The following is a 114572-nucleotide window of genomic DNA, read 5'->3' on the forward strand; positions in this document are numbered from 1 at the left end:
TTGCGTAGATACGCCGCGACCACCACGAGGCACTTCGTGAACACCCGTGGGGCAGAGGCGAGCCCAAAGGGCAGCACACAATACTGAAAGTGCCGTGTCCCCAGGCGGAATCTGAGATACTGTCTGTGAGCTGGCAGTATCGGGATGTGAGTGTATGCGTCCTTTAAATCCAGGGAACATAGCCAATCGTTTTTCTGAATCATTGGTAGAAGGGTGCCCAAGGAAAGCATCCTGAACTTCTCTTTGACCAGATATTTGTTCAGGCCTCTCAGGTCTATGATGGGGCGCATCCCCCCTGTTTTCTTTCCACAAGGAAGTACCTGGAATAGAATCCCTGCCCTTCCTGCCCAGGTGGCACAGGCTCGACCGCATTGGCGCTGAGAAGGGCGGAGAGTTCCTTTGCAAGTACCTGCTTGTGCTGGGAGCTGAAGGATTGGGCTCCCGGAGGAAAATTTGGTGGAGGGGAGGCCAAATTCAGGGTGTATCCGCACCGCACTATTTGGAGAACCCACTGGTCGGAGGTTATTAGAGGCCACCTTTGGTGAAAAAGTTTTAACCTCCCCCCGACTGGCAGATCGTCCGGAACGGACACTTTGATGGCGGCTATGTTCCCATGGATCCAGTCAAAAACCCGTCCCCGGTTTTTGCTGTGGAGGCGCCGGGGGCTGCTTAGGCGCACGCTGTTGACGGGAACGAGCGCGCTGGGACTGTCCCTGTGCCTGAGGAGGCCTTCGGGCCGGCTGGGTGTACCTACGCTTGTTGTAGGCGTAGGGCGCAGCCTGCCTGGCCCGGGAAACACGTCCACCTGCTGAGGTGGATGCTGAAGGTGCCCGGTGGGAGAGCTTGTCGAGGGCGGTTTCCCGCTGATGTAGTTGGTCCACCAACTGCTTGACCTTCTCACCAAAAATATTATCCCCCCAGCAAGGGACATCGGCCAGCCGCTGCTGGGTGCGGTTGTCCAGGCCAAAGGCACGCAGCCATGAGAGCCTGCGCATCACTATACCTTGGGCCGCAGCACGAGATGCCACATCACAGGTGTCATATACACCCCTGGACAGGAACTTTCTGCACGCCTTCAGCTGCCTGACCACCTCCTGAAAAGGCCTGGACTGCTCCGGGGGGAGCTTGTCGACCAGGTCCGCCAGTTGCTTCACATTATTCCGCATGTGTATGCTCGTGTAGAGCTGGTAGGACTGGATGCGGGTCACGAGCATTGAAGATTGGTAGGCCTTCCTCCCAAACGAGTCCAGAGTGCGAGACTCCCGCCCCGGGGGCGCCGAGGCGGTATCCCTCGAACTCTGTGCCCTCTTGAGAGCAGAGTCCACGACCGCCGAGTCATGAGGCAATTGAGGCCGCATTAACTCTGGGTCTGAGTGGATCCTGTATTGGGACTCCGCTTTCTTGGGGATGGTGGGATTAGATAAAGGTCTCAACCAATTCCGAAGCAGTGTCTCTTTGAGGACATTGTGCAACGGTACCGTGGAGGACTCTCTAGGTGGTGATGGATAGTCGAGGACCTCGAGCATCTCGGCCCTCGGCTCATCCACAGAGACCACGGGGAAGGGAATGCAGATAGACATATCCCTGACGAAGGAGGCAAAGGAGAGGCTCTCAGGTGGCGAGAGCTTCCTCTCTGGTGAAGGAGTGGGGTCGGAGGGAAGGCCCACAGACTCCTCTGAGGAGAAATATCTGGGGTCCTCCTCCTCCCCCCACGAGGCCTCTTCCTCGGTGTTGGACATGAGCTCCTGTAGCTCAGACCTCAACCGGGCCCGGCTCGACTTCGAGGCACTGAGTCCTCGGTGGCGTCGTCGAGCGGTGGACTCTCGCGCTGGCGGGGATGAAGCTCCCTCCATCGACGTCGACTCCACCTGCGTGGCGGTCGAGACCGGTACCGCAAGCGGCGTCGGTGTCGAAGGCCTTGGCACCGGGCTAGAGCACGCCGGCGCCTCCATCAACGGCGCTGAGGGCGCAAGCACCCCCGGCACCGGCACAGTCTGGCGCATCAGCCCTTCCAGGATCCCCGGAAGGATGGCTCGGAGGCACTCGTCCAGGCCCGCTGTCGGGAAAGGCGAGGGGGCCGGTAGAGGTGTCAGTGCCGGAAGCTGTTTGGGTCCAGGAGACGGCACCGAAATGCTGGTGCCCTGACGTAACAATACCTCTACCACCGAGGGGGAACACTCCTCCCGGCGCTGCCGCTTCCTCGGCGTCGAATCATCTCTGGAGCCGGTAGCCACATGCGCCATGGGCGACCGATGACGGTGCTTTTTTGTCTTTTTTCGGTGCCCGTCATCGGCGCTCGGCGGTACCGAAGAGAGGAGGTAGATCCCCCTCGGCCTCGAGGGATCGGGTCCCACAGGGATCGGTCCCGAGGGCCCTGGGTAGAGGGAGTGACGGGGGCCGATTGCCCACGCGGGCCGCTCACCCCTGCCATCTCCGGAAGACCGGCGGGCCAACGGGACCTGTTCTCCTGGGGTCGGTGCCGATTTCGTGGACATCGGTACCGGTACTGAAGATCCGGCCGTCGACACCGATGCCGTCGAAGTCGAGGGGCCGGCGCAAGTTCCAAAAAGACGGTCCCGCAGAACTTGCCTCGCCACCTGTGTCTGTTTCCGTAAACCGAGACACAAGGTGCACGTCTTGGTATCGTGCTCCGGCCCGAGACACTGGAGGCACCAAGCGTGAGTGTCGGTCTGCGAGATATGCCGGCCGCACCGACCACACTTCTTAAATCCACTCGGGACCTTCGAGGACATCGACGGAAAAATCGCGTCGGCGAAATCAAAGTCGTCGATGGTGGCGGTAAAAATCACACCTCGAAAAATAAATCGACCGCGCGGCCACAAGGCCGCAACGAGACGCCCCCACTAAAAGTACGAGGGGGAAACAAAGTTTTCTCGTTTTTTTTTTTTTTAGACAAAATAAAAGAGAGAAAACAACGAAGAAAAAACAACGAAGAAGAAAAAACTCGTGGCAAAAGCGCGATCCGGTGTCCGGGGCTGACAGAGAGAGAGACGAACACGGCTCTCTCCAGCGCGGAAAAGAAAAGACTGAGCGGGAACGGTCGCGCACGGGCGGGAAGACGGCCGCGCATGCGCGGTGGGCGTACGCTGTGTGCGGGACCGCCCGCAAAGTTTTGTTCTCGTTGGTGGGGGCTGCCGTGGACGTCAACCCAGTCGTGAGAACAAGCAGCCTGCTTGTCCTCGGAGAACCGCCACAACACTCACCCTAGGCTTCATCAGAACACTACTCTGCAATGAGGCCAGTAGCTCGGCTATGGGTTCATGTAAGAGAAAAGGAAGACGCAGAGGGACTACCCAAGTGCACTCAATTTTGACTGCAGTGAAGCGCTCGACAGCCAATACCCCGTCCCGGAGATGGCAAAGAAGACAAGCCTGATTGTAAGTCAACCTATCCAGCAGTCCTAAATCGCCAGACCCAAGATTACTATTAGCAGGTCCAAACCCAAAAGAGTCAAAATAACCAAAGGTTCCCATCAGCCTTACAAACTCAGTAAATCCCCTGTCCAACCCCCCCCCCCCCCCCAAAAAAAAAAAAAAAAAAATTCTAGGACTCCCCATCCACCCGAGATGGTTCGGTTGCACTGGGTACAATGCTTGAAGCCACTGGGAGTCTTCGTGGATATGGAAGGGAAGACTTTGCTGGCCAAATCAACTGCTCGATGGTGCCTGAAAAATGGGCAAAGGCACAAAAAAGGGGTACCCGACCGAGTCAGGGCCTAAAGGTAGCCCACATCAAAAAAGAAAGGAAACAAATGTGGGAAGAAAGAAAACCAAGAAATAAAAGAACTTTAAAAAAAAGAAAGAAAACAAGGTGAAAAATAGAAAACTAAAAAAAAACAAGCCGAAGGCACTCAAGAGCTCCAAAGAACAAACATGTGAAGAGCACTGGTAGAACGCTGCCTCTCTTCGCTTGGCGGCTGGGAAGGCAGTCGCACATGCGCAGTGGAGCAAGTCTCGCGCTTCACTAAAACTCTGTTTTTTACTTTGGCATAAATGCTGGACCAGACGATGCGGATCGGCGTCTACACATGTGAGAATATGCAAGCCTGCTTGTCCTCGGAGAAGGTACAGTCCACTGGTATCTCGCAAGTGGAGGTGATCCATTGGCGTGACATGCACAGTGGAGGCCATGTGGCCCAACAGCATCAACATCTGCTGAGCTGAGACCTGCTCATTGTACCGAACTTGACTGGCAATGGAAATGAGTGCATCTGCCCCTACCTGAGGAAAATATGCTCGAGGCTGATCCATGTCTAGCAGGGTTCCAATGTACTCCAATTATACTGGGAGTTGGTGGGACTTGGAATAATTGATCACAGATCCTTGTATTTCCAACACCTGAATAGTTATCTGCATTGATACTTGAGCACCTTCCACTGATGTGCTCTTAAGCAGCCCATCGTCCAGGTAGGAAAACGCATGAACTCCCAGTTTGTGTAGCAATACTGCAACTACTGCAATGCCTTTTGTGAACACTCTGAGCTCAGAAATGAGGCCAAATGGCAGAACGCGATACTGGCAGTGGTGTTTTCCTACTCATAATCTGAGATACCCCCTCTGACTTGGATGCATCTGGATGTGGGTGTAGGCATCCTTTAAATCCAGACAGCATTGCCAACCAATATCATGAAAAGAAGGGTACCCAGGGAGATCATCTTGAACTTTTGTTTGACCAGATATTATTTCAAGGACCTTAAGTCCAGGATGGGATGAAATTCCCCATTTTGGGGGGCATGACGAAGTACTTGGAATGGAATCCCTTCCCTTCTTCTCCTGGTGCAACGGGCTTGACCACTTGGACCATCAAAGGAGAGGAGAGTTCCTCTGCGAGCAATTCCTGGTACTGAGAGCTGAATTTTGTCATTCTTGGTGGCCAATTTGGAGGTTGATGCCAACTGATTGTGTAACCCCTCCACACTATTTGAAGAACCCATCATTCTGAGGTTACAAAGGGCCACCTTTCTTGGAAAAAAATCCACCTCCCTCTGAACAGCAGGTCATCTGGGAAGGGTATTTTTATGTTGGCTGTGCTCTACTAGAGGCAGTCAAAAGTTCATCCCCTGCTTAGACTGGGGAGCTGACTGGGACTTTTGCAGTCTCTGCCACTAAGGACAGGAGCATGGAGACCTGGCCATTTGCTTAGGACAGGACAAAGGAGTGAACCTACACCTTGGAGAGTAGACAACACTCTTTCAGTTTCTGCCTGAAAACCTCTGAGAGGTTGTAGGAATATACACAGGAAGACAAACTCCTAATATATATATCCCGAGGTACTTAGCTGATAGAACACTACTAAATAGCAATTATTCTGGACTCGTTTCTAGGGGATGCGTGTACCTCTTATTGGCTCTTAGGCTAGCTAGCTGTACCAATGAAAGGCACAATGCCACAGATGGAATATATTATTATTTATTATGAATAGAAAAATAATAGTTATATATATATGTGGCAAATTGCAAAGCAGATTACAAAAATAGCTTGTACCAAAAATAGATTATTTCCAAAATATATAGAGAAAGATATATGATTATCCAAACGGACTATCTAAATGAGTGATTACACAACCAGTCAAAATACTGATATCCTAATGATTATGATGAGAACTTACACCACCACGTCTTATGCAAAATACAAAATTAGCAGCTAATTACTCACTGACCATAAATCCTGAAATAAAACCAATCTATCACAGATAAAACCGTGGACTAGCTATCCCTCTGACCACAGGTAGTATATCCAGTTATCTCACCTTGCCATCTTATGGCAGACTTCCAATGGTAAACAAGTGGATTCCTCCTCTGAGACTCCAACTGAAGCCCCCAGCGAGTCTCTCAGTCCAGGAATAAAATCCAAAGTCAGTATTCTGAATACAGATGGCACAGTCTTTAGGGAGACCATGTATTGTAGCTGAGCTAACCTTTTTGTTACAAGGTATGCAATTCACTTTGTAGGAAATCAGTCTCTTGCTCTTTCTCTCAGAGCCTTCTAACCTCCCGCAAGTCTTATGGTCTTCCTCCTCCTTCTTCAGTCCCACATTGGCATCCATGGGTCAGATGATACCTGTGGACCAGTCACAGATGGTGTAATAATGTCCAGCCAGATTCATGGTCATGAAGAGAGACCTTTGTTATAGCAAAAAAACTGTTAGCAAAAGGCACATGCAAACCTCCCTGATGGATCCCATACTCCTGGAGCCATCTGTGTCTCTCTCCTCCATTCTTCCCAGGAGATAACTGGGCTAGTTTGCAACAAGTAATATGTCCTTGGATGAAGTCATCTAAGTATGCCCACCAGTAATTTTCCTTTGTAGAAAAGCTGGTTTCTGATGGTTACAGATGTATTCAGGGCACAGGCTGCAGTGTCCATATTGTTATAACCGAATGGTTCAGGCTTGTATAGACCCCAGATGAGAAAAGGTGAGATAGCAGGTACAGTGGTGGAAATAAGTATTTGATCCCTTGCTGATTTTGTAAGTTTGCCCACTGACAAAGACATGAGCAGCCCATAATTGAAGGGTAGGTTATTGGTAACAGTGAGAGATAGCACATCACAAATTAAATCCGGAAAATCACATTGTGGAAAGTATATGAATTTATTTGCATTCTGCAGAGGGAAATAAGTATTTGATCCCCCACCAACCAGTAAGAGATCTGGCCCCTACAGACCAGGTGGATGCTCCAAATCAACTCGTTACCTGCATGACAGACAGCTGTCGGCAATGGTCACCTGTATGAAAGACACCTGTCCACAGACTCAGTGAATCAGTCAGACTCTAACCTCTACAAAATGGCCAAGAGCAAGGAGCTGTCTAAGGATGTCAGGGACAAGATCATACACCTGCACAAGGCTGGAATGGGCTACAAAACCATCAGTAAGACGCTGGGCGAGAAGGAGACAACTGTTGGTGCCATAGTAAGAAAATGGAAGAAGTACAAAATGACTGTCAATCGACAAAGATCTGGGGCTCCACGCAAAATCTCACCTCGTGGGGTATCCTTGATCATGAGGAAGGTTAGAAATCAGCCTACAACTACAAGGGGGGAACTTGTCAATGATCTCAAGGCAGCTGGGACCACTGTCACCACGAAAACCATTGGTAACACATTACGACATAACGGATTGCAATCCTGCAGTGCCCGCAAGGTCCCCCTGCTCCGGAAGGCACATGTGACGGCCCATCTGAAGTTTGCCAGTGAACACCTGGATGATGCCGAGAGTGATTGGGAGAAGGTGCTGTGGTCAGATGAGACAAAAATTGAGCTCTTTGGCATGAACTCAACTCGCCGTGTTTGGAGGAAGAGAAATGCTGCCTATGACCCAAAGAACACCGTCCCCACTGTCAAGCATGGAGGTGGAAATGTTATGTTTTGGGGGTGTTTCTCTGCTAAGGGCACAGGACTACTTCACCGCATCAATGGGAGAATGGATGGGGCCATGTACCGTACAATTCTGAGTGACAACCTCCTTCCCTCCGCCAGGGCCTTAAAAATGGGTCGTGGCTGGGTCTTCCAGCACGACAATGACCCAAAACATACAGCCAAGGCAACAAAGGAGTGGCTCAGGAAGAAGCACATTAGGGTCATGGAGTGGCCTAGCCAGTCACCAGACCTTAATCCCATTGAAAACTTATGGAGGGAGCTGAAGCTGCGAGTTGCCAAGCGACAGCCCAGAACTCTTAATGATTTAGAGATGATCTGCAAAGAGGAGTGGACCAAAATTCCTCCTGACATGTGTGCAAACCTCATCATCAACTACAGAAGACGTCTGACCGCTGTGCTTGCCAACAAGGGTTTTGCCACCAAGTATTAGGTCTTGTTTGCCAGAGGGATTAAATACTTATTTCCCTCTGCAGAATGCAAATAAATTCATATACTTTCCACAATGTGATTTTCCGGATTTAATTTGTGATGTGCTATCTCTCACTGTTACCAATAACCTACCCTTCAATTATGGGCTGCTCATGTCTTTGTCAGTGGGCAAACTTACAAAATCAGCAAGGGATCAAATACTTATTTCCACCACTGTAAATGTGGAGGCTGCAGGAAGAGTGGGCCAAGAGAGGGGCTTGATGGGTATCAGTTCTCTTTTTTTATGAGGTCTGCCACCTCCTTCATCTTGTCCTCCAAAACACTGTCTCCTTCACAGGGGACATCTGCCAACCTTTTCTGAACTGCTAGTTCCAGGTCTCAGACACACAGAGGGGCATAATCGAAGGGGACGCCCAAGTTTAGTTGAGGACGTCCTCGCAAAACGTCCCGGTGGAGGGGCGAGGAAACCCTTATTATCGGAACAAGATGGATGTCCATCTTTCGTTTCCATAATATGGTCGGGGATGCCCAAATCTTGACATTTAGGTCGTCCTTAGAGATGGTCGCCCTAGACTTGGTCGTTTCTGATTTTCGGCGATAATGGAAACTAAGGACGCCCATCTCAGAAACGACCAAATGCAAGCCCTTTGGTCATGGGAGGAGCCAGCATTCATAGTGCACTGGTCCCCCTGACATGCCAGGACACCAACCGGGCACCCTAGGGGGCACTGCAGTGGACTTCAGAAATTTCTCCAAGGAACATAGCTCCCTTACCTTATGTGCTGAGCCCCCCAAAACCCACTACCCACCACTGTACACCACTACCATAGCCCTTACGGGTGAATGCGGGCACCTAGATGTGGGTACAGTGGGTTTCTAGTGGGTTTTGGAGGGCTCACATTTACCACAACAAGTGTAACAGGTAGGGGGGATGGGCCTGTGTCTGCCTGCCTGAAGTGCACTGCACCTAATAAAACTGCTCCAGGGACCTGCATACTGCTGTGATGGACCTGAGTATGACATTTGAGGCTGGCAATCAATATTTTGAAAGATATTTTTTTCAGGGTGGGAGGGGGTTAGTGACCACTGGGGGAGTAAGGGGAGGTCATCCCCAATTCTCTCCAGTGGTCATCTAGTCAGTTCGGGCACCTTTTTGTGGCTTGGTCGTAAGAAAAACAGGACCAGGTAAAGCCATCCAAATGCTCATCAGGGATGCCCTTTTTTTTCCATTATGGGTCGAGGACTCCCATATATTAGGCACGCCGAAGTCCCGCCTTTGCTACGCCTCCGACACGCCCCCGTGAACTTTGTTGGAGACACCCAAAATTGGCTTTCGATTATGCGATTTGGGCGACCCTGCGAGAAGGACGCCCATCTTCCGATTTGTGTCGAAAGATGGGCATCCTTCTCTTTCGAAAATAAGCCTGACAGGCATGAAAGTCTGTGTATTCCAATACCTATGGCCGAAACTCTGGATGCCACATCAAAAGTATCAAAAGTGGCCCTTGCTATGTGCTTGCAGCAATCCTTCTGCTTCGTGACTATCTGGCAAAGTTCTGAAGCCTGCTCTAGTGAGAGAGTGTCCACAAACTCAAGCATACTGCCTACCAAGTTCTTCAAGTAAATGCTCATGTAGAGCTGGTAATACTGAATACAGGAAATGAGCATCGAGCCTTGAAACAATTTTCTCCCAAAAGACTCCAAAGTGCAAGCATCCCTTTCTGGGGGAGCCGAAGCATAGATGCTCGAGCTTCTGGCTCTACTAAGGGTGAATTCGACCACTACGGAATGATGCAGAAACTGCAGCTTCTTGAATCTGGGAGCCTTCTAGACTCTATATAGAGAGTCCACCTTCTTTTGAACAACTTGCATACAGAATGGGGTTTCCCAGTTCTACGTCTGTACATTCTTAAGGATGTGAACAGGCACTGCCACAGCTTCCTTAGGAGGGGTGTCCTAGTCAAGGACATCCAACATCTCAGCCATGGGCTCATCCTTGACCTCCAACTTAAATGAAATGGCTTCTGCTATTTCACTCAAAAAGCTGACAAAAAAAGCTCCTAAGGGGAAGACATCCATTATTCCTGTGGTGGAGAGGAGTTTGAGAAAGGGGTCAGACCAAGGGGACCTCTCCTCTGAGAAGTCCTCTGGCTCTTCCTTGGCTCCCCAGGAGTGCTCCAACTCTGACTCAGCAAAATACTCCTCATGGGATGCCTGAGGCTGCACCTGCCTCAGTCTACTGGGTGCACGGTCAGGCTATGGGCAAAAGCGCCAAGGTACGCGTCTTCTCTGGGGTTGCTTCCTCCCTAGATGGGCTGGAAAGGAGCACCACCATGACTAGTGTCAGCTCAGATGCCCAGCAAGATACTGGCATCAACAAACTGCCAACAGGCATAGCATGGGACTCCAGGATGGACTCGAGAAGCACCATAGTCAGAACCAGTATCCTTGAAGCTTCGGTGTCAAGCCGAACTAGAATTTGTTCCAGCTCTTCCTGTAACATAACCCTGAAGCGCTCCTCAAGGGCAGGCACTGATAAAGACAGAGCCAGTACAGTGTGGAGACAGTCTGTCAAGATGTTGGAGCTGAATTGGAGGAGGGGTGCTGGTTTCAGGGAGACTGGTACATTGGCACTGCTTCCACGGAGGGGGAGTGGTCCTTATGGAGCCAACTCCTGTTGGGTACTGGTGAGACTGGTATCCCAGAGCTCCCAACACTGTGCTTTGAGAAGGACAGATGCTGATGCTTGTCTTCGCTCGGTGCCCAGCATCAGAATCCTTCAGTGCTGACAAGGTCAATGCAGAATCCATACCAGCACTCAACTTTAAGGCAGGGACACACCTCCTCGATGTTGATGTGTCTCCAGTGTCCAGTGCAGCTCCAGAAGCCATGAGGACCGATGCCTTCGATACCAATGCCGATGTCAATGAACTGGATTTCTGTATGCTGAAAAGTTTTTTTTATACAGGGTCTCTCGACTTTGAGTTCTCTTCTGCCTTTGAGCACAAAGAGAACAATAAGAGGACTTATTTTTTTTTAATTTGTGTTTTTACTGAACTTTTTAAAATAACAGTCATAATATCAATATTGTAAGAAACACTATCCCAATAAATCAAACACATTTTTTATATAATCAAGGAAATACTTCTAATTCATCAACACGCAAGAGAAAAAGGAAAGAGGAAAACGGAGAAGAAAAACTGGAAACCAAGAAATGCAATCAAATTATGAAGAAATACATTCCCAATGAGAGAACCACAATATCCCTCCTAAACCAAAAGCCAATATGTTCCTCCTAAAACCCTGCAGTTTATGACCAGGGCCACAGGCCAAACAAATTTCAGCTTCAGTTTCAGATTCGGCACCAAAACCGGCCCAAAATCTGGGTTCAGGTTTTGGTCAAAAATGCCTGTGCATTTTCAGTCGAAACTAACTCTCTTCTCTTCCCCTCCCCACAATCACATTCTCCCCATCCCACTTGATCAGTTGTAGGCCATTCCTAGGCCTACCTTAGGAATCTCTGGTGGTCTAGTGGCCTCTTTTGGGGCAGGAATACTCCTACCTGTGATGAATCTAATCACAAAATAGCTGCAGGGACCTCTCATGGCAGTCTAAGCAGCCATTACGATGAACCAGCAGAATGGGGCAGAAACGAGTGGGGTTCATTCCTGCCCACCCCACCCCCCTCCCGATGAGGCCACTAGATCATCAAGGATTCCTAAAGTAGGCAGGGAGGGCCTCCGGGTGGTCAGGTGGGATGAGAGTAGAGAGTGAGAGGGGTTGTCATTGCCGCTGGTGCCGGGGGGGGGATCTGGGCTTCAAAGGGGAACTTTTTTGGTCAAGTATGGGAGATGGAGAAATCGAAGATTCTGGGTTCGGTCGGGCTCTAATCAGGGCCCAGACAGATTTAACGCTCTGTGCACCATTTAAACCCACTGGCAGATTTCTGGGACATCATGGGAAAAAGCTGCAGTGAAATCAAATGGTTCAATGGATGAGGATTTTTTTTAAGTCCCAGCTGAGAGCTCAGGCTTAAAATGGCTGCGAGATGCAAAAAAAAAAAATAAAGAAACTGAAAAAGGGCTGAAAACTTAAGGAAAACTAACTGGAGAGGTTAAAAAAAACTAAACACTACTACTACTACTACTACTACTATTTGACATTTCTAGAGCGCTATCAGGGTTACGCAGCGCTGTACAAAAAACAAAGAAGGAGAGTCCCTGCTCAAAGGAGCTTACAATCTAAAGGACAAGAAGGACAGAAAGGACAAAAAGCAGTCAGTCAAAAATTGGGACAGTCTAGATTTCTTGGGTAGAGGTACAATGGTTAGGTGCCGAAAGCGACATTAAAGAGGTGGGTTTTGAGTAAGGATTTGAAGATGGATAGGGAGGGGGCTTGGCGTATGGGCTCAGGGAGTTTATTCTAGGCATAGGGTGAGGCGAGGCAGAAAGGGTGGAGCCTGGAGTTGGCGGTGGTGGAGAAGGGTACTGAGAGGAGGGATTTGTCCTGTGATCGGAGATTACAGGTAGGGGCGTAAGGGGAGATGAGGGTAGAGAGGTAAGGAGGGGCTGCAGATTGAGTGCATTTGTAGGTTAGTAGGAGAAGCTCATGAAGGAAAAAAGGCAGGAAGACAAAATACGTCTTCAGTCTGACAATAAGATGAGTATAATAAGTGCTTAATCCCTTTAAAGTAAAAATCAAAATTAAAATCAAGACATTAAATCGGGTGTACCGATGAGGAGGTGGTTGCCCATTATCTTGCTAAAGTGTGAAGGCACCGGATAAAAATATGTTGATGGAAGATTAGGTGACACATCATTGTCGGAGTGACTATAAAACTCTCATCATCATTATTATAGTGGGAGGGAAGAGAGTACGGTGTATAAGTCTCCCATATAATAACAACAAAGTGTTAATTGAAATTTGTGAGGGATATTACCTAAATATTCAGCAGCATCCTCTATCTGGTTATTGCCAGTGAATATCCAGATTTTTTGGCTCATGGCAGCCAGCATTAAATAAAAACCACTGACTTCCATGGAGTCAGTATTGAGGGGATTGCTCTTTCCAAACTAATAGAATGTTTGAGCATCACTCTATTCGAACCATCCACTCACCTCTCCACTCCACATGAAAGACACAGAACAATAGCACAAATATATACATACACACACATACACACACTGAAGGGTTGGAAAGAATTTCATGAGTTATACTCTGTATGCTTTCCCCACTTGTTCTTTTTTAAATTTAAATAATTTGCACACACATTTAAGTTGTTGTTTGGGAATTAGCAAAATGGTAACACACCTACACATAGAACTTGCAAAACAAGGGTGTTAGCTAACACATCTATAACACTAGCAATGATGCTAATGCTCTTTAGTAAACAGACCCCTAAGTACTCTGATATTAGATTTTGAAAAGATTATCTCTAGTTTACATTTTTATTCAAATATGCACATTATAAAAAGAAAGCAAAGAAATGGGATGCTTATGCTGAAATGGGAAGGAAAAAAACTGAACTTGGCAAAAGTTTCAAGACAATAGAGACCCATCTGCACATCATAATTTATAGATTGCCTGGAATCTGCAAAAGACTGCAACCTTTTTATATTTACCAATGAAGCAAATATAGTCATAATTCTGATGGACAGCTGTAATGATAATTTAAAAACACTTACATAGTCATTGGTGGGTACTGACCGCATATGCACTTTTCAAAAACAGTTTCTAGCACATATTAATAACTGTTGGTCATGCAAGTAACTAAAAAGGGAATTATATAACTGGGAGCATGCAATTACATGTACCTTGACTACATAAGTGCACAGAAAGTCACGTGCTATGCTATAAGAACGCGTGTAAGTGGTATAGCACAGAACTGCAAGGGGGCGTACATGTAGGCGGAGCATGGGAGAAGCTGCCACTTATGTATGCAACTTAGAAACATGGAAACATGTCGGCAGATAAGGGCCAAATGGCCCATCCAGTCTGCACATCCTCAGTAACCACTATCTCCTACTTATAGAATAAGTGAAGTTACTCACCTCTAGCAGGTGTTCTTCAAGGACAGCAAGATATTTATTCTCACATCTGAGTGATGTCATCCGACAGAGCCCAGTGCAGAGGCTACCTAGTGTTCTATAGCTTTAAGAAGCATTTGGTAGCATCCCACTGCATATGCACGAGTGCCTTCCTGCCCAATATGACCATGTGGGACCAGCAGTACAATATCAAGCTAAAGGAATACAACTCCTAGGGGAAGAGGAAGGGATGTGAGAATACATGTCCTGCTCTCCTCAGAGAACACTTGCTACAGGTGAGTAACTTTACTTTCCCCAAAGACAAGCAGGATATTGTTTCTCATATTTGGGAATCCCTAAGGAAAAGGAAAAGGGATGGGATCTGATATACTGCCTTTCAAAGTGGTTTATATATTATATACAGGCACTTACTTTGTATGTGGATTAATGTCACAAGGAGCTACAATGGTAATCAAACCCAGATCTCCTGGCTCTCAGGTCACTGCATTAACCATTAGGCTACTCCTCCACTTCCCTATTAGCCTCACCAAGAGCAACAAATCAAAGACAAGGCCAACCAGAAACCAATCAACCTTAACTTACACACATTGTTGTGAGGGTGCAGGCTGAAACAGAACAAAAATGGGCCTAGGAAGGTGGAGTTGGATTTTAGATACCAAACAAATTCTGAAGAATTGTCTGAGCGAATAGACTGTCACATTGGGTATTTTGCTCAAAGAAGTAATGAGAGTTGAATGTGTGGACTGAAGATCACGTTGCAGCTTTGCAAATCTCTTCAATGGAGGCTGATCTCAAGTTGGCCATGGCTCTGACATTGTGAGCTGTGACATGACCCTTAAGAGTCAGCTCTGCCTGGGCATCAGTGATAGAGATGCAATCTGCTAGCCAATTGGACAAAGTGAGTTGACCGATGGTTTCCCCCATCCTGTTTGAGTCAAAAGAAACAAAAAGCTGGGTGGACTGTCTATGGGTTTTAGTCTACTCAGGAAAGAAGGCTAAAGATCACTTGCAGTCCAAGATGTGCAGTGTGCTTTTGCCAGGATGGGCGTGAGATACTGGGAAAAATGTTGGAAGAACAATTGACAGGTTAAGATGGAACTCTGGCACCACCTTAGGAAGGAACTTAGGATGCGTGAGGAGAACTACTCTGTTATGATGAAACTTTGTGTAATGCGGATCAGCTACTAGGGACTGCAGCTCATTGACTCTGCAACCTGAAGTGACCACCACCAAAAACAAGACCTTCAAGATCAGGTACTTCAGATGACAGGAATCAAATGGCTCAAAAGGTGCTTTCATAAGCTAGGTGAAGATGAAGTTGAGGTCCCATAACATAGTTGAAGGTTTGATAGGGGGCTTTGTCAACAGCAAACCTCTCTTGAAGCAAACAACTAGAAGCTGTACAGTAATGGGCTTATCTCTTACATGGTGATGATAAACACTAATTACACTAAGGTGAACCCTTACAGAATTTGTTTTCAAACCAGAATCAGAGAGGTGTAGGAAGTACTCAAGCAGTTTCTGTGTAGGACAAGAGAGGATCTAGGACCTTGCCCTTACACCAAAGAGCAAACCTCCTCTATTTGACAGTATAACACCTCCTGGTGCAATTTTTCCTGGATGCCAGCAGGACCTTGGAGACACACTCAGGCATTTAGAGATACAAATGCTACACTTTCAAAATCCAGGCCATGGGGGCCAGAGACTGGAAATTAGGATGCATAAAAGACCCCTCTCATTCTGCCTGAGGGTCAGAAAACACTCCAACCTTCCCAATTTTTTGGCCAGCAACCTCAGAAGAAGGGGGCACCAAAATGGCCACTAAGGCACAATGAGAATTATGGTTCCCTGGTCCTGCTTGAGTTTCAGCAAAGTTTTCCCTATCAAAGGGATTGGAGGATATACATACAGAAGGTCCTCCCCCAAATCAAAGAGGAAGGAATCAACGCTAGCCTGCTATGTGACCTGAGTCTGGTGCAGTACTGAGGGACCTTGTTGTTGAGATGAGTGGCAAAAAGATTCACTGAGGGGGTGCCCCACTCTTGGAAGATTTTCCAGGGAATATTCATGCTGAGAGACCACTCATGCAGTTGCATCACCCTGCTCAGTCTGTCTGCCAAACTGTTGTCTCTCCTCACCAGCAATGTGGCTTGGAGCATCATGCCATGGCTGGTGGCCCACTGCCACTTCTCAACTGCTTTTTGACACAAGGGGTAGGAGCCTATAACTCCCTGCTTGCTGACATAGTGCATGACAAACTGACTGTCTGGATTAGAACAATTTGGTTCATCAGCTAATCTCTGAAAGCCTTTATTGCGCTCCAGATCACCAGAACAAGGAGATTGATGTGAACCTTGTTCTCCTGAGCAGACAGTACCTCTGGGTCTGAATCCCTTGCATATGAGCTCCCCAGACCAGGTTGGATGCATCTGTGATCAAAATCTGCTGGAGAATGGAAATTTGGAATGGAAGTCCTAGTGTCAAATTGACTGAACTGTCCACAAGAGAATCCACTGAGCCAACTCCGGTGTGACTGAGATGACATTCACAAGGTCCTCGGTGGCTTGACACCACTGAAAAGCATGGGTCCATTGGGCAACTCTCAAATGGAGGTGTGCCAAGGACAATATATGCACTATAAAGGCCATGTGGCCTAACAACCTCAACATCAGCCGTGACCTGCTGATGATGCAAACTAAAGCATCTGCTTGCCCCTGTGGTAGGTAGGCCTGAGATTGAACCATGTCCAGTAGAGCTCCAATGTTCTCCAATCGTTGTACCAGGAGAAGATGGGACTTTATGTAGTTGATAACAAACTGTACTAGCTCCAACACCCAAATAGTTCTCTGCACTGATTCTTCAGCATCCTCCCAAAAGGAGTCGACCAGTCAATTGTCTAGGAAGGGAAACACATGGACTCCTAGCCTGTGTAGCAATGCTGTGACTACAGCTGGATATTTTATTAACACTCTGGGATTGGATGCGAAGCCAAGTGGTATGACGCGATAGTGGTTGTGGTGTTTCCCCACCTAGAATCTGAGATACTTGCTTTGACTGGTAAATCAGTATGTGGGTGTAAGTATCATTTAAGTTCAGAAGCATAGGCAATTGTTTGCCTGAATCATGGGAAGTAGGGTGCTCAGGGGAAACATCCTGAACTTTTCTTTTACTAGATATTTGTTCATGGCCCTTAAGTCTAGGAATCCCTTTCCTTTTTTCTCCTGCTGGAACAGGTTCGAGCACATGGGCCTATAGAAAGTAGGAGAGCTCCTCTGCAAGCACTGTCTGGTGCTGAGAGCTGTACAAAGACACTCTTGGTGGACAATTTAGAGGGATCTGATTCAAATTGAGGACATAACCCCCAGACTATTTTGAGAACCCACCGGTCTCAGGTTATAAGAAGCCATCTGAAATGGAAAAACTTTCAGCCTCTCTCCTACTGGTAGACCATCTGGGATGGTCACTTCTACTGCAGCTATGCTCTCCTGCCACCATTCAAAAGCTTGATCCTTGCTTTGACTGGGGTGCAGGCTGGGACATCTTGGCCTTATGCTGTCGAGGTCTGGAGTGCTGCTGGGAATTTCGGGCTGGAGGAGTATACCTACACATTTGCAAGCAGTAGATTCTCCTCTGGTTTCTGCCTATATATCTCAAAGAAGAGGAGGGTGCAGAAGTAGGCAGAGAGATGGTTTTCATGGAGTCAGTTCTCTTCTTGATGAAGTCAATGACCTCCTCCACTTTGTCCTCAAAAAGACTGTCACCTTGATAGGGGACGTCGACCAGCTTCCCAGAACAGGTTCTAGGTCTGATACATGCAGGCAGGTGAGTCTGTGCATACCATTACCTAATGCAGAAAGCCTGGACCCCACATCAAAAGCATCATAGGTTGCCTGGGCACAGTGCTTTCAGCACTCCTTCTGCTTAGCTACCTACTCACGGAGTTCTGCAGCCTTATCCGCAAGCAGTGAGTTTGTAAACTCCAGTACACTGTGCACCAAGTCCCACAAGCAAATGCTCATGTTGAGTTCGTAGGCTTTGATGCGGGACACAAGCATAGGAGCTTGGTAATCCTTCCTCTCAAAAGACTCCAAGATCTTTGCATCTCACCCCAAGAGCACTGAGGCTTAGGTCCTAGAACACTTAGCTCCTTTGAGAGCAGATATAATCACCATAGACTGGTAGGAGAGTTGGACCTTCTCAAATCCAGGAGCCTTCTGGATGCTATACATGGAGTCCACCTTCTTAGGAACTGGCTCCACAGAGAGAGCAGTCTCCCAATTCTCCACCTGTGCCTACCACAGGATGTCATGTATGGGCACTGTCACGGTCTCTTCAGGGGGCCCTCATAATCAAGGACATCCAAAATACTGGCCTGGGCTCTTCCTCAACTTCAAAATGAAATGGAATGGCCCTAGCCATTTCCATCAAAAAAGTCAACAAAGGAGAAATATTCTGGTGGGGATTTTCTCCTTTCCATGAGGCGGAGGTGGATCTGAAGGCGGGCCACAGGAGGCCTCCTCGGGACGCCCTCTGGTTCTATGTCAGACACCCAGAAACAGTTGGACTCCGACTCAGCGTAGAATTCTTCTGGAGAAGGCTGAGTCTGTGACTGTCTTGGGTGACTAGACAGATGTCTAGACTCAGGGCATGAGCGCCAAGGGGCAAGTCCTGACTTGGACATCAGGGGAGCTTCCTCTCCCGATGGGCTGGAGAGGAGCACTCCCAATGATGGCCCACTCATAGGTGCCAGTCTCGACACATACTTGACAGTCAAGGTGTGGGCCTCTAGGATCAGCTAGGGCAGAGCCAAGGTTAGTATAGATGCCCTCGGAGCCTATGCATTGTGGTAGGTCAAGATCTACTCCAAGTCCTCCTATAACATGGCACAGAACCGTTCTTCTGAAGCAGGCACTGGTAAAGGTGGGGCCAGTGTCGGTTCGGAGAATGCCTGCAAAAATGCCAGTGATGAATCGGAAGGCTGGCCCCGGTGATCAGGAGACTGGCGGATCAGCACCGACTCCTCAGAGGGGGAGCAGCCCTCATAGCCCTGATGCTTCTCAGGTATTGGGGGTACAGATGACCTGGGACTTCTGACAGTGTGCTTTGAAGGGGACCGATGTTGGTACTTCTTTGCCTTCACTCGATGCATGACAATGGGGTCCCTCGGTGTCGATAAGGATGATATTGAATCCAAGCCCGTCCTCGGTATCAGGTCTGGTGCCAACCAGTTCACTTGGGCCCTACTGGTGCCCAATGTCAAGGGAGGGGGAAACCCTCACCACCGGTGCATCCCCAGTATCCAATGCAGCTCCTCCAGCCATGGGGACCGATGCTTCTGATGCCAATGTCTCAGTCTTAAAAGTACCAAAAATTCTCTTGTGCTGGGCCTCTGTTTTTTTGACTCAGTTTCTGCATTTTAAAACAGAGAACACAATTAGAGGTCTCACGGTCAGGGCCTAAGCACAATAGACAGCAACTATGGGGGTCAGTCCCACAGATGACTCTGTTGCAACTAGAGTACTGTTTGAAACCACTGGGAATTTTCTGAGACATCAAGGGGAAAATAGCCAAGGTGACATCAAATGGCTCAATTGTGATGGATGAAAAAAAATGTCTTCACAAAAAAATAGAGGAATTCCCTGATGGGTGCTTGAACCTAAGCAGGCCTCATGAGCCATGAAAAAATGAAGGAAACTTAAACTTGAAGAAAAAACTAAAAATAACTAAGGGGCAAGGAAGAATAATGAAAAAAATAAAGAAAATGAAAAAATATGTACCGTAGAGGAAGGCATTTTGAGAAATAACCCATAAATTGACATGCTAAAAAGATCCACTAGACATGACCTCTGTCCTCCATAGAGGAACGAAGACTGCTAGTCACATGCTCACACTGGGCAGGAAAGCACTACACCGAGCTCTGTTGGATGATGTCAAGGTCCTGCTTATCCTTGGAGAATTTAAGTTACATGCACTGCATACTGCACATAGGCGGCCCATTTACACCTGCCATTTACCTGGTTGCACCTACGTTTACAGTAGGCACATCAATGTGGATTTATGCTAAAATTCCATAATGGAATCCATGTGCTTAGATGTTAATGGGTACTTCCCTCCCACACTGGGGCACTTAAAAGAGAAGCAACTTATAGAATTGCCAACTAAATAGCTAGAGTTATTCATTTTACATTGGGACAGGATTTGGGGTGTTTCAGAGATAGAGTTTAAACTTATGCAGACACCGGTGAAAACTAATTGCATTCCTTATATGTTATGTGTTCAGTCTGAAAGCAGAAAGAGGAGGAATAATATTAAGGGATTCTTTTACAAAACTGTGCTAGCGATTCCTGTGCGGTAAATGAGAGGAAGCCCATATAAATTGAATGGGCTTCCTCTCACTTGCCATGCAGGAATCACTAGCGTGGCTTTGTAAAAGAAGCTCTAAATGAATAAGTTATCTGTTTAAAATTATGTCAGCATTTTCAGTATTCACACTGTAATAAGTAGTAGTAGTAATGCATAGCTCTGCTGAAAATCCACATACTGTAATTTAAAATGCCTAACTTAGCCATTTCAAATTATGTGTAGGTTTTTCAGCTGAATTTTGCCTTCTCTGTTACTCTTAATTTCTAGAAGTCTTTCTTTATCACATTTCTATTATGTTATCTATTTGAAAGGTGAAGATTGCCATTCCCATGGGATAACTGGGATGCATCTCACTAATTTAAAAAAGCAAGCTTGGGTTTCTCACTCCCTTTCACAGAAATCTGCACTTTTTCAATTAAACTTCCACTAGAGTTCCTTCAGTGATTACAGCCTATAGAACAACAGTTGACAAAAAACTGTATATTTCCTTATGCTTTTACCCTTTAACAGCAAGTAAAGCAACCAATGATGTAGTTACTAATGTCCTTATGAATGTGAATCTCTCACCACAAGGCACTTACAAAGATGCTAATGAGCACTCTTGACTAGATACACTTTGCATTTCCCCATTTTTCCCTTGACAGCTCATTTAAAGCAAACTCTTTGTACTCAAGAACCACAAAATGTTTAAATAACAGGCTTTATTTTTCTTGGTTTTGATGGAAACATTTAAGGAGAGTTGCCTTCTCAATGGGAATACAGCAGATATTGGTAAAGTTTATTAGCTTTGATAAGTATCCCTACAATATTAACAAAATTGTTTCCCTGTGAACAATGATACAGCCTTCAGGTTTACCTCATCATGCTGTGAATTGAGTAGTTGCAGCTTCATGTGCTTCATGTAGGCCATTGTGATTGGCATGTTGTAATCTATCATACTGGTCACCAGGGTAGGAGGTTTTCCATTATCTGTAATAATAATAATAATAACATTTTGCATGTTTATTCAGAAGGTTGCCTTCTAATAAGGAGTATACAATAAGCTGAAGTAACAGACATGTTCTATAAATAGGAGATGAAAACGGAGCCTATGTATATGTGGTTTAAAAACTAGCCCTTCGAAATTCTTAAATAAGTTTTGAAATCAAAATCTTCTTCAGTGAGAAACAATTTCTTGCAGGCTGTCTAAAGGGCACTCAGAGAATGCCCAGAGAACAATATACACCTGGAATAGAAAAAGTGTTGAGAATTCTGAGAAATATTGGCACATCATGTCTAATGAACCAGGCTTTATTGTTTTGAGTTTAAGCATTGCATTTAGTAGAAATCGAAATTTAAAGGAATTGAGTCCATCTGACAAAGAGAGATCCAGAAGAATTTCTATTGAAACACAGGGACAACATGTGAGATGCCATGGTTGCAAACGATGTGAAAATATGTTGGAGATATATATTTGGTTTGAAGATCTGGTGATCAATAAAAAGGGTTTTTTTTAAACACTGTACAACCTGTGCTACTGATCACATAGTGTATGTGATCATTTGTCCCTGCCCGAAAGTTTATATATGGGACAGACAACACAAGCTCTGAGGACTTGTTTGATAGAACACAAACGCTGTATAAAGAGAGAGAGAGAGAGAGAGAGAGCGAGAGAGAGAGAGAGAGGAACCTCCTATGGTGTTACATTGAATTGAGAAGAAACACACTTTTTCTATGTTGTGTTGTGAGAGAGAGAGAGAGAGAGAGAGAGAGAGAGAGAGAGAGAGAGAGAGGAACCTCCTATGGTGTTACATTGAATTGAGAAGAAACACACTTTTTCTATGTTGTGTTGAGAGAGAGAGAGAGAGAGAGAGAGAGAGAGAGAGGAACCTCCTATGGTGTTACATTGCATTGAGAAGAAACACACTTTTTCTATGTTGTGTTGTGCAATTGATCACAATGAAGAAAATGTATTAGATCTTCCAAACTTTTACTACAGAGAGAGCAGTATTGGATATTTCAATTAAAAATAAATAAATAAATTGTTAAAGATGAAGTGATAAGGAAAAGAACCCGAAGCCAATAGTATGAGACCCAGTGATGCTGAGAAACTCATAACACAAAAAAAGGCTGGCGAGTATTTAGATTTTAAACACAATATAAGTTGTTTGGATTAATCTGTTTGGATTTTCTGTTTTTATCACTTTGTGTGTTTTTTTCACTTGAGTTTGTGGATAACACATAGTTTATGATTTAGACATAATTTGCAGCACCTTGAAATAGCTGGAAGGCGAAACTCTGGCCGCAGTCAGTGTGTCGACAGATGTGGATTGAAAGCACTTGTGAATGAAAACTAAGTTATTTTGGGATTTTTAAGATTAAGTCACTATTTTGTGGGTAGCCAGAACCAATTAAGATTACGTGGAGTTTTAATGATTTTTATAATTGTGGAGGTTTTTTATGCCCGTGACATAAACACATACCCCATTTAAAGCCTACTACTATCAAGTAAATAAGAAGTGGAGGAGGGGATCTGGGGCTTTATCCTCCCAGTTTTAATCATGCTCCATTTGCAGATGTGTTAGATTAAATAATTATACACGTTGAATCTAAGACTGAGAAGAGTTTACATTGTTTGATTAATGTAGTCTCTTTGACCCTCTGGATTGTTACTTTGATTAGTAAATAACATAAAATACAATATAGAAAAGAATTATGGCTAAAAGATTTTTTTTTTTGCAGAATTTGCTTACAAATACTGAAAAGGACATCCTAAGGCCTAACTCCTCTCCACAAAGCCTGAAACCGCTCCAAATTTTCCCCCTCCAGAAGCTCGATCCTTCCAGCGCATACTTGATCCTCCAGTTCATTCTTGCCCCATTCAGTCTGATTACTAAGCTCACTTGGTTTCCAGCTGACCACAGCAGTTACTTGTGCTCGACTCCCTTCAGCTTACTTCTGCTCTCCTCCCCAGACTCATTCTCCTCTCCAGTTCGCCCATGCCCTACTCCCAAGGTTCAGTCTGCCCTCCAGTTCACTGGTTATCCTCCTCTCTAGGCTTGTTCCCCCCATCCCAGTTCACCCTTGCCCCCTCACTGGGTTCAATCTCCCTTATAGCTCAGTCTTCCTCCTTCCCTAGGCTTAATCATAGGAGCCAAATTTTCAAAATAATTGGGGGTGCTCAACTCAGTACAAATTCTATAAGAAGCCAACTAGCTTTCAGCAGCAGGAACACACATAAATCACCTCTGCAGAACCACAACTAGCAGAAAACTATGCACCATGTTTTGATGGTGTATACTTTCCCAGTAGGCATTCGCATGGGTGGAGATTGGGCAGAGCGTCGAAGGAGCATGCAAATATGCATCTAAATTATAATATTCTATAATTTATGCAAGTTCTGGCTAACATCTAGGTGTGATAAATCCAAAATCAAGCAGTCTCAATTTTAATAGATGGGGGCTTCCAATAAAATCATTTGCTCATCCCAGTGCTCAAGACAGCTATGAAAAGAGTATCATGTACCTGAGACATATACGTGGAAGCTTTTGAGCACTGGGATGAGCAAATGATTTTATTGGAAGCCCCCATCTATTAAAATTGAGACTGCTTGATTTTGGATTTATCATTTAGTTTGGTCTCCAGTATGGCCCAACCAGAGCTGGAAGTATTCAGTTACTCAGCAGATCAGGAAGCAGCAATTTTGCAGCATTCCACCTTGTTGGATGATGTAACCCTGGCATTGCAAGTGTATAATGGTTTGATTTGGAAGAGCTTTCTAAATGTCTGGTGAGAGCTAAACTTCGTAGGAACACCATGGGTCAATATGTAAAATGCCGCATGATCCCGAGAGGGTTACTGAGGGTTATTAAGCCCAAGTTATTTACATATGATGTGTCGTTCATTAATAAATGGAATGCCATTCTCAACAAATACAGTAAGATCTGATGCTTTTGAATTCTAAGAATAATGCTAAAGTAGAAAATGAGTTAAAAACTGAAATTGATATAGAAACAGTGAAATATAATGGCAGATAAAGGCCAAATGGCTCATCCAGTCTGCCCATCCTCCATAACCCTTAACTCCTCCTTTTTCTAAGGGTTCCTACATGCTTGTCCCATGCTTTCTTAAACTCTGACACAGTCCTCGTCTCCACAACCCCCACCCTTTCTGTAAATGAATACTTTCTTAGATTCCTCCTAAGCCTATTTCTCCTTAACTTCATCGTATGCCCCCTCATTCCAGAGTTTTCCTTCATTCGAAATATGGCTAAGGAAACTTTGAAACAGTCAGTAGATTTACAAATTTTGGTAAACAATATCAGGAATTGATAAACAAACTTAATGCTTTTAAAGACACGTGACAAGGTAAAATAAAGAAATACAAGCGAGATGAAAGGAACTATCAGACTAATCATGTGTATTTTTGGATGAATAAAGAACGTACATTCAAGGTGCCTAGCAATAATGTATTCACTGCATCGTCTGGCAAGTTTAATAGTGGTGGCAAAGATGATCACACAAATATGCAACAGAGACAGGATCAAGGTTTTTTTTAGGAAACAGAAGAGGAGGGGCCAACAGAGGGAAGACAATTCACCAAGTAGCAATACAAGACAATCCTCTGGGTCCAAAGACCAGAATCAGACAAATCAAAGATCAACAATAGTGTGTGTGGCAGATGTTCAATTGTCTGCCCAACAATGTGAAGTTCTTGAATTGGGACTAGGCATTGTAGTTTATAATTTGTTGTAACTTGCCAGACTGCCCTAGCTAACAAAACAGTACAGAGTGGTGTACAAACTAAGATTAAAGGAAAATTTGAAAAGAACCCCATAATTTAACAGGAAAGTTTAGCAGTCATACTAGGGTATATAGAAAAGGGAGGGACAGGAAGAGGGAGAAAAGAAGCTAATGCCTCCTACTGGGTAATCCAAAAAGAGCTGATCAGTCTGGTTTTTCAAAAGTCTGCTTAAATAGCCAAGTCTTTAAGAAAGATTAAAGTTCTTGAAAGAGGGATTAGAGTGGAGAGAGAAAAGGAGGTTATTCCAAACATGAGAACCAAGGAAAAAAAATGTGCTCTGTCTGGTTGATTCATAGTGAGCTATTTTAGGACCGGGAAGGACCAGGTGATAGTCGTTTAAGGAACACGGGAGGGGAATAAGGGATTGTGAGGCAGCCAAGATAGTCGGGGAGCCCAAGTCGAAAAGCATGGAACGTTAAAATGGCTATCTTGTAAGTAATACATTGTTTGATAGGTAACCAGTGGTGCTGTTTCAGTAAAGGAGTAGTGTGATCTGAGCATCTGGCATGGCATAATAGCCTGATTGCTGTATTTTTTTAGTGCATGTAGCTTTTTCAGCGATGACGTGGTAGGCCTGCAAAGACAATGTTACAGTAATCTAGCCATGCAGTAAAGAAAGGCATCAGTAGTGCATGATAATCTTTGTGGCTGAAGTAGTGACAAACAGCTCAAAGCTGCCAAAAAAGAAAGACATATTTTAGACAGATGTGCGATTTGAGGCTTGAAAGAGAAGGCAGAATCCCAGATAATTCCCAAATATCTGAAACTAGCAGCCGGAGTGATCTGAACAAAGTGAGGGGCATAGAGGGAGTTGTGGAAAAACAGTAAACCAACAAGCTACCATCTTTTTTGGGTTGAGAACTAATCAGTGGTCCCTTAACCAATTAGCAACTGCATCTAAGCACCTCTAAAGGCAGTAATCACAGGGAGGGTGGAATAACTTGGATAGGTAGGGTAAATAAGAAGAATGTCATCTGCATAATAATAAACTGAAATTCCTAGTGACTGGATGAGAGTAGCTAAAGGGCTTAAAAATAAATTAAATAGAAGAGGGGAAAGAATTGAGCCCTGAGGGACACCACAGTGAAGTTCCTTAGTCACTGAAATAGAGGATGCTGTGTGGACCTGGAAAGAATGTTTTGAGAGAAATGAGTTAAACTAGTTATAGACTTCTCCCGAGATACCAATAGAGGACAGATGGGAGAGAAGCAAAGAGTGGTTAACGAGGTCAAAAGCTGCACTAAGATCAAAAGAAATAGCCAGAACAATTTTATATTGGCCCAGGTAACTGTGGATTTCACTAAGGAGAGCGGTCATCACAGTTTCCGTACTGTGGTGAGGTCTGAATCCTGATTGTCTAGGATGCAAAACAAAGATTTTATCTGTATAAGAAGTGAGCTGATGGAATACCACTTTTTCTAAAACTTTTGACATGAAAGAGAGATTTGATATTGGACGATAGTGTCTGGGAGTAGTGGGGTCTAAATTGGGATTCTTCAGGATGGGGCAAACTAATGCATTTTTCCAGAGATCAGGAAATTGTCCAGATGACAGGCTAAGATTAATGACAGGAGTGTAGGAAGTAAACCTAGGGTGGGTAGTTTTAGCCAAGTTGATGGGATAGGATCCCGAGCTCAATAGGTGGGTTTCATGGTTGATATAGTCTTATTTAAAGAAAATAAAGTTTGAGTGTGAAAAGATGAACAGGTAGCAGAACCAGAGCAAGAGGAAAAGGACGGTGAAGATGCAGAGGAAAAAGGTGGGAGAGAAGGAGGAAGGGAGGCTAATAAAGTATTGATAAAGAAAACAGATAGGGCCTCAGCTGAGGGAGTGCTAATGACTGCCAACTGTGAACTGGAAAAGATCATGTGCCAATAAATAGAATACAAGTCCCTTGATGGATTAGGGGATTTTAAAAGTCTGTGAACAGTACCTTATGATGCATTTAAAGTTTGGATAGTGATAAATAGATTTTTTCCAGAAATTACAATTGAGAAAACATTTTAAATTGGTAGCTGGATATAAGGATGTATCTGTAGTAAACAACTAGATCTACTTGGGTGTCTGATGGCCCTGTTGAAGCAGCTACTCAGATTTTAGTGTTGCAGGAGTTGTCTAATTTGGAGACTAAATTTAATCACATGCAGAAGTGACACTCTCAGGCTTATTTTCGAAAGAGAAGGGCGCACATCTTTCGACAAAAATCGGGAGATGGGCATCCTTCTCCCAGGGTCGCCCAAATCGGCATAATCGAAAGCCGATTTTGGGTGTCCTCAACTGCTTTCCGTCGCAGGGATGACCAAAGTTCACAGCGGCATGTCGGAAGCATAGTGGGCGGGACTGGGGCGTGCTTATCACATGGGCGTCCTTGGCCGATAATGGAAAAAAGAAGGGCGTCCCTGACGAACACTTGGGCGACTTTACTTGGTCCTTTTTTTTTTACGGCCAAGCCTCAAAAAGGTGCCCGAACTGACCAGATGACCACCGGAGGGAATTGGGGATGACCTCCCATTACTACCCTAGTGGTCACTAACCCCCTCCCACCCTAAAAAAAAAAAAAAAACTTTAAAAATATTTTTTGCCAGCCTCAAATGTCGTACCATGACAGCAGTATGCAGGTCCCTGGAACAGTTTTAGTGGGTACTGCAGTGCACTTCAGGCAGGCGGACCCAGGCCCATCCCTCCCTACCTGTTACACTTGTGGTGGTAAATGTGAGCCCTCCAAAACCCACTGTACCCACATCTAGGTGCCCCCCTTCATCCCTAAGGGCTATGGTAGTGGTATACAGCTGTGTGGAGTGGGATTTGGGAGGATTTGGGGCGATCAGCACACAAGGTAAGGGAGCACCTGGGAGCTTTTTCTGAAGTCCACTGCAGTGCCCCCTAGCGTGCCCGGTTGGTGTCCTGGCATGTCAAAGGGACCAGTGCAGTATGAATGCTGGCTCCTCCCACAACCAAATGGCTTGGATTTGGTCGTTTCTGAGATGGGCATCCTCGGTTTCCATTATAGCCGAAAACCGGGGACGACCATCTCTAAGGTTGATCTAAATGTTGAGATTTGGGCGTCCCCAACCATATTATCGAAACGAAAGATGGACGCCCATATTGTTTCCATAATATGGGTTTCCCCGCCCCTTCGCGGGGACGTCCTGCGAGGACGCCCTCAGGAAAACTTGGGTGCCCCGTTCGATTATGCCCCTCCACATATCCTTACACAGAGGAACTATCACCTCCTTGTTAAATGAGAAAACGCTGGGAGTAAGTAGCATGTGGTAACAGGTATTTGTAAAAAATATTTAAAAGCTTTTAGTATGGCTTATGTACAATATTTGTATTGTGTATTATTTTTAATGCCGTTGTCCTGACGAGCTATGGCAAAACATGGCCAAGTTGATGCAGGTCCTGATATTATGACACATTTTGTATCAAATTGAATAAAAAGTTCTATCAAATAAACAATCTGCAACGAGTGTGTAGTTATAACAAAGAAACTATCAAACACATCACTCCAATATAGTGTCACACTGGGGATTCAGATCTGAAGGATAAAATACATTAAATTTTTAAAAATAGCCTCAGTGTAACAGGGAGCCTGACTTTTATGCTCCACTGTAAATATTACCATCATAGGCTTCCACCACCTTCCGAAAAAAACACAGAGAAAAACTCCCAGAATATTTCAAAAATTCTAAAGAAGTGGGAGAAAAGTCTGTGTTTAAAAAACAGAAGGGAGGGTAACACAATTTAACACAATACAGATCCAAATACCCACAACACTAGATCTCACTATGAATATAAATCACCCAAATAAGGCGGTCACGTGATGGACTGAGAGAGAGGAAGTCGCACTTGTCTTCTCTCCGGGGCTCCCCCTCCTACATTCCCTGAAAATCGAAGAAAAAACCGAACGATAACTGCAAAAAATTTAAGCTTAACCAGCGCACATACATGGATATCTTTGTAACAAAAGAAACGAGGGCTACAGCGGCGAAATCGGCGAAAAAAACAGCTGAGAAACATCGAGGGATAGAAGAATCCAAGATGGCGCCTAGCCAGACCCCGGAGCAGCCTCCACAATTTCACCCGCTACAACTGCAACAGATCACGGAAGCGGTGAGAGAGGCTATGAAGCCGGAACTACCAAAGTTATCCGACCAAATAGCGGGAGTAGAATCGCTTTTGGGGGACACAACGAGGAGGACTGGGGAACTAGAACTACGGGTGTCAGAGCTGGAGGACTTAAGCACGGACAGAGGAACGCAGTTGCAAGATTTACAAAACCTGCTGCGAGCCCAGGCAAAACATTTAGATGACTTAGAAAATAGATCTCGCAGATCTAACCTGCGCCTAATTGGAATCCCTGAATCGATATCAGACCGAGCATTACCCATACAATTGGAGAGTTGGCTAAAATCTGAGTTTGCCCTATCGGACAGCAGTGGGCCTCTGTGTCTGGAGAGAGCACACCGTCTGGGCAGGAGAATCGAAGGGGGAAACAGACCGAGGGTAGTCATCATAAAAGTCCATAATTTTTTACACAAAGAAGAAATTTTGAGAGGCGCTAGATCCAAATGGGACTCCCTTACATTTGACGGATCAGCAGTAAAAATCTTTCAGGATTATTCAGCCGCCCTTCAGGAGCGCAGGAAAGCATTTGGACCTCTGTGCCGCCACTTAGCAACGAAAAACCAAAGATTCATGCTATTGTACCCAGCCCAACTTAAAGTATTGGAACAGGGGGGCTGGAAGAGGTATCACTCTCCAGAAGAGGCTCAATCTCTCCTGCCGGACAACTCCATATCCTCCCCGAGCCAAGATGGCTGAAAGGGGCATGCATGAGCAGTGGCAGGTTAAGCTGGTATTAAGGTGCAGGCCCGCTGGAGCGGTAATGCAGTGAGAGTAAATCTTGCATAAAGTTATAATATGGTTAAATGTTATGGAGTTAATATGGATCTGTATGTTTGCAGATATGTTGATTTGAAATATGGTAAAATTATGTATAATCATACCTGATAATTTTCTTTCCATTAATCATAGCTGATCAATCCATAGACTGGTGGGTTGTGTCCATCTACCAGCAGGTGGAGATAGAGAGCAAACTTTGCCTCCCTATATGTGGTCATGTGCTGCCGGAAACTCCTCAGTATGTCGATATCAAAGCTCCATCCGCAGGACTCAGCACTTAGAGAATTACACCCACGAAGGGACACTCTGCCCAGCTCACCACCGCCGAAACGGGGGAGGGGAATTAACCCAGCTCATCCCCACACAAGTGGGGGAGGGGAATCCGTCCAGCTCATCCCCGCGGAGCGGGGGAGGGACACCACACCCGCCGATGCGGGGGGATCTGGCTTATCCTGCAACCGCAACCGCGGGAGGAGCTGACTGACCCTAACACCGCCGAAGCGGGAGGGGTACAAAGCTGCCCTACAGCCGCACGAAGCGGGAGGGAGTGCCGGCAGAATTTATGTCTCAATCCAGCCCCGTAAAACGGAGGGGAGAGGAATGCAGCAGCTCACTGTAACACAAACTCGTCTCAACTCTTGAAGAATCCAAGTGAAAGAAGAACTTGAACACGAAGTCCTCCTGAAGTAACTGAAGGCTAAACTTGAACCTAAAATTCAACCAGAATATAAACAGTACAGATATCTGGGAGGGGCTATGGATTGATCAGCTATGATTAATGGAAAGAAAATTATCAGGTATGATTATACATAATTTTACCTTCCATATCATCAAGCTGATCAATCCATAGACTGGTGGGATGTACCGAAGCAGTACTCACCCAGGGCGGGACATAGAAATCCCTGACCTCAACACTGAAGCTCCAAACCGGGCCTCCGCCCGTGCAGCCACAGTCAAACGGTAATGCTTGGAGAATGTATGAGCCGAAGCCCACGCTGCCGCCTTGCATATCTCTTCCAAGGAGACGGATCCGGCCTCCGCCATCGAGGCCGCCTGAGCTCTCGTGGAGTGGGCCTTCAGCTGGATAGGCGGCACCTTCCCCGCGGCCACATAAGCCGCTGCAATGGCTTCCTTGACCCATCTTGCCACTGTAGGCTTAGCAGCCTGCAGACCCTTACGAGGACCTGCAAACAGGACAAACAGATGATCCGATTTCCGGAAATCATTGGTCACTTCCAAGTATCTGAAGATGACTCGTCTCACATCCAGATATTCAAGAGCGGAGTACTCCTCTGGGTAGTCCTCCCTACGAAAGGAAGGGAGACAGAGCTGCTGATTCACATGGAAGCGAGAACCAATCTTGGGCAGGAAGGAAGGCACTGTGCGAATAGTCACTCCTGCCTCAGTGAACTGCAGAAAAGCCTCTCGACATGAGAGCGCCTGGAGCTCGGAAACTCTTCTGGCTGAAGTGATAGCCACCAAAAAGACTGCTTTCAACGTCAGGTCTTTCAGAGATGCCCTCGACAAGGGTTCCAAAGGCGGCTTCTGCAATGCTCTTAGCACCAGGTTGAGATTCCACGCAGGCACCACTGAGTGCAGAGGAGGGCGCAGGTGATTAACTCCCTTGAGAAAGCGCACCACATCTGGCTGCGAAGCCAGGGAAACACCCTTCAGGCGGCCCCTGAAGCAAGCCAGAGCCGCTACCTGGACTTTAAGGGAACTGAGCGACAGGCCTTTCTCCAGACCTTCTTGCAGGAACGCCAACACTGAAGAAATTGGAGCAGTGAAGGGAGAAAGTGAGCCTGCTTCACACCATGCTGCAAAGATACGCCAAACCCTGGCGTAAGCAGTAGAAGTAGAGCGCTTCCTCGCTCTCAGCATAGTGGCGATGACCTTGTCTGAGAAGCCCTTCTTCCTCAGACGCTGCCGCTCAATAGCCAGGCCGTAAGACCAAAGGGAGAGGGATCCTCCATCACCACGGGACCCTGATGTAACAGGCCCTGCTCCACTGACAGCCGCAGAGGATCGTCGACTGAGAGCCTGATCAAGTCCGCATACCAGGGACGTCTGGGCCAATCCGGACCCACCAGGATTACCCTGCCGGGATGCTTTGCCACCCGGTCTAGCACCCTGCCCAACATGGGCCAGGGCGGGAACACATAGAGGAGCTCTTGTGTCGGCCACTGTTGGAGAAGAGCATCTACTCCCAGGGATCGAGGGTCCCGTCCTCTGCTGAAAAAGCGCGGCACCTGGCCATTGGCCTATGACGCCATCAGATCTAGGCTCGGCTGGCCCCAGCGCTTCGTGATGTCCAAGAACGCCTGAGCAGATAGTTGCCACTCTCCGGGCTCCAAGGTATGGCGACTGAGAAAGTCCGCCTTGACATTCATGACTCCGGCAATGTGGGCCGCTGAAAGCTGCTCCAGGTTCGCTTCCGCCCACTGGCAAAGACTCATAGCCTCCTTGGCTAGAGGGGCGCTCTTGGTACCTCCCTGGCGGTTGATATAGGCCACAGCCGTGGCATTGTCCGACAGGACCCGTACAGGCTTCAACACCAGTACCGGGATGAACTCCAATAACACCAACCGAATGGCTCTGAGTTCCAGGAGGTTGATAGACCACTTGCCTCTGCAGGAGACTAGAGCCCCTGCGCTGTCCTTCCCAAGCAGTGGGCTCCCCAGCCCATCAAAGAGGCGTCTGTCGTGACGACAATCCACTCCGGGGTCACCAGAGGCAATCCTGCAGACAACTTGTCTGTCTGCGTCCACCAGCTCAGCGCCTTGCGCACTGCTGGGTCCACGGGAAGGCGCACAACATAATCCTCCGACATCGGAGTCCAGCGCAGCAGCAGAGATAGCTGTAGTGGTCTCATATGAGCCCTGGCCCAGGGCACTACTTCCATCGTGGCCGTCATAGAGCCCAACAGCTGCACGTAGTCCCAAGCCCGAATAGGAGAGGCTACTAGGAACTAGTCCACCTGAGCCTGAAGCTTGACAATCCGATTGTCTGGCAGGAACACTCTGCCCACTTGGGTGTCGAATCGAACTCCCAGATACACCAGGGACTGAGTCGGGCGCAGCTGGCTCTTCTTCCAGTTGATGATCCATCCCAGGGAGCTCAAAAGAGCAACTACCCGGTCCATAGCTTTGCCGCACTCTGCATAAGAGGGGGCTCGGATCAACCAGTCGTCCAGATAAGGATGGACTTGTACTCCTTCCTTTAGCAGGAAGGCCGCTATGACCCCCATTACTTTGGAAAAGGTCCGCGGAGCAGTAGCCAACCCGAAAGGGAGGGCTCTGAACTGGAAGTGTCGTCTCAGGACTGTAAAACGCAGAAAGTGTTGGAGAGGAGGCCAGATGGGAATATGCAGGTACGCTTCCTTGATGTCCAAGGAAGCCAAGAACTCTCCTGCCTTCACTGCCGCTATAACAGAGCGGAGAGTCTCCATGCGAAAGTGCCTCACTTTCCAGGCCCGATTGACCCCTTTGAGGTCGAGGATAGGCCGGACAGAACCTCCTTTCTTTGGAACCACAAAGTAAATGGAGTAACGTCCCTTGCCAATCTGATTTTTTGGCACCGGAACGACCGCACCCAGGCGGATCAGGTTGTCCAAGGTCTGCTGCACTACCACAGCTTGACCGGAGACTTGCAGGGAGGGAGTACAAACCCGTCTCTTAAGGGTTGGCAGAACTCTAGCTTGTAGCCGTCTCTGATGACTTCCAGCACCCACGCGTCTGAAGTTATAGTGGTCCACTCGCCCAGAAACGAGGACAGCCGTCCTCCAATCTGCACTGGGGCGTGGACCAAGGCCCCGTCATTGGGTACGAGACCCTGGGGGAGGACCGGAGGGAGCACCTCCGGGACGGCGGTCTCTGCGAAAGGAATGCTGCTTGGGGGAGAAATTCCTCTTGAAGGAAGAGGGGGCAGAGGAACCCGACTTGCCCGGGCGGTACCGATGGGCTTCCTGCAACCGTCCTCTGGAGGTATCGGGACGAGTACTAACCCGAGCCCTGACCTCTGGTAATTTCTTGCCCTTAGACGTGCCGAGATCGGTCACGATTTTGTCCAGCTCGACCCCAAAGAGCAGCTTGCCTTTAAAAGGCAATCTAGCCAGGCGGGATTTAGAGGCGTGGTCAGCAGACCAATGTTTCAGCCAAAGCCACCGCCGCGCAGAGACTGTCTGAGCCATGCCTTTAGCTGAGGCTCTCCAGACATCATACAGCAAGTCTGCCAAATAGGCTAAGCCCGATTCCAGGGCTGGCCAATCAGCCCTCAAGGAATGATCCGAGGGGGAAGCCCGCTGCACCATAGTCCGGCACGCCCTGGCCACATAGGAGCCGCAAACTGAGGCCTGCAAACTTAAAGCAGCTGCCTCAAAGGACGACCTTAAGGCCGCCTCCAATCTTCTGTCTTGGGCGTCCTTTAGGGCCGTGCCACCTTCCACCGGCAACGCCGTTTTCTTAGTCACCGCAGTGATTAAAGAATCCACGGTAGGCCACAGATAGGCCTCACGTTCACTCACTGCCAAAGGATAGAGGCGGGACATAGCCCTAGCCATTTTAAGGCTCGTTTCCGGGACATCCCATTGAGCCGCAATTAAGGTGTGCATGGCATCATGCACGTGGAAGGTTCTAGGCGGGCGCTTCGTCCCCAGCATAATGGCAGAGCCAACAGGGGCTGAGGGAGAGACGTCCTCCGGAGAGGAAATCTTCAAAGTGTCCATGGCCTGTAACAACAGGTTGGGCAAATCCTCTGGGCTAAAAAGCCGCGCTGCAGAGGGGTCATCCGCTCCATCCGAGCGGGGATCTATCTCCTCCAAGGAATCCGCAAAGGATCGTTGGGAGACCTCAGACACGCTGCCCTCATCTACATCGGAGGAGACAAAAGTCCTCCAAGGCCTGGAAATCAACCCGAGGGCGTTTACCTCTGGGAACCTCAACCTCTTTATCAGAAGAGGGAGCAGGGGCAGCGTTTTGCATGAGGAAAGCCTGATGCAGCAGCAAAACAAACTCGGGGGAGAAACCCCCCAGACTGTGCACTTCCGCAGCCTGGGCAACAGCCCTAGACGCACTCTCAACCGGCGCTCGCAATAGCGGGGGAGAGACATGCTGCACATCCAAAATGGCGTCCGGCGCGAAACTCCGTGAAGGAGCCGCGCGGGAAGAATGGCGCTTAACTTTAGCCGCTTTTGTGCCGTCGCCCAAATTAAGGGCGTTCATGGCATTAATGTCTCCAACCTCAAGGGCGGCCCCGAAGAAGCCGTCCGAGCCGCGTGGCCGGCCAAGATGGCGGAGGCGAGGAGCGGGGGATGGGCGTTTATGGCGGGAAAAAACCGCCACGCCGGAGGAACGACCGGGACATTCATCGGTCACTAAACTATCACCCATCAAGGGCGAATCAGGTTGTAAAACCCCCGCATCCCCTCTAGAAGCGCTCCAGCGATCCGGGGAGCGACCCTTTGCGCCCTCGCCCTCCGACGCCATTGCCACGAGGAGAAGAATCGGGGAACCCCCTGCCCGCTATAAAAAGGTAAAATTACCTGCTTGCCGCTCCGAGCTGTAACGAACTGGTGTCCCAGTGAGTAGCTGCAATGAACGTTTAAAGAAACGTCGAATTAAACGCCTTTAAAGACGTTTAAAAATTTTTTTTTTTTTTTTTTTTTTAAACGGAGCCAGCGGGAGGGGGGAGAAAAGGAGGGACCTGGCACCACCAGGTTTGCACTTGCTCAAAAGAGCCCTCAACCCCAGGCCTCAACAAAACCTAAGGATTAGGCTTGGAGGCCTAGCCAGAGCTGCTGCTGTGTGTGACCACCACCTGCTGAGATAGAGAACATACTGAGGAGTTTCCGGCAGCACATGACCACATATAGGGAGGCAAAGTTTGCTCTCTATCTCCACCTGCTGGTAGATGGACACAACCCACCAGTCTATGGATTGATCAGCTTGATGATATGGAAATTAATATAACTTTGTCTCAGCTAGGCTGAAAGATTGTAAAGAGGAAGGGGATGGGGGAGGGGGGCCCCCCCACCATCAGTTGACCGGAGCTCTCCTAGTAGAAGTTGCGAAGGGAGAGGTCAAAGACGATAAAGGGGGGAGGAATAAAGGGTAGGGGGGGAAGTTTGGGAGGAGGGAGGGGGGAGGAGAAGGGGGAAAAGGGAATTAAAGAAAGAAGGGGATTGGATGTACGGGGAAAGTTCCAGAGATATTTGGGGTTAAAACGGGGAGGCTCGGGTGGAGCTGGGCACTGGAGTCTCCCAATTTACCAAAGCAGTTTGATAACACTAGGAATAACTTTACACTGGAAAAGGGGGTGCTCGAACTAGATTTATAACATGGAATGTAGGGGGCATCACTTCCCCAATTAAGAGGGCAAAGATTCTACAGGCCTTAAAGAGGCATCATGCAGATGTGGCTTGTATTCAGGAGACGAGACTATCTCAGGAGGAATTGCAAAAGCTGAAGAGAACCTGGGTGGGTGAGGTACACGGAGCAGCGGCTGAGGGAAGGAAAGGAGGGGTTGCAATCTTAATCCGAAAGGGGGTAGTGGCAAGAACTCATTTGGTGAGCAGCGACCCAGGGGGGAGATACGTGATAGTGCGTCTTTGGTTACAGCATGTGGAGTACTTAGTAATGGCGCTATATGGCCCAAATCTGTATGATAGAGCTTTTTATGATCACCTTGTTCAGCTGTGCCTCCCACATGGGTCTCTGCCACTGCTAGTGATGGGTGATTTCAATTTAGTGGCTGACCCTGGTTTGGACTGCTCATCTCCTAGGAGGGCGATCAAAGGAGGCCCAGAGGTGAGGGCATTGTCACAGTTTATTCAGTCGCTTGGAGTGGTAGATTCTTGGCGCACATTACATCCAGAAGTGCGAGAGTATACTCACCTGTCTAGGGCTCATGGGACTCTCTCACGTCTGGATTACATGTTGGTGGACCGCAGGGTGTTTCCCTCTGTGATAAAGGTAGAGATAGGTCCGGAGGAGATTTCGGATCATTCCTTGGTATGGCTAGATCTAGAGGATAAGGACCTGGGGGATGGGGGAAGAAGGTGGAGATTTCCTTCGTATTTAGCAACAGACCAAAAATTTAAACTATATTTGCAGAAGAGTTGGGAGGAATATTCACAATTTAATAAAGAACATAGGGATAATCCCCAATTGTTCTGGCAAGCAGCGAAGGCGGTCCTGAGGGGGGCGGTGATTGTGTTTACTGCAAAGCGGGAAAAGAAAATTAATGGGGCAATTATACATCTAGAACGCAGACTGGGGAAAGCCAGACGGCGATTTGTGGCGGTTCCATCGAGTTATAACAAGGAGCAGATGAGAGTAACTCAAGTAACTTTAAATTCATTATTACATGAGAGAGCGTTGAGAGCCCTGACGGTTGGGAAATTCCGTTTCCAGAGATATGGGAATAAATCAGGTGCCATGTTAGCAAGAGTAGTCAAAGCCTGGGGTGGGCCTAGAGCGATAGTGGCTGTGAAAGATAAATTTGGGAATATTCAGAATGGGAGGGAAGGAGTAAAAAAGGTATTCCAACAATTCTATAGTGACCAATATAAAAATATGTCCCCGCCATCATTGGAGTCTGTGACAGAATATTTGAGAAGGGCTAGAATGACGACACTGAAAGCAGAAGAGCTGGAGGGCCTGAATAGGCCTATCACAGGAAAGGAACTGCAAGATATAATTAAGTCTCTCCCTGCGAATTCAGCTCCAGGCCCGGATGGCTTCTCGAGTGAATTCTACAAAATCCTAGGCCCACACATAGTAGGCCCCATGCACTCATATTTTGAGGAGGTAGTGGCCCAGGGGCAGTTCCCGGCCTATGCAAATGAAGCATTGATAACCTTGCTATTGAAACCAGGAAAACCAGAGAATCAGGCTGGTTCTTTTAGGCCCATTTCTTTAATTAATGTCGACACAAAAATCTTAGCTAAACTATTAGCAAATAGATTGCAGGCGTGTTTACTTAGTCTTATTGGTCAGGAACAAGTAGGTTTTATTCGTAATAGGCATTCAGGAATCAATGTGAGACGGCTACTGTTGGCTCAGGCCCAGATTCAGCGTTCAGGCGGTGAGGCGATGCTGGTTAGCCTGGACACTGAAAAAGCCTTTGATAAAGTGGGATGGGACTATATGTTTGCGGTGTTGAGGCACGTAGGTGTGAGGGGTTGGTTTTATGGGGCCATCCAGTCACTATACTCCAATCCTCGAGCGGCAGTGTTGGTGAATGGGTCTAGAACACAACAATTTTCTATTGCGAGGGGGACTAGGCAGGGATGCCCCCTCTCTCCGCTTCTCTTTGTGCTATCTATTGAACCCCTGATTAAAACTATACAACAGGGAGAGAAGGTACCAGGGGTGATGGTTGGTGGAGATAAAGTAAAAGTGTTAGCCTTCGCGGATGATCTATTGATAATATCAGAATCCCCGAGGGTGGCATTACCAGCGCTGCTCGAGGAGATAGAAGGGTTCAGTATACTGTCAGGGTTTAAAATCAACCGGGAAAAATCACGCATAATGAGGTTACCTGTGCGACTGGATGGCCCCGGCCTAGACGATTTCTCTCTACAGAGAGCAAAGACAGAGATGAAATATTTGGGTGTCTTAATCCCTAACACATTAAGTGATTTGTATGAGATAAATATCCAAAAATTAATGAAAGACACAGCAAGAAAACTTGAGCAGTGGCGGGGCCTTCCTATTTCTCTGTCAGGGCGTATAGCATTGTACAACATGATGATTATTCCCTGCTGGTCATATATGTTTCAAACTTTGCCCCTACACCTCACTAATAGGGATGAGAAACGAGTGAATGGAATGTTGAGGAAATTTTTGTGGAGGGGGAAAAAATCGAGATTCCCACTGGAAAGTATGTATGTCCCGAAGGAATATGGTGGAATGGGCTTGCAGAGTGTGAGACACTTGGGGATTGCTTGTGCAATGAGACATGTTACAGACTGGTTCCGTAACTCTGCGGATTTCTCAGCCACCACAATGGAACTACGGCTGTTTGCACCCACAAACTTCAGTAGTTGCCTGCATGGGAGTGGAGGGGCCTCTCCACTACTACACATCTCAAATATACTGCCGCAGGCACGCAGAGCATGGAGCTGGATTTGTAGACTACATCAATTTTCCTCAAGAGTTACTCCATTGCTTCCAATCTGCGGGAACCCTGAGTTTCAACCTGGTTTGATATATAAAATTTTTGAACAATGGAAGACGCAAGGTGTGGTCTATATCTTCCAGATCCTAACGCGAGAAGGAAAGCTGCAATCATTTCAGAAGCTGCAAGAGCGTGGCCTTCTCCGCCCTAAAGACTATTTCCATTATTGGCAGTTGCGTCACTACATGAGGAGCTTGTCTTGGGAGGCCTTGGCGGAGGACGTACAGGAGGAATTACCAATGGCATTTTCGTTGGGAGCACAGCAAAAGGTTCCATTGAGGTTTCACCTCCGACATATCAAAGACACAGCTGCAGAGCCCGATTTTACTCAATATGCGGAGGCTTGGAGCAGAGACTTGGAGGCAGTCATCTCAGCTGAACTACTTAAAGAACATGTGTTGGCCCTTAACAGAGGGTCGCCTTCAGCAGACTACTGGGAATTACAATACCGCTTTGTGTTCCGGATGCACATGCCGCCTCGGCAGGCGTTTCATGTGGGGATTTCCCCTGATGGAGCATGCCGTAAGTGTCATTTTGTTGGAGCGACTTTAGGGCATATGTATTGGACTTGCCCAGCAGTGAAAAATTTTTGGATAACCTTACTAAGTCGGGTTTCTTCTTTGTGGAGAACTAGATGGTCACGCTCTCCGATGTTGTTATTCGGGAAGCCTTGTTTACAGGTTCCCCGGCCAAGAGGGCTCACTCTATTTGTTCAGCGAGCCATACTGATTGCAAAAAAGACTATTCTAGTGGACTGGTTATCTTCAAGAGGCCCCTCACTCCAGTCTTGGCGAATGCGGATGGTGCAACTACTGCGTTCAGAGAGAATGATGATAAAAGATGGAAATGCGACGGAGTTGGATAAATTCTGCTCGAGATGGGGCCCGTTTTTGGACTCTATGCCCCCATCAGCTAAAAGTACCCTCTTGAACATTTGACTGGCTCATGGAACTCCGGACATTCTTTCCCAGGATACTTACTGAGTTTCAGGGAGGGGAGGGTGGGATTGAGTTGATAAGGATGTTCCGTTCTGGGGGGTCCTGGGGGGACATCAGAGTCAAGTCCCCTGGGGATTCCCCGATCGGGATTGTGCCTTCGGCATCAGCTGGAATCTCAAGGGAGGGAAGGGAGAAAACTAAAAATTGATGATGATGTTTGGTGATAGAATAACAGTGAAGTAATTATGTTATTGTCCAATCTGCTACTTACCTGTTGATGTGGATTACTTTGTTTTCTTTTTATGTCAATAAAAATGATTGAATATAAATCACCCAAATAGACACTAATTAGCAATCCCTCACTAGACTAAATCCTCATTCAAACAGAGAAGCCTTCCTGCAAGTAAAGAAAACTCAAAATAGAGCAAAAACTCTTATAACATTGCTAGAATTGCTTAAACTTCCATCCTTACTAATGAATGGATTCTAATTCTGACAAAAAGTAAACTTTACTTAGCTCAGAACATCCAAATTGTCCTGACAGAAGTGCAGCCTCATAGGATTTTCACAGTCTATGGGGTTTCTCCAACATTAAAGTGCTATGGATAATTTGTAAAGCAGTTTTTTTATGCACTGCTATGTATTTCTCCTGATGAAGATAGCGAAACAGAAGGATTTCCCACTGTCGAGAAACAAGGAAATTGGACATTTTTTGCCAGAAGGATAATATAAATTGGACACTTTAATTTTTGAGAAACCCCACAGACTGTGAAAATCCTATGAGGCTGCACTTCTGTAGAATTTTTGAAATATTCTGGGAGTTTTTCTCTGTGTTTTTTTCGGAAGGTGGTGGAAGCCTGTGATGGTAATATTTACAGTGGAGCATAAAAGTCAGGCTCCCTGTTACACTGAGGCTATTTTTTAAAATTTAATATATTTTATCCTTCAGATCTGAATCCCCAGTGTGACACTATATTGGAGTGATGTGTTTGATAGTTTCTTTGTTATAAAAAGTTCTATGAAAAGAGTATCATGTATCTGAGAGATATATATGGAAGTTTTTGAGTTGAAATGAGAAAATGATAACATCTAAGTGTGAGTGACTGACCTTGATTATAATGGAGGCAAAGTATGCAAATCAAGTTCATGCATATTCATTGTGGATATCCTGAAACCTGACTGGCAGGGGGTACTTCAAGACTGGAGTTGGGAAACACTGTTCTAGAACACTGAGACTGCAGGAGATGTGCTTATTAGGTGTCCCCTCCTTCCATCAAACCATTTAGAGGACGATCAGGCGCAATTATTTTATTTATTTATTACATTTGTATCCCACATTTTCCCACCTATTTGTAGGCTCAATGTGGCTTACATAGTACCGGAGAGGCCTTTGCAGGCTCTGGTGTGAACAAATATAGGGTGTCTCTAGTGAAGTCTCTCTTTTTGGTAAGATTTTGCCAGGAAGTAGGTCTCAGCAGACTCTTTCCTACTAGCCTGTGGTTTCACAGTCTTCACATCCTGGAAAACCTGCACCAGCCTGTTTCGCAGAACACTGCTTTTCCCTCCATCCCACAGTTTGCACAGAAGGGTTCTGCCAGGACTAAGAATACTCTGGGCCAGATCAAGAAGTGACAGACACATAGAAACAAGTCTCTGGTGGTCTAGGTCTCGAATGCCATAGGCATTGGGTGCCATATCACTCAAGATGACATCAGCCTTCCCTGCTGAAAGCCTGTCTTTGATTTTCATGTGGGTGCTTGAATCAGTCAGGTCAGCATTGGATAAGAAGACTGCCCCCTCCAAAGGCGAGAAGTGAAGAAGGTCCACACCCATTACAAAACCAACAGGACATTCTGGATCGAGTCATCGCTGCTGCACAAACCACCTACGAGCAATGCAAGCTGAATGATATATATTCAGCAGGGTAGTATTTATATGAGAAGTGGCTGCATTTTAACTATGTCTTAAGTATACACGCCTGTGCTGCCCAAGAAGGCTAACTTTGCATTAGACATATCACCCGACATGCTTTCCTAATCCACTGACTTCTTCCGGGCGGTCGGGCTCCAGCAGTGCACCCAAGGAGGTGCTGGTCCTACATTATGGAACAGACTGCCACTTGAATTAAGACTAATGACATAATTAATTTCATAATTAATTTCATCCAGCAGGCTATTAAAAGCACACTTACTTCAGCAAGCATTTGCTTGTCTCTGATGGTTGTTGTCTTAAATGTGATTAATACTGTATTTTTGTGGTATATGAATACTCTGTTGTTAATATTGTTTTATGTGATTTTATATCTCTTATTTTATGCAACCTGCTTAGATTCTTTAGATAATATGGGCTATAGATATTCAATAAATAAAACCTATGACCTGTTATTCCATTTAGCCTGTTTGTGTGGACTTCTAATGCTTGAAGGTCTTGTTCTAAACTACTCTTATGCTCATTTTTTAGTCTTATGTTATTGCACATTGTTTTTTTCTGGAGTATATATGTTTGATGCAAATGGTTTGGTGTTTATAGTTTTATTTGTTTTACGTTTTGGATTATATACGTTTGGTTTTAAGTCACCTGGAGCATTTTGTGGGCAGCTGTCTCATAAATTTTAATAAATAAATGTATTTAAACCATATTCTACTAGGTATTTGAAAACCTCTCTTACAGAAGGGAAATATATAAACGAGCTGTACAGAATAGCATATTTTACTATTCGGCCAAATAAGAATAATGAAAAATATGAATACGAATAATGGGCATTGAGCTTGAACATAACACAAAATAAAACAAGCAACATGAAATCAGAGATCAGGTGTTTTTTTCAATAGGATTCAGCACAGTACAGCCTCGGATTATTTGTATTCGAATTTAAATCACTATTCAGCCGAATATGAATACTGAATTCAGGGCCAAATCAAATCAAATACGAATATTTGGTACAGCCCTAATACAAACTGTTCATTATGATAAATCATCTGCACAGCTCAAACACCTTTAACACTAAGCCTACCTTTATGATCCGCTCCATCTGGATTTAAATGCATTCTTTTCTGACACTCTGAGCAGCTCATTAGAAACCGTGTCACCGCTTCTCTCGGTAGGAAGGCATATGTTTCTGAAATCTGAAATGAATCACAAAATATAGGTGTTAAATCATGTTCATTCTGCTTATGTTACAACATAACCGGTCATTATATTTCAAATAATCAATATTACACTGCAAATGTAAAGCAGCACAATAAAAGCATATTCAAAAAATCATGTATCCTTTCAAGAAACACTTGCTAATCTCACTACTTATCACTCAATAGCTACTAATACAGTATGTAATGTTGAAAAATTATAACATGCTTAATCATCGGACAGGTCTAGTTTTCTATTTGGTGTTTTCAATTCTGTTTAAATATAACATTGTTTATAAGATTCTGTTTACAAAGGAGTTTATATACTACTTGTGAATTAGCATCAACTGTAAACTGGTTTTGAAGAGCTGATTTGTTTTACTTACAGAGCTACCCTCTCTGTCGCAAACACATCCATCCCACTTCCCATGTTTCTTATAAGTAGTTTTGGAAGGAAGGAGGTCTGATTTCATTTAAGTTTACTAACAAGCTCATTTTTGAAAGAGATGGACGTCCAAAAAGCAACATAAATTGGCACTTGGACGTCCATCTCACAGAGATGTCCAAATCGGTATAATCAAAACCTGATTTTGGACGTCTTTCTCTGAAGTCCATCGCAAGGATGTCCAAATCTCAAGGGGGGCGTATCAGAGCCGTGGTTGAGGCAAGACTTGGGCGTTCCTAAGACTTGGATGTCTTTGAGCCATAATGGAAAAAAGCAAAGACATCCAGGACTAAAACTTCAACATTTACACCCAGACCTGTTTTTATTACGAATAAGGCACAAAAAGGTCGGATGACCACTCGAGGGAATTGGGGATGACCTCCCATTACTCCCCCAGTGGTCACTAACCCCCTCCCACCCTCAAAATACATGATTAAAAATATTACTTGCCAGCCTCATATGTCATACTCAGGTCCATGACAGCGCATACAGGTCCCTGGAGTAGTTTGGTAGTAGGTGCAGTGCACTTCAGACAGGTGGACCCAGGCCCACATCCCCCCTACCTGTTACATTTGTGGAGGAACCAGTGAGCCCTCCAAAACCCACAAGAAACCCTCTGTACCGACATATAGGTGCCTCTGTACCGACATATAGGTGCCCCCCTTCACCCATAAGGGCTATGGTAGTGGTGTACAGTTGGTGGTACTGGGTTTTGGGGGGGTTGGGGGGCTCAACAGACAAGGTAAGGGAGCTGTGTACCTGGGAGCAGTTTATGAAGTCCACTGCAGTGCCCCCTAGGGTGCCCGATCGCTGTCCTGGCATGTCAGGGGGACCTTTGTACTAAAAATGCTGGCTCCTCCCATGTCCAAAAAGCTTGAATTTGGACGTTTTAGACTTGGACGTCTTTGGTTCGAAAATGGCTGAAAATCAAAGACGTCCAAATCCAAGGACGTCCAAGGTATTTTCAAACACAAATTTGGAGGTCCATCTTTTTTCGAAAATGGCCTTTTCCCTGCCTCCGAATTTGGACATTCTACAAAGACATCCAAATTCCAACTTAGACATTTCTTTTGAAAATGCCCCTCTAAGTAATTTAGGGCCTCTTTTAGAAAGCTGCACTAGCGATTCCTGTGCAGCAAATGAGAGGAAGCCCACAGGAACTGAATGGGCTTCATCTCATTTGCTGCACAGGAATCGCTAGTACAACTTTGTAAAAGAAGCCCTTGTGGCCTCTTTCACAAAACTGTGGTAATAGGGGCCCTGTGGTAGATTCGGCGTGTGGATTTGCTGCCCGCCAATGCCCCCTTTTAACGCAACGAGTAAAAGGCATTTTTTAAAAAAAGGAAATGGCTGTCTGTCCTGATTTAGATTGTAAGCTCTTTTGAGCAGGTACTGTCTTTTCTTCATGTTCAATTGTGAAGCGCTGCGTACGACTGGTAGCGCTATAGAAATGATTTGTAGTAGTTGTAGTAGTGTTAAGTGAACCACTTGCCGTGCAAACATTGCCCAGGGGAGACCTTACTGCAACCTATTTAGGAGGCAGTAGGGGCTCCTGTGTCAGCCCAGCGGTAACTGGGCTGCATGCGGGGTTGCCCGATTACCATCAGGTAAGCCCCCAGCGCTAAAAACTAAAAAATATTTTTTAACCACCAGAAATGGAGCATGCTGGGGCAGGCACTATTGCCGGGCTCCTGCAGTAGTGCTGTAATGACGCACAGCAAAACAGCAATATGGGTACCGCTGCTTTTTAAGAGGGGCCCTTACTTAGCTAAATTTTGTTCAAGGAGAGTTAAATAAACAACACATGGAAGGTAATTTTATAATAGGTCACCTATGTGTAAAGGCCAAATAGGGGCCTATTTCCAGCATATTTTATAAAGACACATAGGAATCCATTTACTAAAGTGCGGTCAGCAGTTAATGTGTGAATTAGTGTGTGATAACAGTTAGTATGCAATAACAGGCAGTGGTGTAGCTACGTGGGGCCATGGGGGCCTGGCCCCCCCAAATTTCATCCAGGTCCCTGGTTTTTGCTGGTGGAGGTCCCCAACCCCTGCCAGCTGAAGCCTTGTTCAACACCGCCGTGTTGCTTGCCCTGCTTTCTCTTCCTCCTCACGTCCTGCAAGTTCCTTTAAGTGAAACTGAGCATGCTCAGTTTCACTTAAAGGAGCGTGCAGGACATGAGGAAGAGAGAGCAGGGCAGGGAATGCAGCGGCGCCGGAAATCGATGCTGGTGTTATGGTATAAGCCAATTGTCAGAATTATTTTATCAATATAAAAAGCTTTTAAAAGATGTACCTTCTTTCCCCTTTTCCTTGGGAATTTCTGGTAGTAGGACTAGTTAATTACAAAGACATTTAAGAGACCAAAAGGGTACTGTGCTTCAAAGAGAAATAAAACTCTCTCTGCCCTCCCACCTAAAAAGACTGAACAAAAGCTTGACTAAGGTGGGTACCTGGACGCTCATCAGGACATCTCTGAAAACCAAAGACCCAAGAGACAGAAAGTCTGGAGAACCCATTGAAGACAAAGAACTCAGAGGAAAAGCACAAACAGGACATTTGCTTGTCAAAGGTATACCTGCCCCTCCCATCAGCTTTCAGACATGTGCAGAAAGGAAGGACTTGTAATGTGTATCTGCTCCAGAGACTGAGCAGGAAGCCTTTTCACATCAAAAGACCATTTGTCAGCAAGATCCAGACAGCAAGTCTTGTGATGTCATAAGACATGAGACCAAGATACCACAATGCTTTGCAAATGCCCAAGGGTCGTGTGGAAACCAGGAAACCAGGACAAAGATCCACATGGCATATCCTCCTGCAGCTTGCAAGATATAAAAGCAAAAGCTGTTTCCCCAAGATTCAGATTCTCTTCAACTGCAAGCAACTCAGATCCACTCACTGCAGAAGCTCTCCTGTCCTGCAAACATGTGCTTACCTAATGCTGTTCATACTGTGTAACAAGGACTTGTAAGTAACATAACTTTTGATCTAGACCTGCTACCTTGCCTTACTTAAGCACAGATTATCTGTAAAGATCTCTTAAAACCTACCTCTCGTGTGCAATTGTATATTAAATCAACCTTTTTTGAAGCTAAAAATACGGTCTCTTTGTGTTCTGAGTATATGGTATCTTTTATATATACTTAATTTATTTAATTTATTGCAATTATCACCTTTGGTGATTGGTGGAGAAATTAATATCCTAAAACTTATAAATACAGCGCCTGCTCTTAAATTATAAACAGTAGCGAGTGCTCTAGAGCTCTTTTCCCCAAAATAAATAATTTCTTGGAACACTGGAGAAGGCTTCATCTGGCGGGGGTTGGGGATCTCCCCCAACAAAGGTATTTGCTGCTGTGGGGTGCGGAAGGATGGTGGGCGAAGCAGCAAGGTGGTGGTGGTGTGGGCGGCGGCGGCGGCAGACTAAAATGTGCCCCCCCCCCACCTTGGGCTCTGGCCCTCTCCCACCACAAGGTCTGGCTACACCCCTGATAACAGGTGCTGCAAAGCTACACAAATTGGAGTACTAAGTACTTGCCATAGCAGAGGGCAGGAAAAGGGTGGAGAACAGATAGCTTATGGGCATGGATAGAGCTTGCAGTTAACACAGGATAAATTACCAGGCACTTAAGCGAAGATACTTACCTGTAGCAGATGTTCTTTGAGGACAACAGGCCTTATATTCTCACAGAAGGGTAACGCGGGTCAGAGTTGCCAGTCCAGAGCTTTTAACAAGCTTAAAAATAGGTCTTTGAGCACGAGATGCATTCCACCACACATTCACGAGAGCCTTCCCACCCGCCACCAGAGTGCAGGACCAGCAGTATAGTATAAAACATAATAAAAAGAAGACAACTCCAACAGGAGGTGAGAGGGTATGTCTGAATATAAGGCCTACTGTCCCTGGAGAATACCTGCTAGAGGTAAGTATTTTGCTTAGTCGGAGGTTACATGGGGGCCACCTTTATTTGTAAAACTTCAGCCTCCCCATGACCAGCAAGTCATCTGGGAAAGTCACTTTATAGCAGCTAAGCTGCTGATGAGAACAAGTGCGCTGGAGCTGAGCCTGCTGAGGCTGGCAAAAAGGGGTGTACCTATGCCTCGGTGAATAGTAAGTACTCCTTTTTGACTTGCCAAAAAGAGGAGGTGGGAGGTGCAGAAGGTGCCCGGTGGGACAGAGAATCAATCATATCAGTGTGCTTCTGGATGAGGTCAGTGATCTCCTCCACCGTGTCTCCAAAAAGATTATCCCCCCCGGAAAGTGGTATCCGCAAATCTCTGCTGGACTGCCGGGTCCAAGTCAGAGACATGCAGCCATAAGAGCCTGCGCATTGCTATATTCTGGGCAGAGATCCTAGAGGCCACGTCCAAAACTGTCGTAGACATCCCTGGCCAAGAACTTACGATATGCCTTCTGCTGCTTGACCAGCTGGCGAGCAGATTCAGCCTGCTCCAGTGGGAGAGAGTCTGCTAAATCAGTCATACTGCACACCAAGGACTGCAAGTACAGGCTTTTGTACAGCTGGTACAATTGGATATGTAAAATAAGCATGGAGGCCTGATACATCTTCCACCCAAAAGAATCCAGGGTTCTAGATTCTCTGCCAGGGGGCGCCAAAGCATAATCCCTAGAACTCCTGGCTCTTTTGAGCGCAGATTCTATCACTAGGGAATGATGAAGCAACTGGGGCCTATCAATCCCAGGGGAAGACTGAATTCAGTACATGGATTCCAATTTTCTTGGGGAGGAAAAGGACCAACAGAGGGGACTCCCAGTTCTTCATCTGTATGTCCCATAAGATCTTGTGAAGCAGGACCATCACAGCCTCTCTAGAAGGAGAGTTGTAGTCCAGGACCTCAACATCTTAGCCCTAAGCTCGTCCTCTGCTTCAAAAGGAATTGGGATGGCAGGTGCCATCTCCTCTACAAAAGAGGGGAAGGAAAGGTTCTTAGGTGGAGACTTCCTCCTTTCCTTTGGAGGGGATGGATCAGACGGAATGCCATAGGACCTCCTCCATGAAGTACCGTGGATCCTCTTCTGAGTCCCATGAGCACTCCTCATCAGTGTCAGCCAAGATTTCCTCATGGGAGGGCTGAGACCGAGCTCGCCTTGACATAGAGGTACCATGTCCCCGAGAGGGGTGTTGAGGTGTTGGCTACAGCCTTGACTCCGGCGAAGCTTCCTCAACCGTTGAGGGTGTGCCAACTTGGGTAGCAGTCGACGCTGAGACGATAAGCGGCATTAGCGTCAGAGACATCACTGCAGGCCGATGGCCATACAGGACTAAAGCAAGAGGCATAGCTGGTGCAAGCACCCCAGAAGCCGATGCACTCTGCAAGAACCCCACCAAAAGCTCAGGGAGCAAGACCTGGAGGTGCTCATCGAGGGCTGACATTGGAAAAGGCTGGGGTGCTGATACAGAAGCAGGCTGCTGAATCTATGGGGTCAAAGTAGGTGCCTTGTACTGGCTGTGTGGACACCAATGCATCAGCACCTCTGTATGGAGGGGGAGTGTCCTTTCAGTGCCAACGCTTCTCTGGAACCCAGGACCTCCTGGCACCATGCGTCGAGGGGGATCAATGCCGATGCTTCTTTTGATGCCTGGCATAGGTAAGAGATATGATTGTTCACTTATGGCAGAATATCTTTTCAGTTTTTCCTCTTTGACTTCGTGCATTGCACAAAGTTGTTTGACAACAATATTTATACTGTTTATTTATTTTTCAACATTTTATTTTGCAACATTTTAGAACGTTTTACTTTTATTGTTCGGATGTTTTCCATTCCACATTTTCTACATATAGGTTTGAATACCAGAGAACATTTTTATTTGTGACTGGTGAGTGAATATTGTTCTCATATTTTCTCTCCCTCATTTAGGACTTACGACATTATCTTTGTTTTTTGTATTAGAACAAGAAAACAACATTTGCTTTCTCTTTGCATTTGACCTTGGAAACATTATTTCATTACACCATAAGGTTAGTGGTCTAGTGTTTCACTTGTATCTACTTCTCAATGTCTTATAATTAACTTGTCAGTATTATATCATTAGTGTATTTGATTTGAGGAAGTTCGTTTTTTATTTTTATTATTTTTATTTATGCAAATCTATACAGTAAATTTAATTTGAGTATTTTCTGCTTACATATGTATATTATTATTACGTCATGTTTTGCATATTTATACTTTTATTGGGTTTTTTTTAGTATTATATGGATACATTAGTTTTTACATGTCTTATAGACACCTGAAGCAGGCGCTTTGGTGCTGAAACACAGCAGCTGTGTTGAGTTGTTTGGTGCTTTTCAATAAAGACCTAACATTGTATATACGTCTCCCTCATTGTTTAGAAAGAGCCAGCCTACCTTACTCCTCTTTTGCTTGGCATCGATGCTCCCCAGTGTCATTGAGGACGATGTTGAGTCTTCTCATCGCCTTAATATCTAGGCTAAAAGCCCACCTTTTTGATGCTGCTTTTAACTACTAACCCCTATTCACTTGTACAGTACCCTTGTATGTTTTATTTTTCCACCTTATTAATTCCCTTATCCCTTATTTGTCCTGTTTATCTGTCCTGATTAGATTGTAAGCTCTTTTGCGCAGGAACTGTCTCTTCATGTTCAAGTGTACAGTACTGCATATGTCTAGTAGAGCTATAAAAATGATAAGTAGTAGCAGTAGTGGTAGTAACCTTGGGGTCGGATCCGACGCTGATCGGTCCCGGGGGGCTTGCGTAGTGGCGAGCATTGAGGCAGGTGTAGGGTTACCATATGGCTCCAGAAAAAGGAGGACGGATTGAGCCAGCCGGGTTTTACTTCCATTGCTTTCAATGGAAGTAATTGAGCCAGCCGGATTTTACTTCCATTGCTTTCAAAGCAATGGAAGTAAAACCCGGCTGGCTCAATCCGTCCTCCTTTTTCTGGAGCCATATGGTAACCCTAGGCAAGTGGAGACCCACTTGATGCTTGGGTCTCTCAGCCATATGGACTAATGCACCCAATGCCTATGTTGATACCGAAGACACTGATGCCGACAACGATGTCAAGGCTCCAGACCTGGCTCCAAAAATCTTTTCTTTCTGAGCCTCTCTGGCCTACTGTGTTCTCTTCTTTATACGAACACAGAGAATACAGTTTGCAGGCGTATGATCAAGCCCCAAACACTGTAGGTACCAAGAATGGGTATCCATGCCAGAGATGGTCCTGTTGCATCAAGTGAAGGGCCTGAAGCCACTGGGAACCTTCAATGACATGGAAGGAAAAACATCAGTGGTCAATTCAAATCACTCAATGGTGCTAAACAAAGGGAAAAGCACCAGAAAAGGGAAAAACCCAACCAGAACTCAGGCCTAAATGCAGCCTAGTAAGCACAGTAAAACAAAGAAAACTTAGAAACAAGGCAAAAATAATCTACAATAATATAGAGGGAAGGAATAAAATAAGGTAACCCATTTAAAAAAGAAAAAGGAAGGCACAAACATACCAAAGATGAACCAGCTGTGAGGAGTGGACAACGAACGCATCCTCTCCTCACCACGGAAAAAAGAGAACTGCTGGTTTCGTGCTTTCACAGCCGGCTGGAAGGCACTCTCACATAAGCGGTGGAGTGTGTCTCATGCTCAAAGACCTATTTTTAAGCTTGTTACAAGCTCCAGACCAGCACCGTGGACCCACGTTACCCATCTGTGAGAATTATAGGCCTGCATGTCCTCAGAGAAGACACACCTACCACTACTTGACATAGCTTTAAGAACATCCTATCAGCCCCTCCTGACAATGGTTCAAGAGCTCTCTATCTCCTAACAACCACTCCCTGGCTCTTACTAGGGATCTCTGGTGTCTAGTAAGGGGCAGGAGCAATTTGCAGATGATCCTACCCCATCGCTGGCCCAGGTTCAAAATGACATCTCTAAACCCTAATGGTAGTCTCATTGTAATACTGATAGGGGACTCTGGGCAAGTCACTTACCCTCCATTGCCCCAGGTACAAATAAGTACCTGTATACAATATGTACGCCGCATTGAGCCTGCCATGAGTGGGAAAGCGCAGGGTACAAATGTAACAAAACAAAAAAAATAAGGAGAGGGCCATCAGGGAATAGGAAGTTAATGTGCCCTTGTCAGTGGACTGTGGGAAGGGGCTATCAGAGGGCTGGGAGGGTATTGGTTTCTACCTGCTGCCCTTTAATGCATTGCTGATAAGTAGTAGTATAGTATGGTAGCATTCAAGTTAACACTTCTATCAGCAAAGCACCTTTTTTAAAAGAGATCTTTATTAATATTCCAGGCAAAGGTATGAAAACATAAAGCATTATTGCATTTTAAGCAAAATTGCTACATACACCAAATCAATAACCAGATCAAAGTAACACTTAAAACACGGGATACAGCAGAAGCGTAATATCAGAAAACACAGTCGCTAGTCTTTAAACATTGTTTCTTCTCCCCTCCCCCAATAACCAGTAAAATCCCCCTCCCATCCTCCCCCCAAAAAAAACCATAACAGCAGACTGATATAATTCCTACTTTACTCCCATCCCCATCTCAGATAGTAAACAGGAGTGGCGTATCTCAAGATATGTGAAAAAACCAGTTATCGCCATTTCAAGAGCAATAGCATAGCACTGTGAACAGTGGGACAAAAAGGGACCCCAAATCCATTCTCACTTATACATCACCCTAATTCTATATATGGTGCTCAAAATTACGTGCAGAAATTTGGTTGTGCACCCAATTTGCACATGCAATTTAATTGACAAGCCAATTAGCGTCAATAATTGGGCACTAATAATCAATTATCAGCACTAATTGGCATTAATTTTAATTTTTGCACACACCTTTAGGTGCTGGGATCAAAAAATGGGGCATGGCCATGGGAAGAGCATGGGCAGATCAGGAGCACTACTGGAATTTGCACACAGTTACAGAATAAGGGAGATCCGTGCCTAATTTAACCACGAGAATTTACACCAGGTTGCAGTTGGTGTGAATCCTTGTGCCCAAAGTTCAGCACAGATCCCGGCTCCAAAACACTAATCTATAAACAGCACCCAACTCTGAGCACCATTTATAGTACTTAGTGCTAATTTTTATCGGCGCTGATTTTTTGGCACCATATACAGAATTTAGTCATGTATGTCTGAGCAGTACAATTAACTGTTTTATATTGCAGATATACAAAAGTTTATTCAGCCACTTTACTAAAAATGGAGTTGATTCCATCTTCCAGCATACTGCCACTGTTAATCTGACATCTCTATAACTCCAAAGATCCTGAAAAGAGAAATAATATGATATAAAAACAAAATGTTCCTCCTTAAAAAAGGAATCAAAAACTGTTGAGCAAAACTAAATATATTAGAGACCTCAGTAATATTTTGAGCAATACAATGTAAATGCCATTCCTCAAGCGTCAATAAAGGCAAAGGTCTGAACGTGGCCACACCTTAAACAAACACATTAATGTAGCGGTTGTAACTTCAAGCCATTAAGCATCACAGGTCTCCTAAGTGTGTTCACTGAATGTGTATGTGCTTGAACTAAACTATTAATCTGGCAGCATTTAAAGCAAGTTTCACCAAAAGCACTCGATATTTGGATAAACATGGCACATGTTTATTAAAGAGAAAAACACCCAGATCCCACTGGATCGGCAGACCCAACCAATGCTGCAATTTATGAGACAGTCGTTCCGGAGGCGGACCCCGATCCGGAGTATGAAGTTGAGGACATTCTGGACTCCAAGAGGCGGCGGGGCAAGCTGTACTACCTGCTATCTTGGAAGCATTTCGGTTCCGAAGACAACTCCTGGGAACCAGCTACCAACGTTCATGCCCCGGACTTGGTAAGAACCTTCCATGCACGTTTCCTCTCAAACCGGGTCCCAGGAGAAAGGGATCATCCGGGGGGGATACTGTCGCGTCCCGCCGCGCTCCTACCTGCTCTCCCGTCGTGAGGGACGGGAGTCAACGGCCTCCGCGGGGCGGAGTGGCGTTCCGGGGGCTCCGGGGTGGAGGTGGGCGTTGTGGCGGGTCGGCCCGAGACCGGCGGTCGGCGACGGCGACCACCGGCCCCGCTATCGCCAGGTGTGGAGGCAAGCTTCGCGCCGCTCAGATGGCGGCGCTGGTCTGCGGGCACCAGGGTCTTCCACGCTCCCGAGCCGGAGCTCCGCCACCAGGCACCGGATTGGAGGGCCGAGGCAGTGGCTCCACCTGGGAGGTGGGCAGCACCAATCCAGGGGGCTCTGCCGACTCCCGGGCCGATTGGTGGTCTGCTTCCACGAGGGCGGGGTGGCTATTAAGGCTCAATATTTAAAGGAGGAAGCTAAGCTGACACTTCGCTTCCGGTTCTGTTTCCGTAGCCGCTATCCAAAGACTGTGCTGAGAATCTCCAGGATTGCTAGCCGCCTTGCTAGCCGCTATCCAAAGACTGTGCTGAGAATCTCCAGGATTGCTAGCCAGATTCTCCAGGATTGCTAGCCGCCTTGCTAGCCGTTATCCAAAGACTGTGCTGAGATTCTCCAGGATTGCTAGCCGCCTTGCTAGCCGCTATCCAAACACTGTGCTGAGAATCTCCAGGATTGCTAGCCGCCTTGCTAGCCGCTATCCAAAGACTGTGCTGAGAATCTCCAGGATTGCTAGCCAGATTCTCCAGGATTGCTAGCCGCCTTGCTAGCCGCTATCCAAAGACTGTGCTGAGATTCTCCAGGATTGCTAGCCGCCTTGCTAGCCGCTATCCAAAGACTGTGCTGAGAATCTCCAGGATTGCTAGCCGCCTTGCTAGCCGCTATCCGAGACTGTGCTGATATTATCTACAGGATTGCTAGCCTCCCTTGCTAGCCGCTATCCTAAGACTGAGCTTGTTGATTGCTAGCCAGGTCAGTCCGACAACCCCGTGGTTCCAGCAGTCCTGCTGGCCGCCTGCAGCTGGGGGCTCAACCCTTGGTGAACAGCGGCCGCCTCGGGTGAAGAGTCAGGGTTGCACGGCTGTCCTCTGAGGTCCGTCGGGCCTTGCGGGGCCTAAGGGCTCACCAACAAAAGACAAGACAGTTGCCTCACCGAGTTCCACAAGTGGATGCTCGTGTAGAGCTGGTATGTCTGAATCTTGGCTGCGAGCATAGTGGCCTGATATGTCTTCCTCCCAAAAGAATCCAAGATCGTGCTCTCTCCTTGGAAGCGCCGTAGGCATAGTCCCTAGTACTCCTTGGCTCTCTTGAGAGCAGAATCCACCACCATGGAATCGTGAGGTAACTGAGACTTCACCATTACCGGCTCTCCATGGACTCTGTACTGGGACTCAGCTTTTTTGGGGACCACTGGATTAGAGAGAGGGAACGACCAGTTTCGCAAAAGAAATTCCTGGAGTGTGTTATGCAAAGGAGCCGTTGCAACCTCTGTAGGTGGAGAAGGATAATCCAAAACCTCGAGCATCTCGGCCCTGGGCTCATCCACAACCTCCATAGGGAAGGGAATATCCTTAGACATTTTCCGGACAAAGGAGGAAAAAGAAAGACTCTCAGGCGGAGACAATCTTCTCTCAATGGGCAGAGTAGGATCAGAGGGGACCCCATTGGACTCTTCTTCAGAAAGTATCTGGGATCTTCCTCTTCCTCCCACGAACGCTCATCCTCGTATCGGACAAAAGCTCTCTAAGAGCAGCCCAAACCCGAGCCTGTCTCGATATCGAGGAACGACGACCTCGAGTGAGATGTCAGAAGTCGACCCCTGCCTGGACTGCGACAAAGCTTCCTCCGCTGACGTCAAAGGACAGTCGACCCGGTGGCAGCCGACGCCGATGCCGCAAATGGCACCAAGGTCGGGGACCTCACCACAGGCGAAGGACCAGATGCCGCTTCAACAGAGGCGCAAGCATCCCTGGCACCGAAGTATACTGGAGCAGCAATCCCTCCAGAAGCTCTGGAAGAAGGTTCCTGATGCGCTCGTCGAGAGCCGCCATCAGAAAAGGCTACGGGGCCGGTGGTAGAATCTGTGGGGGCTCGAGAGCCGGTACCAGGCTGCCAGAAGACCGACGCATCGGCACCTCCTGTATAGAGGGTGAGCAATCCTCTCGTCGATGACGCTCTCAGGTGCCGAAGCCCTCGGCTCCCCGAAGCTACCAGTACCCCGGCGGCATGGAAGGAGATCGATGACAGTGCTTCTTAGCCTTCGCTCGATGCCCGCCATCGAGACGCCTCGGTACCGAAGAGGAGGACATGGAATCCTCACGCCTCCTCGGGGCCAGATCCAACAAAGGGCGGTCCCCGGGGGCCTACATAGCAGTAGGCCTCGAGACAGGTAGAGACCCACTTGACGCCTCGCTGCTCCCAGCACGATGTGGTCGTTCGGCAGCCATTACCTGTGCTTTCGAAGTCGATGCTTCCCTCTACGTCAATGCCGCTGACCTCAGTACCGATGCCAATGCCGCCTTCGAAGGACCAGACCGATCCGCAAAAAGCTTTTCTCGTTCAGCCTCCCGAGACACTTGGGTCCGTTTTTTCATCAAAGGACACAGCTTTCAAGCAGCTGATAGATGATCGGGCCCAAGGCACTGGAGACTCCACGCTTGGGGGTCGGTACCCGAGATGGTCCGGCTGCACCAAGTATAACGCTTAAAGCCGCTGGGTGTCCTCGATAACATGGACGGAAAAACGGTGTCTGCAAAATCAAAGGACGCGATTGTGCCAATTAAAAAGGCACAAAAAGGGGAAACAAAAGACGGCCGCGACGAAAAGAAAAGAAACTTAACCTAGTGACTAAAACTAAGAAAATAAAGGGAACTACTCTACTTTTTTGGGGGGGGAGGGGAGGTTGGTTTTTAGAATTGTGTATAAGCGGACCAAAAAAAGAAGAAAAAAGAAGGCAATCGAGCTCAGACTCTTTCCTGGCCGAGAGGAAGACAGCAGAAAAAAAACCAACATGTCCCTCAGACGCGGAGAAAAAAATACACTGAGGTTATTTCTCGTGCTACGGGCGGGAACCGGTCCGCGCATGTGCACTGCGCGCCAGAAGACTCTGGAAGATTTTGAGATTTGGCTAGCAAAACTTCCGATACCTGGGGCCGACGTGGACGTCGACCCAATGTCAAGAACAAGCAGCCTGCTTGTCCTCGGAGAAAACATTTTACTCTCTCAAAATGAGAACACTGTTGTGCCCTCCCAGCATGGCACAACAGACTGCACGTTCTAGCCCTATTGATCAGAGTATGGACAGTTTAGCCCCTCTGTGGCTTTCAGAGACTCACTGTGGCCTTTGTACTGCTCTTACAGCATCCACACCTCTGTAACTAGGTGCAGGAATGCCCACTCTATTCTGGGGAGCCCCCTGCTACGTGTAACAGTGAATTTCCATGACATGCTTCAGGACCTCAGCCAGAGTGGCTGCCATGGGTGCCTCCAAAGCTGTAACTTCCCCTGGAGATGTTTTGCTGCTGTGCCCTCTGGCGATGGAGCCTGTGGGGGCTCAGTTGTGACATTGGTGGCTCCTGGTGGGATACCTGGGTGCCTTGCTCCTCCTTGCCCAGGTCCTCCAGGGGAGGCATGTCCGTGTATAATCAATTTCCTCCTGTGGCTGAGGGTGTAGTTGGTTCCATATATTGGCATGGGCTCCAGGGTAAGTGACTCTGGAACCTCCCAGAGCACCAGCTCTTCCACCACAGGTGGCTCCACAGGCTCTTCTCCCTCCTGCTCCTGAGGTTGAGGCACCTCATGCAGTGCCTGTATAACCTGTCCATCTTCTACCTCACCTGTCCCCCCCCCCCCCCATGGCTTTCCAGCTCTGTGTCCTCCTTCTCCTCCCACCCCCCCCCCCTTCAGAGCTTTCCAGTTCCATGTCCTCCTCCTCCTCAGTAGATCCTTCTCCTCCTGCCTGCCTCCATTACATGCCGAATGGATAATTGTGGTGTGAACAAGAAGCACATTTCAGTTGCACACATTATACATAGACATTAGGCCACAATTTCCTAGGAGGAACGTGCCATGTGTGTTCATGAATCGATGCATGAGAGTGCATTGAGGGAGATGATTTCTCTGCACATACGTTACTTAGACCAGGTGCCTCAGTATAAACATTTACAGCCAGGGCTGCAAGGGAGCACTTGGCCAGCATGCCAGTGCCGCCAGCTAGCACTATGCAGGTGCCTCAACAGTTAGGGCTGTGTGGTGGGAGCTGGGAGACATCAATGATGTTATGACTAAAGATATGCCATGAAAAGGGACAGTGGAGACATAGTATTGTGAATGTTTCTCCCATGTGAGGTTACCAACATACAGGTATAGGGGTGCTGGGGTGGGCAGCCACTGGCCTGGTTGTGAAGTGCACATATTCTGTACTAGTGATGGTGATATGGTAACAGGTACTGCCTAGGATCCTGATGTGCTGGGTAATCAGATATGGGGCCTACAGATCACTGGGAGGGGTCACCAAGTTATTTGCTCTTCCATGCCTCCTTGATTCAGTCCACAATATTAGACTGGAGGTGAGATACCTATGTTTGGGAGGATACTGAAGTGGAATCACCATAGTTAGTCGTTCAGGTAGCTTAGGGATGCCAGTGCATGGAAACAACCCCATGAATCATGTACCTAATGTTTTGTCTAACAAAGGGACATGCTCTTGGGGGAGGGGCAGTATTCCTCCAAACCTGTTCTTTGGTTATAGTGGGGGTAAACCTATCTATTTGGAAGTTTAATGGCTCATACTGACAACAGTGCAAGGTGTAATGGCTAGATATTTTACAGGGTGACTAACAGACTTCTGCCTGCAATGTGATGGCCTTCTGTGGACCCTTTTCTGTCCTCCATGAACGCTACATTGTAAGGTATGAGTGAGGTGTGGCCTAGGGGTTAGGGCTGTGGGCTCAGAGGGGAACCGGATTCAATTTCCACTGCAGCTTCTTATGATTCCTTTCCCTGCAATAGCTTCTGCCATGTGATATGTATCTATATTGTTCATCCATATATGTTCAGTGCTTTGATTTTGAGCACTGAAGGGTGCTGGGCCACATCCCATCCCTCTGCCCATTATATGTCTTAACAATGTGTGTATGTGGGGATTACGGTCACACTGTGTTGAGGGTTACTGCACACACATTCATAACTCCAGGAGATGGCTATTATTGTGATTCAAGGTAGTTTTTACTCACCTTCCACTGCCAAGCACTGCCTGATGCACTAGATGAGAAGCCACTGTTCTCGGCATATGTGCCTGAAAGCACCGCCTTAGCACCTCCAGGTCTCGGCACATCTGGTCTGGAAAACACAAGTTTTGAGAGGACAGGGTTCATGTAGTGTCCCTTCTTTGCTTTATAGACTAGGTTCCTGTATGACATGTTTTGCTATGCTCCTCAGACAGGCTGTGACAGCACAGGTCAGCCATTTTGGGAGGTTGCTGGAGAGTATGCAGTCACTGCAAATCCACAGGTCTTGGCTGGCCTTAGTTGAGCAGTCTGCACATGATGATTGTGGATGGATTGGAGCATTCATACCAGTAACTGAGAAGTGAAGCCAGTATTGGGCAGACTTCTACGGTTTGTGCCTGATCATGGCTGGACAGATTTGGCTCCCGTAACTGAAGAACAGGCCAGTGCTGGGCAGACTTCTGCGGCCTGTGCCCTGAAAATGGCAAGGACAAATCAGGATAAAATATATATATCATACCTTATACTATGAGTTTATCATGTTGAGCAGACTGAATGGACCATACAGGTCTTTATCTGCCGTCATCTACTATGTTACTATATCCATGAGGGCCTTGCTTCTTTATTGTTGTCATATGCACTGTGGCAAGGAGGTGGTGCTGCACAGTCGGTCATGACATGTGGGCTTATAGTAACAGTCTCTGCATTTGTGACCTGCTGCTAACATGCATATGTATATGTAGGTGTGGATCAGCAGGACTGAGTTTGGGGATGGGGAGGGGGGGCTCTCATATGTGCAGGCCATCATTTCAGCTTTCCATACTGGGGATACCATATGGGGTTGGAGGACATATTCTGGACTGTCCTGCACATGGAAGCCATGGTGACAGGGGAAGAGCCTCACAGCAATCCCACCAACTCTGAATATGAAGGTGGACCCCGGGAAAGTATACTAATTGCCTGTCACTGATGCTGGGTGCATGCTGCACTGCATTTCAGATACCTTACAAGGGGTCTGCCTGATGTGCCTCCATACCTGCATGGTTGATTCATGTGGGAGCAGTCTTCGATGGTGCCTGAAGAGCTGCCTCCTGTGAATCATGCACAGGACTGCAAGGAGGTTGCTCTCCTCAGAGCTAAAATTGGGCTCCCTCCTGGTGGGCATTTTATTCTTTGTATGGACTGTAGAGGATGCTGTTCTACGTGCACAACACACTGGATGTCCCAGCGCATCACAGCCTTCGCAGCGCTTCCGGCAGATGTCCGCTTTTGCATTTGGTCATTCTTATTATGTATGGCTACGGATTTATTTTACAATGTATGGACAACTATCTTCAGACAACTATGTCTGTGTTGGGAATGACCAAATTATGGATGTTTCTGTGACGATTTTGGAACGCCTTGGGATGTTTATTGCTCTGTTTCTGTTATCGGGTGATTTCTTGGGATGCCAATAGTTGGACATGCATTTTCTGACTTGGACGTCCTTTGAAAATGCCCCTCCACATGAATGCTGTAGTCCTTAATGAAGAAAATGTAAGGGAGCTACCCACTCCAGAAATGGTATTTAATGGTGACGATTCAGAGGAACTGAAACAAAATCTCTATAAACTTGGAAGATGTGATAGGGAAACTGAAAGAATAGGAAATCACCTAGACTGGATAGTATACACCTCAAAGCACTGACAGCCGGATGCTCAGAAGTAAACACGGGCGCTAGAGGCCATTAGCGTTGGACTAGCGCCTGTGTTTACCAGCACAGTATACTGAAAGACCCCTACTGCTGCAAATAACAAGCGCAGCTGCAATCTGCGCAAGTAGCACGCAAATGCATGCAAACAGGGGACATTACCTATTTGCACCAATGCTCATACAGCCGCCGACTCCACAAGTGAGCCTGTACTGCTGCAAATCCAACGCCAGATTTGAGCTGCTGTACAGAAAGGACAGTGTCAGATCTTGTGCTGCAGTTAAATCCAGTCCTTTGGTGCCTACGAGGACAATGCAGAATCCTCTTCAGTCCTTGCTATCAGGTCCAATAATGCTCAGCCTGAATAAGCACTACCAGTGACCGACACTGAGACAGGGGGAGGCCTCCTCGATGTTTGGTCCAGTGCAGCTCCTGAAACCACGGGGAATGATGCTTTCAAAGCCGATGTTGATAGACTGGACTTCTGCATTCCAAAGAGTCTTTCATACAGGCCTCATGACTTTTCTGTGTTCTCTTCTGCATTTAAGTACAAAGAGAACAATGAAAGGACTTAAGGTCAGGGCCCAGACAGATTAAGCATCTGTCATGTGGGACAGTCATAGACATGGACTTAGAACAGTCTGTGCACCATTTGAACCCACTGGAAGGTTTCTGGGACATCGCAAGGAAGATATCCACAGCTAAATCAAATAGCTCAATTGTTAAAATAATGTTTGGGTTTTTTTTAATGAAGACCCGGCTGGGAGTTCAGGCCTAAGGGGGCCGTGAGCCATGGGAAAATTAAGAAAACTTAGAAGGGCCAACAAAAGTAAGAAAACAAAGGGAAAAATACTAAAAGAAATAAAATGGGTCCTGTACTACTCACAATAAAAATAAAGAGCAAGGTAGGGAAAAAATTCTGAAGAGAAAAACTGCGCTACAGCTAATGAAGAGAATGTTCACTGCTCCCAGAAAAGATGAAACTGTGGGTCCTACACAAGTTGGGCAGGCAAGAAGGCACTCGTGTGGTGGGGGTTTGATAAAGGCTTCTAGCAGTAATAGAACACTAGGCAGCATCCGCACAAGAACTCCTTGGATGATGTAACCCACATGTGAGAAGGTAATGTCCTACTTGTCCTCTGAGAAACACATGTATTTTGATAACTTCTGCATGTTCTTGGCGCCTATATGTTGGTGCCTTCTTCATAAAATTACTGCCTTAGAAGCTTCTTCTAGGTTCTCAGGTTCAAGTGTCACATACTTTAGGACTGCTACATGTAGTTTTGAATCTATACTCTAAATCACAGACTTAACTTGTCCACATCTTCATTGACATAGATAGTTTCCAGAGATGGTAGAACATGATTCCTAGCTGTGTCATTATGAAATATTTGGTAATTTATAAAATATACAGGCTGCTTCCCCAAGTAATCATCCAAACCGGTATATATAAAAACAATCAAGTAAAACAATACAAATTGCACTCTCCTTGAGAAAGAAACAAGGAACACATTGCATAGAAACATTGAACAATGATGGCAGATAAAGACCACTTCTGTACATTACTCCTGATTCTACTCTTTCACCTTCATCCCAGGGGCGTAGCCACCGGTGGGCCTGGATGGGCCTAGGCCCACCCAGTTTGGGTTCAGGCCCACCCAGCAGCGGAGGTGGAGGGAGCAGGCAGCGCTGATCCTGCATCTGCCTCCTTCTCTCTGACGGCAGCGCTTCCCAGACGCTGCCTACCGCCGCCACGATCGCACGATCTAACCTCCTCCCTCTGTCTCACTCTCAACAGCAGCGGTAGCGTCACGATTCAAACACGCTGCCTCCTGCTTCTTACCCGGAAGCGTCCTCCTCTGCAGAGGAGACGCTCCGGGTTAGAAGCAGGAGGTAGCGTGTTTGAATCGCTACCAGCTGCTGTTGAGAGGGAGGAGGGAGGAGGTAGATCGTGCGATCGTGGCGGCGGTAGGCAGTGTCTGGAAGCGCTGCCGTCAGAGAGAGGGCGGGCAGGTGGAATGGAATAGAAGGGAAGGATGCATGGGGGTGAAGGAGAATCGCTGGACATGGTGGGAGCGGGAGCGGAGGGGAGAGAGGAGAGTCACTGGGGATGGATGGATGGATGGAGGTGGGGGTCAGGGGAGAGAGGAGAATTGCTGGGGATGGATGGATGGAGGTGGGGGGCAGGGGAGAGAGGAGAATTTCTGGGGATGGATGGATGGATGGATGGATGGAGGTGGGGGGCAGGGGAGAGAGGAGAATTGCTGGGGATGATGGATGGATGGATGGAGGTGGGGGGCAGGGGAGAGAGGAGAATTGCTGGGAATGGATGGATGGAGGGGACAGGGGCAAGAACAGAATTGCTGGGGATGGATGGACACGGGCAGGGGAGAGAAGAGAATTGTTGGGTATGGATGGATGGAGGGGAGAGGAGAGGAGAGTTGCTGGACATGGGTGGATGGAGGGGAGGGAAGAGGAGAGAGGAAGGTTGCTGGACATGGGTGGATGGAGGGGAGGGCAGAGGAGGGTTGCTGGACATGGATGGATGGAGGGAAGGGCAGGAGAGAGGAGGCTGCTGGATATGGATGGAGGAGAGGGAAGGGAGAGAGAAGAAATGCTGGACATGGATGGAGGGGAGGGAAGAGTGAGGAAGGAGATGAGATGAGGGAAAAGGAAGAGAGGAGAAAATTGCACATGGATGAAGAAAATAGGCAGAAGCTGGATCCACTGGACAGTCAAGTCTGTGGAGGACCCAGAGCAAGAAATGAAGAAGAAAGACGGAAAGTAAAGAAATAAGGAAGCCCTGGAAACGGAGTAAAGAGGACAGATAGCAGCAGAATCAGATATTGGGCCAGTATGATCAGAAAAACAAAGTCACCAGACAGCAAAGGTAGAAAAAAATCATTTATTTTCATTATAATGATTGGAACATGTCCACTTTGAGAATCAGGTGCTCAACATTAAAAGTTTATATTTATTTACTTATTTATGGCATTTTATCCCACATTAAACATGAATTAGATTGGAACCTGGGATCATTTAATGTTTTTTTTTTCCTGGAGAGAGTAATGCATTGCCTCCCCACCCCCCAGGCTCTCTCCCCGGCTATAGCCAGCTCTGCAATTTTGAGGGGAGGTGCAAAGGTGGACGGGGGGGGGGGGGGGCCGCAGAGGTGGACCGCGGAGAGAGCCTGTTGTTAAACATTTACCAGCACACCACTATCTAGTGCCCACCCATCCAACCTGTTGGCCCACCCAAAAATTGACTTCTGGCTACGCCACTGCTTCATCCTTTGACTTCTTATTCCAGAGATTCTTTTCAATTGTAAGAGGTGAATCTCCTGTGTAATATATTGGAAGTATTTAAATGTCTCTATCATATCTCCTCTATCCTACCTTTCTTCCAAAGTGTACATACTTAAACATTTAAGTCTGTCCTAATATGCTTAATGATATATACTAAAGAGCATTTTAGCAGCTGTCCTCTGAACTGATTCCATCCAGTTTATATTCTTTTGAAGGTACAATCTCCAGAATTACACAAGACATTAATACCTCCTTTTTCCTTCTGACCATTTCTCTCCCTATAAACTCAAGTGTCCTTCTGGCTTTTGATATCATATCAACACCTGAAGATTATCAGACATGATCATCCTCAGAGCCTACTTTTCTTTTGTGACAGAATTTCACATCCTATACTGTACCGCTTCATTGGATTTTTGCAGCCAAAATAAATTATTGTACATTTTTAGCATTAAATCCTAGCTGTCATGGTCTAGACCATGGGTTCTCAACCCAGTCCTCAGGACACATCTAGACTGTCAGGTTTTCAGGATATATACAGTGAATATGCATGAAATAAATGTGTGCACTACCTCCATTCTATGCAAATCTATTTGATGCATATGCATTGCAATGACCCTGAAAACCTGACTGGCTAAGTGTGTCTCAAGAACTAGTTCAGAACCAGACAGAAAAAGGCCTCCTCCCCACCCACGTAGGCCATCCCTGGTGGAATAGGGGATCCTACAGACAGGAGTGATTTCTATGAGCAGAAGTGATGCCTACGAGCAGGAGGGCGAGAGCAAGTGGGCATTGCTCTTGCCCACAGGACCCCCTAGACCACTAGGGATGTCCAAGATAGGCCCAGCGGGTGCCAAAGGGTGGGGAGGAGCTTCATCAGGGGCTTCCTGTCTTCAGAGGTGGGGGGAGGGGGAATCCAGATAATAGGGGAGTGAAGAGGGGACTCAGAGGTGGTGAGAGCACCTGCTTCTCCTTATGTGGATTCTGGTCAATGTTCTGCCGAGGCCCACATATGTATCTTATGCTGGTTCTAGCTAAATAATGGTTAGGACCTGCATAAGACCCAGTGGCCAGCACACACTAGTATAGCCCCATATATACAACTTCGGTGTCCAGATATAGCCCAGCACTGAATACCGGGGCCTAATTCTGCCACCAGCTAACTATTGACCTGATTGACTTTTTTTGTAAATGCCACCAACAGTGCATCTAATCACAGAAGCTTGAACAGTTAATCCAGCTGCTCATTGGGCAATGAATATAGCTTGCCCATGACCTTAGTCCCCTTAAGCATGATCTCCAGGTAGTCCTACTTGTCTAGGACCATCCTCTGCAAGACTATATGTAGGAGGAAAGACCTTGCCTGTCTCCATATGCCCTCCAAAATTTCATCTCAATATGGGTCTCATTCAGAGGTGCCTCCACATTCTAAAGGCCAACACCACCTGGGAGATGAGGGATGACAGTTCCTCCACCTGAAAAGATGTACTACCAGGGATTTATCCACCTGCAAGGATGGAAGCTCTCCCTCCTTTGGCAGAATACCCACTTCTGAGAAACCTATGGGCTGCTTGTCCTTGGAGAAAGACTATGTACATTCACTGTCCTTAGCCAACCAGTCCTCCTCCTGCCTGGAGTCAAGGCCTGGGTTCCAACTCTTCAACTCCTCCCTAGGCCTCTTCTACCCTCTGGGTTCCAAACATGGCCCTCTGCTTGCCCCTCCCCAGGCACTAAGATGCCAGCACAGAGGCTAGGGCTCGCTGTAAACAACTGAAGATCTCCCGCCATATACGCTGGCTCAGAACTGGGAAAGTCATGGAGCTCTCACTGGACACCTCTTCTTGTACTGAAAGCAAATGCCCCGGGGTCCCAGTGAGCACTACCATCCTAAAGACCACCGACCCCACCCTACCGGGTCCCACCACATGGAAGACATATGGTCCTTCAAGGTCACAGCCTGACTGACCTCCATGACTGACTGACTGATCCTGGGGAACTGGGTTCGATTCCCACTGCAGCTCCTTGTGACTGTGAGCAAGTCACTTAACCCTCCATTGCCCCAGGTACAAAAATAAGTACCTGTATATATGTAAACCGCTTTGAATGTAGTTGCAAAATACCACAGAAAGGCTGTATATCAATGACTACCTTGCCGTTTCACCATCACAGATAGGGCAAAAAATGCCAGAGACGTAACTCGCTTTCCTCTTGTCTCAGGTGCTGAAGTGGCAGCAACCTCTCTGTGCACATGTATACAGTCCCTTACCACCATGTGTGTTGTTGTGAACCATCTCTCTGGCCCTCACACACACTGCCTCAAAGCTCATGCCAGCAGTCCTTCTGTGCAGGTACCTCTGTTTGGAGGCTCTTTTATGTTTACTCTTGTTTTTTTCTGAGGAACCAGCATACATGAAGGAGGGATGCAACACAAGCACAAGGAGGTAGAACTGTGGAGCCCCTGCACAAGTATCCTTACTTACCACACCCCACCATTTCTGGACCCTGTGTTTACCGCACTGGCTAAGACAATGCCCACCAGGGAGAGCCTTAGTCCACACCTGACTCTGAGAATCACCAGCCCAGCACTCAATTAAGGAAATGTCTATGGACCTTTTCTGAGAGCCTATTCCAAGCTAAAGGCCTGTCCAGGCACCTGGATCATGATCCAAGGCTTAGTCCCGCTGCTTACCCAAGCTGCTGCACCAATTTAGACTACATCCATTTGCTGGAGGTAGAAAATACTGGAGTGTTTCAGGAGTGCACCAATCCTTATAATGGTGATGATATCACTAAAACTTAGTGTCTTCTGCCTCCATTTGCTAGTTGGGAGGCAGATGATAGATGATGAGGATTACACATTTTATAAATAAATAAAAATAACCCACTAGTGTGGACTGGTCTAGCAGGATAAGGAAATTTAAAGAGGTAATTTGCACAGCAGATGGACAGCAGAACACATAAATGTGCAGTAAGATATTAAAATCAAACTCAAATTATATACAGATTTTTTTATGGTGAGTTTAATTGAATTTTCTTATATATATATTTTTATTATATATATATATACATATACATATATACATACTGCTGTGTCACAAAGAAGGGGGAATAGGGAAGGGGGGAGGAGGTTAGGGGAAAGAGTGGGTGAGGGCTTAGTAATGTGATTGTTGTATTGGTAGGAAAAGAATGGGAGGGAAGGGTGGTTGAGAGGGGAAGAGGAAGGGAGAGGATGGGGTTTGGGAGGCAGGTGGGGATGGAAAAGAAAATAAGAAAACTTGCAAGTGACTGTAACTATTGCAAAATATACTGTAGGAGTTTGGTTGCAAACCTGTAACTAACAAAGGAGTTACTGCTAATAAAAATGATTAAAAAAAAAAAATATATATATATATATATATACACACACACACATACAAACACACATTTTTTTAAATACTTACAGCTTTGTAAGTTCTTTTTTGTCCAGCATGTTTTCTGATTTGTTCTCCATTAGGTCCAGTTTCAACGTGCATGGAATAGATAATGTCAAAGAAATCTTCCACTACAGCCACCCTCCTTAAAGACAGTTTCTCATCTACACCTACTACTCCATCCTGCAAAAAAAAAAAAAAAAAAGATAACATGGAACAGAGGACGAACACAAATTATAATCATCATCTAAAACATCCCCCTTTGGTGAAATCTGATAAGATAAAGTTCCTTCTTCTAGTAGGAAGTGAAATTGATCAACCCAGAAAGAGTACATGACAAGTTAATGAACAAATTACAAAAACTTTCCCAGGATCACTTTAGAATGGTTCTGTATAACTGGGCAAATGTGAAGGCTGCTGTTTGTTCTGAAAAATAGGGTCGCTGACCTGATGTACAAACCAGGAAAAAAGTATTCAGTTGTTATCCCATTCTCATCATATTTTCAGCAACATTTCCATATAAAAGTACATAGCTGTGATTTTAAATATTGTATTCTCAAGTGTGAGTTTGCTGAGCAGAACCAAAAACCAACATGTAACTGTGAAATCACTGTGACAATCCCAATGGTGAATGTGAGAACTACTGCAGGGCTTTCTAAACATGCATGAGATAGATCTGCACACACTGGAGAAGGTACAGTATATGCAAATTTACCTAATGCATATTAACTATGGATATCCCAAGAACACAATTAGCCTCTGGGTCAATGTGACAGGTCTTGGAAAGCTCTGTATTACTAGTAGCATGAAGACTAACTAGGACAGGGCTGTTGAACTCTAGTCCTCAAGCCAGATTTGGATTTTAGGATTTCCACAATGAATATTCACAAGATGTATTAGCATATTCTACCCAAAAGTAGCTTAGAAAAATCGTGGAAGATCATGGAAGTTTGTTTGCTGAAGCAGCACCACTGACTTCCTTTAACACGAGGAGCCAAAGTGCTTGAAGATGTGCTAATGTTGTGTGAGTGGTCAAGGATTGAAGGACAATAAAAGTGAGATGGGGGACACTATGTTCTTGTGAAGTAAACACCTATAAACTGGCTCTGTTCAAACAGGATATGGGTCATCTGAACTGATTCAATCTATGCGGAATAGATTTTCATTATAGCTCAGTTACTTTTATACTAAGCTGTTCATTTGGAGCATTCTTAGATACTTCCCTAGTATCTGCTAAACTCTTTCTTCTCTCTTCCTCTTTTCTTCTTACTATTCTTTTAGTTCAAATTCTTTTAATTAATATATGTTCAGAAATCAAGGCTGAATTAGCCAGTTTCAAATTATGATAAATAATGCTGTCTTTAGGGGTTCAGACCATCTCACTGTCAAGGGGGTTTTCAACAATTTTTGTATTTGCTACCATGTGTCCAATCTTGAATGTGTACATTTCTGTGTAATTCATGCAAGTATACTACTTAGGATTCATTATCACAGCAAAATAGGCAGTATAGAGATCCACCTCAGTATTAGTACTGCTGGATTTCTCAGCAGCTTATGACACTGTGAACCACAATATCATGATGGCAGAAATAGGTTATCAATGGTACAGAACTTGCTTGGTTTATAGGCAACATACTGTTCTGTAGCACCTCATTGCTACCATGAGTGCTGACCTGCGAGGAACTGCAAGGATAGATACTGTCACCTGTTTTGTTTAATATCTACCTCAAGCCAAGAGCTGAGAGGACTCAAAGGGATACTGTGTTCTACATCAGTGTTTCCAGCACATGGTACACGTACCTCAAGGGGTATGTGAGTCACAGGGGGTACACGGCAAGCGACAAAAAAGAAAACTGATCCTTCTTGCTCCCTCTCCCTTTTGTGCATCCTTCAGTGGCAGCAGTTCAAGTTGGAGCAGGTGCAGAAGTTACACAGGGCAAGTAAAGAGGAGCTCTCTGCTGTGATGCCTTCAACGTAAGGCAAACCATGTGGAGTCTTAGAACTTGCCCCATTTGTCTACAAATCTCTGCTGTGTAAGGGGAGCTCACCAAACTGAAATAAGAACTGGCTGCAATAAAGCAGCTTCCAGGACTACACACCATCTGACCAATTTATCCCTTCTGCCACAGAGAATAAAACAATAGATACATAAATGGGCTACAGTAGGCTCTGGTAGATTGCAACCTGTCACACAGAGGCAACCACCAAGATTCTGCTACAAAATCATTTGCAGCACTAGAATGTTATGATACTCAAGAAACCAGAACTGAAGCGAAGCCAGAGTTCAAGACAGTAATTCAGAGGAAATCACACTCCCAATATACAGAAAAAACATCTCAAAAACAAAAGGTCTTGCTACTAGGGGACACCATTAAACTGGAAGCAGACTCCATGGGCCTCAAAAAATTGCAATGCCTTCTAGATTCCTCAGCTAGAAGAAATACAAACCAAATACTGAGTATGATTAGAGAAGCGAGTAAAGATTCTAAGGTTGATGTTGTAATACATATGGGAACAAATGACCTGGTCAAGGATAGCATACCTGTAGTACAGAGAGTTTTCCAGAAGCTGGGGGAAGGGTTGAGGTCCTGGGTAGCATGTGCCAAATTGGCACTACCACCGGGGTAGCTGGCAGTAATTCCGAGTTTTGTGCACGCCGAATCATGCGGTAGAAAATATTTTTCTGTTTTCTACCATGGGGGGTGTTCCTGGCGGTAATCAGCAGTGTACCCACAATGGCACACGCTGCATGGTTACCACACAGGTAGCACGTGAGCCTTTACTGCTATGTCAATGGCTGGAGGTAAGGGCTCAGGCCGTAAATAGGCGCACGCTAGTTTTTATTTTTTCACACGCCCATTTCCTGACCTTTTCCCAGCCATGGTAAAAAGTGGCCCTGCACACACCAAAAAGATGAGCCCACACTACCGTAAGCCACTTTTTACCACAGCTTTGTAAAAGGACCTCTTCGTAAAAAGCCTACAAGATAAGGATCCAGGAAGTAGCACACAGTGTTTTCTTCTATACAAGTGAGCAATAAGGAGGTGCTTCCTCAGGAATGACCTAAACATTAGAACAAACATGAACTCCTCTTAACTTAGGGGTTGTAAAGGCATGTCTTATACAATCATAGGGGTAATTAGGGAGGATCACACAGGTCAACAGTATTACCACAATCAAAGCATCAGTTCAGCACCCAAGTTTGAACAGCTCCTCCAACTAGTCCAGGAGACAAAAGATGGACAGATCAACATTAACAACACATTTCAAATTTTTGAAATGCATTAAGGAAAAAAGATTTAATTCCCAATTAAATGGCTAGGTTTTTTTTTGAGGGGGAGTTGTGCTTCTGTAATTTTAATATTAAAATTTATTCAATCATTCTAACTTCTAAGATTATCTTTTTGATAGCTTGAATGCCTTGGTTGTATGCAGTAGTAAGTTTCTAAACTGTACCTGACTATTCCAATAATTAGCTGTTTCAATGTTAACATATGTCAGCATTTCGTGGTCACCAAGATTTGGTCTATTTACTTTTCCATTTGAAAAAGACTAAAATGATATAAATGGCTCAACAAGCCAAGTGAAATGCAAAACAAATATGCAAGGCAAATGGATGAAGGAAACAAAACAGAATATGCCTCATAACAATAGCTATTGTGCATGGAATGTGAATGCAGTTATCTGCCCCAAGTTAAGGAAGTCCATAAAAAATGTAACTCAGTACAATCCACAAACAAGGAAATATTAGTTCTTACCTGAAAATTTTCTTTCCTTTAGTCCCTTTATTCCCAAAGGATTAGTCCATACTTATGGGTTGTGCCCATCTACCAGCAGGTAGAGATAGAGAACAAATTAGAACTTTGCCACATAAGGCTGCTCTGCACTAGGTTCTACTCAGTATTCGGATAGCCAAGCAGCAAGAAGTTAAATGAAAGAAGTATAACTCTTGCCTCTTTAACAAAGTTTTATAAACTTTGAAGAACAAAACTAACCTTATGCCTAAGAAACAAGAAAAGCAACTAATAACCCAACAAAACAGAAAGAGAAAAGACAGGTGGGATCTGGACTAATCCTTTGGGACTAAAAGAAAGACAATTATCAGGTAAGAACTAATTTTTCCTTCCTTAGTGTCTCCAAAGGATTAGTTCATACTTGTGGGATGTATAAAAGAAGTCCTCAAGTTGGGAGGGAATGTGATAACCCTTCCACAAGAACAGAAAGCTTCCAGAGAAAGCATCCTCCCAAACTGCCATATCTAGAAGATAATGCTTAGAAAATGTATGAAATATGGACTACATGGCAGCCCTACAAATTTCATCTACAGAAACAGTATGGGCTTCTGCAAAGGAAGCAGATAATGCCCTTGTAGAATGAGCTTTAAGATGAAAGGGAGTTTTTCCCTGCTAACAAATAGGCTGAAGAGAGAGTGTAATTTAACCAATGACCTTGCTTTAGAAGTGTACAAACCCTTTTTGGTTTCCAAGAGAAGAACGAAAAGATGAACTGAGCACCTAAAATCATTAATGACCTCTCAATAGTGTAAAGGGAGATGCAATGAGGAAAATTCTTATCCACAATCCTCTTCAGAAAAGGAATGTAAATATAAGATTTGGTTAACATAAAAAGCAGAAACCACCTTAGGCAAAAAGGAAGGACCACATGGATGGACACCCCAGCTTCAGTAGAACACAGAAAGGGGTCTCTACAAGATAAGACTTGAAGCTCAAATCCTTCTGGCCGAAGATATAGCTACTAAGAAAACCGTTTTCAAAGTAAGATCCTTAAGAGTAGCTTTGCATAGGGGTTCAAAACGGGGTTTATTTTGTTTTTGTTTTTTGAAGGGTCTGAAGAACGAGATTAAGATTCCATTCAGGACAGACCTGTCTAGAAGGCGGTCTAAAGTAATTTACATCCCTCAAATGCCACACAACATCTGAATGTGTTACCAAAAGAAGACTGTTAGATACAACAACTACAACAAATAAAAAGCCAGAGCTGTTATCTAAACTTTGAGGGAATTAAGGGAAAGATCTTTAAGCCCTTCTGCAAATAAATTCATATACTTTCCACAATGTGATTTTCCGGATTTAATTTGTGATGTGCTATCTCTCACTGTTACCAATAACCTACCCTTCAATTATGGGCTGCTCATGTCTTTGTCAGTGGGCAAACTTACAAAATCAGCAAGGGATCAAATACTTATTTCCCCCACTGTAAGTGATGTGTTTGTCACTTGTTGTAGAAGAGCATTCAGACCCTCCACACTGGGGTCCTTCCAATGGCTGAAGAATCTGCAGACTTGAGCATTTCTTCTGGATGCCATTAGATCTATCTCCAGGACTCCCCAACATGATGTAATCAGATGGAATGTTTTTGTCAGTAACTGCCACTTACTGAGATCCAAAGAAAGTTCACTGAGAAAATCCACTTGATTTATTCAGAGTTCCTGAAACAGAAACTGCTGAAATTAGAAGAATGTGGACATCAGCCCAACAGAAAAGAAGCTCTGCTTCTGTGGCTAGATGAACACTCTTGGTTCCCAACTGCCTGATGACATAGGAAACCGCTGTCATGTTCTCTAAGAGAATCTTCCCTGGCTTCACTCAAAGATGATGAACAAAAGAAAACAAGACTTTTTGAATGGCTCTGAGCTCTACATAGTTAATGTATTAAGAGGCTTCAATTGGAAATCATTGGCCTAGGACTGACTGAAGGAGAAAAAGAGCATCAGCAGCCCAATAAGCTGGCATTCTGAATTGTCAGAGGAAGGCTGTGCTGAATCTACCAGTTGAGGCTGAATTTGGCTTGGAGGGTCCAAGAGAGATGCAGACGAACAGCTGAGGACTGCTGAAGTGGTCTTGCCCATGGAAGAATGTCTAAGGTATGTCAAAATTTGAGTTATGGAAGTGACGTCATCAAACAGAATGATTGCCTGAGGGCTTAGCTCTGAGCAACCCCCAGTGAAACTCAATATCTTTGCAATCCTGCTGGATTTTCTTCCCACTACTACTATTTATCATTTCTATAGCGCTACTAGACATACGCAGCGCTGTACACTAGACATAAAGAGACAGTCCCTGCTCGAAAGAGCTTACATTCTAACTAGGACAGACAAACAGGACAAGTAAAGGATGAGGGAATTACAAAGGTAGGAATGATAAAAATGGGTGCTGAACAAGTGAGTAAGGGTTAGGAGTTAAAATCAACAACAAAAAGATGAGCTTTTAGCCTAGATTTGAAGACAGCCAGACACGGAGCTTTACGTACAGGCTCAGGAAGTCTATTCCAGGCATATTGTGCAGCAAGATAAAAGGAACAGAGTCTGGAGTTAGCAGTTGACGAGAAGGGTACAGGTAAGAGAGATTTACCCAGTGAACAGAGTTCCCGGGGAGGAGTGTAGGGAGAGATAAGAGTGGAGAGGTACTGAGGAGCTGCAGAGTGAATGCACTTGTAAATCAATAAGAGGAGTTTGAACTGTATGCGGAAACGGATAGGGACCGAATGAAGTGACTTGAAGAGAGGGCTAATATAAGCATAGCGACACTGGCAGAATATAAGTTGTGCAGCAGAATTTTGAACAGATTGAAGGGGAGAGAGATGGCTTAGTGGGAGACCTGTGAGAAGCAAGTTGCAACAGTCTAAGCGAGAGGTGACAAGAGTGTGGATAAGGGTTCTGGTAGTGTGCTCAGAAAGGAAAGGACAAATTTTGGTAATATTATAGAGAAAGAAACAACAGGTTTCAGCAGTCTGTTGCATATGTGCAGAGAAGGAGAGAGAGGAGTCAAAGATTACCCCAAGGTTACAAGCTGATGAGACAGGGAGGATGAGAGTGTTATCCACAGAGACAGAGAATGGGAGAAGAGGAGAGGTTGGTTTAGGGGGAAAGCTAAGAAGCTCAGTCTTGGTCATGTTTAGTTTCATATGGCGGTGAGACATCCAGGCAGCAATGTCAGACATGTAGGTTGATACTTTAACGGGAGCCAAGAGGGAAGATGTAAAAAGATGTTCTATTCTACCTGTGCTGCACTGCCTCCCATCCCCCCTCTGTCTTTTCTGTACCTGGCTGCTAGTCACTGCTGGTAGCCATAGACAGGAATGCAGACATCCTTGGCTTTCGTTACTATGGCAGCCCAGTATCTGGAATACACACCTTTTCTTCAGTTACAAGATGGTAAGGTCAAATGTACCAATAGGGTGTTGGCAGGACACCTATGCTACCTTCGATTGGTGTAGGAGGGGGGAGAGGTGACGACATCACTTTTTCTATAAGAATGCTTGCACACAAAGAAATCCTTAGAATTAGCCATATTTTGCAGGAGACTTTTCTCTGTCCTGATTCAGGGCATCCTTGCTAATTGGCTATTCTCCAGGAAATATATTTTCCCTTCTTTATTTCTGCATTGCTTCTGGTAAGAACTATTTCTTTATAACTATATTGCTTACTTTATTTTTTGTCTATTAGATTGTAAGCTCTTTGAGCAGGGACTGTCTTTCTTCTATGTTTGTGCAGCGCTGCGTACGCCTTGTAGCGCTATAGAAATGCTAAATAGTAGTAGTAGTACTTGGGCCTGGATTCCTGCTGAAATTTCTGGTGTGGAAAGGTAGATCTGGGAATCATCAGCGTAAAGGTGATACTGAAAACCATGGGATGCGATCAGAGTACCAAGGGAAAAAGTATAGATGGAGATAAGAAGAGGTCAAAGGACAGATCCCTAAGGTACACCAGTGGGATACAAGTGGAGGAGGATCCAACAGAGTATACACTAAAAGTATGATGGGAGAGATAAGAGGAAAACCAGAAAAGAACAGAGCCCTGAAATCGAAGTGAGGACAGCGTATCAAGGAGTAGGAGGTGATCAACAGTGTCAAAAGCAGCAGATAGATCGAGAAAGATGAGGATAGAATAGAGACCTTTGAATCTGGCCAGGAAAGGTCATCGGAGACTTTAGCAAGTTCTATTTCAGTTGAATGAAGAGGGCGAAAGCCAGATTGAAGTGGATCAAGAATAGCATGCGATGAAAGAAAGTCAAGACGATGGCGGTGAACAGCACGTTCAAATATCTTGGACGGAGAGGAGGGAGATGGGGCGATAGTTGGAAGTACAGGTAGAGGGGCATAATTGAACGGGGCGCCCAAGTTTTCATGAGGGCGCTCACGCAGGACGGCCCCGTAAAGGGGCGGGGCAACCCGTATTATTGAAACAAGATGGGCGTCCATCTTTCATTTCGATAATAGTCGGGGACGCCCAAATCATGAAATTTAGGTTGCCCTTAGAGATGGACGTCCTTAGGTCGTTTTTGAGATGGTCGTCCCCGGTTTTCAGCGATAATGGAAACCGAGGACACCCATCTCAAAAATGACCAAATCCAAGGCATTTGGTCATGGGAAGAGCCAGCATTCGTAGTGCACTGGTCCTCCTCACATGCCAGAACACCATCCGGACACCCTAGGGGGCACTGCAATGGACTTCAGAAAAAGCTCCCCGATGCATAGCTCCCTTACCTTGGGTGCTGAGCCCCCCAAACCCACAACTTTTCACCACTACCATAGCCCTTACGGATGAAGGGGGGCACCTACATTTGGGTACAGTGGGTTTTGGAGGGCTCACATTTACCACCACAAGTGTAACAGGTAGGGGGTGATGGGCCTGAGTCCGCCTGCCTGAAGTACACCGCACCCACTAAAACTGCTCCAGGTACCTACATACTGCTGCGATAGACCTCAGTATGGCATTTGAGGCTGGCATAAAAGTATTTTTAAACTTTTTTTATGGTGGGAGGGGGTTAGCGACCACTAGGGGAGTAAGGGGAGGTCATCCCCGATTCCCTCCGGTGGTCATCTGGTCAGTTCGGGCACCTTTTTGAGACTTGGTCGTGAAAAAAAAATGGACCAAGTAAAGTCGGCCAAGTGCTCGTCAGGGCCGCCCTTCTTTTTTCCATTATCAGCCAAGGACGCCCATCTCCTAAGCAAGCCCCAGTCCCGCCTTCGGTACGGTTCCAACACACCCCCGTGAACTTTGGTCACCCCCGCGACAGAAAGCAATTGACGGCGCCCAAAATTGGCTTTTGATTATGCCAATTTGGGCAACCTTGCGAGAAGGATGCCCATCTCCCGATTTGAGTCAGAAGATGGGCGCCCTTCTCTTTCGAAAATTCACCTGGTAGGGTCCAATGAAAGTTTTTTTGAGGAGTGGTGTGACTACGGCATGTTTGAAGGCATCAGAAACAGACGCAGTGGAAAGTGAAAGACTGAAGATATCAAATTGGGTTGAATTGCTTGTACAAGTTTGGATGGCTTGAATGATGAATGCTAAATCATGATCCTCTGATTTGGCAGGGTTTACATATACCGGGAGCTCTGCGGCTATCTCACTTTCAATTCAATTCAGTTTAGGTGACTATAGAGTTATAAAGTAGACATTGAGGTGGTTGCAGTCTTATTGGTAACGTGCAATGTTATGTAGCATGGTAGGGTGTGTATGTGGTTGATATAGCATTGGAGAGATCTATGGTCCGTCTGGGGTTTGAAGTAAGTTGAATGTTATTTATCAGTCTTTGGGAAGGTTTTTAGCCTCTTACGGAGGCTGTGGTAGTTAAACTATGATCTAATAACCAGAGGAAGTGAGTTCCATAGTGCAGTCCCTGATACTGAGCAAGTTGAAGATCTTCTGAAATCAGATGCCCTTGCAGGATAGTGGGGCTAGTATCAATTGTTCTTTCAGTCTATTGGAGTGGACAATGCAGAGACATGAGATATTGATCAGCAGTTCAGAAGTAGTGACTTGCAAAATCTGAAAGTGACAGGCGACTTTGAACCTGATTCTTTCAGCTATGGGTAACCAATGTAGTTTTGTAAAAAGTGACTTAGTGCTAGTGTATCTATTCAATTTGAAAATTAATTTTACTGCTGTGTTCTATACAATCTGTAGGGTTTTTTTTAATATTTAACCCAAATGCCAAAGAATAGAAAATTACAGTAGTCCAGATGTGGTAGGATCAGCATTTGAACCAATAGTGCAAAGTCGGTTTGATCAAAGAATGACCTGTTTAATTGAAGTTGTCTCGTTTTAAACATTGTTTTCTTCCATAGTTGATTCATGTGGGATGAGAATGATAGGGAGGAGCCTAGAAGGAGTCTAGAAGGACTCCAAGTAGTTTGGCTTCTGATTCAACTGGGAATGTTCTGTCATTGGATAGTGTTATTGACATTGGGATCTCTACTCCTTGATTCCAGAACCAAAGAATCTTAGTCTTTTGCGTATTTAGTTTCAGGTGTTTTTTTGTCAGAGCTCAAGCCTAAATGGAGTTCATTCTGGTTGTTATCCTCAGGTTGGATCTTGATGTGGAGATGTCAGAGGGAGAAGGAGTATGATGTTGTCTGTGTATGATAGCAGTAGTTCACCTATGCCCAGGTGGATTGAGCTGAGGGAGGACATGAAGAAATTGAACAGGATAGGAGAGAGCGGGGATCCCCGAGTGACGCCACATTTTGGGATTCAGTAGTTGGAAAGGTGTTTGTTTTGTTTCACAAAATAGCTTTGGTTTGAGAGGAATTCGATGAACCATTTGAGGACTGGTCCAGTTATTTCTATGTGATTCAGACATTCAAGGAAAGAGGGAGACTGTTCCGAAAGGATGTGCTCCACCTTAAATCGGGATGGAACCAGGCTACTGGCGCTAACTTTAAAAAGGAGATACAGCAGCTTTTAAACTAGAATGGGGGGGGGGGGGGGCGACAGTCGCCCAGGAGGGGATGGTTCACTGTGGAGTATCCTTGAAGGATACTATTGAAACAGGACATTTGGGGAATCCTAGTAGAGAGATTTCAACAATGCAAAAAGCCAGGCGTGCTTAATAAGAGAGCAGGATAAAGAATGTACATTATCCCCTTCAACTTCTAAGCAGCTTGTAGATCCAAGGAAAAAACACAATTTGACGTGCCTGTATACAAATGCCAGAAACCTAAAAAATAAGGTGGGAGAGTTAGAGTATATAGCACTAAATAGGCATCTCAGGCACTTGGTGGAAAGTGGACAATCAAGGGGACACTGTGTTAACAGGGTACAAATTGTATCTTTATGATAAAGAGGATCAAATTGGAGGGGGGGGTTGCGCTATACTTTAAAGAGGGAATTGAGTCAAATAAAATAAACATTCCACATGGCGCAGATAGCAGCGTGGAATCATTATAGATAGAAATTCCACGTGTGAAAGGAAGGAGTATTCTTGTAGGGCTGTACCACCGTCCACCGGGACAGAACAGACAGATGAAAAAAATGTTTACAAAGATTAGGAAAGCTGGCAAATTGGGCAATGCTATAACAATGGGTGATTTCAATTACCCTGATATTGATTGGATAAATGTTACATCAGGGAGTGCCAGGGAGACAAAATTTTTAGATGTAATAATTGACTGATTCTTGGAGCAACTGGTCCAAGAACCGACAAGAGGGGGAGTCATTTTGGATCTGGTCCTTGTTGGCGTGCAGGGCATAGTGCAAGAGGTGGCGGTGTTGGGTCCCCTGGGAAACAGTGATCATAATATGGTCAAGTTTGAGCTACTATCCGGGATGAACCCGCATGAAAATCTACTATAGCTGCATTTACTTTTCGAAAGGGCGACTATAATAAAATGAGCAATATGGTTAAAAAGAAACAAAAAGGATTGGATGCAAAGGTTATGACACGGAATCAGGCGTGGACGTTATTCAAAAAGACCATCCTGGAAGCCCAGTCCAGATGCATTCCACATATTTGCAAAGGTGGAAAGAAGAGAAAACGTCAACCAGCATGGTTAAAAGGTGAAGTAAAAGAGGCCATTACAAAAGATTATCCTTCAAACAATGGAAAAAGGATCTAAATGAAGAAAATAAGAAACAACATAAACTCTGGCAAGTTAGATGCAAACCATAATAAAGAAGGCTAAAAGAGAATATGAAAAGACACTTGCAGCAGAGGCTAAAACTCAGATCAACAACTTTTTCAGGTTTATCAGAAGCAGAAAGCCTGCAAGGGAATCCGTGGGACCGTTGGGTCACAAAGGAGCAAAGGGGGCACTCAGGGAGGACAAGGCCATAGCGGAGAAACTGAATGATGAATTCTTTGCTTCTGTCTTTACAGAAGAAGATGTAAGAGATCTGCCTGTATTGGAAATGGTTTTCAAGGGTGATGATGCAGAGGAACTGACAGAAATCTCAGTGAACCTGGAAGACGTACTGAGCCAAATTGACAAATTAAAGAGTAGTAAATCACCTGGACCGGATGGTATACATCCAAGAGTACTCAAAGAACTCAAGCATGAAATTGCTGATCTGCTCTTAGTAATATGAAACCTGTTGTTAAAATCATCCATAGTACCTGAAGATTGAAGGGTGGCCCAATGTGATGCCAATTTTTAAAAAGGGTTCTAGGGGTGACCCAGGAAATTATAGACCAGTAAGCCTAACATCGGTGCCGGGCAAAATAGTGGAAACTATTATAAAGAATGAAATTACAGAACATGTAGACAAACATGATTTAAAGGGACAGAGTCAGCATGGGTTCAGCCAAGGGAAGTCTTGCCTCACCAATCTGCTTCATTTCTTTGAAGGCGTGAATAAACATTTGGATAAAGGTGAGCCTGTTGATGTAGTGTATCTACATATTCAGAAAGTTTTGATAAAGTACCTCATGAGAGACTCCTGAGAAAATTAAAGAGTCAAGAGATAGGAGGCAAGGTTCTGGTGTGGATTAGGAATTGGTTATTGGACAAAAAACAGAGGGTAGGGTTAAATGAACAATGGAGTACCACAGGGATCTGTATTGGGACCGGTGCTATTTAACATATTTATAATTGATATGGAAATTAGAACGAGTAAGGTGATTAAATTTGCAGATAATACAAAACTATTCAAGGTTGTTAAAACAAGTGTGGATTGTGAAATATTGCAGGAAGACCTTAGGAAATTGGAAGACTAGGAATCCAAATGGCAGATGAAATTTAATGTGGACAAATGCAAGGTGATGCACAATGCAAAGAATAATCTGAATCATAGTTACCTGATGCTAGGGTCCACCTTGGGAGTCAGCACTCAAGAAAAGATCTGGGTGTCGTTGTATGAAATCTTCTGCTTAGGGTGTGGCGGCGGCGGCCAAAAAAGCAAACAGGATGCCAGGAACTACCAGGAAAGGGATGGTGAATAAGACCGAAAATACTATAATGCCTTTGTATCGCTCTATGGTGTGACCTCACCTTGAGTACTGCGTTCAGTTCTGGTTGCCGTATCTCAAAAAAGATATAGTGGAATTAGAAAAGGTTCAAAGAGCGAACAAAATGATAAAGGGGATGAAACTCCTCTCGTATGATGAAAGACTAAAAAGGTTAGGGCTCTTCAGCTTGGAAACGAGACGGATGAGGGGAGATATGATTGAAGTCTACAAAATCCTGAGTGGTGTAGAATGAGTAGATCAATTTTTTACTCATTCCAAAAGTGCAAAGACTAGGGGACACTCAGTTACTTGGAAATACTTTTAAAACAAATAGGAGGAAATATTTTTTCACTCAATGAATAGTTAAGCTCTGAAATTATTGGCCGGAGGATGTGATAACAGTGGTTTGCATATCTGGGTTTAAAAAAGGTTTGGACAAATTCCTGGAGGAAAAGTCCATAGTCTGCTATTGAGACAGACATGGGACAGCAACTGCTTGCCCTGGGATTGGTAGCATGGAATGTTGCTGCTAATTGGGTTTCTGCCAGGTACTTGTGACCTGGCTTGGCCACTGTTTGGAAAACAGGATACTGGGCTAGATGGATCGTTGGTCTGACCCAGTATGGCTACTCTCATGTTTTTATCTCTTACTTCAATCTCAAAAGTTGAAAAAATAAAATAAGGAGAACAGGCAGTACAACAGACAAATAAGGTACTCACTATAAAAACTGAGGATGTAGTACAGCAATTTCACAAATTCTACTCTGAATCCTGTATTATCATGATGCAACCTATGACATAGTTGCAAACTTTTTGGAAAGGATCAAAAGCCCCAGCTTACCACCAGCTCAAAAACTAGGTTAGAAAAGGAAATAACCATAAACCTCCCTACTAATAAATCCGTAGGACCAGATGGACTGCCAGTAGAGTTCTACAGGGCTTTCACAACTGCCTTGTCTCCTAATCTAAGGGGCCTTTTACTAAAGTGTTGGCGAATGGCAACAGGCTTGCCACACACCAATCCAGAACTACCGCCGGGCTACTGCAGCAGCCCAGTGGTAGTTCCTATCCCCAGCACTACAGAAACTAAACCATCAGCATGCGCTGCCCGGTTACCACCAGGATAGTGTGGGAACCCCTACCACCATCTCAATGGATGGCAGTAAGTGCTCCCCACCAAAATGGCTGTGCGGTATGTGGTTCACTTACCACACATCCATTTCTTTTCATCAAAAATGGACAGCCTTTTACCTCAGCACATGTCAAAAACATGCACTGACGCTACAGCAGGCCCCCTTTTACCGCAGCTTAGTAAAAATGCCCCTAAAACAATTAAAGGATCTCTTACCTTGGGCAAGGTGGAAGGCACATTTACCAAGGCCAAGACAGTGGTCCTCAACAAACTAGTCTGCAGCTATAGACCAATTTCATGAATTAACGTACACCTGCAAGATCTATTCAAAAATATTAGCAAGTCAATTGGAAAGGCTATTTGTAACTATCAAAAGCAGGGAACTAATGAGATTTATGAAAGAGACTGCTAAAAGATAATGCTCAATTAGTGTGCAACATTCTCTCAATAGACAAACAACTAAAAACCTCAGCCTTTGTCTTATCGTTAAACACAGAAAAGGCATTTGATAATGTCAAATAGAATTACTTTATTTAAATAATGACATGCTTTGGCCTAAGTGAAAAATGTATTCAGATGGTTCAAATTTTCTAAGTGAAACCAGTAGCTTAAATTAAATGTCTGCTTTCCTCCCCAGACACAACTACAGAAAGGGACCAGATACAGATGTCCTCCCCCTGCTTTTCAATTTGGCAATATAGCTATTATTAGCAATCAAATCTGACCCAATATACATGGAATCCAGTACTAAGGAACTAAATGTAAAATACCTGTTTATGCATATGATGTGTTCTCGTTTCTCCACCCGATTTCTATCCCATATCTATTACAAAACATAGTCAATTTAAGAACTATTCTTGCTATTGAGTAACATGGATGAAGAAGCACTGTATTTGAACAAATACTCATTTACAATTGATCTTGCTAGATATCCATTTCACAGTAAAAAGGAATATTTAAAGTACCTAGGAATATGGATATCTCCATTTTTTGATATTAAAAAAATGCTGATATGATAGTGGCCGTAGTGAAATATCTCCAAGACCAATGGTCTTCAATGTATTTGTCTTGTTGGAGTTGACTAGATGCCATAAAAATGGAAATAATCCCCAATATTAATTACATATTAAGTATGATTCCTCTTTCATTACCAGCAGACATATGCATGCATGCTCTGCTATCCTGTGTTATAACAGCATTCTTTCCTTATTTTAATTTATGTTACACAAATTTTTAGTATTGTAAACCACTTAAATCTCTTGTTTGGTTTATGTGCTATATCAAGTTTTAATAAACTATAAACATATACAAAAAAACAGAGAAGTTATTTCCAACTTCTTGTGAAAAAATAAAACTCTAGGCATTGCATAAAAAAAAAACTATCTAGAGATCCAAGATGGCGACGGTTTAGATAGCGTCAACGGACGCACCTGAGACTCGGCCCAACCGAACGCTACTGAGAGTGCCTTACCTAGCTTGCAGATAGGTAAGAGACGGGGTAAGACTCGGGAGGTTCCCTCCGTCCCGAGGGGAGTACCCCAGCTTCAGCAGACGACGCTGGACCGATTTGCGGTGGTGCCTGGTCCCATGTCGGCGTCTACTCCTTCTGCTGGTGCTGACACTTCGGTGCAGGACAGCAGCGTAGACGGGGTTTCCCTTAGCCCCGTCGAGCATACAGCGCCCCCACAACCCGGAAGGGAGAATTTCCCAGCAAGCCCTGCTGCCTTGGCCCACGAAGGAGATCGAGAGGAGCAGGGAGGGAGTTTGCGGAAGAGGAGAACTGGAGCTGGAAGCTTGGAAGAACCAGAGTTAACAGCTGCTCCTGTTGTCTCACCGAAGACTGTGAGTATCCTGGAACAAGCTTCTAAAGCCCCCCTACCGGCTTGTATTATGGGAGAGATAGAGAAACCTGCCGTAGTGACTTTGGAGTCACTTTAGGACTTGACTTCAAAGACCCAATCTGCACTACAAAATCTAATGCTGAGAAATATGGAGACAATAAAGGCTTTGTCAGAGACTGCGCTGATTCAGTTAAAATCTGGTGAAAGCCAAGCATCTGAAGTTAAAAACTGTCTGAAAGACTGGAGAAAACTGAACTTATGGATCAAATCTTGATAAAAGACAAGAATTTTACCTTGAGGCGCTTGGAATACCTGGAGAACCAATCAAAGAGATTGACATTGCGATTTATTAATTTTCCAAGGTCCCCACTGGTTCCTCCAACGCAGATGGTTAAAAAATATCTACTGGAAGTCCTAGGCATGCCTGAGAATTCATTGCCCCCCTTAACTAGAGCTTATTATTTACAGACTGATGTTAGAACATCAGTGGATTTACAAGGGCAAGGTGCAATGAACCTCACCGCATTCCTGGAGTCATCTCTTGAGGTTATAACACAGAAAACTACACTGTTAGCAACCTTTGCGTTGGAAATGGATAGAGATGCAGTCCTTAGACTTTCGTTAAGACACTTAGATTCATTATTTATGGGATCAAAAGTGAGAGTTTTCCCGGATTTGTCCAGGGAAACTCAAAAAAGACGCAAAATGTTTCTGTTGTTGCGCCCAAGAGCCTTGGCAATTGGGGCAAATTTCCTTTTGAGATTTCCATGTATTTGTAGATTAATTTTGCAGTCTTATCAGTTTTTTGACCCAAACTGATTGGAAGATTTCCTTAAAAGCAGAGAAGAGGTCAATGTACAAGTCTAGTCACTTATGCAACGCTGTATAGCAGGCTTTGAGTAACTCACCTGGGAACGTAGCTACCTATTTGATTTAAACTTTGTGAAATGTTTATTTAAGCAAAGGAATTTTCTAAATTTTTCCTGGCTCATTTCTATGATTATTGTGGTCGTTACTAAGGAATATCTATATAATGAATATTGTTTTTCTGCATTGTATGCTTTATTATTTCTTTTTTGTGTATTTTCACTCATACATATTATGTTTGGTAAAAGTTTAAATAAAGAATTTAAAAAAAACTATCTAAACATATGGGAGGGGTACAATTCCTCAACAAAATCAAAAGGAATAGGATATTTTATTATTTTAAAATTTTCTATACATGTGTAAACCATAGAAAATCAACAGACCTACTCTATTAAATAAAATGAGTGCTGCCAGAAACATGTTTAAACACCTAACTGCCAAAACAAAGACCATATTCAAAAACATCAAAACCACACCATTGAACTGTTAAGACTGGATTTTTTCAATCATTGGTTACAGTCGCTCCCTAATGAAGGGCACCATAATGAAGAACTACAGACATCAAAGTTAGTAAAAAAAAAAAAATAATAATAATAATAAAAATTCCTTCAGTTTATATGTAGGAATGACTTTTTCAAGTTGTACATTTATAATTTAAATCATTAAATAACTACTAAGTGCAATTGCTGCTACATATTACGTCCCATATATATATTCTACGACAATGATGATGATGATTATTATTTCGGATAAATAGAATAGAAAACACAGGGCCGTGCCAACCCGGTAAGCGAGGTAAGCATGGCAGGGGGGCGCCAACCTCTGGAGGGCGCCGCCGCGCCATGCTTACCGCCGCCACCTACCTCAGCTCCCGGACCCCGACAGCAGCGCTGGAGCCCGCCCATCCAACATCCCCTCGCATATCCTCCCCCGGGCAGTGGCGTAGCTAAAAACGGATTTAAAAAAAAAATGCAGGCAGGCACATTTTTTAAAATTTGTGCTTCCTCCCCTCCCTTTCCTCCCACCTACCGTTCCGCAACACGCCTCCCGAGACCCAGCCCCTTCCCAAGCCTACCACCAACCACGTTCCGTTCTCCCTCTCATCCTCCCACCCCCGGGCCCCGACTGTCAAGTTTTCTCTTACTTTGTTGCAGCAAGAAGAAGCTGATTTGAGCCCAGCCGGCGTCGGATCCTTCCCTCTGCTTTCGTCACTCACGAGTCCCACCCTCGCGCAAACAGGAAGTGTGTGAGCGAGAGCAGGACTCGGAGGAGCGAGGGAAGGATGTGGCCATGTGGGCAGTGTGCTTTCGTCGTTGCTAAGGTAAGGTTTGACGGTCCGTGGAGGGAGGAGTGACAAAAGGGGCGCTGGACACGGGGAGAGAGAGGAGGGGGGAACAAAATGGCGCTGGACTTGGGGGAGAGAAAAAGGGGAAAACAAAGCGTTGGAGAGAGAGGGGGGGGAAACAGCGGTGCTCGGGGGGGGGGGGGGGGTGGAGAGAGGGAAAACAGCGGTGCTGGACTGGGGGGGGGGGGGGGAGGCTATCTAGACTTAACCCACAATGATAGTAAATGCTATTGAAAACAATAGCAAAAAGATTAGAAATAAGGGACCGCCGATGTGTGGGTCCATCTGTAAGAAGGGAAGAGGAGATGTTAGACTATGGGGGAGGGAAGGGCAGGACTGTTCCCAACTATGAGTAGGTAGGAGAGCTGATGCTGAGCAATGGGGGAAGGGAAGGACAGGACTGATGTTGAGTTACAAGGAAGGATGGGGAAAGGGGTAGGCAAGGGCAGCGCAGATGTTGGGGCATGAAGGGTAGGGAAGGGCAGAGCTGCAGAGATGCCAAGCTATTCAGTTCCAGGCTGGAGATTTTGGGGCAATCCTGGTTTTGAACTTATATCCCAAAACAGTGTGGGATTTGTAGTGCCCATTGAGTGCTTCGAGTCCCATAATGCAACAGCATAGAATGGGCAGAAATGCAGGACTGTCCCAAAATTTCCAGCCTGGAACTGGGTAACTGGAACTGTAAAGAGGCCCGGAGGGAGAGAAGAGAACATGGCTGGAAACGGTAGGAGGAGAGAGAGAGGGAGAGAAAGAGGGGACATGGAAAGAGCAGCAGAGAGTCAGAAAGAGATGGGGAGAGAAAGAGGGGCCATGGAAAAGAGCAGGGGAGATCCAGGGACATGGAAAAAAGCAGGGGAGAGCCAGAAAGAGATGGGGAGAGAAAGAGGGCCATGGAAAAGAGCAGGGGAGAGCCAGGGACATGGAAAAAAAGCAGGGGGAGAGCCAGAAAGAGATGGGGACAGAAAGAGGGGCAATGGAAAAGAACAGGGGAGAGCCAGGGACATGGAAAAGAGCAGGGGAGAGCTAGAGAGAAGATGCTGGATGGAAGGGGGTACAGAGAGAGAGAGAGAGAGATGAGTGGAAAGAGGGGACATGGGTAGGAGAGAGAGAGAAGCTGCTGGGGAGAAACTGGGGGAGACCCTAGCTGTCAGACTGAGAAAGGAAAAATGCTGGAAGGAGGGGTCAGAATGAGGGAAGACGCTGGTAGGGAGGGAAAGAGAAAAGACACTGGAAGGATGGGGAGAGAGAGGACATGCTGAATGGAAAAGGGTCGAGAAAGAGAACTGTCTAGAAGGAAGGGGAGATAGAGGGAGACAATGGATGGAAGGATTGAGAGAGGGTAATGGGTGGAAGGATGGAGAGAGAAAGAGGGATGACACTGGATGGAAGGGTAGGAGAGAAAGAGGGAAGGTGCTGGACATGGGTGGATGGAGGGGAAGGCAGGTGGGAGAGGAGGGTTGCTGGACATGGATGGAGGGGAGGGAAGACAGGAAGGAGATGCACATGGATGAAGGGGAGAAATTCTGAACATGGATGGAGGGGAAGGAAGACAGAGGAAGGCGATGCAGATGGATGGAGGGGAAGGGAGAGAGAAGAAATGATCGACATGGATGGAGGGGAGGGAAGAGAGAGGAAGCAGATGAGATGAGGGAAAAGGGAGAAAACCTGCACATGGATGGAGAAATAGGCAGAAGCTGGATCCACTGGACAATCAAGTCTGCAGAGGACCCAGCTTTTACTTACCAATGTAAGGCAAGAAAGGAGGAAAGTAAAGAAATAAATGGAAAGGAAGACCTGGAAATGGAATTAAGAGGACAGATAGCAGCAGAATCAGGTACCGGGCCAGCATGATCAGAAAAACAAAGTCACCAGACAACAAAGGTAGAAAAAATCATTTTATTTTCATTATAGTGTTTGGAATATGTGCACTTTGATAATCAAGTTCTCAACGTTAAAAGTTTATATTTATTTATTTATTTATGGCATTTTATACTAGACCGGGGGGGGGGGGGGGGGGGGGGGGGGCGCCAACTGATAGTCTGCAGGGGGGCACCAGAGACCCTAGGCACGGCCCTGAGAAAACATTTCAATAAAAATTCATAAAGGGCCAGGCGCAATACAGGCTGGCTAGGGCACCAACTGTACTCCTGCATGCTCCTCTAAGACAGTTCCTTCCACTGACACACAAATAAAAATTAATCCTCAGCGACAGGCTGGGAAGAAGTGGAAAGTATGGTCAAGACACCTTGGAAACATAACAATCCTTTACACGTTTAGCTGCCGTCACAGTAGTAAGCATTTTGAAGTGAAGGAAAGTTCCATGTCTGCCCTCTTCCCTTCTGTGCCTGGTCTCTCTCCCGCGGCAGTCGGCCACGGTCCACGGACGTCTCCCAGGTGCGGCACCAATGGACTGTCGTCATGGGAACGCCTGGTAAGAAGGGCGGGGAAGTGGAACTCCCTTCCTCCCCATCCCGCTTCAACCTTCTCGCCCCCGCACCCCTCTATAATACTGCGTGGAGTCAACCTTCTAGGAAAGGGAAGCGTGAAAGCCCCACCCTGCCCCTGAGAGCTTGTTTATACCCGACAAATAATATTTATAGTGTGTGTAATGCATATATGGCTTTGCACGTGCTGCTGGCTTGTCTCCCCGTGGCATTGCTTCCGCGCTGTCCTGGAGGTATTTCACGGCTGTATGCCAGGTCCGATCCGGAACCAGCGGAGCCGATAGCACTAGCAGGCGGGAGAGAAAGGCGGAGTGGGGGCGGGGGAAGAGTGTGGAGCAGCGGCCTTATACAGGGTGGGTTTGCATTGTCTTCAGGCTTTCAGGCCGCAGATAGTCGTCTTACTTAAAGAAAAAAAAACCTGTTGATAACCTCCCATTAAGAAAATATAAATAACATATTTGTCGTGAAAAGCTATGCAATATATCCACATCTCATGAAAAAAATGCCCTTAAATGCAATTGACGCCGCAGCCCTCAGGGAAGGAGAGCGTCGCCTAGGACAGCAGAAGTACACGCACGACCCCCTCCCAGGCCTTGCTTTGGCATACATTAAACCCATAGCTTTTAGAGAGGTGCCCGGCCCCGGGTCCTCCAGAGCAGCAGCTGTCTGCTTCTTTTCCGAAGCTCCTCCCAGAGCTAAACCCTATCGCATCCTCCCTGCCCCACCCACAGTGAGCCGGTGCTGCCAGCTAGAAGAACCGCACTTATCATTGCCCTGTCCAGAACATATTAATTATAGGGTAGTCGGTAACTGGAATTATTTTTCTCCGTTTTCCATAGTTTATGGTGAACATTGTGTGTTGATTTATATAGTATAAATGGATTTATGAGCCAAGCCGAACCCCGCAGACTCACTGTTTGGCCGTACTAATTCTCACAGTCCATCTGCACAAGACATGTCAGTGCTGGGTCATCTTTCAAAAGATGAGGGCATTTCACAAGTTGCACAAGTGACGTGTTTCAGGAGCTATGGAAGCTTCCTCAAAAAAATTTTTAATCCATAAAAAAATACTAGTGTAGGTGTAGGTGAAACGATGTTGCCCAGAATGTTTGTGTAAATGTTCAAATAGCTTCTATTTCAAAAGGGTGCGTGACCAACTGCGGAACTCAAAGCTCCCAAACCTTTCTTGTTTTGAAGATATCCCGAATAGCGGCCGACCGAGTTTTGGATTCAGCACCAACACTGACCCAAATCTGGGTTCAGGGTTTGGCCAAAAATGCCTTTGCATTTTCAGTGGAAACCCAAAACTATAGCTCTACCCCCGGGATTGCCCTTTTGGGACCTTTACCATGGAGGCAATGCAGACATAGGCGCCCGGTATAAGAGGCTTGCCTCCCCAGCTAAACCGTTGCCCCCACCCCGTGAGCTGCAGACTTCCCCAGTCGCCAATCATCTCCCGTCTCTGCCCTCAGCTGCCCGATAGCCCTCGTTCTCTTCCTGCCCTCGCCCTACCTTTAAATATTGTAATTTTCCTCGAGCGGGCAGCACTGGCATTGCAAGCAGCAGCAGGCTCTAGCCTTCCCTCGCATGGCTCCGCCCTCTTCTGATGTATTTCCTGTTTCCGCGAGGGCAGAACCATGCGAGGGAAGGCTAGAGCCTGCTGCTGCTTGCAATACTGGCGCCGCCCGCTCGAGGAAAATTACAATATTTAAAGGTAGGGCGAGGGCAGGAAGGGAACGAGGGCTATCAGCTGAGGGCAGGCATGAGATGATTGACGATGGGGAGAGCGGGGGATGGGGGGGGGGGGCTGGAAGAAGGCAGGAAATGGCTGGCAGAAGGGAGATGGTTGACATGGACTGCTGGATGGAGGGGAGGGGTGGGGAGGGCAGGGGGGAGAGGAGGGTTGCTGGACATGGGAGGATGGTGGGGAGGGCAGGGGAGAGGAGGGTTGCTGGACATGGTGGATGGAGGGGAGGGCAGGGGGAGAGGAGGGTTGCTGGACATGGGAGGATGGAGGGGAGTGCAGGGGAGAGGAGAGTTGCTGGACATGGGTGGATGGAGGGGAGAGGAGGGTTGCTGGACATGGGTGGATGGAGGGGAGAGTGAGGAAGGAGATGAGATTAGGGAAAAGGAAGAGAGAGAAACTGCACATGGAGGAAGAAAATAGGCAGAAGCTGGATCCACTGAACAGTCAAGTCTGTGGAGCACCCAGCTTTTACATACGGATGTAGGGCAAGAAATGAAGAAGAAAGGCGGAAAGTAAAGAAATAAATGGAAAGGAAGCCCTGGAAATGGAGTTCCGCCAAAACCGATATACTCATATCACCTCTCTCCTCAGGTCACTTCACTGGCTTCCAATCAGATACCGCATTCAATTCAAGCTTCTCCTTCTTACCTACAAATGCATTCCGTCTGCTGCCCCTCACTACCTCTCTACCCTCATCTCCCCTTATGTTCCTGCCCGTAACCTCCGTTCACAGGACAAATCCCTCCTCTCTGTACCCTTCTCCAACACCGCCAACTCCAGGCTCCACTCATTCTGCCTCACCTCACCCTATGCTTGGAACAACCTTCCTGAGCCCTTACGCCAAGCCCCCTCCCTGCCCATCTTCAAGTCTTTGCTTAAAACCCACCTCTTCAGTGCTGCATTCGGCACCTAACTCTTACCGTTCAGTAAATCCAGACTGCCCCAATTTGACCGCCCCTATCGGACTGTCCGTTCACTTGTCTCTTAGATTGTAAGCTCCTTGAGCAGGGACCGTCCCTCTATGTTAAATTGTACAGCCCTGCGTAACCCTAGTAGCACTTTAGAAATGTTAAGTAGTAGTAGTAGAAGTTAAGGGGACAGATAGCAGCAGAATCGGATACTGGGCCAGCATGATCAGAAAAACAAAGTCACCAGACAACAAAGGTAGAAAAGATCATTTTATTTTCATTATAGTGTTTGGAATATGTCCACTTTGAGAATTAGGTGCTCAACATTAAAAGTTTATATTTATTTACTTATTTATGGCATTTTATCCCACATTAAACATGAATTAGGGTGTTTTGTGGCTCTACACGTATCATGATATTATGATCCCTTGTTTCATATTGTTGACGGTCTGCATTTTCTGTATGGGTGGTGTATTGGTTTATTAGGTTCTGCCCAGTGTAATATTTATGGTACAGTAAAGTTCTGAGTGTGTTTTTGCACAAAGTTGTGCTTAGTGTTTTGCAGTTGAGCGATTGTGGTTAGTATATGCTTTGAGCAACCACTTTATTCTTTGACATATGATACATATCTAATATCTAAATTTAATAAAAGATATTAATTGTGATTTATTTTTATTTATTTTTTCTGTGTGTTATCAGACAATTATGGATTTAAAAGCTCCACCCCCCCAACCCCACCCCCTTTAGCCTTCCCAAACAGTTGGGCCACCGACCACCTATGAATGCAGAACTTAATCACATGTGTTTTTGGATTCTTCAGCTATGTCATTATTGCTTCTTGCTTTCCGGACTTCAGAGTTTACCATTTTATTGCTGGCATTATGTGCTGTTTCTCAAGCTGATCTGGCTCATTTACTACTGTTTTAGTATGGGGTAAGCGTGCGGGGAGTGAATGGTATGTGTGTGTTTTCATGGGTTGTATGGGGGGGTTACTGGTTTCTTTGGGGTGGTCCGGGTTGTTGAGACAGCAATACCTTTATGGTGATTGCTTTTGTTTTGGGGGGTGCAGGGGGAGGAAGGGTGTACATGGAGAATGTTTGGAGGGCTTTGCAGTGGGGGGTGGGGGATATTTGGGTAAGGGGTGGGGTTATGGCTATGCGGGTTCTTTTCACTGGCTGCATTCTAGTCTTGTTTTTTTCTGTTGGGTCACCTTGAGTGCTACTTTTAATCCTCATGCTTGGGGGGGGGGGGGGTGTGGCTGGAACGCCCCTCCGGTTCTTATATGGATGTGGACATGCTGCACAGTTCTCTATAATGTACAGATTTCTAAGCCTTTAAAAATTTTTACTTGGAATGTGGGAGGTATCCATTCTCCAATAAAAAGACAAAATATCCTTCAAGCCCTGCATAAATGTGGGGGGGGGGGGCATCCTTAGCTTTCTTGCAAGAAACGCACCTCTCTGCTGCTGAGCATGATAAATTAGGTAAATGGTGGGAAGAGTTTGATCATGCACCAGCCCTTCATAAGAAAATGAGAGTGATTATATTAATACATAAAGGGATTTCTGAGGTAACTTGTAAGGTTATTTCTGACCTGGAGGGCAGATATGTTATTGCTCTAGTAAAACTGGATTGAGTTAAGTGTGTCTTAAGTAATATTTAACGCATCCAGTACTTATGTCAAAAATTATGTGACAAATCATTCTACATATCACAGTTCCTGCAGTGGTTTCCAAACAAATGGACTAAAACTGCCCTGGTGAAAGGGACTTGATATACCACCTTTCTGTGGTTACAATCAAATTTTGTACCTGGTGCAATGGAGGTTAGGTGACTTGCCCAGAGTCACAAGGAGTTAAAGAGGAAATTAAACCCAGTTCCACAAGTTGTTAGGCAGCTGCACTAACCACTAGGCTACTCTAATGTTCTATTCCCTTTTATGTAAGAAACAAAATCTGCTTAAGCGAAAGGCTTTTGAGAGGACCATAAGATGAAAGAATCCCGGTAAACAGTTCTATTTACCCATACTTCCACAAGACACACTCTTACAGTGCGAAAGGTATTTTACAAATTAATCTTAGGGCTGGAAGCCCTAACCTTATACTTGTGTAAATTTCAAGTACTCTGTTAGCAGGTTACATAAATACATAAGTACATAAGTAATGCCATACTGGGAAAAGACCAAAGATCCATCGAGCCCAGCATCCTGTCCCCAACAGCGACCAATCCAGGTCAAGGGCACCTGGCAAGCTACCCAAACGTACAAACATTTTATACAAGTTATTCCCGAAATTGTGGATTTTTCCCAAGTCCATTTAGTAGCGGTCTATGGACTTGTCCTTTAGGAAACTGTCCAACCCGTTTTTAAACTCTGCCAAGCTAACCGTCTTCACTACGTTCTCCGGCAACGAATTCCAGAGTTTAATTATGCATTGGGTGAAGAAAAAATTTCTCCTATTTGTTTTAAATTTACTACACTGTAGTTTCATCGCATGCCCCCTAGTCCTAATATTTTTGGAAAGTGTGAACAGACGCTTCACATCCACCTGTTCCACTCCACTCATCTATATAAATAAAAATGTAAATGTTCGTTTGTTCAAAATCTTAAATCTCCGAAAGTTCTTCACTGATTGCTTTCAAATTTGGATACAACGTTGCATTCGAATACGCGCATGTTTTTATATATCTACTATTATATAGATGTCACAGCTGTCATACTCACAGAGCGGAAGCAGTGCGACGAGTAATTGCAAATCAAACTGAGAAAGAACGGCCATCACCGAATGAGCAAAACAGACAAAGAATGGCTCAAATACGTGCTGAGGAAGCAGCACAGCGATGTGCAGCCAGACTTGACGATGCACGGTTGCGAGCACGGCGATCGCGTTCTGCAGCTTCAGATCTGCTTCGTCTCAACAGAATCAACGCGACAGGGTGAGAGTGGCTTAAATCTCCAAAAGTTCTTCACCGATTGCTTTGAAATTACGCACATGTTTTTATATACCTAGTATTATATAGATGTCACAGCTGTCGTACTCACGGAGCGGAAGCAGTGCGACGAGTAATTGCAAATCAAACTGAGGAAGAACGGCCATCAGCGAACGAGCGAAACACTCAAATGACTCAAATACGTGCCGAGGAAGCAGCAGAGCGACGTGCAGCCACACTTGACGATGCACGGTTGCGAGCACGGCAATCGCGTTCTGCAGCTTCAGATCTGCTTCGTTGTCAACAGAATCAACGCAACAGGCTGAGAGTGGCTTAAATCTCCAAAAGTTCTTCACCGATTGCTTTGAAATTTCGACACAACGTTGCATTCGAATACACGCATGTTTTTATATACCTACAATTGCAAATCAAACTGAGGAAGAACGGGCATCAGCGAACGAGCGAAACAGACAAAGAATGGCTCAAATACGTGCCGAGGAAACAGCACAGCGAAAAACAATACTCGAGCCTCGTGATCGATCATTGCAAGATTTGCATGGAAACATCAGACCATTTGGGAGCACATTAATATTGCTTGCAGGAGATTTCAGGCAAACATTACCTGTAGTTCCTCGATCGACACCAGCGGACGAAATAAATGCTTGCCTAAAATACTCTACTTTGTGGCAACACGTAAAGACGTTAAACTTAACAACAAATATGCGTGTCCAGCTGCAAAACAATCAATCACCTCAGATATTCTCACATCAATTGCTGAAAATTGGGAACGGAAAGGTGCCGGTTGATCTGACCTCAGGACGAATTTCATTGCCTCATAACTTCTGCAATTTAGTGACCCTCAAAGAACAATTGGTTGAAAAAGTATTTCCCAATATTCAAACCAATTATAAGAATCACGATTCGCTGAGTGAACGAGCTATTCTTGCGGCCAAGAACAAAGACATCTACGAACTGAACAATATTATTCAGCCTAACATTCAAAGCGAGCCACTCACATACAAGTCCGTCGACACTGTTCTGGAAGCAGATGAACCGCTTAATTATCCAACAGACTTTTTCAATTCACTCGATCTGCCAGGGATGCCACCGCACGTACTGCAATTGAAAATCGGCGTGCTAATTATCATGTTGCGAAATATCAACCAGCCAAAGCTTTGCAACCGCACGCGGCTTGCAGTAAAAAATTTAATGAGCAATGTCGTACAAGCAACAATCTTGACAGGACCTTTCAAAGGTGAATATGTCCTCATTCCTTGCATTCCTATGATTCCAACACATATGCCATTTCAATTTAACAGATTGCAATTCCCAATTCGATTGGCGTTTGCAATCACCATCAACAAAGCTCAGGGCCAATCACCCTTTTACATCTACACATGGATTGCTTCTCACATGGATAATTATATGTTGCATGTTCTACAGTCGACAAACCAGACAATCTCTATCTCTGCCCACACAATGGAACAACAACAAATATTGTATACCCACAAGCATTTTGTGAAATTAAACATATTTGAAATGTGCGCTTCCTCTTTTCTTTCTTTTCCATTTAACCAGACTGAGCCACAGCAACGCGTGGCCGGGGTAGAGCTAATTATTTTATATACCTCTATCATGTCTCCCCTCAGCCGTCTCTTCTCCAAGAGATAGTGTCATTCAATTGCACCAAGTGAAATTGATCAAGTGCCTTGTACACAGCTGCACTGGTGTGTGAAAACTAGCGAGTATGCATGTTGGCTAATTGATTAGTATGATTGGCTGAATGCCCCTGTGCCTTATGATCCATCTTTATAACCTTCATGGCATTACAAGGATCTTGATCGCATAAAACAGTTTCTCCAAAACGTTTGAGCGCAGACAAGCTGCCCTATAACATAAAGCATATGCATTATCAGGTTTTATTTCTTATTCCTTTGATAAACCTATTTATTGGGATTGCTGCATGGAGGGGTCAATGCAGAAAGCCACACAACACAGCTGCACGCTAATGACCGCGCACACAGCTCCTACCGTGAGATTAGCAAGAAAATATTCTGCAGCAAAAAAGCTGATGAGACTCATATTCAAAACACGCAGAACTGGCACACAAATCAGGGAAAGCCTGCCAGACACATGCACACTAAGGTTCTGTGGTAAAGGCAGCTTCAAAGTGCGTATTCCAAAGACAACGAAACTGTGCATGAATCGGAATGTTGTTCTGCACATAAACAGCAGCTTCACAAACATTTCTCACCCATAAAAGTTTTGCAAAGCTATTATTTATGTGCATAGATGCATACCGGTGCTCTTATTTTCTGCAAGGCTTCGTTCTGTTAGTCTGACGTCCTGCACGTTGTACGTGCAGGACGTCAGAAATAGAAGGAAGCCTTTTGTGAGAAGAAGAGGACCTCAGCTGGCGGGGGTTGGGGTCCCCTGCCAGCAAAGGCAGGTGACGGCGACGGCGGGTTGGCAGCAGGAGGAGGGTCGGGCGGGTCATCGGCAGGGGGTCCAGGGCCAAATCTACGGGGGCCCAGGCCCCCCTGGCCCCACGTAGCTACGCCACTGGTGGATAGTATCAGGCATTTTCACTACATGGTCAGATACTATCATTATAATTGTAGGCCAGGATAGAAGCAAAAATTATCAGTTCACTGGTGATTTTCAATTGATAAACAGGTAGTTTAGACCTGCTAAATAGCAGATAGTGGTGCTGAATATACTTAAGCACTGGTGCCAGCACTTACCTGAGAACAGTCACTGTGCTGGCTTGAAAATTTACACCCTTATTTTCAGAAACAAAAGTGATTTACAGTAATTCCTTCATAATAAGTCATTCTAAAATAAATGCAGAGTTAAAGCAGAAGACATACAATAACTTGTCATGTTCCACAGGTTAAACTCCTTTAACCGCAAAATGGCAATAAAGCAAATCTCTGCAACAATGGTTGGAGATCAGAATCTAAAGAAGTCTATGAAAACTAATACTTTTAACTTCTTTGAAATTCAATCAACTTCATGTGTTTCACTGATGTGTCTATGCCTGCTTCTGCAAATAGCATGTGCTTTAGCTCCCCCCTCCACTCACAGATTTAGAAAGACTGAGGGGTCCTTTTACTAAGCTGCATAAGCGTCTACACACGCCAGTGCACGCCAAAATGGAGTTACCTCCCGACTTGTGGTAATTTCATTTTTGAAAAATATTTTTCATTTACGGATGCGCGCCACGTGGCAGATTCTTTACCACTAGGTCAATGCCTGGCAGTGATGTCTCAGACCCAAAATGGACGTGCGGAGAAAGAGTTTAGAGACAGGAAGGGAGGGGGCCAGGGCTCCTAAAGTTTTGAGTTTTGTTTTGTGTTTTTATTTAATGCTGGGGGAGGAAGCGGGGAGCAGCAGCGGCGAGGGCAAGAACGTCCATACAGGATGCTCCTGATGAGCGCCTTTGCCCCATCCCAAACTTTTTTTTTCAGTTGTATAGTGATGCAGGGAGAGCGGGGAGCAGCAGTGACCTCGAGCGTCAATAAAAGACGCCCCTGATGCGCGTTTTCGCCCCCCTCGCTTTTTGTTTTTTACATTACAGTTTTCAGTCGGATAGCCCTAACGACAGGTACAGACCTGTCGTTAGCTTTCCGGCACTTTTCCTACGTTAGGGTAGTCGGAAAACTTTGATGCATCTCGTTTCAATGGGGTTTCTAAACAATTTGCTCATCTGCATTCCGTTTTCGTTTTCTGCTACCGTGGTCGGAAAATGGCCTTTAATACATGCCACGGTTCGAAAATTCTTCGTTAGAGGGTCGTTAAAGGGTTATTAAAGTTTAGTGCATCAGCCTCTAGGTCTAGGGGGCACACAATGAAGCTACTAAGTAGTAAATTTTAAACAAACCAAAGGAAATACTTCTTCACTCAATGTGTAATTAAGCTCTAGAATTCATTGCCAGAGAATGTAGTAAAAAGCAGTTAGTTTAGCAGGGTTTAAAAAAGGGTTGTTTAATCTCCTAAAAGAAAAATCCATAAGCCATTATTAAGATGGACTTGGGAAAATCCACTGCTTATTTCTAGGATAAGCAGCATAAAATATTTTACTCTTTTGGGATGTGACCTGGATTGGCCATTGTTGGAAAGAGGGTACTGGTCTTGATAGATCTTTGGCAAAGCTTATATTCTTATGTTCTTAGAACAAACATTTTTTTAATTAGCTGCTAATTGGCTTTAACAACCAATAATCAATGTTGTATAGTAAAGTAAATATAATTAGTTACTGTACTTAAGTATAAGTTTTGTTACTTTTACTTGTAATTAAGTACAGGATAATATTTGTTACTTTTACTGAAGTAATAATTTCACCAATTTTTACTAGTTTTACTCAGTTACATATGATGCTTGCAGTTCAAAGTAAAAAGTAAAAGCGGAAGGGTCGGGAGATGTAAATGTCAATTCCACAGTAAACCAAATGAAACAGCAAAACCAGGAACAGGATTTTGCTATTGCAAACCTCGTCAGGTAAACAGTGGATCATCTCATCTTGAATTTTGCTATTCAGTGAATATAGGCTATGAGAATCGTGGAGTTACTTGTCTCCAGCCAAACAGAACAGTGATGAGTTGGGTCACTTTAAAGTAGAGATGAAACTGACTCTTTTAACAATTCTTCGTGAACAGACATATGTCTCTACAACAGACTGCTGGTCATCCCATGGTAAATTTTACATTGGGGTGACTGTCCATTGGATTGATAGAGTCTTTAGAGTCTGTTTGTCTGACCTTAAAACTGAAGGGTCCCCACACATCTGACATTCTTGAATCAGTTCTCAAAGATATTCAAACAGTTTGCCATCAGATGAAAAATTATTAGAACAGACAATGATCCCAACTTTGTGAAAGCCGTCTCTGTAATTGGACAGCATGATGATGACAAGGTGAAGAAGAAGATGCAAGTGATGAATTAGACAGAACTACTTCTAATGCAGATGGCAATGACAATAATGATAAAGTGTTCTTTGCTATATGGAAGTCAAGTGTTTCAGTGATTCCCTCAACTGCAGACCCAATCAGACAACATCAATAATATTGCAACCTGGTTTGATTTGAAGGAACTTTTTATCACACTGAACAATCCACTGTCTGCTAGTGCAGTTGTTGAACACTTTTTCAGCTGTGCTGAATTAACAACTCACAAGTGCACTCACATAAGCAGCGGGAGGTTTCAGCATTGCTTCAAGTTTAGCTCGAGGTGAATTATGCGTACCTGATGTCTAAGCTTACTGCCCAATGCAGGAACAGGTTACCTCAGTTTCACAGGATGTGGGAGTGGGAGGCCTATATTGACTGGACTGAGCACACCTCTGGGAATCCCTAATTGGAGCTGCACCTGGGCCAGGGCCGTGCCGATGCGGTAAGCGGGGTAAGCGCCGCAGGGGGGCGCCATCCTCTGGGAGGTGCCGCCGCTGCGTGCTTACCTTGCCCCTCCCGCTCCCATGTAGGAACTGCCCGTCCTCTTCTCCCCCCCAAGATCCCTTTCCTTTTTTTTTTTCTTTTAAATTTACCTTCCTCCGGCAGCGCATCAGTGAAGGAGGCGGCGCTCCCCAGTCCCGACGTCTCTAGCTTCCATTGGTTCGCTCAGTGTCCCGCCTTCTTCTGACGTCATCCTTGATGTCAGAAGAAGGCGGAACACCGAGCGAACCAATGGAAGGCTAGAGACGTCGGGACTGGGAGCGCCGCCTCCTTCACTGACGCTGCGCTGCCGGAGGAAGGTAAATTTAAAAGAAAAAAAAAGGAAAGGGATCTTGGGGGGGAGAAGAGGGCGGGCAGTTCCTACATGGGAGCGGGAGGGCAGGGGAGAGAGGAGCATAGATGGGAGGGCAGGGTTCATGGAAGGGAGAGAGGGGAATTGCTTGATCGGGATGAATGGCGGGGGCAGGGGACAGATGGGCATGGATGGGTGGGAGGGTCGGGCTCAGGGAGAGAGGGGAATCGCTGCCTTGGAGCCAGGCAGGTGCGGGGGAGGGGCGGCGCCAACTGGTAGTCTGCAGGGGGGCGCCAGAGACCCTTGGCACGGCCCTGACCTGGGCTTTCTGACTTTGGTCCCAATCTACTACTGTTTAGTTCTTGCTTACTCTCATGTTCTGTATGGGTATTTGGCTGGAAGTTGGAGTCTGTTCCGTTTTAGGTATGTAGTAGGCTATGTTAGCCACATACTAAAGAGAATACAGTATGTTAGTAGCTATTGTTATAGGGGGAAGGGTTTATTCGATGTTGTTTCGTTAGTTTTATTGAGTTTCAATAAAGAACATTTTTTAAAAATGAGTCAGTCATTTTCAAATTTTAGTTTTACAAAAAGAACGTGGATTGAGATCAAAATGTTATCAATAGTTACATTAATTGTAGTTGAGGTACCTTTACTTTTTACTCAAAATGTATTATATTAGGCAATGTTTTTACTGTCACTTAAGTAAATGTTTTAATGTGTTCTTCACTGTACTTTTATTTAAGTATTAAATATACATTTATTTTTACTAAAATACTTTGACCTAGCACTTTGAACATTGCCAATAACTGGTGTTTATTGGCACAGATTGGCACTCATTTGATTTACATGTGTAACTACCTTAGTCGGTATTCTACAAATAGCATGCAACTGCAAGGGGGGTGCAGATTATAGAATACTATCAGTTATGCGCCTAACTGACAGCAGTTAGGTATGAACATTTACACCAGCCATTGAGCTAGAATAAGTGCTCATACCTAAAGTTAGACTGATAACTGAGAACTTACTCTAGAATTCTGGAAGTGGCAATTGTGCAAGTAATTGTCAATTAAAAATCTGTGTTTAACGCGCATCATTCTGGTACCTAACTTCAGGTGCCGTTGAGAATTACCCCCCAAAGAGCGCTGAGAGGTGAAGAAAGGAAAAAGACACAGATCAAGTAAGACCTGTGATGGCACAGTGGGCTAGTAAAAATGGGCAGGCTGGATGGACCAGGCAACCCTTTTATGTTTGCTTCACATCCTCATAACACATTCAAGGAGAGGGTGAGGAATGCCTGGAATACACTCCCAGGGATAGGGACAAAAACAGTGAAGGCATTTAAAAGTGCATGGGATAAGCACAGAGGATCCCTATATAGAAAGAGGATGGAATCAAAGCAAAACTTACATGACCTTCACACTTCAAACAGGGCGTTGAAGAGTCTGACCTGCACGGAGCGGCAGGTACAACTCTGGCCACTTTGAGGGGCAGACTAGATGGACCATACAGGTCTTTATCAACCAGTGGCATACCAAGGGCGGGGCGGTGGGGGCGGTCCGCCCCGGGTGTCAGTGGGTGGGGGGTGCTCTGCTGGCGCTGCAGTCAGCCCTCATCTCCTGCCACCTGCCTTTAAAGAAAAAAGTGTGAAGCAGTGTGGCAGGCAGCGCCTCGCGTCTGCCCTGCTTGTAAACAAAGTAAATCTCCATTCTCCTCCTCGTCATTGGGCCTTCACTCACTGGGTCCCGCCCTCCTCTGAGGTAACTTCCTATTTCCGCGAGGGCGGGACCCAGTGAGTGAAGGCCAGACGACAACAAGGAGAATGGAGATTTACTTCGTTTACAAGCAGGGCAGACACGAGGTGGTGCCTGCCACGCCGCTTCACAGCTTTTTCTTTAAAGGCAGGGTGGTGGCAGGAGACGAGGGCTGTCCTCTCTGGACGAAGCTGGTGGTCGGTTCGGGGGCTCAGATGGGAGAGGGGGGTTTCAGATGGGAGAGGGGGGTTTCAGATGGGAGAAGGGGGGGGGGGGCTTCTCAGATGGGAGTGGAGCTGAAACTGGGGGCTGAAAAGGGGGGCCAGGTGGGAGATGGGGCTGTGGCTAGAACTAGGGGCAGGTGGGATAAGGGGGGCTGGAACTGGGGGCTGAAAAAAGGGGCAGAGAGAGAGAGGGGACAGATCTTGGATGGATGGATGGGGGGGGGAGAGGGATGAGAAATGGTGAATTGAAGGGGCAGAGAGAAAGGGCAGACAGTGGATGGAAGGGATTGAAAGGGCAGACAGTGAATGGAAGGGGGAGAGAGAGAGGGCAGACAGGCAGATGGTGGATGGAAGGGGCAGAGATAGAGGGCAGGTGTGCATGGAAGGGGCAGGGAGAGAGGGCAGACATTGGATGGAGGGGACAGCAGAGAGGCAGACACTGGATGGCAGAGAGAGACCGAAGACAGATGCTGGATGGAAGGAAGACAGTGAAAAGAAGATGAGGAAAGCAGAAGCCAGAGACAATAAACTGTAAATAAAACATATATATATTTTTTTTTTTTGCTTTAGGATAAAGTAGTATTGTAGCTGAGTTAATAAACGTTTATAATAGAACATGTAAATAAGGTAATCTTTTTATTGGACTAATTTTAATAAATTTTGACTAACTTTCGGAGAGCAAAACCCCCTTCCTCAGGACAGGATAGGACACTGTAACAGCACTATACTGTATTGATCTGAGGTAGAAGGTTTTGGCCTCTGAAAGCTAAATGTATTAGTCCAATAAAATGGTATTATTTTATTTTCTATATTTGTTTTAGTTCTATTTCTTAATTTGTAAAGTGGTGATTGGTATTTGTTAGTTTTTTTTCAAATTTACATCTGCTGTCTTTATATTTTGCACAGTACTAGGAGACATTTTCTGTTTCTGTGGCGTTACATTGTTTGCAGAATCTGGCATCTTGGGGGTTCAGTTTAATTTTTGTCTAAATAGAAAGTTTATGATTACTTATTCTATAGTGGATTAGGGTGTATCTGTGTTTGTGAAAAAGACATGGCTTTCAGTTGGCATTGACTGTGCAGGATTGACGATCTGTACTATTCTGTCTGGTTTCATTTTACAATAGGTGAATTGATGTTCTAGGGCTCACTGTAGTGTTTAAGATGCTTTCCTTTTCCTTGTTTGACTCGTAGAAATGACTGCTTATGGTATGGTAGAATTGCTCTATAGGTCCTGAGTGTTTTGTATTCTCGGTATGCCTAGTAACAGATTTTGGAGGGGGGTGTTAAAAAATGACCTTCCCCGGGTGTCAACTACCCTAGGTACGCCACTGTTATCAACCATCGTGAATTACGTTACATTCAAATTTACAATGTTCCTATATATTGCCAAACAATACATTCATATTAAGTGATATTTCCCCCTATATAGAGATTTTAGCCATTTTTAGGCTAATTTTATAACAGGTCACCTAGGTTGAGAGGGTGAGAGCTTTTTTGGGGTTTATTTTATGATACATGGAGGGGCATAATCAAAAGGGACACCCAAGTTTTGTTGAGGACGTCCTCGCAAAATGTCCCAATGGAGGGGCGGGGAAACCCGTATTATCGAAAAAGATGGACGTCCATCTTTCGTTTCGATAATACGGTTGGGGACACCCAAATCTTGAAATTTTGGTCATCCTTAGAGATGATCGTCCCTAGACTTGGTCGTTTCTGATTTTTGGTGATAATGGAAACCAAGGACGCCCATCTCAGAAACGACCAAATGCAAACCCTTTGGTTGTGGGAGGAGCCAGCATTTGTAGTGCACTGGTCCCCCTGACATGCCAGGACACCAACCGGGTACCCTAGGGGGCACTGCAGTGGACTTCATAAATTGCTCCCAGGAACATAGCTCCCTTACCTTGTGTGCTGAGCCCCCCAAAACCCACTACCCACAAATGTACACCACTACCATAGCCCTTACAGGTGAAGGGGGGCACCTAGATGTGAGTACAGTAGGTTTGTGGTGGGTTTTGGAGGGCTTGCTGTTTCCTCCACAAACATAACAGGTGGGGGAGATGGGCCTGGGTCTGCCTGCCTGAAGTGCACTGCAACCACTAAAACTGCTCCAGGGACCTGCATACTGCTGTCACGGACCTGAGTATGACATCTGAGGCTGGCAAAAATTATTTTAAAAGATATTTTTGAGGGTGGGAGGGGGTTAGTGACCACTGGGGGAGGAAGGGGAGGTCATCCCCGATTCTCTCCGGTGGTTATCTGGTCAGTTCGGGCACCTTTTTGTGGCTTGGTTGTAAGAAAAACAGGACCAGGTAAAGTCGTCCAAGTGCTCATCAGGGATGCCCTTTTTTTTCATTATGGGTCAAGGACATCCATGTGTTAGGCACGCCCAAGTCCTACCTTCACTACGCCTCCGATACGCCCCCTTGAACTTTGGCCGTTCGTGTGACAGAAAGCAGTTAGGGATGCCCAAAATCCGCTTTCAATTATACCGATTTGGACGACCCTGTGAGAAGGACGCCCATCTTCCGATTTGTGTCGAAAGATGGACGTCCTTCTCTTTCGAAAATGAGCCTGATTGGTGCCTAGTGGTTAGTTAGTTGCCCTGAAAACCTGGGGGACTGGGTTCAATTCCCACTGAAGCTCCTTGTGACTCTGGGCAAGTCACTTAACCCTCCGTTATCCAGGTACAAAATAAAAATTGCATAATGTGTAAACTACTTTGATTGTAATCATAGAAAGGCAGTATATCAAAGTCCTAGCCCCTTTCCTGCAAATCTGAATCCAGTTGCCACTAAACTCACACTTATGATAAATGTGAGTTCAGTGATGCTGGGATTCAAGCAGTGGCGTTCCTAGGGGGGCTGACACCCAGGGCGGATCGCCGATGCGCCCCGCCCCCCAGGTGCAGCACCCCCCTCCCGGACTACGCGACGCCCCCTCCCTGGTGAAAGAAGCCCCCCCCCCGGGTGCACGCCGCTGTGGGGGGTGCCGCGCGCCTGCCGGCTCTTCGTTTTCATGCTCCCTCTGCCCCGAAACAGGAAGTAACCTGTTCCGGGGCAAAGGGAGCATGAAAACGAAGAGCCGACAGGCGGCCGGCACCCCCCAGCGGCGTGCACCCGGGGCGGACCGCCCCCACCGCCCCCCCCCCTTGGTACGCCACTGGATTCAAGGAACCTGAGACACTAAAGTTCTTTTTTATGTGAGAGTTTTAATTGAATTCTACCATTGTTTGTTTACCAGATCTGTGACAATAAACTTTTGATATCTTTTGCTGACTTTATCTGTGAAGCTTCCATGCCTGGCCACCACACACACTACCACACCGCCTTCATGAGCATAAATGCATGCAGTACTAGCTGCACAGCAGATATAGGTGCTATATATTCAATAACACTGTACCTTGCATTGAAAAGAATATCTACCGTACATTGTTCATTTATCTGTTTTCATTAAATATGGGTGGTCAATATCCAAAAGCACTTATTTTATTTATTTTTATTTGTACCCCACATTTTCCCACCTATTTGCAGGCTCAATGTGGCTTACATAGTACCGTGAGGCATTAGCCACCTCCGGTGATGAAACAAATACAGAGTGATGTTATTGTCAATGAGATCTGGATATCACCTGCTATGCAGATAAGTGCTAAGGACCAGGATATCTGCACAGTCCCTCTGAATATCCTTACAGATTGCCTTTGTACTATGCAGACAGGGTAATTCTACAACATAGGTGCTAATATTTATGCACTGATTACAAAAAATAAATGTTTAGAATGCTGGTATTCATGTGTGCATATGTGCACTTACACACATAACTGCTTGAATTCTGCCCAAGTACTATTCTTTAACTACCTGCTTAACTTACATATCATGTATGTGCAAGAATTACACATGGGTGGAGCTTGGGCAGGGCTCAAATTTATATAACTGATAGAATACTGTAAGTTACGTATGGGTCTCCAGTAGAGACTTGCACAGGAACGGGGTTCGCGGGAATCTGCGGAACCCGCAGGATTCACGCAGGGATAGAAGCAGTTCTGCGGGGATCCCGTGGGGACAGAAGCAGATCTTGCGGGGTTCCCATGGAAGTAATCAACTTCAAGGTCCAAACATTAATCCATAATATTATCCACGGTGAATCTCCGGGCTATATGATTAATCTGATTGACCTTCCCACCAGAAACATGTTTGAAACCTCACAAACTTACCTGAAACCTACATTATCCCAATTGCAAAGGACTCAGATTCAAAACCTATTATGGATCCAATTTCTCTTTCTTAGGTAGCCAACTCTGGAATGCCCTCCCCAGACCTATCCGATCAATCAGTGATTATCTACCCTTCCGGAAATCACTAAAAACCCATCTGTTCAAGCAAGCCTATCTTAATGGCCCAAACTAATCCTATGAACTATTACCCAACACATATCCAGGAGACAACGACAATGACCTACACTACTCCTCCCACCTAAATTCTCTATGCTTATCCCGTATTCCATCCCCCTCCCGCCTCCTCTACCCCTCCTCCAACGCTTACCTACCCTTGCTTATATCTCTCCTACTCCCTTGCCCTTGCCCTTCTCTACCTACTTATCTCTTTGGTTATTCTGCTATACTTAACATATTTTCTCCATCAATACTCTGTAATCCCTATTACTATGTAAGCCGCATTGAACCTGCTTTGAGTGGGAAAGCGCGGGGTACAAATGTAATAATAAATAGGCTGGAGTGGGCTTCAAGGGCAACTCCAGCAGTTGGAACATAAGGTTAGGGTCGGACGGACTTCTACTGTATGGTCTATGTCCCAGAAACGCCACAGAAAGACTGTAATCAAGTATATAATATCACATTCATTGTTGATTTAATCATGAATTGATAATGATTATGTCTATTGGGCAGACTGGATGGACTGTTCCGGTTTTTATCTGCTGTCATTTACTATGTTACTGTTAATCCTCTCTGCTCCCAGGCTGATGCGCAGACCTCAGCTCTGACATAGGCACGAGCATCAGATGTCACCTGACCTACTGGTGTGTGCATTTGGCGATCTCTTAGCACACAGTGCCAGTGAATCAGAGAAGTCTTACATGTGCGCACCAGAGTGTTCCAATTTCCAACTTCCGTTCCTTCCTTGCCTGCAGTGCTGCGGCTTGAACCCAGAGAGCAGACAGGAATTTGTTTTTTTTTAAGTACCGTTAAATTCTTGCGGGGACGGGTTAGATTCCCCGCGGGGATGGGTAGGGATGGGTTAAATTCCCCATGGGGACAGATGGCGATGGGTTAGATTCCAGTGGGGACGGGTTGGATTTCTGTCCCCGTGCAACTCTCTAGTCTGCAGTGATTTGGTGCCTGCTGTATAGCTGCCATAAGTGCTCATATCTAACTGTTGTGCAAATATATCCAGTTATGCTAGTATTCCATGAAGGAAAGTAGGGCCTATGTTCCTTTATAGAACAGCCTCCTACCAGGTGCCCTCCAGACACTTAATTATAGGTGCCCTGTTATAGAATTGCCCTCTAATGCCAGGTAGAGCATAGGTGGAGCCAGAGCAGTCCCAGTACTTATCCAGATGTCTTTTATCCAGATAACTTTATCTAGACAACTTAAGGCATAAGGATATCCTAAGCCAGGGGTGTCCAACCTCGGCCCTTGCCCAGTTTTCAGGATTTCCACAATGAATATGCATGAGACCTATTGAATACAATGGATTCAGTGCATGCAAATATATCTCATGTTTATTCATTGGGGAAATCCTGAAAACCCATCTGGATTGCAGCCCTTGAGGACCAAGATTGGACACCCCTGTCCTAAGTAATCCAGATAAGTTATCCAGATAGCAGACGGAGTGCTGGGCTTGATGGACCTTTGGTCTTTTCCCAGCGTGGCAGTGCTTATGCTTATGCACTATCCAGACAAGTCCTAGTACTGACTGCCTTATCCGGATATTCAGCACTGGCCACTATCTGGATAGTGGTGCTGAATATCTGGGTACATTTTGGCCACCTCAGCTGGCATTTAAAAAAAAAACTGCTTCTGCAGTGGCTGAATAATGACCTCAACATCTTAGTGTGCCAGATATGAAATCTGGATGCCCATCTGTCATCCATAACAGAATTACAGTTTTTTTTGCCACCAAGTGCCTCAAACATAGCAGAGTATCAGATTTTGCTGCCTTTCAAACTGAAATAAATGTCTGATCCTAAAGAATATTTTAGGGGAAAAGGAAAAAACGAGGGCCTAATTCACTAATAGGTAGAGCTACTAAGTTATGTTAAGATAATGTGCGTTATCATTGTAACATCTATTATTTTAAAGCTCCATGCATTTTTTTTTTACATACTACATGCTGAGTTTTAGTGCAAATGAGATGGAATTCATGGAAATCAAGAGAACGAGCATTCCACCATGATAATGTGGAGTTAGAGGCTTATTCAGCATATTAACAGCAAAAACACACATTTTATTTAACTACAGCTTTTGAACTATGTAACTAGCATGGGCTGAATCTTTCTAATCCAAATGTAGACAGCAAAACAGAAAAAACAGTCTTTGCAAACAGCAAAGAAAACACAAAACACAGCGAAGGTGACAATGAAACAGCGTGCAGTCAGTAATATTACGAAAAACTTTTATTCAAAACAATGCATGACTCAACATGGGCCTCAGCCACATTCTATCCTATTGGGATTGAAGTATCCTGTTTGAACATGCTAAGCGACTGCGGAAGAGTGAGTGAGTGCAGCTCTCGTTAACGTTTACAGACCACCAACAGCATAGCAATCGGGTCCGATATCATTAGTGGCACCAGACTCCTGATGCAGGTCTGGTGTGTGAAACACAGGCCCATGTTGAGTCTAATTCAAATGTGAAATGAGGGCAAGGATACACCTCTGACACACCCAATGCTATACAGAGGCTGCATTTCCAAAGGACATCCAAGTACTGCAGGATGCTTTGGCAATATAGTGCTCACTGACATCCAGCTGTCACAGCTCCTAACCAGTCTTCGCTACACTGTCCACCTGCCTGCCACAGCCATCCCTAGCTATTCAAGCACCTTCTTATATTGAGCAAGAAGGACCATAGGAAGGCAGAGAGGCAGATGTGAAAGAGAATGAGCTGCTGAGCAGGTACCAGCTGAGCTCGTAGACCTCAGTGAGATCCTGAAGGATGACTTGTAACCACAAATCAGTTATCACCCCATCCTGGGATCATGAAGTTAGCAGGGCACTTTTCCTACTGGCCTTTTTTTCCTTATAGAATACATCAGCCATTGCGGCTAGTATGTCAAACCAATTTTTCCAGGTGTTTCCATCAGATTGAGAACCATCCTGCAGAAAGTCAGGACCTACATCTTTGCTGTCCTCAAACAGTAGGTGCTGCACTATTAGAGAGCAAGTCAAACCAGATCAACATCCATTGAAAAGACTCAGTTTCTTAATTTACAACTTTTTATTACACTTAATTTACAACTGTTTATCCACCCTTACCCTAGCTGAGATAACATTTAACCATCTCTCTGACCTCATGTGCAACTAAATTAATCACCGGAGCTGGTGATGGGAGGCGGGGCTACTGCTGGGCAAACTTCTACGGTCTGTGCCCTGAAAATGGCAGAAACAAATCAAGGTCAGGTATACACATAAAGTAGCACATATGAGTTTATCTTGTTGGGCAGACTGGATGGACCGTGCAGGTCTTTTTCTGCCATCATCTACTATGTTACTATCCTGCTATTTTCAAAGGAGAAGGGTGCCCATCTTCCGACACAAATCGGGAGATGGGCATCCTTCTCCTAAGGTCACCCAAATCGGCATAATCGAAAGCCGATTTTGGGCGGTCCCCAACTGCTTTCTGTCACGGGGATGACCAAAGTTCCCGAGGGCATGTTGGAGGCATAGCGAAGGCGGGACTTGGGCGTGCCTAACACATGGGCATCTTTGGCCGATAATGGAAAAAAGAGGGGCGTCCCTCACGAGCATTTGGCTGTCTTTACTTGGTCCATTTTTTTCACAACCAAGCATCAAAAAGGTGCCCGAACTGACCAGATGACCACCAGAGGGAATCGGGGATGAACTCCCCTGACTTCCCCAGTGGTCACTAATCACCTCCCACCCCGAAAAAAAACAACTTCAAAAACTTGTCTTTTTTTTTTTTAGAGTACCCCGAAAAAAACAACTTCAAAAACGTTTGTCTTTTTAGAGTATGTCCTTTGCTATGCCTCCGTCCCTGCGACGGCAGTTGAGGATGTCCAAAATGTGGATGTTTCTGTGAGAAGGACATCCATGCCTTTGCTGTGTCTCTAACATCCTCTTTATTTATTTGGATTTTGGATCACAAGTAGCAACAGTGGAACTTGAACTGACCACCTCTGGATTGCAAGACCAGTGCTCTAACCACTAGGCCACTCCACCACTCCTCCCTGCCACTCCACTCCCTTGAAATTTGGCCATCCCTGTGGGGGGGCAGTATGCAGGTCCCTGGGGGGGGGGGGTATGTGTGTGTCAGCGGAGGCATAACGAAGGCATGGACATCCTTCTTTCAAACATTTTGGATGTCCTCAATTGTCCCCCACAGGGATAGCCAAATTTCAAGGAAGTAGAGTAGTGGCAGAGTGGCCTAGTGGTTAGAGCACTGGTCTTGCAATCTAGAGGTGGCCAGTTCAAATCCCACTGCTGGTACTTGTGATCCAAAATCCAAATAAATAAAGAGGGTGTCCTTCTCACAAAAACATCCACATTTTGGAAGTCCTCAACTGCCATCACAGGGAAGGGAAGGACGTCCTCAACTGCCATAGCTTCCCCTCCTTAGGAAGGAAATCATGTGCAAATGAGCTAACAGCAAGCAGCTCATTTGCATGCAATTTCCTTCATGCATGCCCGTTCCTTTCCAGATCGGTAAGGGAAGGGCTTTTTTCCATTCAGTTAGTGGGACCAGTGCACTACAAATGCTGGGCTCCTCCCATGACCAAATGGCTTGGATTTGGTCGTTTCTGAGATGGGCGTCCTTGCTTTCCATTATCACCGAAAACCGTGGATGACCATCTCTAAGGTGACCTACATTTCATGATTTGGGTGTCCCTGACTATATTATCGAAACGAAAGATGGACGTCCATCTTGTTTCGATAATACGGGTTGCCCCGCCCCTTACAGGGCCATCCTTAGAGATGGGCGCCCCCGTTCGATTATCCCCTGTATGTTACCTTACTTTCTAACTCTTCTTACCTATCTATATATTCCATCTTTGCATTTCCCTTCACTATCAATTAAAATGTTCTATTAAATATTGTGTTGACATTGTAAATAATATACCATGCCATACTTTATATTGTTATTTGAATATTTTTACTGCTGTAATTGCCTATTGCTCATGTTTGATCTATTCTTACTGTACACCACCTTGAGTGAATTCCTTCAAAAAGGCAGTAAATAAATCCTAATAAATAAATAGCAAACAAGAAATGTACTGTAGAAAGCTTGAAATCAAATACTGCACTGTCTGTTTCAGTACAAGCATGAGTCCTTTGAATTAATGATAGCTGAGGGAACAACTGTTGATTAATTGATAAAAAGATTATGTTTATTGAGGCAGAGTGAGGAGAGGAAAAGCAGCAGTATGGCTTGTTTTCTGCCTAACATGGAGAATTCTGCCTTAGAGAGAGAGTATACAGATTACCCAGAGGGACAGGGACCCCTAGAGATAATTAATGGATTCACAGGTTTCATCATGAGTTAGGGTATGAAACCAAGGTCTTCATGATACAGGAGGGAATAGATCACATGCCACATTCAATCTGTAAGAATAAAAAATACAAGACCATTCAGGAAGCTATCCAATTGATAGCCGGCCTGCAACAGGGTTTATGTGCTGATTGTCGCTGGCTAAATTAGACCCAGATATTCATTGCAGGCCATGTCCAGGCACTGGCATTGAATATCCAGGTCTGATCAGACTGCTCCTGGAAACTGGTATTCAGTCAGGATCCGTATAAGGGGGGGGGGGGGGGGGGGAATTAGTAACCTATACCCTTCCTACTCTGATATTTCCCCCTCCCACCCATGAAAAACTTTCCCTTCCAGCCCCCCACCCCCACCAGAGTGGCCCTTCCAAGAGTACCCCACCCCCATAAGGGCCCTCTCGGGCCTACCTTCACATCCATGGTGGCCTAGTGTCTTCAGGGCAGCAACGATGCCCACTCAATCCTGTACATGCTGGCTGCAGCCTTAAAATGGCACTGAGTAGTACCGCAAGACTGCCACTACAGATTGTAGGAGCAAGTAGGCATTACTCCTGCCTGAAGACCACTAGTCCACATGGAATATGAATATAGGTTGGGGACAGTGGGAGGGGTTGCTCCCAGAAGGGCCGGCTCTTGCCTGTGGAGGGGGTTGGGAAAGAAGCACAGACAATATTCCAGCTGTGACTATGTGGGTGCAGGCCAATATTCATGCCTGCATCTGCATAGCTAAGCAGACAAAATTAGGACTGTCTTCTTAGCTAAGTGGCACTGGCACTGAATTTGCCAGTACCCACATACCTTGCCAGCCTCCAGCCACCAGACCAGCCTTACTAATGGCTGGATTATTACATGGCTGGTTAGTGCAGATACTCATCATAATGTAAACATGCACTCTCAAGCTGTGGGGGTACATCGGCTTCCTCAAGGCCAGAAAGGAAGGAATGGTTGGCACAGAAAGCAATCTTTTATGATATGGCCAGGGTGCCAAATGGGCTAGGTGCCATTGATTGTACCTATATGGGTCTTGTGTCACCTGAGGGCAGGGCAGCAAACTATTAAAACCACGTGCCCAACTATTTCATCATTGTGCAGGTAGTGTGTGATGCCCACATGATCATAACCAATGTGGTGGACAGTTTCCCAGAAGCACATGTAAGTCTTACATCCTGCACCAGTTTGCCATGTTCAGTTTGAGGAGGGACAATATCAGGATCAATGCCTACTTGAATACTTGCCTACCCTATTCCAGTCACATTCATGATAGCATTAAAATATGGGTATACCTCAGATTCCTTTAAGCAGGGACCTGGCCAAACCACAAGCCTTCAGGCTACATGGGCATATATTCAGTACAATGCCCTAAAACAGTTAGCTATATTTGGACTCATCTGAGCAGAGCAAGGCTATGATAAATTAAGCTCAGGCTGTTCAAATGAGCAATTGGGCTGAGGATACAGTATATTAACTTGTTTTAAGCACGGACCATGTAGGTGTAAGAGCCCCTTGCCACAAACAGGTATATTATAGAGATTGACATCCCTGTGATACCATGGATACATATCAAACCTGCAGTGCCTGGTGATTCAACATACAGAGATTTTTGCAACACTTAAAACTTTGCTACAACATGTCCAGGCATGCCTGTCTGGAAGGACCAGTGACCCTGGCTGATTCAAGGCTAAAGAATTTTGGTCATGTTGATCTCCAGAGTAGTGGAGCCCAGAAAGCACCCAGAGCAACATCCAAGCCATTCCTGTGGTTTCTAGGGTCAATCACCTTCTGAGATGTTATCAGATGAGACTTTGCTAATAACAGAATGGTATAAAAAGACAAGCATCAGCACTGACGGACAACTAGATCTACAACTTGCATCTGATAACAACTTATTTCATTGAACATCTGAGCACAGAACCAGCACTACCATCTGTTACTTCAGTCATCCTGGGAAGAGAGACAGGTAATACATGCAGGTTGTATGGTCAAAATCAGTAATCACTTTGGAACAACAAGTAGGTGATGCATACTATATCTAAGGAATTGTGTGTTTGTTTTAACTAATGTCCAATTAGTGTGCATTCTAGTGGTTTTAAACTGACAGTTTACTTTTTATTCTAAACACTCAAACGTTACTTTTATTATTTCTATCTTCATTGATTTGCCAACATCTTATTCATTTGTAAAGAGTTCATATTTCATTATGTAAATACATTCTGTATTATTTCTATCAGTTTCTTGTTTTCACTTTGGTAATATAAACATAAAGGAGTGAGAACACAGGGTGGCTCCTAAGAGGAGCCATAATATAGTATTGCAGGCCTCTACCTACACTGACCAGTAGGGGCCAGTGTGATCATTTTCCTACTCCTACAACCAGTCTAAAAGTTCAAAATGAAGGTGTTTATCAATATATATTTTATTTGCCAAACATGGCAAATTATTTTGGGCTGCAAATGTTTCTAAGCCCTAATTTAAAGCTGACTCTTACTAATGAAGAATAGACTAAGGAAAGTCCACATAAATTTCTTAAATATTCAAAAAATTCAGAATGGGGATTCCAACCATAAGGTGACTGAAATGCAGTATCACCACTTCCAACCATTTGCACACACTAAAAAACTTTCCAAGTTGAAAATGTAAGAAAACAATATAATCATATTCAACGAATTAGGAAACATGAAGATAGAAAATGTCCTAGTTGTCTTCTTGCGGTCACTGCTTATGTCATACAGATTGATCAAGTAGTCCATCCTCAATTGCAAAAAGTTCTCTCAATAAATACACTGATTGTGAGACCACACAGGTTATTTTAATTTTTGTCTAATGTAAATTAATTTACATTAGACAAACAAAGGGAAAGGGGAAGAGACGTGGAGGGGCATAATCGAACGAAAACATCTATCTCCATGAACGTTTATCTCCAAGAACGAGTCCGTGAAGGGGCGGACCGAACCGTATTTTCGAAAAAAATAGAGGTCCATGTTTTATTCGACAATTTGTGAGCTGGGCGTTTTTGCTTTTCAGCGATAATGGAAAATGAAAGCGCCCGGCTCAAGAACGAATAAATCCAAGGCATCTGTTCATGGGAGGGGCCAGGATTCGTAGTGCACTGGTCCCCCTCACATGCCAGGACACCAAGTGGGCACCCTAGGGTGCACTTTTACAAAACAAAAAAAAGGTAAAAGAGCTCCCAGGTGCATAGCACCCTTCCCTTGTGTGTTGAGCCCCCCAAATCCCCCTCAAAACCCACTGCCCACAAGTCTACACCATTACTATAGCCCTAAGGGGTGAAGGGGGCACCTACATGTGGGTACAGTGGGTTTGGGGGGGGTTGGACGACTAAGCATTAAGCAGCACAATTGTAACAGGTAGGGGGGGTGGGCCTGGGTCCACCTGCCTGAAGTCCACTGCACCCCCTAACAACTGCTCCAGGGACCTGCATACTGCTGCCAGGGAGGTGGGTATGACATTTGAGGGTGAAAATAAAAAGTTGTGAAACATCATTTTTTGTGGTGGGAAGGGGTTAGTGACCACTGGGGGAGTCAGGGGAGGTCATC

General features: G+C 45.5%; 1 protein-coding gene across 1 annotated transcript; it reads right to left on the reverse strand.

Moving 5' to 3' along the window:
* Positions 1–21046: 21046 nt before the first annotated feature.
* Positions 21047–87945, reverse strand: LOC115459239 (nucleolar protein 4-like). Its single transcript, XM_030189097.1, has 4 exons — positions 87794–87945; positions 67180–67332; positions 43054–43165; positions 21047–21207 (listed from the first exon to the last, which is right to left on the reverse strand). The coding sequence occupies exons 1-4, from the start codon at positions 87821–87823 to the stop codon at positions 21047–21049; spliced, it is 456 nt and encodes a 151-aa protein (XP_030044957.1). The 5' UTR covers positions 87824–87945.
* Positions 87946–114572: the final 26627 nt, after the last annotated feature.

This window comes from Microcaecilia unicolor, unplaced genomic scaffold (genome assembly GCF_901765095.1).
Source record: "Microcaecilia unicolor unplaced genomic scaffold, aMicUni1.1, whole genome shotgun sequence".
Classification (NCBI taxonomy): Eukaryota; Metazoa; Chordata; class Amphibia; order Gymnophiona; family Siphonopidae; genus Microcaecilia; species Microcaecilia unicolor.

What these genes read in the sequence shown, in the direction of transcription:
- LOC115459239 (XM_030189097.1), bottom strand. Translation starts at nt 87,823, where the DNA reads ATGCTTACTACTGTGACGGCAGCTAAACGT. An exon ending in CTGTGACGGCAGCTAAACGT is followed by an intron (nt 67,333 to 87,793) that starts GTAAAGGATTGT and finishes TTTTTTTTGCAG; the next exon opens with GATGGAGTAGTAGGTGTAGA. An exon ending in AAAAAAGAACTTACAAAGCT is followed by an intron (nt 43,166 to 67,179) that starts GTAAGTATTTAA and finishes GATTCATTTCAG; the next exon opens with ATTTCAGAAACATATGCCTT.